The 142,679-nt window shown below is 40.0% G+C and overlaps 6 protein-coding genes and 2 long non-coding RNA genes across 15 annotated transcripts; 3 read left to right on the top strand and 5 right to left on the bottom strand.

The window, feature by feature from the left end:
- Positions 1-35,352: 35,352 nt before the first annotated feature.
- Positions 35,353-38,224, bottom strand: gdf3 (growth differentiation factor 3). The gene is made up of 2 exons (XM_004081435.5): positions 37,634-38,224; positions 35,353-36,615 (listed from the first exon to the last, which is right to left on the bottom strand). Exons 1-2 carry the CDS (start codon positions 37,908-37,910, stop codon positions 35,762-35,764), a joined length of 1,131 nt encoding a protein of 376 aa, XP_004081483.1. The 5' UTR covers positions 37,911-38,224; the 3' UTR covers positions 35,353-35,761.
- Positions 38,225-39,916: 1,692 nt separating this feature from the next.
- trappc10 (trafficking protein particle complex subunit 10) lies at positions 39,917-67,204 on the bottom strand. The gene is made up of 23 exons (XM_004081543.5): positions 66,980-67,204; positions 64,230-64,311; positions 60,097-60,232; positions 57,691-57,890; positions 57,395-57,590; positions 57,105-57,216; positions 56,748-56,995; positions 56,515-56,661; positions 54,362-54,476; positions 53,885-53,961; positions 53,654-53,745; positions 52,933-53,073; positions 52,105-52,214; positions 51,339-51,871; positions 51,115-51,256; positions 50,203-50,361; positions 49,665-49,894; positions 49,381-49,481; positions 46,527-46,650; positions 44,018-44,182; positions 42,454-42,634; positions 41,895-42,089; positions 39,917-41,376 (listed from the first exon to the last, which is right to left on the bottom strand). Exons 1-23 carry the CDS (start codon positions 67,038-67,040, stop codon positions 41,129-41,131), a joined length of 3,795 nt encoding a protein of 1,264 aa, XP_004081591.1. The 5' UTR covers positions 67,041-67,204; the 3' UTR covers positions 39,917-41,128.
- Positions 67,205-68,676: 1,472 nt separating this feature from the next.
- Positions 68,677-75,076, bottom strand: cnga4 (cyclic nucleotide gated channel subunit alpha 4). The gene is made up of 6 exons (XM_020713200.3): positions 74,948-75,076; positions 74,735-74,841; positions 72,384-72,967; positions 70,968-71,213; positions 70,473-70,638; positions 68,677-69,596 (listed from the first exon to the last, which is right to left on the bottom strand). Exons 1-6 carry the CDS (start codon positions 74,989-74,991, stop codon positions 68,821-68,823), a joined length of 1,923 nt encoding a protein of 640 aa, XP_020568859.2. The 5' UTR covers positions 74,992-75,076; the 3' UTR covers positions 68,677-68,820.
- A 4,972-nt stretch (positions 75,077-80,048) lies between these two features.
- On the top strand, positions 80,049-104,151 carry fhip1b (FHF complex subunit HOOK interacting protein 1B). 4 transcript variants are annotated; one of them, XM_023950569.2, is made up of 13 exons: positions 80,052-80,400; positions 82,695-82,866; positions 83,399-83,878; positions 86,745-87,149; positions 87,240-87,470; positions 89,863-90,108; positions 90,385-90,552; positions 91,121-91,200; positions 92,335-92,504; positions 93,680-95,017; positions 98,515-98,693; positions 98,911-99,073; positions 99,315-104,151. In XM_023950569.2, the coding sequence occupies exons 3-13, from the start codon at positions 83,750-83,752 to the stop codon at positions 99,632-99,634; spliced, it is 3,429 nt and encodes a 1,142-aa protein (XP_023806337.1). In that variant the 5' UTR covers positions 80,052-80,400; positions 82,695-82,866; positions 83,399-83,749; the 3' UTR covers positions 99,635-104,151. The 4 variants fall into 4 exon arrangements, with proteins under 4 accessions (XP_023806336.1, XP_023806337.1, XP_023806339.1 ...); XM_023950570.2 differs by having other exon boundaries at positions 80,063-80,400; positions 83,404-83,878; XM_023950568.2 differs by lacking the exon at positions 82,695-82,866 and having other exon boundaries at positions 80,049-80,400.
- A 1,132-nt stretch (positions 104,152-105,283) lies between these two features.
- On the top strand, positions 105,284-110,185 carry LOC105356746 (uncharacterized). The gene is made up of 3 exons (XM_023951188.2): positions 105,284-105,416; positions 107,066-109,022; positions 109,112-110,185. Exons 2-3 carry the CDS (start codon positions 107,106-107,108, stop codon positions 109,841-109,843), a joined length of 2,649 nt encoding a protein of 882 aa, XP_023806956.1. The 5' UTR covers positions 105,284-105,416; positions 107,066-107,105; the 3' UTR covers positions 109,844-110,185.
- Positions 110,186-114,844: 4,659 nt separating this feature from the next.
- LOC111946726 (uncharacterized) lies at positions 114,845-116,111 on the top strand. The gene is made up of 3 exons (XR_002872460.2): positions 114,845-114,984; positions 115,615-115,694; positions 115,773-116,111. It is a non-coding gene; the product is annotated as an uncharacterized LOC111946726 (long non-coding RNA).
- Positions 116,112-116,117: 6 nt separating this feature from the next.
- LOC111946727 (uncharacterized) lies at positions 116,118-117,272 on the bottom strand. Its single transcript, XR_002872462.2, has 2 exons — positions 117,136-117,272; positions 116,118-116,390 (listed from the first exon to the last, which is right to left on the bottom strand). It is a non-coding gene; the product is annotated as an uncharacterized LOC111946727 (long non-coding RNA).
- Positions 117,273-117,860: 588 nt separating this feature from the next.
- On the bottom strand, positions 117,861-139,356 carry ankrd50l (ankyrin repeat domain 50-like). 5 transcript variants are annotated; one of them, XM_078939667.1, is made up of 7 exons: positions 139,000-139,356; positions 138,773-138,904; positions 137,962-138,028; positions 133,333-133,393; positions 131,136-131,845; positions 124,006-124,223; positions 117,861-122,253 (listed from the first exon to the last, which is right to left on the bottom strand). In XM_078939667.1, exons 5-7 carry the CDS (start codon positions 131,582-131,584, stop codon positions 118,718-118,720), a joined length of 4,203 nt encoding a protein of 1,400 aa, XP_078795793.1. In that variant the 5' UTR covers positions 131,585-131,845; positions 133,333-133,393; positions 137,962-138,028; positions 138,773-138,904; positions 139,000-139,356; the 3' UTR covers positions 117,861-118,717. The 5 variants fall into 5 exon arrangements, with proteins under 5 accessions (XP_078795793.1, XP_011487572.1, XP_011487571.1 ...); XM_011489270.4 differs by lacking the exon at positions 138,773-138,904 and having other exon boundaries at positions 139,000-139,195; XM_011489269.4 differs by having other exon boundaries at positions 138,773-139,040.
- Between the last annotated feature and the right edge of the window lie 3,323 nt (positions 139,357-142,679).

The following is a 142,679-nucleotide window of genomic DNA, read 5'->3' as shown; positions in this document are numbered from 1 at the left end:
CAGTTATCATTTTAAGTTATCATTTTCAAAAATATGTGTTTTTCATATAGATCAGAAACAGTATTTTTTAACTTTTTTTTTGCAGTTTTGACATGATCTTAAAATTAAAACAGTAACAGGAAACGTTATATTGTTTATGATTAATTGCATAAATCCCCTAAAAATGAAATAAACATTTGAACTTAAATCTTTGACTTCTAATTTTTTTTTTTAAGAAACACAGATTTACTGTTTAAATTACTCTTTTTTTTTTTTTATTTACACCAGATTGATTGCAAAAGTAAGGGCAATGATTATTAGGGGTGTTGGGGGAAAAAAATCGTTTTAGCGATATATAGCGATAGTTCATTTGGCGACGTATCGATTCAAAATGCTGTCAGGACAATATTTATCTAGCGTCCTTCACCGTCTGACTCTTGTTTTCCACTTCAACATCCGACCACTAGTTGGCAGCAGAGCACACGGAGTCTCTTTGAGCAGATCTACACCACACAAAACAACAGGAAGATCTCAGTGAAGCAGCTTTTTTTTTCATTCTTATAACACAAGCACTACTTATTTTTTTTCTTAGAATGGGTACCGAACCGAAACTCTGTGCCATGATTGCGGTGCTTTTTAGCGCGCTTAGATAAGAATGAGTGAAGCACTGCCGCTGCACAGCAGCCAATGCACGGGGCATCAGCCAAAATGCTGTCGGAAAAGCGGGCCAAAGTTCTGCAGAACTTCACAGCAATAGATTCTGGTTTAGCGACCTGATAGATCAGAGTGAGCACCGTTCAGGCTCCTGAACCGTTTCAAAGAATTGGAGAAGCTACATTAATGTTGAAAATAAACAGCACTTTATTTCCTCAATCATACTTTTAGAACCTTATTGGTTAAGGTACATTCATTCCATTTTTTTATACTGAAATATATTTTGTTGTGGAAATCAAACAATGCTGACTGTTCCCTTTCTATATTTTAAGTTACCAAAATAAAAGCAATATGAAGTTGCCTGGGTAAAAGCAACTTATATATAAGATACAGTTGCAGTGCTTAACATTGTGATCATTAAATAAACTGAATTTTATTACAATGGAAGACATATTGAAATTCAGGTAGAGTTTTTTCTAAATCATACTTAAAAAAGGAAAAAAAGTGTGTCTTCATCCATTCTGTAATGAGTTTGATAAACTGTGTGATTTTTTTTTATTGTTGTATTGAACACAATTACTGAATTAAATGAATCAAATCAAAATTAATCAAATCTCATCAATCCTGATTGACATTAGTTCCATTTCCAATATTCAACATTTTGAATTGGTTTAATTAAAGTTCTCATTCTATTCTAAAGTTTAAAGTGAACTCTGGAATAACGATGCTGTAGTTCCTCAATTGACCACTAGAGGCTGGTTTCAGAAAAGAGCAATATTCCCTTGTCTAACAGAACACAAGCCCATCTGGACACCAAAGTTAAACATAATATGCGGAGCCTGATGTAAAAACTTTTAATTTTTTTGTTTTATCCATTACTCAAAAGATTTGTGATGAGGAGAGGATTTTTCTTTCAGTTAGATGTTTTTATCTCTTTGCAGTTCTAATTTTTTAATTATTTTTACAGTCTTCTTTGATTGGCAGGTGGGTGGACCAATGGGTGCACTACACAGAGTTTGTGTATTTTGCTCTCTTAATTAGGAATTTATTGTTGGGTTGGAAATCGTTCACTTTGGGGCCGCTTTACATTTGCCTTTCAGAATCCATGAACTCTTGTTGTGTCTATGCGTGCAAAGCGTACTGTAAATATTCATTTAAACCAAGACAATATAAAATAAAAAATAAAAGCAAGTTCATAAAAAAAGAATCACAGTGGAATGTTGACTCCTAGGTCTGCATCAGAGCCCTGACACTCAGGTAGCAAAATGCAAATCAGCCATTACTGATTTTATTAGCCATGCTTGTCTTTCTGCTGTGAAATGTGAAGAGACGTCGTAAAAAGCCTTGAAGAAAGAATTGTTAAACCATTATTTCAAGCTCACTCTGTGCTGTATTCAAGCTGCATTCAACCTCAATGTCTGATTAAGTTTTTAATATGACAATCTGTCTGTATATGACAACCAACTGAGTTACTGAGTTACGAAAAAAAAGAATTAAACATAAAAAAAAAATTGTTTTCTTTTTAGATTTAAATCATTCCAGCTCAAGGTGCCTCAAATATCCACTCCAATCATCTTTAAATATATTTTAAAAGCATCCCCCAATGTTTTTTTTATTATAATTATGCAGTTTTTAGCCAAATTAATAAAAAATCTGTTGTTTTCTAGAAAATAGTTTCTGCAGAGCGGCAGGAGTTCATTCTCCTCTAAATTGTGGGCGGGACAATTGTTACAATGTAAACTTGACCCCACTCCCATCATGATGTTTTCTTTACATATTTCCTCCATAATGAGAAAAATGCCACAAGAACATGATAAAAATAAAAAATACACCTTTTTTTTATATCAGATTGGTTTTTAAGAGAGCAGAAATAAAATCATCCGTGAGTCTCCAATAAATCTGTACTTCTTTAGTCCTAATTTGAAAAGGTTGGATTTTCCAAACACTATTCTGTGTTGAGGAGAAAGAGATGAATGAATGGAGGAGCACAGACAAACTGTTTTAGCCCTTCAAATATATAAAAAGCCCCAGCCAGACACTTTGAAGTGGATCAGAGGAGCACATATTCTCATCCCAGTCCCTATTTTTTGATTAATGGGCGGTTCCACGAGCCCTACAGTTTTCCATGTTAATGAGCAGCATTACGCTAATGAAACCATAAAAGAAAACTGCAACGCAGGTCATTGAACTGATGTAAAAAGTTTATGGTCGTAAGGTCACCTTGTAGCAGTTCCTTCCAGCACGTTTATTACATAATATCTGTGTTATTCAACATAAAACATCGTTTGGCCCGTTATGTCCTTAGTGTTCTCATGAGCTGAATTTTCTTTAATCAAATCTCTAAAATGAATTAAAATCAAAAGTTATTTCAAATTCAAAGTTACATTCAAGAAACGCTGCTGGGAAATGAATTAGGAATGCCTTGTGGTGAAGATTTTAATGCTCTGAGTTGTGCTTTTTTTATTTCAACTCGCATATTATGACAGACAGAAGCTACTAATGAATTTAAGTCTTTTAGACCTTTCTCACATAGGAATTGGAGTAAAGCAACAACTTTCACAGGCTGACGGCATCCATCCAAACCTATTTCTTTAACTATCTTGGAACATTGATTCACCAAGAAACCACTAGGCAGCTTGATTTACATCTAAATCTTTATTTATTCTAATATAATATAAACCAGGTTTCCAGCAAAAACTAACACTCATTATACTTTGAGATCAGTTATGACAACATTTATTGCTGCTGTGAATACACAGATTTACCAAGAAAAGAGAAATAGAGGTGAATTTTGATAGACCTTATCCTTTACTCTATGTTTGCAGGTGATTGTCAGATCTTAAGCTCAAAAAGAGTTTACTAGGCATTTTCCAACAGCTATCAAGCTTCCCTTCCTTTGCCTAATAGCGGAGAAGTCAATGGTTTACGGAGTGCATATAATGGCAGGAAAAACATCTGTAAACTACTAATCATTGACCAGACCATCTGGAGTCATTGCCAAAGAGCTGTCATGATTAGTGTACTTCCTGCACGCAACTCTTGTTTTCTTAAAGTTCCACTCCAATCATCTTTTGATATATTGTAAATCATGATTATGCCGTTTTTAACCCAAATAAATGCTGTGTTTCTAAGACACAGTTTCTGCAGAGCAGCAGTAGTTCATAAGAAATTCACCTCCAATTTTGTGAGCGGGACTTTTGCCGCAGAGCAACTCTGCCCCACATCCCGTCATCCATCTGTTTACACACTAGATTATAGCCTCTTACAACCCAAACCTAACATTACAGGAGCAAGAACAAAGGCGAGCAATACTGCAGCTATCCAGCTGTACAGTTTTGAGTTTCGAGCCGGATGATAGCTCAGAGGGGAAAAAAAAAAACATCTAGTCACCTGCAAGTGGATGCATCATAATGTAGTAGGGAGCTTGTGGCCCGCCGATTGTAGTTTCCACATCAGAACTAAGAACCTTTTCAAACATCGTTTTTATGTCAGCTCCTAAATCTTTGCGACATAAAAAAAGAAATTCTCAGAAATGCAATGTGCTTAATTTTTTAAATGTTCTCCCTCATCAGAAAAATACCACAAGAGCATGTTAAAACACAAAAAAATATTTTCATCAGAGTGGGTCTTTAACTACCTCCTATTCTCTGCAATGTCACATAATCTGTTGCCTTTTGCATAAACCAGCCTTCCAATCATAGTCATTATTTGCAGGGCTGGTGTTTAAACTGGATCCTCTTCCTCTGATATATTTTTTTCTTTTAGAACATCACAAGTAGTAATGACAAATAAGTCAATTGAACCAGTTATTATGGAGTTTTGAAGTCAACTCATTTGTCTTCTCTGAAAGTGTTTGTGATGGTTCGGGGGTCTCAGTGCAGTGCTCTGCAGAATTGGGTTCTCCTCTGTTAAACATGAGCTCCAATAAAAATGGTGAATTGTTCTGGTGGTTCTGTTTGGGTCAATGTTCCCAACAGCACCAGGTGGGCAAAGGCACAACAATGCCACTGCTGTAGTTGTCTTTTTAGGATGTCAGAAAAAGGCACCAAGCCTTTATTTGTTGCTACGTTTTCAGTCTACTTCTCAACATTTGTGAACTGGATTAACAAATAGATTCCACAAATACCATTTTTACATTTGAACCAAGCAGTTTGGACTTTCAAAGTTGACTACATCACAAATTCAGATTTTCTTTAAATTAAAAAAAAAGGATATAATTCCAATGGACCAGACATCAACACACGCCACTAAAGACCTCACCTCACAAGACTAAAAACATCTAAATGTCAGTAAAATAAAGGAACAAAGATGCGATACGCTTCACAAAGTAGAGAGGATATGAATAGGCTGCTTGAGTCTGAGGCAGACTCAAAGGTCAAGAACTACTTTATTTATGTTCCCAGGTGACAGGATGAACGCACCTGTGATAAATATTTCAAATTACGCCTCCTATATCTGTGGATTGATGCTATATATGTATGCACTCCAGCCCAGAATGTACTTGTAAATGTCAGTACGACAGGCAGTCCGAATGGGCAAAAGGGCAGCCAATCATTTACAGAGGAGTTCTCATTGTAAAACCTTCTATGGCTGTGAAGTGGCGTCACACACAGATGAATGTGGGTACAAACCTGTAGGAACTGTCCAAATCCTCCTGGTCACATCATGGGAAAGCTGTGGAGAGAGTTCTAGTTTGTGGCTGAGCATGAATTTCAGTAAATTCAGATCAAGTTAAGTTAAGTACCATTAGCTGTCACACACCTAGGTGTGGGAAATTAGTTCTCCGCATTTGACCCATCCCCTGGGGCAGTGGTAAGCTGCAGACACAGCTGAGCTCGGGAACCATTTGGTGGTTCCCCTTAATGCCGAATAACAAGCAGGGAGGCATTGGGTCCCATTTTTGGAGCCTTTGGTATAACTCGGCCTGGATTTGAACTCACGACCTTCCAGTCACAGGGCGTACACTCTACCACAAGTTCTTTATCTGTTCCTGATATACCTCAATTTGGATGAATAACTACTGAGCTGAAAATCTTTCATGAGCAGTATGTTGTCATTCATGAAAAAAAATATGCTGCAAGAACATGTTCAAAACGCCAAAAACAAGATTTTCATTGGAATTGGTCTTTAACAACAGTCCAGACATCCCACTTTTAAAATAACTTTCACATGTTCAGCTACGTTCACACTGCTCTCTGCAATGGACGATCAAGCGGCCACATGTCTGGTGTTTACGTGTAGCTACACACGTTTCTTCAACCATTTTTGGGCTTTTCGTAAAAAAAACCTGCAGCCGTTGAAAGCGTGTTGAGTTAAAGCAGGTCGAACTTTGACCAATTAGGGACTTGGTATGGATGGCGTCCCTTTTATTTCAGGGAGTGCCAACTGTTAAATGATTGGTCCGTAGGGAATTATACGACACCAAGTCTTTCAAACGTTAGAACGGAGCTGTGAAAGAAAAATCCTGGAGCAAGATTTGTGGGATCTGCACCACTTTGGCACGAAGCGTCAATCCCACAGTTTTAATGTTAAGTGACATTTTGTGCCAAAGTGTCGGTGGCGGACATGCGCTAGTAGACAGTGGAAAAAGTAAAGGAAGCCCCTCCCTGCTTGTCCAGTGTGAGCATCAATGGCTAAATGCAAGTTTGAGCTTACTTCACTTTATAAGACAGATTTTTCTGAACGAACTTCTTTAGTCAACCAGAAGGTGCTCAGGCACTCTTGGTCACAGCAGTGAAATGTAGTTTTCCAAAAATAATCATGCAGGATTTATTAAACAGAAATTACTTTTCATGTATTTGTTTTCTTGTGGCACATGGGCTTTTACCTAAATTAAATTTTACCACTCGGCATAATGGTGCAGAACATCTACAACTTAATTAAAGCACAAAATTGCCACATTGAAAGATAATAACGACCGTGTTTGGCTAAATCATACACCACTGAACATAACACAACTTTTAGTTGGTATTATGTCTATTTATTTCACCTTATCTTAAGGATTTTCTCTCTCCAGTTATTTTTAAGATTGTTCCAGGTCAAGTCTTTGCTTCTGAAGAGCACTGCTTTAACAGATCCTCTAAAGGTGACCTATATCTGTCCGTGTTACTAAAGTTCAGTAATCAGCGCTTCCTAAAATCCTCTAATTCTGTCCACGTCTCCTTTTCTGAGGAACCCTGCTTGTCTAAACACTAATGTAGCTTGATCTGCTCTTGAAGTCCTCCACTTTCAGCTCAAGTGCTCCTTTTTTTTGTCTCCAGAAGGTGAATGCAACCTTTTCTGATCTTCAAAGTTTTATTTTCTTTTTCTTCTTTTCTTTTCCTGAATTAGTAGATTTCTCCTATTCCTATCATGCCACTTACACACTGGGCATGTGTGGTTGAACGCTTAACAAGAGTTTTTGATCGTGCCTTTAGCATAACACAGATACAGGTCTGTCACTTTCCGATACAACTACTGTACACAGTTGGAGGAGGCTTTGTGTGAAATGTTGAATCTAGTGAATCTTGCTCCAGGCTTTTTGTTTCACGGTTCTATTCTGATATGTGAAAGACTTGGTGTCATAGAATTCCGGCCAGGTACAAAACACAATTAATTTCCTCTCCATCATCAATTTTCAAACGGTTGTCACCTCTGTGAGTTTGAAGAGACATTAGCCATGTCACAACCAAATCCAAGTCCCTGACTGGTCAAGTTCCTTTCAATGTCTGTTTAATGGGCATGTGTTTTCTCGGTAGAACCCGAAAACTGACTTAAAAAGTAAAAGGGACAAGTGAACGCGAAAGTTTTGAACGTGGATGCCTGAAACTCGCATCTGCGTGCATTTACATAGACTTTTTGTTGGGAGTGGTCGCTGGAACGGATGTTTCCGCATCTGGTGTGAACGTTGCATCACATCAGCTAACATTAGTTTTAATGTTAAGTGACATTTCGTGCCAAAGTGTAGGTGGCGGACATGCGCTAGTCGACAGTAGAAAAAGTAAAAGAAGCCCCTCCCTGCTTGTCCAGTGTGAGCATCAGTGGCTAAGCGGGTTCAAGAACCGAATAAGCTGATTCTAGAGTTTAAGGAGAAGATTTTACCGCTCATTAAAAAAGCAGTACCTAAACACATGAGAGATTCTACTGTCAAAACATTATGCTCATCAGGATTGTTTTGGTGAAAATGTAAAGGTTGGAAGTCTGTCATATTAAAAAAAACTTTTTGTATTTTGATCTTATTTTTAAAAATGAAAATACCTCAAAATGAGGCTTTTCACAGGAGTTATTAGGTCTGATTAAAAATAGACTAAATAGATTAGTTATTTACAAGTCATGATTAATTAGATCAATTGGGCGGCCGTAGTGCAGCGGTAGGGCGGCCGACCCATGATCGTTCGATTCCCGCCTTGCACGCCCATGAGTCGAAGTGTCCTTGGGCAAGACACTGAACCCCCCCATTGCCTCTGGTGGTAGGCGGGCGCCTGTGTTTGGCAGCGGAGCGGCCACCAGTGTGTGAATGTGTGAAGGGGTCTGTGACTGTAAAGCGCTTTGTCCTTGTAGGTAGAAAAGCGCTATTTTAGTATACGCCATTTACCATTTACCAATTAATTGCACAAAAAATTAATCGCATAAGAGCACCAGTTAGATTGCTCCACACATTTCATTGCCCCAAGTTCACTGCCGGAATACGTGTTTTTCTGAGCCTGAACATATTTCACACATCAGCGCCTCACGCTGGTCAGGAGGAGCTCTTCGGACTTATTTCACTAAACTGTAGACTCCTGGTTGGTGACACCAGATGATCCTTCTTGTTCTACTGATTGCTGTTGCAGTTTGCCCATCTGGACTTTAATAAAGTTAAAGTTTGCTTCATATAGAACTAGAGCAACGGCTTTGTGTAGAAATTATGCCAACAGAAAAATAGCCCAACCGTTGGGAAAACCCTGGTTTCAAAAACCCATGAACTCAGTCACCTGCTGCTTGGAAGCGTTCAAACTCAGAGAACGTGTCCCCAGCATGTGTCTGGAGCCTCCCCTCCGTCATTCTCCGTCCTCCAACATCATTTCAGCCTCTAACTGCAACCGCCGGAATCGCATAATAACAGCTTGCCAAGCTCTTTTGTATGGAGGGACATTTGCATATTCAAATGCACCAAAGAGTGATTCTGATTCTCCAACGTGCGCATTCACATAGTGGATTTGTGTTCAGGTTCTGCACAGCTATTAGACGTGCATTGTTCCAAGCTATTTCTCTTTTTTTTTTTACATTTCTAGAAATAAATAAATTGATTGGGGGGGGGGTGTTCGCCTGCATTCATTATGCCCACCTGCATATTTATTGCATTTATGCACGTGTGAATTCCCTCATACTCATGCACAAACACATTTCTGGTTCAGAGCTCATTTATTCCCCGCCAAGCGACAACATCAGACTACAAATAAAAGATAATAGCAGCCAAGTAAACACAGAGTGCACTGAGACCGTTCCAACACTTCAACTTTATCAAATCCAAACACACAGATGTAGAGATTTCCTTTGAGGGCTTTTGGGATCGCATCAGTCCTGCATATAGTTTCATCAGTGGTAAAGATTCGCACGATGTAGCATTTATCAACATAAAACAGCTGTAGAACGTAAATGAAGCATTTTTCATAATAAAGGTATTTTTTTTAAAAAAGGATTTTTCCTTAAAAAAATATTTTAACTTTTCTTAACTATTCCGATTATATTTACTGTAATAATAAAAAAAAAAAGATGAATACTTTAAAAGATGTGGGTTCTTTTAAGAGAAAGCCTAAGCTTAAAGTGTAAAAAAAAGAAATGGAAATCTCTTGATCTGGTGTGAAACCTCACTCAATAAAGCTACAGCTGGCATGTTTCTGATGCACAGCTGAGCTAGTTGGGATGGACGGCAGCAAACCAGCATGTTTTGTTCTCTCGTTGCCATGTGTTGTGAGTCTTGAACTGAAATAAGAATGCATGACAGGATTTCAAGAGTGATGCTCAACTTCCAAACAAGCCCAAACACACACACACACACACACACAAACACTCACACACAACAGCAGCTGAGAAGAGGAGCTCAAGATCCCCATGTAATTATCAGATTTTTAACATTTCTGTTGGCATTTTAGAAATGATTGAAAGCGACATATCACAAATATATGATTTGGTCCTTTCAAAAAAAAAAAAAAAAAAAAAAAAAAAAAGCAACATTAAGTAGAAGCAGTTTCCACATTAATATTTGTCCAGTGTTCAAAATCTATCTGACATTTAACATGCAAATTTTGTCATGGAAGCAAAACAAAAGCACCCTAGCCGTAACATATTTTCTTCATCAAGGAAAGTTTGTTTATTAATTGAGATACGATCTTTATTTTTCACTTTCATCATCAAAACTGGAAAAAACCCTCAAGATCTAGGTTTGTGTGCTTCTTGTCCTCTGGGGAATGTAAGGATGCTCCTTCCCCCTCCCTGTGCCATCCAGGGCCACAGACTCTGCAAAGGGGAAGATGACCCCCTCGGCCTGAAGACATGGCCGTTTGTCCTTCTTTGAGCGATGAACCCAGAGCCCTCTCTGTGTCTGCAGCTGTTGGGGGAGGAGGCCTGGATTCCTCCTGAGTAGCATGGAAGGAAATCATCTGGAATGGGGAAGGCCTGGTTGCACCACTCTGACCCAGAACAACCTCTGGATGCAGCCACTGGTCAAATTCCAACATGTTGCTCTGCTACATGTTAAAAAAGGCATCAGAACAAGAATTGATATTCTGACAAACATAATGACTGAGTAATAGCTGCTTATTTCTCTGTAGAAGTCTATGGGATTTTGGCTCCTTGGAACCAGCAGGTACTTCCTGTTTGGAATGCGAGGGGGGAGGAGTCACTCAGTCCAGTTCTCCTTTACAGTCACTGTTCCAATATGAGCACAAAACATTACAAAGAACATGAATTTAAAAAAAAAAGTTTTAATCCAATTGTTCATTTTACTTTAAGGCTGCTAAATTGCAGTAAGCTAAAGGTTAAATCCCCACCGGATGATGGAACACACACGTCGAGTCATTTGTTTGCAACAAGCACACTTTAACCAAGTCAATACATCAAGAACATACTGCTATATGCTGTAACTCTCATGGGCCTGGAGCTGTAAAAACATAAGTCACAGCTTGTCAGAACATTGAAAAAAACACACTAACATTTACTTTGCTTTGGGCTGAAATATGTTAAGCAATGAGCATTTTATAAACTTCAGTCAGTGTTGAGTCATCAGGCTTTAATGGCAGTTTTAGTGCTTTCATTAGCACACACACACAGGGACACCATCCCTTCGGACTCTATTAAATTGGCTTATGGGATATCCATAGCCAGTACATATTTAAACCTCCTGTAGCCTTAAACCAAGTCTTCACCTTTAAACGTAATAATTTATGTCTGTGGGATTTGCTCTGTATCCCCAGAAGAGACGAGGCACGACAAAGCGACTGGAAAAACCCATTCATACCCAGGCAGCATTGCTAATTTACACACACAGTTGGGCCGAACTATTACAGCTGCTTCAAGTGACGGTGCGTGATGAGACTCACAACTGTTTAGAGCCATTGATTGGAGGCAAAGACTCGGTTTGTTAAAGTCATCATTAGCCGAGGAGTCAATACTCAATGGCAGTGAGTGTAATGGCTATTAGTACGCGGGTTAAAACATCTGGAGAGAGTATTCAGACTTTAAAAAACACAAAGGAAAGGGTTTAATGGGAAATTCAAGGCCATGCCAGAGAGACCTGGTGACAAATGATGTCTGATAGTATTTAATTAAAATCAACTCCATTCTTTCCCATCACAGATTTTCCTTTCTTTCATTGCAATAATCCAGAGTCTCGCTTTCACACTGGATTGTTTGGTCTGCATCAGGATTTGAACCCTCAAATGGTGGCTTTCATTTGGCAGCTGTAAAAAAAACTCATCTAAAAACAAAAAATTTGAATGATGTTCTGCCTAAAATTCCACTTCTGATTCCTGACTCCAGATTGAACTAAATCATCGAGCAGTTTAGCTCCAGAGTGAACACAGATGAACTGTTCCAGAGACCAAAGAAAAGAAGTAAATGAATTAAAAATTGAGTGTTAAAGAAGAAAAAAAACACAGAAAAAAGTGGAGAAATGTAGAGATAAAATGCTCATTCTCATGACTGAGATCATGTGCTCATGATTTAGTTTTTTTTCTTTTGAAAGTTTTTCTTATTTATGATCTGGTGGCCTCCATCAAGCGAGGGACTGTTCTGGCTGAACCTCCATTGTGCGAAGTGGAAAGCAGAGCAAACACAAGCAAGTTGTAAGATACTTTGATCATTTCTCCTCAGACAAGGCGAGTCTACTGATTTCCTTTTCTTCAAAGTAAGGGATAATGGCCGGAGTCTTTTACCAGAAATTAACGGACCACATGGAAGCCTGAACGGTCCGACGTGACATGGAACGTTTAAGTCCGAGTCTCCTACATTTTGGGTTCTACACTGCGGGATCCAGACAGTAAGACCAGACAGGGAAGAACTGAAACTAGAAAATGGAACACACTGGGGGTCATTAACACACATCAAGAGGTGTGGATTATATAGAACCTAAATCAGGTGTGACAAGAAACTAAAGAAACCACACCTCCTGTGTGGTGTTGGTTTGGTTTCTTCAGGCTTTACTAAACTGGACTGCACAGGCTATGGTCCTGCTCTTGGTCTGTCTTTGGGAAGGACTAGCTTTTGTGAGCTGGTTTGATATAAACAGGTATGTGGTCGCTGTTGAAGACTCATTTCAGCTTTTAGGTTTCTCAGGTCAGGGGTTTGGGTCCATCATTCTTTGATGAGTCTGTAGGTCACGTTGGTGAAGGATCAGTCAAAGATTTTCAGGGCTGTTTTCAGGTGCCAAACCTCCTTTGTGGAAGCAATAATGATTTCTTCAAACATCCGTTTCTGAAGTGTAAAAACTGCATTAAGGTTAGAACTTAAAAACCTAATTTTGTGCAGGATTCTATGACAATAAAGGCAGATTTGATGCCTCTGGTGTAGGAGAGCAAACCTCAAATCTGTCGTATTGTATTCTGCTTTAAAGAGAACATTTTAAATGGATGTCATGAGTTTCGTCAAAAAAAAAAAAAGAAATCAGTCTTCTTTTTGCTCACTGATGCTTCACTGAGGAGGACTGCTCACAATCAATCGTGTTAAATAGACGCAAACATTTTTAACGTATATTTTGTCCGACAAAAGAAAAGAAAACGGTGAAATGATGTGAGTGTGATCGTTTTAGATTCATACAAGTCGATCACTCCTTTTGCCAGTTGATGGTACATGACCATTTCAATGTCAGTCATCCGTGTCACAGTGTGTTTATGTCAGGATTTGAACATTTCATTCAAGATGCCCATGCGTGCAACCTCTTCAAAATTGGATTAGGACTCATTGACTTAAATGGAAGGAATGCAATGTAACAGATTACGCTCATACGTGACGATGCAAACGGATCGATATCCATGTAGTTTTACTTGGAAAACCTTGACCTGCATTGATCCTTTGGTGTTGTCTCAGGTTCATCTGAAGACGAGCTTCATACCATGTTGTACAACATGGTATGAAGCTCGTCTTCATACCATGTTATACCATGTTGTACAAAAAAAAACACAAAAAAAATCACTGATAGAATATTTTCTAAAATCCTAATGCAAGGTTAAAAAATACAACGATGCCTTTATTTCTTCTTTTCTTTTATAGGTAGGAAAAATATCAGACATTTGGAAGCTTCTAAAAATGTATAAAAAGTATAAATAAACCCCACATATATGTACATATCAATGCAGGCAACAAATTCCCCGCAGTAGTGTAGATTTGAATTCATTTTAACCCCTTTTTTTCTTAATAATAAACCAACTTAGACATGAAGAAATTACATTTTTATAGATTCCTTTATGGACTAAACCTTCTTCAGGCCAGGGACAATGGAGTGGATGGGTTTTCTACAGTTTTTCATTAGCAAACTTCCTTAAAAATCAGATTAAAAATGGAAAAAGTACGTATGTCATGTTTTCTTTTTCTGAGTCCAAATACCAACTTTCCGACAGAACAGTACTGATCTGCCGCTCAAGAGTTGGGGACCATTGGTGTATATGACTTTCAGACTTTGTGGATGATCCTTATTTGCGCGAAGAAAAGCAGCTTTAAGACTTCACAACTGTAAAAGGTTGCATATCCACTTTAGAATCCACTAGAATTACGTTATTTTGCATAACTGGTGGAAGAATTACGGAAGTACTGGAGCTAAAGCTCTGGTGTTAAAGGGTTAACCACCTTGAGGAAAAACAAATTCAACATAAAACAAATTCCATCATTGATTCTTTTTTGTTATAAGGTAATTTTTCTTTTTATTCTAATGCCAACTCCAAAGTCTCTTTTGTTAGAAATACAGAGGTTTAATAAATTTTGAGTGGAGTTTACTTCCTAATTTCAATTCCTAATCTCACTGTTTTAAATGTTAATAATGAAAGTTTCAATGCATCATTTAGTTCTACTTTTCAATCTTTTCTTTTATTTCTCCCAGGTATCCGCACAATAAACTCCTCTTTCAGCACAAAGACATTCACATCTTTTTAATGTCTGCTATTGTCTACCATGTCCTAAATCTGCCCTTTATCTGCACCATAAACTCCACTCCTCTGATCTTTCTTTTAGCCTCTATACTGTGTCTATAATCATTATACTCTTCTTTTTTCCCCCCTCATTCCCCAGTTCAGTCTCCGCTGCTTTCTTTCCCTCCAACTCTCTCTTCCTCATGTTGTCGCCTCGGGAAGAATCCACTACTGACTGACAGTATGATTTAGTCCCAGCACCAACCTCCCGTCTCTCCTTTCCCTCTGTCCGTCCATCTCTAGTTCTCCCAGGAGAGATGATGTTGCACATAAATCGCCGCTGTATCCATTTATTACCTTCTACTTTCAAGCCTTGACCTAATTCTTCCCCGTCGCCGACGTGTCGCCGGGTCCAGGATATAGTGGCCTTACAACAATCTTCCTCTCCTGCTTTAATCCAAACTGTGCCTCATCTTTGTTTTATGGCTTATAATTGAACCTGCAATATCCCACATAAACTCATTCCACTAATACAATAAATTTTACATGTAAAGTCGGGTTTTTTCCACGATCGCTCATTCTCCCCACGGGGTCTTCAAAAGCAATGGTTTTCTGATGAAGACAGATTGAAAATCACTGCTCAAGCTTAGAGGTGTTATAAAAAAACAAGAGCTTCGGCTTTTCACAACTTATTGTCATTTCTTTTATGATTATAATTTTGGTGAGCATCAACAAAATTGATTTACCTCCTTTATTAGACAGTAAATGAAACCTCACAGTAAACATACGGGATGGAAATCCAGTTGCAGCTGTTTCATTAACCTTCATGGTTTTTTTATTGGTCAGTCATTTGTTTTCTTTTACATCAAACACTTTAGAAAGTAATCATGTATTGATGTAATTCGGATAGAAATTTCACCAAAGCAAAAACCTAGTGGCAATAAAAACAGAAAAAAGGGATATTTTGTGAACGAATGACGAAAGCCTCAGTCACACGCACCGGTACGGAGGGTTGAATAGTGCAGGTGCTGCGGGTTTTTGGGTTGGACCCATGGAGGGTCGTAGACAGGAGCGTCGTAAAGGGAGAGCAGGTGTGTCTTGCTGCTGTCTATGCTCGTACGACCGCTGAAAGGAACATCATGGAAATGCTTGTTGTGCGTGTTGAACTTGTACAGCTATGTTCACACCACCCTGACCTGAGAAACAACCAAGTTCATACTAGATACGCGGTTGGGGCTTCCGCATTCAAGACTCATGCGTTTCCACAACCTGTTTCTGATTCCACGTACAAAACGCACATTGAAAATTACTTCAGGTGAAACTTCAACCAATTAGGGACTCAGGTTTGGTAGTGACGTATAGATGGTGTCCCTTTTAAAGTGCCAACTGTTCGAAAATTGTTCATGATGGAGACATTGATAATTTCGCTTTTGTGCAATTCAATGACACCAAGTCTTTCATATATAGGAATGAACTTGTGAAAGAAAAAGCCTAGAACAAGACTCACAAGATTTGCACCTCTTTGACATTTCACACCAAACCTCTTCCAACTGTAGGTGGCAGACACGCGCTAGTATTCAGTTCCATTTCTATAAATTTGTCCATCAACTCTCAATATGGTCTGATTTATCTTCAAAGATGGACAGGAGTCCATTTGCCCTCAAAGTCCACTCATCAGAAGTGTAATTATTTCCAAAGTGTCCCTCTGGAGGATGCTATCAGCTGTATAGCCCAAAGGGAACAGAAAGGAATGAGATGACCATGTGTCAAGCTGCAGCCACACTGTGAATGTGATGGTCCTGTCAGTCTGAAGAGTTTCTTTCCTTTTAATGGCATGGAGCAACATCTATTTAGTCATGTGTTTAGAAACAAATGCTGCTTTTTACTTCAACTTGATCTTTAATCTATTGATGTGAACATAGACCATCACCCTTTTGGTGTTGGTTTATGATAAGAAATAAAAACCAAAGGTGATATTTCAGAGTTCTGGGGAACTTTATAGTTAAACTGGTGGTTTGAATATTGGAAGATTAAAAGGGTCAAGCATTAGAGAGCAGTGTAGGTTGATAGAAAAAGGAAATGATGAAGGGAGAAGAAAGGAAAACAATTGTTGGACGAAAGATATTAACACATATGGTTGGAATGAAACAAAGAACCAGAATACCACTGTAGAACCTTGTTTTTATTCTCTTTGACTTGAACATGATGAATTTTTAGAGTCATTTTACTTAACCCTTGTGCTATCCTATGGGGTCCAGATGACCCGATCCTTACATTGATGTGTTATCCCTACCGTGATAAAGATGGAGAGGATTTTATGTAATCCTAGGACACCAGTGAAGATCACACATCATTGAAGAAAAAAGGTTAAGCGCACTGTCTAGTGGGGTCTAGATGACCCAACTCCCAATGTTAAAATGCCTAGGATAGCACAAGGGTTAAAAGGGTGACATTTTAAAGGTGAAAGCAGAAATGGCACCAAATTTAAAAAACAAATGTAATTTTTAACACTTTTAGCAAAGTTTCACCACATCATGGTGGCACCACCTCCGTACTTCACAGCTGGGATGGTTTTTGAAGGCATATAAAATGTTCACATGACCTTAATGCTCTTGTCACCTGATCTGTTGTGTAGCCGCCCAAAAATAGAAAGTTCATTGATCAATCGGAATGTCTAATCTCCATCATGTCTGCATCTGATGTCTGTCATTCTGCAATGCAACACAAGCTTTACGCAGGAGTTGGACTCAGGCCACCACCTCAGACACCGCCGGCCTAAAAGGATCCACGCACACACACCAAATGCTTTTACAACCCTGTAATTCACCCTGACTTTACTGCTGCCAAAGAAAAGTTCCAATTATCTTGTTTTACATGTACAAATGACAATGAACTCTTATCTTATCCTGTCAAACAGTCAACATTTAACAATCACTGTGAAGCTCTTCGTGAAATTGTTTAAATTTCTTTGGTCTTTGTGTATTTCTGACTAACAGTTACATGAGTTTTAAACATAAAGATCAGCAGTTTATGGTTATGGCATTTACTTTTATAGCACTGTTCTACCTTCATTGAAGGCACAAAGTGCTGTTCAATCACAATTTCATTCACAAACACACACACACATACACACATTGGCTCGGCTGCCAAACACCAGCTCCAACCTGCAACCACCGTGAGGGATGTGGGGTTCCGTAGAGGTCCGCAGAGGTCGACCACTCTGCCTCTGCACCATAGCTGTCCCTTTGTTGTAACAACTGAATTGTAAAATTGTAATTTTTCAATGTCATAAAGTTTGAATCTGGGCCACAGAGGAATAATAATGTCAGGAAGTGACATTTTCGTGTGGAGGACACGAGCAGCGACGTCTGTTATTACCTTTTTTTCAGTTCATTTTCTTGAGATAACAACTTGTTATCACGAAGTAACTACAACTGTTTTTTTGAGATAACTGAATACAATCATAGCTCATTTCTCGAGAAAACGAGCAATTATGTCCTGACCTAAAAAAAAAAGATAAGGGAATTTTTTTTTAATTATTTGGAGATCAATAGCAAACCAGAACTGTTGGTCAGAGATGTGAGCCGAAATGGAAAACACAAGATCATCCCTAAGTGATCGACTTATCATTTGTTTACGATCTTGCTTCAATTTTTTGCTTTTACAAAAAATTAAGAAAAAGAAAGATTGGCCATATTTGACCCTATGGGTTCTCCAGGTTTTAAAATTAAAGGATTTACTTTTGTCATAGTGTAACTCACTTTATTGGTCAAAAACAAATTTTAAATTAGCAACATTCAGTGATCTCCAATCATTTTTATTTTCTGTTACCTGAGGATAACACATCAATAAACCGTGATCTTGAGAGATAGAACACTGTAATGTTTTTTAAATTTCCTTATATTGAGTCTCAAAAATGAGAAATAAAAAATAGTAGCCGGCATGGTTGCGGCCATTTGTAGCACTTCTGAATGTTCCAGTAAAAACTAGCTGAAAATGTGCTTTTTTGTTTAAAATTTGACAACTTCCTGTTCTGGTTTTCTTTCTTGAGGGTTTTCTCAGCTCTGCTCTGGTTCCTGTCCTCGCTGACCCTCTTTCTCTCTCATCTCTACAGGTTTCACTTACAGTTTCAAATTTTCTGACAGACTGAAAACATAGCTTTCTGCAAATAATAAAACATCTCTGCTAGGAGTGTGACCAAATGAGGGACTGTGGGAGTTTTGTGGTGCGTTTCCAGGTAAATATTAGGCAACTTGAGCTGAAACAGGAATTAAAAAAAGTAGGAAGAAGAAGGAAAGAAATCCTTTTCCCCTGAGATTTAAGAGGTCTGTGTGTGAGTCTATGGTCAACATTGGACTCCTGCAACCTCCAGCCACCTCCAGCCCTGCAGGCCTCTCAGAATAAATGGATTTTCTTTTTATTTATTTATTTCCTGCTGATTCTTTTCTCTCTTTCAATCTGTCTCCTTCCTTGTTCTCTCTGAAATGTAAGACCAGACGCAGAGATGAGACCATCTTCATTCCAAACTCCCGGTGACTCATAAAGAGTCAATAAAAGACGTATTTATTGAGGTCATAATATTTGATTTAAAATAGAAATACAAAGTTAATGAAAAAGGAAAAAAAAAACATTTCACTCCAGAAGTATGTGAAGGATGAAAGAAATTATTTTGTTGCTATGGTTACGCAAGCTGGATCTAACCTTGCCCCTATGTAGCATGTTTTAGCAATATGTTTTGTTTTATTAAGTGTTGGCTGCACGGTGGTGCAGTGGTTAGCACCGGTTCAAATCCCAGTCGGCCCCTTTCTGTGTGGAGTTAGCATGTTCTCCTCGTGCATGTGTGGGTTTTCTCCCGCATGGGTTTGGCTTCACTGATGACTTGGTGACCTGTTCAGGGTGTACTCCACCTTTACCCGACAGTCGCTGTGTTGGCTCCAGCAACCATTCACCCCCCCCAAATAGGATCAGCAGGCTCTGCATCCAAATTTAAGAACATACAAAGGTTTGATGTAAAAAGTACAATTAATTATTTTTGTTGTCTTTATGAATTAGTAACCATTGGTTGAATGTTGGACTGTAACAATGCTAAAAAGGTCCTTTTTGACCAAAATCACAGAGGAACTTTTGACTCTTCTGTCATGTCACTTGAGTCTGTTTAAAAACTATTTTTGCTTTCTAATTTTTCATTTTACATTCTAGCTGTACTTGAAAACAAAGACTGATTTTTTTCGTCTTCATAGCTGGAAATAAATTCAGGCTTCAAGGAGAAAAGCAACAAAGGAGGAACATAAATTTGTGTTTGACATTCTATTTTCTATAAACACATGGAGGCTCTTGATAAGTTTATATAACTGGCTTCAGTAATAGGTGAACAGCAAATTTTGTTGTTGCTAGGGGTTACAAAATATTTTTAGACCTCTATCTCTTGTTACAGTATAACCAGTTCTTATTTAATCGTTGTAATGTATTCAAACATTGATTTTCTTACATAAAGGTCTTACATTTTATTAATAATCTCACATGTTATGTATAAACTTTTAAAGATCCACTCTAACTAAAAAGAGTTTTTAACATGTTCCTGTGGCATGTTCCTCACAATGGAGGACATATATAAAGAAATTAAGGTAGAAACTGTGTTTTAGAGTATTTTTTAATTCAAATTGTTGTGAAACAGAAGCAGATTTTAAAAAATGCGGTTTTGAAAACGTGTAGACTACTAGATCCATGCACGTCGTCAATTTCTTCGTCTGAAAACCCTGTACGGCTGGATGGCTCCAATATTGCTCGCCATTTTTGTTGCACCATAAGGTTAGCTTAGTGGTGAGGGGCTGTAAGCTATCTGTAAACAGATGGGTGTCTGGAAGTCCCGCCCACAACTCAGAGGCAAATTTCTAATGAACTACTGCCAATCTGCAGAAACTATGTCCCAACGGTATAATCGTACTTAAAAAACCACTGTGACCTGTCAAAAGATGATCGGAGTGTTACTTTAAGAAATAAGGGATATATTGTTTTATTTATTTTTAATAGTTGTAAAGCTTTTTGCCTATTTTGAGTTATTATGCCAACAAACCAGAAAACTTTAAAGCAGGTGTGCATGTCCCTCTCCATCTGCTTTGGCTCTCAGCAGCTCTCCAGCCCTGAATCAAATCTAACAGAGAGCTGCAGACTCTTGACGCTGTCCAGAGAAGGCCCGTCTCCAAGCACTCTCCATGGTGATAACTGCATTATGTTGAATTTGACTGCAGTAAATGGAGGAGGCAGGGAGACAGAACCAGAGATTGAGTTTCATCGCAATGTGCACATTGGGATCTGATTGAATTCTTCCATTAGGCAAAAGTCATTCTTAATGTCGTCAGTGGAAACGACGCAGATTATCTTTTAAAGCTGCAGATAGGTGGATCTTATAGAAACGGATACATCATGAAAGGTTTGACATTTGAAAACAGTGCTGCTGAGTTTTAGAAGTCTTTGAGTTTGGAAACATTTCAGAATGAATCTGCTTTTCTCCGTTATTTTCTTCACTTTTGGCTCAATTTCTGTGTCAGTTTACGGGACTTTTGATCCTCTTGGCATAACGTCCACACCACTTGTGTTTCTTGGTGGAACCTGAGGTCTACAGACATGTGGAGAAGCAGTGGTGGGGCTTAGGGGTTCGATTCAGCTATAGGTGCTTCGCCACCTTTGGGAAAAGAAGCTTGGAGCTCTGGTTTAATGTGAAAAAGTCAAATCGAAAGAAAAGGAGGTGATTTCAGTTCAACAGACTTAGTTAAATATTAAAACGCTTTGAATTCCGCTCAAGGTGAAAAAAACGATTAATTCTGCCCTCTGCTCGATGCTCTGCAGTTATGTGGCCCATTGTGGCACATGGTTCACAGGTTTCAAAATTAGCTTGATTACTTGCTGTAAACCTGCCATAAAGCAGCAGATGGACGGGGATAATTAACTTCAGGCCAGAGAGCTTGAACTTTTCGTGTAGCCTTGAAAAAAACCTGACAGAAAATACAAGAAAATGAGCAACTGAGGGACAGCGTAATCATTTAAATTAGATTAACCGGTTTGTGTAACAGACGTGGTTGTATAGGTAATATTTTGTAAAAATGAAAATCCAATCAGTAATACAAACCGATTTAAATTGCTCAAACTGTTTTATCCACATTTCCATAATTGAAGATGTAGAGCACAGAAATATATAAGTCGAGCGTTTAGGCTACCGAACAGTATTGATAAAAGAACCAAGTGATTTACATGGTGAGTGGTTTGTCAAAAACCATCGTCCTCCATAGGCCACAACAGGCTTTCTGGGGTTCAGTGTCGGTAAAGCGGAGTTTCATACGTAAAATAAGGAGCTCAGAGACACGTTTGGGTGTAGAGGACTGCTGCAGCCTTTATTTTCCTTTTCATTCACATAACCTGAAGTTCATTTGTCTCATTACGTCATGAACCTGTCATCTGAACACCAATGCGGAAGTAAACAGTGTTACATACGCCCCCTCCTGCAGATGAAGCGTCCCGTTTCAGCATAAAACAATAAAGAATGAATATAAATATGCCAATATAAAATAGTCTTTTATATTAGCATTGTAACGTTAAAAACGCCAAAAAAGGGATCCGCCTTTTGTGTGACGGAAGCGTCACACAAACGTATAGATCTGGTCTTTGGTGGAGGAAGAAAGGATTCAAGCAAACAGCTGCAGGGAGACCGACGATGGCTTCATCGGGCTGCAGAGATCCTGCAAACCAACCATCAATAAATAAAACTTTAATGAATCGTAAATCAAACAAATGAGCTTCCAGACATTTGGAACATTATCAATAAACATTCAGCTCACCTGTTCAACAAAGTTTAGTCGGTCTATCTCCTAAATAAATGAGATAAAATCACGTAATTTTACTTTTTTCTTTTTTTTTTGGTGGCCCTAAAACTCCATCGTATTTACAGAAGTAAAGGACGACAAAAAAATAGAAGGAAAGGAAGAAATAATCATTGATTCGAGGCAGCAGTGGATGCAGTTTATGTAAAAAAGCCGCAGAGATGATCCATGACATTTATAAGCTAAAAAGCTGACGGGTCCATGTGTTTCAATTATTATAGCTCTATGTTTAATGTGCTGTGCGAAATACGTGTTAATCATTTTAACCCCAGAGCAACAGGGTTTTTTCAAAAGGAAATTTTACAGTTTCCTTCAAGGAGGCCAGGGTGCTTTTCACCTTGACCTGTTGGTGGTTCTCCTTGACTTTGGTAACACTTCTCTGCTTGTAAAGAGGTTTTACAGCATGTGTTGCCTCTCCCTTCTTGTTAGCATTGAAAAGAAATGGTTTTTTTTAAACCCTTTTTATTCCTAAAAGTCCACCGGTTGGTCAATTCCGTTTTTTTCAAAGACCCATTCATGAAAATAGTATTTTTGGCGTTTTCAACATAATCTTTTGGTATGTTTCTGATGATGGAAGACATAAAGAAAAGAAAAATGTATCTTGAAATTACATTTCTGAGCAGTTCTTTGTTCAAATTGATGTGAATCAGGAGCAGACAAAAAAAAAAAAATTTGAAAAAGAGCATATTTGTGACAGAAAATACGCTGGGCAGACCATAAGCTCCCCGCTCTGGAATGGGGAGGGAAAGGGGGGCGGGGTTGCCCTGTGCTATTGGTTCTGCTCAAAACTCAGAGGCAAATTTCTGATGAACTATTGCTGTCCTAGAAAACACAGTTTTTTTGTTTGTTTGTTTTTGGTTAAAAACGGCATAACCATACTTAAAGAAACACTTTTAAAATAGATCAAAAGATGATCCGAGGGGCTTTTTAAAGCTGAAAATATCTTGCAAACACAAAACAGAAGGGGGAAATGTCATTTTGAGCAAAATATACACAATAAGCTATGGTTTAAAGAAAAAAATAGTTTTTACAAGTTAGTTTCTTACATAAAACCTGTGTCCCCTCCTGATTAAGGTGATTGATCTGATTAATTCAGTCTAGATTAAATACATGTGAGCCTTAACTGTCTTTGTGTTTTCAGTCTTTGAGCTCTAATTGAATAAAACCTTCTTGTGCTCTAAATGTAGAGCTTGAACTTGCAGATGTGTGATCATTAGGTGAGTGCTCAAATCTTCCTGTTTGCTCACTTGAACATCCATTTGCATCAGACAATGCGATGAAGTGCATCGGCGTGAAGAAGGAGCTCAGCCGTGAGATTTCTAATTACACATTTCACGCACACACACATGAACAAACACTATGACGTGCAGCAAATTCAGACTGAAGGGTCAGCTGTAATTATTGTCACCTTTGCCGCACCTCGCGTGTGTCCATTCCAGTTGTTGGGGTGTGTGTGTGTTTGGTGGAACCTGCTGACACCTCATTACAGGACACAACTAGTCACATCTCACAGTCTGACGTCCATATTATCTGAGGATTTGACTCAACCAGAATTTCTTGGTAGATTGTTTTACCGCCTATGAGCCACTCTGAAAGGAGGAGCCATTCAGAAATGGAGGAAAAAGAAACTCAACATCTGTGATCCCACATTTTAGTTGTTGTTTCATTTCGATGACAGACAGCTGTTGAACAGGTTTTGACTTTTTTGTTTTCTACTAAGTATCAATATCTAAGAGAATATTGTTTTTATAACATGTCTTTACATCTATAGTTTAAAAAAAAAAAGTGTTTTCATGAGTACAGATCCTATCAATTCTCCAAAGAGAGATATTATAAAATAATACAAAATGAACATAAACAATTATTTTAAAGATTATTTTTTCGCTGCTTCTAACATGCATTTGTGGCATTTTTATGATTATGAAAAACATAAATTCTAAAAATTGCATTTCTGAGAATTTCTTTATTCAAAAGTTGTGAATTAGGAGCCAATGAAAAAACGCTTCTAGGGGCTCCAGTAAACCGGCCACCAGCGCTCTGCTCCGCTCCATTCGATGCATCAACTTGCAGACAAATAGATCCACGTATGTCGTTGTTTTCCTCGTCTTAAGCTGAAATCTGGCTCCAAAATGAATGGCTGGATTGCTCCGATTTTGCCGGTCATGTTTGTTGCACTGCTAAGGTTAAGTTGGAATTGTGAGGGAAAAGATTGTAAACAAAGGGATGATGGGAAATGAGAGAAGGTTAACTCCGTGCCAACAGTCCCCCTCACAACTGGGATGCAAATTTCTAATGAACAACTGCCGCTCTTTGTCTTAGAAAAAATATGTTTTTTTAGGCTAAAAATCTCATAATAATACTGAAAACCACGGGGAACAATTTAAAAATAGATCAACAGAAGAACGGAGTGGGACCTTAACTCTTTAACTCAGGAGTTGTTGCTGGCAACACCTAAATGAGACGCTCTTTTTGACATAAACGTGGTCAAAGTTTGACCTGGCCGGCATTGCTACGTGAGCTCAATGGCCACACAATTCTTACGCAGAGCCCGAAATTGGTTGTAAAAACTCGCTTAGCTATGCATGAACGCAAGTTTTGAGCGTTGAGGCTCGAAACGCGTGTTTTCTTTGGAAGTGGCTGCTTGAAGGAGCGGTGTGAATGTACCTTTTGCGTATAACAGCTGTATTTATTTGTCATTTACCTTGAAAAAAAAATTGACCTTTGTTTTTTAATTTAAGTAGACGCTAAATTGAGGTCATTTTTTGCAAACTTGCATCAATAGGCATTAAGGGGGTTAAGGAGAAAGTCACGGATGAACATGCAGAAAAACATAATTCTAAAGCAAAGGTGTACAGAAATGATTTGCTGATTTTTTTAAGACACATTTATTTGCCAAGACTTCCTCTTCTGTTTTTCTTTAGCAGTTTTAGTTTCATTTGTTGCTGTTTTTCTTTGCACAGGAGTTAGTCTGCGGTCTCATTCCTCGTAAACTCTCCTATGCTGTTCTCTAAGGCACTTTTACTGTTTTTGTATGTTTTGCATTGATGCCTTTTGGCCCAGGTCTTCCTTGAAAAAGAGATGCAGTCTCAATGGAATTTCCTGGTAAAATAAAATAAAATAAAAAATAAAATAAAATACTGTTTTAACCCTCGTGTAACTTTCACTATAGAGTTGTTGGCGGCGACACCTAAATAACGCACGCTTTTTGTCAAAGACAAAAAATCTTAACCCATTTACATGATTACAGTAAATCAGCTGATGTTGGCCTGGAGAAAAGCAACTTTTCATATAAGCTTTGCACAGACATGCAACACCTCACAAACGTCAAATGTACAGAGTTGCATATACTAAAAAAAGAAATATAGTAATTATAGTCCCATAAGTTTCAGATAATTTGACCCATTCCATGGGGGAGTGGAAAGCTGCGCTCGGGAACCATTTGGTGGTTTAACCCTCCAATCAACCCCTTAATGCTGAGGATCAAGCAGGGAGGCACTGGGTCCCATTTTTATAGTCTTTGGTATGACTCAGCCTGGATTTGAACTCACACCCTTCCACTCACAGGGTGGACACTCTACCACAAGGCCACTGATATGGTTCAGCACAAAGCCGCTGTTCTGCGCTTTAGAATCTGCTGGAATGCGTCAACAGTTGAAGAGTTACAGTAGTCGAAAGAATAAATGGTTAATGCGTATAGATATCCCTATATTGTAAAAAAACCATTAAAAAATCCACAGTTTGACTCAGCATGAGTGAAACAGGAGCGCCCATCCCTCCTGTTTTACAAACTGTGCGGTACAGCAGCCGTCTGCTAACTGGTTCGGCTTTATTTCCAGCCTTGACAGTCATCGTGTTCTTGGAAAAGGCACCTGTGTTGCCCCAGGTGCGCCTGTGAGTATAAAGTCACTTTGGATAAAAGCGTCCGCTAAACATAATTTAGGGTTTGTTTTGAAATGGGAGACACACAACCTTGTTGGGCAGCTTTATTTCAGGTTTCTGCTCCTCTTACCTTGACCTTCCTCTCTGCTCTTGAGCATGTAACTGTCACAGTGAGTAAGTTACACTGACAAGGTAATGACATCCCTCCAAACAGAGGACACCGCCATGCAGCTGCAGAGCTGTGCAGCAAACACACATTCTCCCACTTATTGTGTCGACTGTCCAAAAAAAAAAGTGATTTTTGCCCAAAGTTTTGCTTTAACTGAACTATAAGCGAAATTGACGATGGAAAACAAAAGGCACATGTGATGATTTTGTTTGGTTTCATCGCCAAACGTCTCACATTACTTTTGTCATGCCTCCAATATTATGAAATGCCCCCCCCCCCCCCCCCCCCCCAACCCCACGGGGATGGTTGCAGCTCATTGATAACATCCTCCGCAGCAGGACATCTGCTTTCCAGTGCTCTCCGCACAAGTCTCAACCTGTTTGTGTTGCTAGGCAGGATACTCTGTAATTTCATCATCGCTGATTAAGTGGCAGCGTGCGTCTGCCAAGCCGTGCAGGTCTGACGAGGGAAAGTATAGAAATATGATTACAGAGAGGTGGGTTTTTGTGTGCTAGCATCACTCAGTCTGCTGCTGGCGCTAGACGGCGCTCATTATGGAGGTCAAAAGAACAATCAGTGTTTGTTTGGTGGAGGTGTCACAACAGAACGCTGTCGCTCTTGTTCAAGCAGCAAGAAACAGGTTTATTTACGGCTGAATTTATCCTCAGATGATAAGCCTGCAGTCTGAGAGTATTTTACCAACTCCTATGCTACAGTCACACCAGGCATGTTATTGACTGCATGTTTAGCCCTTGTGCTATCTTGTGGGGTCCAGATGACCCTACCCTTACATTGACATGTTATCCCTACCATGACAAAGGTGGAGATGATTTCATGTAATCCATGGACACCAGTGAGGTTCACAACTCATTGAAGAAAAAAGGTTCAGAGCACTGTCTAGTGGGTCCAGATGACTCAACTCCCAATGGTAAAGTGCCTAGGATAGCACAAGGATTACATGTATTTTTTTAATAAATCATCAATGTTTTTGTCTTCTAAAGACAGTGGATTCATAAATAATTGTCGCAAAACGCTCATATTAATTAGATTTTAACTTTGTGGAATCGATGACGTCATATCCGCTGTTTAAAAAGTAGTGACTATGGTGTCCGAAATGCTTTTGAAATGCAAAGGAACTACGGAGTGCCGCACTATATAGTTTAATAGTAGTTAGGGGTTAGGGCGGGAATTCGGACCCAGCCCAGGCTTTTTCTTTCACAGCTCTATTCTGATATATGAAAGACTTGATGTCACAGGGGTGGGATTATATAAGTTCACTTCCTTCCAAGCAATATTTAATTTTAGGTCTAATTATCCTAAGTTAGATACGTCATTGTATGACTGTATAATTGATTATTGTAATGTTTTTTGTCTATTATTCTTATTTGATTGCTTGAAATAAACCATTTCAAATGAAACCAAAATCAAATGTCATATTTTTCTGGCCAGGCACACACCAAAATTATTCATTTTTCCTCCATGATCAATTTTCAAACAGTTGGCACTTTAGTGAAATAATGGGGACGCCATCCAGACGTCGCTACCAAATCCAAGTCTCTGATTGGTCAAAGTTTGACCTTGCAGAGTGCTCAATGGCCGAGTGTAGAGCCTGAAAACAGTTGTAAAAATCTGCATGGCTACGCAAGAGTTTTGAATGCGAAGCCCAAAACGTGCATTTATATAGACTTTTCACTGGAAATGGTCACCAGTGTGAACCACGCTTTACATCTTACAGCTTCAGTTGATGTCTTTTACCCCTTTGACATCTACGTTTATTTCAAGCTATGACAAAAAAAAGATCTATGTTTTTGCTTTCACACGCTAAATTGTTTGATGCATTTTTTGCATAAATGGGTATCAAGGGGTTAAGAGGAAAGATGGAAGTGTACATGCACAAAAACACGTTTAAATAGAAAGGGTATTCAGAAACGATTTGCTACTTTTATTAAGACACATTTACTTGCCAAGACTTCCTCTTCTCTTATTCGTTAGCAGTTGTTTCAGTTGTTGCTGTTTTTCTTTGCACAGGAGTTAGTTTGCTGTCTCATTCCTTGTAAACTCCATTATGTTGTACTCTAAGGCACTTTTACTTTATTAAACCGCATAACACTTTTGAAAAAATGCCTAAATGTGCTCACTCTTTTCATGTGCAAAGTCTTTCAGAGCATGGCTAATTGATGATTAAATGGGATGGGATTTTTCCCTGGATTACTATTGACATGTTTCTTCAAGAGCTTTGCCATTTTTCATTAAAACCCCTATTTGTATGTGTATTTGTGTGTAATATTTACACACAAATAAACATTGCAGACAATCCAAAAGCTGGCTTTTGATGCTTTTAACCATCTCAAAGTGGAAGACTCACTACAGATGTCTTGGGCTAACGACTCAAGCTTTCAAATCATTCTAATGGCTCTGATGGTTATTTAAGGAAGAATCGGAGCTTCCACTGATATTAAGGTTTTATCTTGAGGCTTTCGCTTGTAAGATGAAATGAAAAGAAAAATCCCACAGACACTCACACATCACTTTGCAGTGATATTTACAGCTCATGAGCTCTGCAGTGGTCTGCTCAGCACCAAGCCACTAACCAGCCACCCCATGTTGCGAGTGTTCACTCACACTAGTGGAGACGGACACTGCAGAGCTTGGCCTTCAGCTGGGGTCACATTGCCCCCTGCTGGTTGGGACTGGAACTTCTACTTTTTGCATTCATATCTTCTTCAACTGAAGATTTAAAAAACACACACACACACATTTACATAGTTTGCGTGTGTGACACACAATTTCTAAGGATTCCCTTAAATTATCTGAATTCCTTCTAAATATTGGAACTCTGATCTCATTCATTAACATCACTCAAAGCATCCTTTTATTTCCCATTTTATTACTGAATACAGAGCTTCTTTTTTGGACTGCTTGGCTCACAGTCTCAGACTAATAAAAAAGGTTATCATCCTGAGAGTGGCTGTTGGCAGAGTTTCAGCAGCAGAATCCAGAAGATTGACCAGTTAACTGGGCTGACCTCCAATTCTGTGTTGTTGCAGTGATCACTGCTGCATACAAACCGTTCTCCCGGATAGTAAGCAGAGAGTGCAGAAGAAAACACAGAACATGTGTGGCTCATTGTCAGTTTTGTCGGTTCCTACTACACACTGAGAAAAAAATTTAAAACTGTGATTTTTTATTTCATCTTGCGTAATCCAATGTTGTTGCGTTTCAATCCCACCAACATGAAGTTTCCAGCCAAGTCTGGAGCCTGTTTGCATCATTATGAATGTGTTTGTTTGTTTGTTTTTAAAGACTCCACACATTTCCAGCTCAAATTAAAGAAGTTTGGTTGTTGGATGGAAAACCTGCAAATAGAAATGCCCCCAAGCACAATGTACTGCAGATGGGCTAAAGGGGTGTAGATGAGTGCAGTAGAGGAAAACAGACAGGAAATGGCTGCATCCAGTAGGGCCAGCTGAGTCACTCTGGCTCCACAGGCTCCAGCTCGACTGGTATTGATTATTCATTTCTTTCTCTTAGACTGTTCACATGTGGGAGAGTCCAAGTATAAAGGGAGGGGGAGGGTTGAGGTCAAATAACCACTCAGAGGAGTTCATTGGAGCTTTATCAGATAACTTTTTGTCAGGTAATTTGGTCAAATTTATTTGTCGTCGTCCCCCCCCCCCCCAAAAAAAAATAAAATAACGGAAAGAATGATTCCATCTGAATCAGATCTCCCTTTGAAATGATAGAAACAGATCCAGATCAGCAACCAGTTGTAATAGAATCCCCAGAAATCCCAGAGACCCTCTTTCTCATGACGTAAAGATCACAAGAAGCGGATATGGTGCAAAGAGTCGGTTTTTCAGGGAAGCTCATGCACTTGTGGGTTGTGGGAGGAAGCTGGAGGGTTCAGAGAAAACCCTGACATGCATGAGGAGAACATGCGACCCTCCATGGGATTTGAAGCAGGGCCTTCTCACTGTGAGTCGAAAGCGCTAACTGCAATGCCACCGTGCAGCGTCCTTTTTGAAACCAGTGTTTTCAACAAAAAAACAATGTTTGAGGGAATTTTTGGTTGTAAACACCAAAGAAAACCTAATGTGATAAGACAAAAAGTCTTTTAGTTCCAAACCAAGATCTTCAAACAATGATGCAGCGTCTGTCTCCACCGCCTCCAACCTCACTGAATTATCTCTGTGGAATTGTTTCCTCATTGTTTCTCATGAGAAAACAATCTCTGTCAACAAAATAAATGTGGAAAAACTGTAATTATTATTTGTTTTATCTCAGGAATATTCATTTACACTGTAGGATTGTCATTACCTAACTTTTTGTATATTTATAAAAATATACAGCAGGAAGTGTTGTTGGCAGACAATCGTGGTGGATGATGTGTGTGTGTGTGTGGGGGGGGGGGGGGGGGGGTCGATCTGCAGTGGCAGCTCATCCAAAGCCTCCGCCCTTTGCAAGTTCCAGGTAAGACGAGCTGGATGGACGGACAGATTTATGGATGGATGGACAGTTGGATGGATAAATGGATGTATGGCTGGATGGATCGATAGATGGACGGATGAATGAATGGATGGATGGACAGCTGGATGGACAGAGGGACAGATAGATGGATGGATGGGTGGACGGCTGGATGGATGGATGGATGGACGGACGGACGGATGGATGGATATATGGACGGATGAATGAATGGAAAGATGGATGGATGAATGAATGGATGGATAGATGGACAGATGAATGAATGGACAGATGGATGGATGGATGAATGGATGGATGGAAAGCTGGATGGACAGAGGGACAGATAGATGGATGGATGGGTGGACGGCTGGATGGATGGATGGACAGATGGATGGATGGACGGACGGACGGATGGATGGATGGATGGATGGACGGCTGGATGGATGGATATATGGACGGATGAATGAATGGAAAGATGGATGGATGAATGAATGGATGGATAGATGGACGGATGAATGAATGGACAGATGGATGGATGGATGAATGGATGGATGGAAAGCTGGATGGACAGACAGACAGATGGATAGATGGATGGAGGGATGGATGGATGAATGGATGGATGAATGAATGGATGCATGGATGGACAGATGGAAATAAATAAATTAAAAAACAAAAAAGAAGCCAATATGGTGATGCCAAAGCCAGAAGGATTTCCTTTGCTTTAAAGTCAAGCTGAATGAAGATTAAAACCATTCATTTTGGGCCAGACACTGAGAAACCATTGGGGTTGCCTCACTAAAGTCTCTGTCTGACTTTCATGACAGTCTATGATGGCACTAAATAAAAACACTTCACCGTCCTCACAGCTGTTATTGGTTTGCTGGGCTTCAATGTGGGATTCATTAAAGCAAAGCAAATGAAAGGTAAATGAGCTCAGTGCCTCATCTGTCACTGAGTAAAGATTCATTTAGAGAAGGGCAGAAGCGGCGACGGTTCAGTTTTAGAGACAGGAACCAAAACGCTGTTGTGAGTTTGACTGTTGGAGATGAAGTGCGTACTGCTGGCCCCAGAGGGTGACACGGAAATGGCTTTGTCTTTGACGGAAAAGAGCTGTTGAAGCGCCTGAGGCTCCTTTCTTTTCCTGTCTCCCTCTGCTGCTTCCTTTCTCTCTCACTCCCATTTATCTTCTGTCTGTTCAGCGACGTTACACATCAGCACAGAACAAAGAAGCAACCCTAACGCCCACATGATGGAAAACAAAACATGTTCACAAATACTTATTTAACCCTTGTGCTATCCTATGACCCCACCCTTGCATTGACGTGTTCTCCCTACCATGACAAAGGTGGAAAGATTTCATGTAATCCATGGACACCAGTGAAGATCACAAATCATTGAAGAAAAAAGGTTCAGCGCACTGTCTAGTGGGTCTAGATGACCCAACTCCCAATGTTAAAGTGCCTAGGATAGCACAAGGGTTACAATCCCTCAATAAGAAAAAAAAAGCATTTTAAACAGAGTAAAACTTGGTAAGTGTGCTCATTTAATACAGTTTTATTTGTTTTTTTGTTTCCTTTTTTAGATCTTGCCCTTTCACCGGTGAGATCCAGGTTGTACTCCCAACTAGAGCAAACTTTGAGTATACTACAACTGTTAGCTCGATGTTCCAACATCTGCATGTAGCAACTGCTACTTAGACTAGAAATTGAATAAAGAGGAAGCTAGAAGACAAGGGTTAAAGAAAACATGTCATCATCCCGAAACCTATAGATTAGGTAGCAAGTTCAAGCAAACTCAACAAAAGAGTATGTGACCTCAGATTGAAAATCATGTCCACCATGCCCACTAGGGACTCCTGTAGCTGACTACCAAGATCAAAAGAAGTACCATCTGAGACAGGACACAGAAGTTACGCAGCTATCGGAACTGCTGAAAGACGTGATGAAGAAAGGGACATCTGACACACCTGAGGCACTGGAAACACCCAAGAAAAGACTCATCTTCGGACTATCTAAAAAAGCACCCAAAAGAGACTTCCTTGGGAACAAGATCCAGAAACCAGAGTAGCAAACGGCCAAGAAAGAGAGCCAGGTATAAAGAACTGAACGGCAGCAGGGCCTGAGATGATCTACAGCTACGAGATATGGGTGCTGACTGGACTGCAGTGCCTGACAGGGAAACTGAACCAGCTAGGATGGGATCCACCAATGGCTAAAGGAAGGACAAACAGTTTCCGCGGAAGGGAACAGTCCCATTGAACTACAAACTTATCACAACAGGATAAAGCAGTCACTCAAGTCACCAAGACCAGACAAACCAAGATGGAAAACACCTTCAAAGGTAATTGAGAACGACCACACATTTATTCAAAGATACAGAATAACTGGTTATGGCAAACAGAATGGACACAGTAGTGCTAGACAAGACGGAGACACGGGCCGTAGCGGTGGATGTACTTAGGATGGCAACATAAAGAAGAAGGAGCATGAGAAGATCAAGAAATAGGAGCATGACAGAGGATCTGTGACCCCCAAATTTATAGAAAGGCTCCAGCAGATTCCAGGGACAACATCTGAGACCTCAGTCTAAAAGAATGAAGTCCTAGGAACAGCTAAGGTACTACAAAGAACCCTCAAGTTTCCGGGCCTCTTGGTAGAAAACCTGAATTTGTAGGTAATCAACCCTTTCACTGGGAGAGTCGGGAATATATGTATTTTTTGGGTTCAAAATATCACATACTGATTTAAAAAACTGTATTTTCAGAAAAGAATTTGGATTCACATACATGTAATCCTTGTGCTATCCTAGGCACTTTAACATTGGGAGTGGGGTCATCTAGACCCACTAGACAGTGCACTGAACCTTTTTTCTTCAATGATTTGTGATCTTCACTGGTGTCCATGGATTACATGAAATTCTCTCCACCTTTATCCACCTTTGTCATGGTAGGGAGAACACGTCAATGTAAGGGTGGGGTCATAGAATAGCACAAGGGATATAAAATTGACATGACTCCCAAAAATGAACTTTATTTTGTTAATCTTTGATTTAAAGTTTCAGGAAGTGAAGTCCAAATTGATTTGTACTAACAGACAAAGCTTTGACTTTGTTTCCCATGAAACCATTCAGAAAATGTCAGGAGTATTCTGGATTCTGCTTGCCTTCTTTTCTCCAAACCCCAAACTTCCTGTGTCTCCCAGCGATTACCACAAACCTGTCAGCCTATCCTGGTTGCTGTGGCGACCAGCCTTCGTCATGGCAACCCCCCCCCCCCCCCCCCCCCCCCCCCCCCCCCCAGCGGTTTGTCTTGCTGGTGGAGGGAGCGGGCGGGGGTGTTATCAGGCAGGAAGGTGAGATAAGGAAGTGGATTTTTCATTGAGTAGATAAAAGAGCTGCTGATACTGGTCAGTAAAACATTTAAACCACAAGAAGAGGCTGGAGATGCCTATAGATATATAAAAAAAAACACATAATTTAAAATGCTCCAGGAGAAAAGTTTTTTAAATCTTTAGAGACATATCTGCTGTCACCCAGAAAAAAGAAGCTATTCTTTTGTTTCCCGACTCGCAGCAGCGATAAAGCATCATTAAGCATTCAGCAGGAATGCAATAAGACATACAGTACGTTTCAGCCTCAGGCTGCAGCTAAATTCTGAAACCGTGATTTATAAGCTCTGATGGAAAGTCTCATCTGGAAGTCAAACATGTCTGCTTGCAAGAACTCCAGCTGTGCTCTGTTTCGCTCTTTTGTATTTGTATCTGCATGATCTCCAGGTCTTGGACACACAAAACCCATATTTGAAAAAAAAAGAAGTTTTTTTTAAAGCATTTTAAACTGAAAAGTCAACAGAATCTCATTAAAAGTATTACACTATTTGACTTATCCAGTTAGGGTAAAGCAAAAAAAGAGTCCAAGACGAATAGCAGTTAATGCAGTGACTACATATAAAAACATATTACATTTTAATTTTACACATTCTTTTGATATTGAATTTCATATCCCTTCTTTGCTTTGGTCTCTTAAGTTAAAGTCCCCGGCAGAATGTCCTGCTATGTATTTACGGTAAAAAAAATGAATGTCTGTTCATATTCATTCTGTTTCGCTTTGTCTAGTTTCTGCGTTGCAATTTCTCAACCAAAAGAAAGACTTAAGGACCCACTTTAGTGTTCTTGGGGCATTTTTTTCTAACATGCATTAGGAAAATTAAGCTCAACGTTTTCATTTCCGAGTATTTCTTTATTTAACTCTTTAGGAATCAGGAGCAGACGATAAACTGCGGTTTAAAACAGCTGGTAGTTGTGACGTAGAGACTTCAATGCAGATAAGATCCACGCATGTCTTTGTTTTTCTTGTCTGGCTCAAAAATGTACAGCTAAGTATGAAAACTGAGAACATTTTGTCGTCTCAGACGTACTCAATGCAGTTGTCAATAGGTGTTTTTTGTTTTGCAATTGCAACAAAATATCAGTTTATTATTAGCCACTAGAATAAAAATGTCTGCTTAAAAGTACCACCAATACAGTATAGCTTCCACCATATAATTAAAAAAAAAAGAATTTGTCTGGGTTCTTCATCTTAGCCGTCTCATTCAGCTCACCGTCTCTTCCTTCACTGAACTTCAGTTGTCTGCAGAATCAGTAAGCAGCACCTTAAGAAGTATTTTCTTCCGACTTCTCATCCCCACACAGCACCAGGCTGTCCTTGAATTTCAAATGCAAAAAGAGGCATTTGTATGCATGCAAAGTTTAGCAGCCATTGATCTCCTCCAGCAGGATTATTCCCTTTTATTTTTTTACAAACATTTGCATACATTTTAGTCTGTAGTGAGCATTTACAAATACTAAATGGAAGCAACATTTAATGGAATTTTTCACTCGTTTGTTGGAACTACAGAGCAGTTCCTCAGTCGTCCACTAGATGGAGCGATATAGGCAAAAGTGAAAAAAATTTGTTTTAAACAAAAATAGAAAACAGACTCTAATCAACAGTTTGACATGCAATCAAGTCCAACTTTCACTCTACTTCCACCTTTGACCTAAATATAAATTTTGAGACAGATTAATTTCTTTTGCCGATTTATTAGAAAAGCTACAGCATAAAATTACACATTTCATCAAAAACAACATTGGAGAGCAAGTTCTCAATACAAAGAAATGAATGGGAGCGTCTCATCGACACCCACATTCGTCCACCACCATGTCCTGGTAGTGTCTCAGCACCACGTTGTCGTTGTTGTCATAGTACAGCATGGAGATCGGGGAGAGGCGGATGGGGACGCAGCCCGGCTGGGGCGTGCCCTGCGGGTCCAGAGAGTGGACCAGAGTCTGCAGGATGGCGTGGTTGGTGCCGTTCAGACTCTCGCTGAGCGGGAAGGGACACTCGCCGTGGCAGTAGTTGGCCATGTACCCCTGTGGAGCGATGATCCAGTCCTGCCAGCCCACGTCTTTAAAGTCGATGTAGAGGCGGCGAGCCTTGCACACGTTGCTGGGCGTCACGGGGAGGTGGACGGCGCTCCTCTTCTGTCTGGAGCGACACTGATGGGGGTTCAGAGACACGGCCACCAGAGAGGCCTGGATGAGCGGTAGAGTGGAGGTCGGCTCTAAGGGGAGGAAGTTGCCAGGGTAAAAAGGGGAAAACTCTCCCCCAGCCGCACTGAGAGGACGCAGTTCTAAAACCAAGCCGTAATTGCGTCCCGCTTGCCGCCATCTCTCTGCCAGGGAGGTGAGGTCCACAGTGATGGGAGAGGGTTGGGGCTGCAGCTGGACGGAGCGCGCCAGCAGGAGCTTGCGGTTGGCTCGAGGATCCGCTCCCCTCAGCGTGCTCCGGATCACTTCATGCAGCGACAAACTGACAGCCGGGGCCGCCTGCAGGAGCGCCGCGGCTCTAACGGGCTTCCAGTGCAAGCTGACTTCCAGCTGAGCCAGAGACAGCAGCTCCACGGGCTGCAGGACCGTCATGTTGAAGAAAACCTGCTTCTCCACACAATCCTGACAGCTGAGGCTCCATCCAGACAAGAGCCTGCCTGCAACACATCAGCAGGAGGAGAAACGCTTTCAGGGAACAGAACGGCAGAGGAATTCCCTCCAAACTCTGGAGACTTCCTGCTCTTCACATGGGCGGGGTTTGATTACAAAATCTGCTCACTTTAGTGTAAAAAAAACACAAACATGAATAAAACTTTACGATATGTTTGTTTTTTATTCTCAAAACTTTATTTTTTAACGTTCACGGTATTTGATCAGGCTTCAGTTGTTTTCTATTTGCTCTACATAAACTTTGCCAAACTTTTTTTTTTTCAAAATTAGCACAGGTCAAGAATTTCTTTAGTCTCATTTAGAACTTTATTTTAAATCTGAAATAAGAAAAATATTAATGAAATGAGTTAAAATCCTTTTGCTCCATCCTCTTGACTATAGAAAAACCGGATTTAAGACTAAAAAAATCCCTCAAATTGCTTGACTTAAGAAAACGTAGGTGTTTGTTTAAAGATCAATAAATGATGAAAAGTTAGACAGCCATTCAGTGTCGTTATTTTGGAAACATAAATGTAGATTTATGTCCTAAGAATAAGTGATAGTATTAGATAAAAAGATTTGATACACATTATGTTCAAATTTTACTGTAAAATGAGTCATTTTACACTTTTTTTAATAGTTTATTTCTATCTTTATGAATGTTTGTGTGGAACTATGTTTCTAGATTTTGATATTTCTCTTTAAGTAAAAATTACTTGCTGCATAAACAATTTCTTACTGCTTAGATTGAATTACTAGTGAAATTCTGTTTACGGTTAGTTTTTACTTTTTTCTCCTTTTTAAGGCTTGTTATTTTTGCAGTGCAAGATATTGTATTTGCTAAAATTGAATCTAAATTTTGAATTTTAATACAGCTTTCCTCAGTTTTACATGTCATTGCTCACTGAAAGGTTCTCCACCAGGTAGCGAGCATTAGAAACAATGTTGCGTTCAGGGACCGTATTTGCGTCTTATTTGCTAGCTTTTTGTAACAAATAACATTTCCAGGTCACAGAGTCCACCTACCCTGGTCTTGAACGTATCGAATGATGTTACCGCGGACTCCGTACTCGGACACCGTGCACGGGTCACCCTCCGGGTCCTGGGGGGTCTCTGACCTCCGGAACATCTTCCAGAAGGCGGGAGGAACTTGGTTCCGGAGCTGGTGCTTCCCTGCGGGCCGCGGCCTACCCGTGAGCCCCAGGGAGCTGAGGAAGAGTCGCTCTTGGGCCTTCAGCTCCTCTCGAGGTTGAAAGGCACCAGCAACGAGTAACCACGCTGCTAACCGGATCAGAGGCCCCATGGCGGCCTGTCTGCTCTGCTGGTCAACGAAATGCAGGGAACTTTCTGGAATTTAGCTAATTATGCAAATGTGAAGCTGTGAGATTAAGTAGGAAGGCTGATCGTTGGTCACTAGAGGTGCCCCGCTTCTTTATCTTATCTGGAATTTACATCCATGATAAGACTTCGTGTTTCACTAAACCAGCAGCAACAACAACAAAAAGAGCCATTCTTGGACCATTTTTCTTTTAAAAACATGTGTCCTTACTTCTAAGAATGAATTTCCATCGGTAATTCACATTTGAAAGTCTAGAAAAATGTTCCGCGCTGAATGATGGGTAATGTACTCGGTTTACGCGCCATTTATTTTAAAGCTTGCCGAAATCAACAACAGACTTTAAATCAACGTTTTCAAGCACAAACCTACACAATCTTTAAATTGCATGTCATTCCAATTGTGTTTGGTAACACAAAATCCCAAACGTGTGTCACTTCCTTAATTAAAGTAACGTTTTCTTCAGGTATCAATAAAATGGCAGATCTTTCTTATATCATTTTCAAATTATAGTTAGTTGAAAAGTGAGATTTTAGTTATTTCTTTAGTCTTGGCATTAAAATCCCTATTATACCTTTAAATCATTTTCAATCACTCCAATATTTTAGCTCTCTGGGAAAAAAAAGGATAGCCTACTTTAGGTAATTTTCTTGGACTCTAAATTAACACAATTCTATTTATTATTATTATTACTATTAAACATGGATGAGGAAAGTTCAAAGCCTTTTAAAACTTTAACTTTTGGATACATTTTTATTGTTCTGCGTCTTCAGGTTAAAAGATCATTTGAAATTTCTGCAGAGAGTTACACTTTAAGTTAGTTAATTTGGAATTCAATACTTATCTTTGTAACCTTTAGTTTACGTTTCTTTTAAACCACACTTGTGGTGTTTTTAGGCATGTCGTAAAACTAAACTTAATTTCCACTTAGCCATGTGGTTTCCAAAAAATAAAAAAGAGAAAGATGTAGGAATAAAAAAACCTAACAGTGAAGCACGGGGGTGGGAGGATTATGTCATTTTTGTGCTGCAGAAGAAATTAAAGTACTACAAAATCCGACTGAAGAAACATGTCCAAACAGCTTGTCTGGAAATAAATAGTTACTTCCTGCTTTGTTTTAGTCCATTTTAATGCATCACTTCATTAATTTTAGATGAATAAATCTGTCAGACCCCTATTCCATACTTGATTTTGGCAATATTTTCCAGACAGACAGCTTAAAATCCCTTGATTCTGTTATGAAAACTTTTAATTGTTTGTTGTTCTGTGATTAATAAACACATCAACATCTCACTATTTATTAAAATGTGGAGAAAATGAAAAAAAAAAAGTTGAATATTGAGATAGTGGGGGATAATCACATAAGCCCCCAACAGAGACTGAGAAAGAAATGTTTTTAAGCATTCATCTAAATAATCAACTGGCAGCACAAACACCCAGTCTAGTTATCTAAAATGCTTGATAATTACAGTTTTTTTTAAAATAAAAATGCATAAAACTAATTAGATTAAATGGGCTCAACAATAAACTATAAGCAGAAGATAGAACAGTATTTTTGGTAAAACCATCCATATCTATTTGTGTGTTAACTCCACCCTCTGGTGTCCACTTAGGGTATTTCTTTTTTTATTTAAAATGTATCTATAGATTCATATAAATATGTGTCCTAAAGTGCCTTTAGCAAACTATAAGCTCAAAGGAAGTATCCTAGTTACCAACTGTCGTAGCTTGAGTGTTTTTCTAACAATTTCGTCTAAACCTTTTAATAATTCTTGCAGATGTTTTTCATCATTTTTGCTCCTGACCCATTATTTTTTCCGATTATTTGCAAAAAATGGAGCTCTCTGATCCTTCACTTAGGACTTTACGTTGAATATATTTAACTTCTGAGTGTCATTGTTTGTTTCAAAACCACAAAAAGCTGCAGACTTTTAAACCTTTTCTGCTCAGTAAACACAGTACATTCAGTCAAATTGCATTGATTTCATTTTTTCTTTTAATATAGTTGGCAATTAAAGACGATTTTAATGACTATTTACAGATTAATATGTACAGTGGTCAAAGACGAGTAGAGGTTTTGGTTTCTGGGGTGGGAAGGGGGGCAGGGGGGGAAAAAAAGCAGACATTCACCCCACCAGTGCATCAACAGACACATCCCAGAATTCCTCCCATCATTTAGTCAACACTGACGGTATGTGTGCATAGCTGGGACAGAGTTTTTGGCGTGCCAACAAGATATGAACACACAGTACTGATACGAATGACCAAAAGACGCTGGCTGATCCGTCAGTGAACGTTTCACCTGATGTCCTAGAAAATGAAACAGAAGAACGCACACACAGATACACAACTGGAGCCTCTGGTTAGAACTCTGGGTTTATAGTAGAGTTTGCAAAAACCAAGACAAAAATAGACTTTGTTGGGATTCCTTATCTCTTCTTGTAGAACATTTTCTTTTTTTTTTAACAGAGATAATCGCGCTAGCTTGTCATTTGATTGCTGTGGATAATTTCGGCATAAATGTTAAAGTTTTAACTCCAGTTTGAGAACTGTCGCTCAGAATAAACGTTCCTATTGATTTTCCCTTCATCTTACAGGATGACCGTGGAGTCCAACAGTATCTATTGCTGCTTTTCATTGACAGTTACGGAGCACGGACTGCTAACTTGTGCGTCACATTTGTGTGTGTGTGTTTGAGGGGTCTTTCTTTAGTGCACGGATGCATGCTTGAAATCTAGGCTCCAGTTTGAAATCCACTGGTGAGGCACGGACAGCACTTTCCGCTCGTCACACTCACAACCAAAGTTCTGGATCTCCAGGGCTTTGGTGAATTGTGGGACAATCAGGAGTGGGGTTTTTTTTCCTTCCAAATAGCACAACATGAGCAGATCTGATGAATCAGTTTTTTTATATATATATATATTTATATTTATATCTATAAATCCATTCAATGAGCTATGTACAAGTATGGCAAAGAAAATCTTTTATTTGAACTTGTCAGCAGTTGTATTCAGCTCTTCACTGTCCAGTCTGTAAGATGTGAACGGTTCACGCTTGATTGGGAGTCCAAAGCGGCGCCCCGCAGCGCCGTTTGCCATAGACCAGAGTGATCCTCAGAGCTCTCCAGAGTTCATCCAGAGGCTGGGTTAAGTCCTACAAGGCTGTGGATGATGCATCTTCAGGTGTCATGTGGCGTTCACCTCCATGATGTGGTCATCTGTGGCGGGCAGCACCAGGACCTGCTGGGTGTGGCTGTGGTTGAACACCTGCCCGGGGCTGAAGGCCTCCAGGCGAGGCATGGCCACTCCCCTCTGCTGCTGGTCTCCACTGCCGACGGAATGGACGCTACCGCGACTGCGGATGCTCGCCGTGTCCCCCTGGTCGTCCAGCGTTTTGTCCAGCAAGGACAAGCTGTCGTTCTCCACACAGCTGTCTGTTGGTGGGCAAGACACAACCGACTGAGCGCTTTTTGAGATGAGTCTGACAACTTTTCCTGGAGTTCTCTTCGTCTAAACCAGAGGTGCACAAATCCGGGCATCGATCGCCGGCCTCCTGCTGGTTTTTCAGAAACCCTGCCGTACCTGGATCAGGTGGGTTCAGCCAGTAAGGAGCTTCAATGGCAGGTTAGTTGGAAAACATGGAGGACCCCGGCCCTTTTGGCCAGGATTTGGGCACCCTTGGTCTAAACACTCATGGCATGTGAAGGTTTTTAACACCAATGATGTTGTTAGCAACCCCTACATAACACTCGCCCTTTGATATACTGTAACTCTTCCATCGTTTGTTTGTTTTTTTAGTGGCCAAAACTTTACGAAAGTGAAGTGTTTCAAATCAGTGCAAGGCTGCTTTCCTGCGCTTCAGAATCCACTGGAGTTCCGATCATTGCGTATGTGGTGAAAAAGTTACGGTAGTCAAAAGAATGTAAACACAGCCCTGAGTGGTTCTTTGTACCTGGGTCTGGCTGGATGGCCAGGGCAGCAGTGTGAGGCAGGTATCTCAGGACTTTGATCTTGGGGAAGGGGAGGTGTCCGGCGAACAGAGGCATCACCTCGATGTGGACCTTGTGCGTTGCGTTGACCTTCATTGGCATCAACACCATTCCTGAACTCTTCCCACACACGGCCCAGTTACTGTTGCTGTCCGCCACTGCGTTCGAGACAAAGATCTCATGAACTGGTCTGGTCTCCTATCAACAAACTTGCTATTTAAAAAGAATGACCCCCCCACATCTAACTCTACAACAGTATTTGTACGTTATTCTGTTTTAGAATTGATTTTTTTTCTCCTTTCAAACTATAAGAAAGAAAAACAAAGAGCACTAATCATATGCCAGGCAACACAGTAAAAACAAGAGAACGACCACATTTCAGTCCGTTTAATAACAACAGTTAGCGGCTTATTATGAAGTTTTAACCAGTAACACTGACCTCAAAAAAGGGTTAAAACATTTACACGTTTTGCATTTTTTCTCAGAAATCAAATATTGTAAAAGCAAGCGCTGATAACCTACCTTCATACATAAGTTTGGTGACTTTGAGGCCGTCCGGGTCAGTTTTGCTCTCCTCAGCTATCTCCCCCTCTGCAGGCTCGGTCAGTCGGGTTATGCACACCTCCAGTCCACAGAGGAGACCGGAGCGGCAGTGCTGCTCCCCAGCAGGGGGGGAGATCTCCGCTTTAACACTGTACAATGTCTGACAGCAGCACAGGGGAGTCATGAACAGCGACACGGAAACTCTTTGCCTTCACAATTTATTCAGGAAAACATCAATACTTTAGCTGGGGACGTCCTGGGCCCGATCACGTCGTTTCAGACACCATCAAATCGGATGTTGTATCCCATTCAGAGATCGGATATTTGTTTGATCTTTTTTTGATTAATGTTGTATATTTAAAGCTTATAGATAAATATTCTAGTAGAAGTCTGCATATCATGAACAGATCACATCATTTTATTGTTTTAAAGCGCAGCAGAATACGGCAGCAGGTTGAGCAGGAAGCTCACAAGAACACTTCAGTAAAGTTAGCGAGATTTGCATAGATTCCGACTCCCGGGTTCAATAACTCTTTAAATGGACGTTTATACTGATAGCGGGCTGCACGGTGGCACAGTGGTTCAAGTCCCGGCTGGGGGAGCTGAACCAGAACACCAATGGGGGACCTTTCTTAGTGGAGTTTGCATGTTCTCCCCGTGCATGCGTGAGTTTTCTCCGGGGACTCCGGCTTCCTTCCACCGTCCAAAAACATGCTTCATAGGTTAATCGGTTAAACTAAATTGTCCCTAGGTGTGAATGTGGTCCTGGGACAGACAGCCGCAAGTGGCCAGGATAGGCTCCGGCAGCCGCGTGACCTCCGAAAGGGACCAAGCGGTTTAGAAGATGAATAAACTGATAGCAGATGTCTTTTGCATTTTGTCATAACTCAAACAACTACCCACAAAGGCATTTTAAAAGAAAAACGATGGGGGGGGGGGGGGGGGTCTCTGTGCTGCCAGCAGACACATAGAGGGCAGTGAGACGCCTGCCAAGGGACTGACAACAAAGTGCAAAGTCTGGGAAAAAGTGATCCATTATGTGAAATCCATTACGTCTCAAAAACATCTTAAGCGAATAAATGCTCATACTAATATGAGCTAGTCATGAATACACATCATCATCATATTCATGCAGCAACGATTTTTAACAAAAAATGTTCTAGGAAATATGAATCCCATAAGATCAAAAATTTTCTGAAGATACCAAATGTTCTCACATGCCTACTTGTCCTCTTTTTACTAGTTAATAGTTAACTATTTTTTTCTAGTTGGTAGTTGCCTTTTTGCTTGATTGTTCACAGAAGTGCTCTGTTTAAGCATTAAATGGTAAATGAAGGTCAATAAAATAAACATCGTGGACAACCGGGATCTGCTGTTTTTTTTTAATGTGTAACAAAAGTATCAGAACGGAAGTCGGTATTAGCAGATACTCAAGCTCAAAGGACTGAATCGGATCGGGCCCAAAAACCTGATTAATTGATCCATAGTTTTAGCTTCACCTCTGACTATTGTTTGGACAGAAAAATGGATAGAAGTGACTCACAGTGACTCTCTCCAGCTGGAACTGGTAGTGGAAAGGTTTGAAGGCAGAGGTGTCCTGGCTGAGCGGGGAGAAGCTGGCGGAGAAAACACACTTCATGCAGGAGGGGAGTTCATCCTTCCATCTCACCTCCCACAAGCAGAACAGGCTGTGTTTACTGCACAGGAGCTGCGCAGACAAACACAGCAATGAGAACTCACACAGGCTTTCATGTTCATGTCCATGAATGACAAAAAACTAAAATTCCTCTCTAATTTGTGGTCTAAACATTTTTACATCCACTTTGTAACATTGAAGCCAAGAGAAAGATTAGGGTCTGATACTTTAAATTCCCCTCTGTATGCGCGTCTGTGTGGACTCTACTGTGGGAGGACAGCTTCAGCTGTTCTGATAAAGCTTTGTTTTCCAGATGAAGCTGCTTTATTTGTTTGGACAGGTGTGAAAACTCATCAGGCAAACTCTGGTCTCCATGAAAAAAGGGGAGGCCGTTAGCCTAAAAGTAAATTCTGGTTTAGTTTACGACAGTTTGAATGCAGCTGGTTTGTGCAATGCACCAAAGAGACGGAATGTGAGCTCCGTGTAATTTAAATAGTAAAAAGAAAGAACAAAAAGTCTTTTTTAGGAAGTATCTATAAACAGGAAGATGGAAAATACCATTAATATAAGATACAAAATAATATCACTGAGTACGATCCGGATTTTCTACTTCCTCCTGCTTTCTACACTACGTTCACACAGCAGGGCTTAATGCTCAATTCTGATTTTTTGAAAAAATTCGATTTTTTTTGCAAGGCCGTTCAAATTTCCAATTAAATGCAAACTTTTGTGATCTCCCGTGTGACCCAGAATTGCAAAAGAGTACTCAACGGTGAACAACGTCACTCATTGTTTGTGGAAGTAGCCAACATTAACAATGGATGTCAACAACAGTGTTGTCAAAGCGGAGCTCTTTTTGCATTATTCCATTTATTTTCACTAAGGAGCCAGCACAATTACAATCTTCTCATTTTAAGAAGACATTGGAGCCGGGATCGTCTGGACCCACTGTTGTGGAATGGGGATGAGTATGTGCTGGGGCCGCGCGCGTGTGTGTAAGAGAGAGGAGAAGAGCGCGTGCAGCGCAGGAGGGAATGAGAGGGGCAGTGGGGGCGCGCATTCATGTTGTGTGTTAAGGAGGAAGGAGAACGGTAATAAAAGAAGGCTCTCCCCAGCAGAACTGCCATTGACTCTTTATTAACCCGCTCTGGAGAATCTAGGTGTCCGAACGGGGAAGTGAACCCCGAAGGAGGATCCGCCTTCGGTCCCCCGCGCTTCTGACCACGGTCGGAAAGGAAAAAAAGGCATCGATGGGAAGGTTCAACACCACGCTCGGCCAATTCGCTGGAAATATTTTTTTAAATCGCCCGGTTGCGATAAGAGCCCTGGAGTTTGGCCTGAATAGAGCCGTCACCCCAAATATGAATGCAATCGGTGAGCTCGCTTCCCTTTCACTGACTGGTCTCAGCAGCATCGTCTGCCATGGTTCATGTTTATGTTCTCGCTCCCGCCTACTTCAACGCAGAATTATGACGTTTGAAGCGTATCAATGACGTACGGGTCGGTACGTACGTACATGTGGCCTGGCCGTTCAGACGGAGGTCGCATTTCAAAAGATCGGATACGTATTGGCTTCAGGACCACATACCCAAGTGGCCTGGGTCGCATTTGAAAAGATCGGATCTGTGTCGTTCAGACTATCATGAAAAGATCAGATACAGGTCGCATAGGGGCAAAAAAATCAGAATTGGCTCATTTCAGCCTGCAGTGTGAACGTAGCCCTTGATTGGCTCTCATTTTGGGGAATGTGAGCCCCAAAAAGGCAATTTTCTATAAGTGTTAGATTTGTTTGTACACCCTAAAAAGTGCAACATAAAAAACATTTTATCATTTTCAGTCCACTCCAACACAATCCACCAGACTATCCTGCACTAGATAGGTTCTAGGATTTATTTGGACCATCAGTATAAATGTGGTTTGTACAACTAAAAGAGAAAAATCAAGTCCTGTACATCAACTGTTTTTATAAGTCTATAAAAATAAAAAAAATATTCAGAATTATTCATGTTAGATTAACAGAACTACGTTGTTGGCTCTAAACAAAAATAAATCCCCATTTTAAACGACCATACCTAATAGTACAGTTCCTGTTACAATTTACCCCAACAGTTGATCTTAAATAATAGTGACACTGACGTTTAATGAAAATCAGGGACATATGAAGGCTTACAAACACATTTGGTTTACTCTAATAAAATATTATAGATTAGTTTTAACTGAAAAAAACTCCTTAAGGTGACAGGTTTTTTTTTTTTTGGGTCAGAAAAGCAGCACCGATTCATTTCTGAAACTAAAGTTAGCCCATTAGGCAGAATTGTCTATAGAGGAAAGGGATGAATAACATTTTTGACATTTAGTCCAACTATCTGCAAGTTAAGTGTGAAATTATTGACGTTTTTTTTTTTTTAACCCTCACCTGATGCGTTTTAGTGTTAAGGGACTGTAGCTCCAGCGATGCGTGCTGCTTTTCCGTCAGCTTCACCTCTGCCAGTGTGAAGTTCACATCTGACACATTCTGCACACACACCTGGATGTACTTCCTGAGTGGACAGAAAAGGACAGGTCAGAGATAATCGGAGAGGTTAGACTTAGCTTTTATTACTGGATGTTTGTTATATGGACAAAAGCTAATTGCTCGGTTAAGGTTTAAGGGGTTTATTTCCATTTACACATGTAAATACATGTAAATACATGTAAGTACTTGAAGAGGCTTAACAAACTGGTTAGGAAGGCCGGCTCTGTCCTGGGCTGCACACTTGAGTCCATCGAGAAGGCGGCGGACAGGAGGATGTTAGCTAAGCTGACATCCATCATGGATAACCCCTCCCACCCCCTACACCAGGGGTCGGGAACCTATGGCTCGCGAGCCATATATGGCTCTTTTGATGGTCACATGTGGCTCGCAGACAAATCTTTAATTATAGTTTTTTTTTTCATTAGACCAGTCCTTCTCGGGCGCGATGCGATGCCAGAGGCACGCAGTAGTAGCGGTGCTTAGAGAGAGAAATCTGCGCCAGCGCTATCAGTTACTATTATCTATTATTTCACAGAGTTTGTACCAGCTGGAAACCTGTGAATTGACGTACCTAAAACTGCGCGCTCCCGTCTCTGAGAAAGAGCGCGCAGATGCGGGGACGGGATGTGTGAGGGAGAAAGCAGAGGGTGGGGGTGAGGGGTTGTGGGGACAGGCTGCAGGTGAATCGCGCAGGGATTGTAAAAACGTAAAACCCGCTGCCTGTCACTCACTGTGGCGTGTGAGTGTGTGTTTGGCTCCCCGTCTGCATGTGAGCAGTCTTTGTCACATCTACAGAACAGTCAGACCTACGATCACGTTTAAAGTCTCAACGCCTGAACGAAGCAGAAACTCACCACTTGTATCAACCAGACTAGACCATCAGCAAAACTACCACGAGAAATACTCATCATTTATTAGCAACAGAATAACAATGTTATTAAAAAAGAATCCACAGACTTATTGTACTTTAAAAATGTTGAAATTAAATCAAATGCACACATTCATTTGTATATTTAGTTTTAAACAAATTGTCGCGGACTGAGTTTAACTTGGCTGTTGGGCCGCGTTAAAAGTTCTGGAGTTCATTGAACGCGTCAAGCAGAGATCTGATTGGCTCTCAGTTCTGTCGCTCAGCCTGTTGTTAGGTAGTTTGGACCAATGGGGTTCAGCTATGGGCCGAATAAGGGAAATGGGAGGGCTGCAGCGGTAGCAGGGGAATATAAAGTTGAGAGAAGCGCTCTCGTGTCGGCGGGAGAGATTCAGGAGTTGCTGAATGAATTGAACGGCGTTTGTTGCGGTCTGCAGTAATCGGAATAAAGAACTTTAAAAGAGGTTAAGTCTCCGTGCCTCAGTGTGGGGAAGGGACACTACATTATTGTATGGCTCTTTCAAAATTACATTTCAAAATATGTGGCGTTTATGGCTCTCTTGGCCAAAAAGGTTCCCGACCCCTGCCCTACACCAAACTGTAGAGGCGCTGACCAGCTCCTTCAGCACAGGACTGTTGCACCCTCAGTGTAAGAAGGAGCGCTACTGCAGGTCATTCCTCCCCACAGCCATCAGACTGTACAACACCATGTCAAAGTGACACTCCACGGTCCCAGGGGCGTTTTTCTGTTTAGTCATTGATTCATTTACTTTTGTTGTAGTTGTTGTTGTTCAATTTTAAATTGTTTTTTAAATTGTTTTTTGTTCCTGAACAGTTGTTTGTTTTTGTTTTTGGTGTGAACTTCATTAGTTATTTCTGTATTTTGAAAAAAAAAAATTCAAATTTAATAAAATAAAAAAATTTAATGTTTTTTTTACAGTTTACATGTATTGCAGACCGCATGTTTTTTACACTTTTGCAGCTGTATTTATTTAATATTTCTTTCTTTATTTAATAAGAAGCTCATTTTGGACAATAATTTTTCATAACAATTTTAGTAATATTTTTAATGATCTAATATAAATGTCATTTGTGATGTCCTTTATTGATGTTATATTATATAGATTATTTCTGAATGTCGTGTTGCTGCTACAGAAATGAAATTTCCCCACTGTGGGATTAATAAAGTCATCTATCTATGTAAGACAAGTACATTGGAATTTTTCTTCGGCAGCTCTCGGGTCAGGGTAATTACAGAAGGACAACAAAATGACAAAACTAACAAGGTTAAAGACTCAATCCAATGAAAATTGTCTTTCTGATGTTTTTAACATGTTCCTGTGGCTTTTTTTCTAATGATGGAGGACATGTATTAAAAAAATTAAGCTCAGAAGCAGATGAAAAAATGTTGTGATGTAGAAAACATGCTCCCTACTCCGCTCCATTCTGATGCATACACATGCAGACAAATGGATCCATGTACGTCTTTGCTTTCCTCGTCTGAGCTGGAATCTGGATCAAAACTGTATGGCTGGATAGCTCCGATATTCCTCGCCCTTTTTTTTTTTTGCAGCGGTAATGTTAGGTTGGGGGTGTGAGGCGCTGTAAACTAGTCAAAGAGCATGTAAACAGATAAGTGGCGGGGAGAGGGGGCGGGGTTGCTCCGCTCAAACACTTCTACCCTCAACTTAGAAGTGAATTTCTAATGAACTACTGCCGCTCTGCAGAAACTATGTCCCAGGTTTTTTGACTTTGTCTAAAAAGGCCATGATCATCATAAAAAGACCACCGGGAACGCTTATATAATAGATCAAATGATAATCGGAGTGTGTGTTTCATAAAATAGCTGTTGTGAGAAGGGACCCGTCAAGCGCGATGGAGGCTCACCTGTTACCAGCAGAAAGCAGCGAGTGTTTGGTCTTGAAGGGGATGTAGAAGGTGAGAGCTAGTAGTGTGGAGTAGATGGACCACGGACAGTCGATGGACATCTGCAGAAAAGCATCAAGACTTCACTGTCAGAGAGATTTACTGTCACAAAAGAGCTAGGCACCCTTTCATTTTGAAATAGGCGGACAAAAACGCATCTGTGGTGTTTATGTTGAGTGGTTGCCAAAGGCTGCATGATCTCCGACCGCATGAGCAGCAAAAACACCCGAGGCGACACGTCTCACCCTCTGGTCGATGGCAGTCATGGGCGTGTCTGGATGGCTGTAGCTGCGTGGTCGATGGCGGACCTCCCCGTTCGTCAGCCTCTCGTTCGCGGGGCGTTCCGACCCGGACGGGATGACGCACACCACTTCCAGCTGGAACTCCAGAACGTGGTACGGAGGGGTTGGAGGTAGGCTGATGCTGGTCACCTTCTCAGATGACTGAATGGACAGAGTGCTTTCGCTAACCAACTCTAAATGCATGATGGGAAAAGAATAGAGTCATTTATGGCCCCTGAGGTCAGTTTTTTCAGGAATGAATTATCTGTTCATCAAGTGTCATCATCTGCACATTAAAGTATTCATTTAAATGAAATGAACTGGACTTTTATCAGATTTAGACACACACAAATACCAAACATGGATCTTTATGTTGACGTTGGCGTACAGATGTCAGTCGTGTTAAAAGAAGGATCGGAACTCAATCTTTGACCTTCAGATAAGATGAAACAAATGCACAAACTTAATCTAACTCTGCAGATGAATACATGCAGTCACTGACCAGCAGTGGGGCTGCTGATGCGGGCCGTGCAGCTGGTGGAGGGCAGGATGGGCAGGGTCTCTGCGTTGCTGAGCTGCAGAGCGTCCCCCTTTTTCACAGTGTAGTGACCTGTCAGCAGAGTGAACTTCACCATCTGAGGCAGACCGGCCAGGAGAGGCTCTGAAAACACACACAAGCCAATGAGCTGCAGCCTCTCAGCCCACAGAAGAACATCCATCAATCAAACTGATAGAGCACCTTTGAGGAACCAAAGTGCTTTCCATATCATAATAATAAAATACTTGTAAATGGTCACAAATAAACAAGACTTCACCTGTAAAGCTTTTCATTTTAGATTATTTTCTTTAAAACGACAGTTTTGTGATTTGGATTTGAACTAAAGCAAAGGAAAACAGTTCCAGTGTTTGAATCTGACGACTTCAAACGTTTTTTTCCCCCCGGGTTACATATGGGACGCGGGACGTCCAGTAGCTGCCCAGAGCTCCGACGGGGTCTTTAATGTTGAACTCTCACATAGGAAAAAACAAACAAACTCTAAAGTACATACACTTTACTGCTTTAGCAGATATCGCGTTTCACTTTTTGCGGTATCGTCTTTATTTCCAGACTTTTTTCTATGCAGTTTTTCTTTTCTATTTTTTTCGTGTAGCGCACTGTGTTCTGTGTCCTGATTGGCTGTGGACCTTGTCAGTTAACCTCCTTCATGTGGTGTTCCCTGCACACAATGGGTTCAATTTGCTGCATTAACATAAATCTTTGACCTTTTTTTTTGCATTATTTCATTATTTTTAATGCTTGAAATAAACCAACAAATCAAATCAATCTGGAAGAAGTTAAGTAAAACCTGCTTCAATATATTTTGAAAGACTTTATTTTTCATTGAACGGTTTGATGCTGGTTTCTCCTGCTGACCTGAGAGCGGCTCCACGGTGAGCTGGGGCTCCTGAGAATACACTTCATAGCGGACCGATGGGTAGATATGGGACAAGACGAACTGCACCTCGCCAACGGTGGCACACAGCTGCCGCAGCGTGTACGTGCCTGCTTGTCCGCTCTGGAGAAAATCAAAACAACAATGACTGAGCCAGTGGGTGTGAAGGGACACCTTTCCAAAGAAAAACTGGTGCGTTTCTTACGGGTGCTGTGAAAACGATGCTGTTATTTCCAGGCGCCAGGGTGACGTCCTGCACCTTCAGCATCTGCGCTCCTTCCTTCATTGTAACAGTTGGAGGGCTGACACAGTTCAGCGTGTCAGGAAGGGAAGTGCCCTCATGGTGGTGCAGGAGCAGGTGGGTGTTTTTACAGACCACTCCTGTGGAGTTGAGAGAATTGTCTGAAGGACTCCTGTCCTGAACCTCGTCCAGCTCTAACGAGGGGCCCGGCGCCGCGGAGCAGGGAAGGCCCGCTAAAGAATCCCCCATCTTAAACTCGATTACCCCAAGGTTGGTCCGTCTCTGGGCTCTCTTGGTCCTCCCGTGAGTCCCTCCGTGATCCACATCAAAGTGGATGCTAGCAGCAAGTTGCTGTATGTGAACTGAAATAGGCATCATGCATCTCAGAGTGAGCTCCACCTTCAGGGCCGCCCCGGAGTGCACCGACGCACATGCGGGGTGAAACTGGAGCTGCGTGAGCTGAGCAAAAACGCTCATACTGAGAGTGGCTTTGTGAGCTGGAAAACAAGAAAAAAGTGAAAATCACACACTGAGAGCAAATCAAACCCATCAATAAAAACCTTTTATTTTTCTTATTCCAGGTTTCTGCAGAAAAGATTTTGCTGTGATGCAGATTCCCCTTTTTGAATAAATGCACACCGTTCTCCTTTGAGTCAGGATGCGACACTTGAAGAAATGTGATGGAATAGAGTGGACATGAAATATTTCAGCAACAGATTCGATTACTTACAAGGATTTCCAGGCTTTCCTGCGAAGTTTAGGATTTCCTGGCAAAAGTGCGTTCTCTCTTCAGTGCTTAGATTCGAATCACCAGCCAACAAGGCACTGGTTTGCAAGTAGCTGCAGCAGATTTTTAAGAAAAACACAACCTTTCTGAGAAAAACACGAGAAGAATCGGTTTGTCCTCCAAATGGCAGAATTTACTACTGTTTACGTTAAACTTGGATAGGTTTATTTACAGTAGAGTCTCACTTTAATCTTCGGGGATTGGAACCATAGACATTTAGAAAATGGGTTCCATACTCTTATAATAAAGCCGTTTTAAAGACCCACTTTGATCCATTTTAAAAGCATTCCCAGTGCTCTTTTATTAATATTGTACCATTTTTTGCCAAAATCAAAAACCTGTGTTGTTTTTTTTGTTTTTTTTTGGTGGGACATAGTTTCTGCAGAACGGCAGGACTTTACATGGAGCAACATCACCTCCATCACCTCCCCGAGGGGAGAAATAGTCAGAAATGCAATTCTAAGCTTAATTTCCTTTATTCATGTCCTCCAACATGACAAAAATGCTACAACGACAAGTTAAAAATACCAAAAACACAATTTTCATCAGAGTGGATCTTTAAGAACAGGAATTCCCTAAACTTTACTCTTCCATGAGTTTACCAGCCTTCACAGATTTTGATCTGTCTTGGTTTTTACTGCCTGGTTCATTTGTTCGGTCTGTTGTTGGTTTTATCAAGTCAATGTTTATCTATAGCTCCAATCCTGGCACAATAACAACCGACATGCACCGTAGATGACTTCAGGCTCCTGGAAGTGACTTAAAGGATACTCCTCCTTTCTGTCCAGCAGTTTCTGACATTCAGCGATCTGTCTCCTGGTGTGAGTCACTGGGAGGCTCCACCCCTCTGACAGGTAGGACTTCAAAGCCTCCTGAAGAAACGTTTCGGCTTTCTTGGGGTCCCCTTTTCTCCTGTTTAAGAGACAGACACGTTACACCCATTTTCACACTCTGCCAATTTGGAAAGAAAAAAAAAAACAGGCAAACCCAAAGAAAGGTTTACATTGCTTTTTTCTCTCCAGATTTATTAAATACATTTTGATTAATTTACCTAAATAAAAGTCTGCTTTAAATATATATGTAGCCTAAAAATAATATTGAACTACCACAGTCAATGTAATTTTGTTGTAACTTCAAAAGGCAGCAATATATATATATTTTTTTTAGAAAATAAAAAAAGGTTTTATGACCCGTTTAAAAATATTGAAATAGAATTGAATTTTTTATTTATATTTACAGTAAGAATCAATAAAAGCACAGCAGAAAACTATTTCAATTGAACCTCTTCACATGTCGCTAAATTGTAACGTACCACTAAATCCAGAACTCCACTTAAAATAGCATCACCCTAATCGGAACAAACACCAACGTAGGAATTGGAACTATAATGAAATGTTTCCACACTCTAGGACACCCTTCTGCTAGCAACCTAAAACAAGTCCCAGATTGAATTTGTAAATGCTGTTGATCCTCCGTTCTTGATAATCCTTACATGTGGAACTCAGCCAAACTTTTCCCCACCAGTCTGGCCGACCTCACGCGGCCAATGGCCCGATACATTTCCATCGCGGCATGAGAGAGTTCCTGATGCAGACAAGCGGGCCAATGAGGGACGAGGGGGGTTAAGGAAGAAAGGTGTTTAAAAAATCTCCTTACATATCATCAGAAATTACTCAGTTGGAGTGAAATGTAATACTGAGTCGCTTGAGTTTGACAGACTTACAAGATAATGCCTTTCAAAAGCTTCCACAGACGACAGAGCTTCCTTCAACTTTTTGTATGGGCTCTGTAAGCTGTTCACTGTGGAGTGGAAAAAGAAAGAATGATCTTTTTTTTGTATTTTTTTATGACAATTTCAGCTCATCTTCAGCTGTGAAAAAAACTGTACTACTTTACGACTTTAAAATGTGAGATCTGTTTTGAAAGAATGAAAAGGTTGAACAAAGTGGATAAATAACAAAAAGGTAAAACAGCAGACGGTCTGTACTGAATCAGCTGAACTGCTAAAGGACAACATCAGCTGAAAAGAGCTGCTGATGCGAGACGTGTCACAAAAACTAGGTAGCAAAAAGAAACAGGGATAAAAAAGTTTTTCTGTTAGTTTTCGAAGGAGATTTTTTATTCTATGGATTAGAGCCCCAAAACTACTTTTAAGTGTCAATCAAAGGGACTTAAAACTGGGTAGTGTTTGATAACTGACCAGTCTCAGGCCTCTCGTCTCCTAAACCTGCGAGCAGATCAACAGTCTTGTTCAGGTCCTCAGATGTGGGTCCCTTCTCTGATACCAGACCACAGAGTTCCCCCAGACTCTTAAGCTGCACATGAGAGGTCACAGAGAAAGAATAAACACAAATCTTGCACATTTTATAGAATGTAAGAATTCTTTCTGAGGATAATTAATTAGCACTCAAATTGTTACTTGATCTGCAATGTGTAGCAATGCTATCTAGTATTCTGAATATAATCATTAGTATTACCCATCTGTTACATGGTGTGGGATTCACATGACTGTTTACTGAAATCATGAATGAATGTTTTCTGAAGATAATCATTAATAAGCTCTTGATTGTTACTTGAAAAGAACGGTATTACAAAAACTATGTAAAACCCTAAAATGCAATAAATCAAGATCTACTTGACTTTAGTTAATGATCACTGTATTTAATTAAGCAAATGTGACTTAAGTGAGTCTTTGTTTTTTTTGTTTTTTATCTATGCTTTTCATCATTTCTGTAATGAGTTTGATACATATTTTTTTAATATATTGACTACAATTAATGATTGAAATAAATAAATTACCGTATATTTACGACTATAAGGCGCACTTAAAAGTCTTAAATTTTCTCCAAACAGTAGGGGGCGCTTCATGAGGTGGTGCGCCTAATATGTTGTTGTAGGGCGTAGGAGACATATTTTAACTGCAAGCTATCAGCTCCGCGGAGGAACATGGGAGCAGCTGCAGGGATTTCAAGATGAATGAATCCAAAGTTCGCAAGTGGAGGAAGCTGGAAAACGAACTCCAACGGTCAAGAAGACCCTGAGTTTCTGCGGAAAAAAGATGACTCGAGTGATGGATTAATGATTAGAGATCAGTTTGGAGAAGCTTCTCTGCAGTCACCATTCCACTGAGGGCAATAACGCTTTCACTTTCGCTTGAAACGCCATCACTTTTCCATCTGGGCGAGGATTACGGTGCCGCAGTGACTTCCAGCGGATTACAATGAAAAGCTGTTCATGTTCCACTCATACTGCAGTAAAAAGATCGCTGACAAACACATCCAGACCAGTCAAATCACTAACATGGATGAGGGTGCCGCTCAATTTTGAGATCCCGGTGAGTCACAATGTTGAGAAGAACGGGAGCAGTGCGGTAGGATACGCACAACGGGGCAGGAAAAGTTGTCTTTTATTGTTGTGGGAGGCAGCGCTGGGTGAGTTTGTGAATGGATTGTAGAAGCTTGGGCAAACGTGTCTGCTTGCACTGCTTTCGAAGTGCAGAAAAGCCGTTATCATTTATGAGGAGGCAACAAGATGGATTCTGACGATGAGGAAAGGGAACTGCCGTGTTTGATAGAAATTAACCCTGAAAAAATGAAAAATAAATCCCAACCAACTCAGTTTTGCTCCCGCTCTTTTTTAAACACACAAGTGTTGTAGAATATGTGTGTGTGTGTACTGAATCCGGCGTGTGCCGGAGGGAGAGGGGCAAAGCGCTCAGCGCGAGTGTGTGAGCGCGCATTCCATTTGTGTTACTCAGTTACGAAGAATAAAAAAAATAGGTTTCCTCCAAAAAAACAGAGACTGGTTCTTTTATTAACCTGTTCTGGAGGCTCTGAGGGTCCCAATGAGGAAGTGAACCCTGAAGGAAGATCCGCCTTCGGCCCTGGAAAGGATGTCCCCTGTGTCTTCCGACCACAGTCGTCATCGCAGGAAAGGTACAACACTAGCATGCGTGTTTTACCGGTATGTGTTAACGCGCCCGCGCCCTATTGTATATGTCAAATACTGAAAAATCCCCCATAACTGAGACTGCACCCTATAACCCTATGGTCGGGAAAATACGGAAAATCAATTTTCAAATCTACGACAGAGTTTAAACTCGTAAATCTACGAGAAGAAAAAAAAGAAAGAAAGAATCTCGTAAATTTAAGAGATTAAAGTCAAAGTGAGCATAAAGTGCAACAAGTGAAGGGCGATAAAAGTTAGTTGAACTGGTTAGCTGAATGTTTATTGATAACGCTCCAAATGTTTGGAAGCTCATTTGTTCGACTTATGATTTATGAATGTTTTATTTATTGATTGGAGGCTTGCAGGATCTCTGCCTATGACAGATTTGTCATAGGGTGTTTTTACCTTATCTGTAGCGTAGGCCCAAAGGCCGACAGTATGAGAGGAGTTTGCAGCTAACTGAGCCTGATCGCAGCAGCCCTCAATCCTGTGGAGAACCTCCAAACAGCTGAGGAACACCCAGCAGTCCAGAGCCCCATCCACGACGGACACCTGACCGACGGGAACAAAAGCTCTTTAGGAGGAGCGGGACGGCACAACACAACACGAGAAATAAAACGTGCTTTGACCCTGCCCACCTCCAACAGACGTAACTCCTGCACACAGTTGTGGAGAAGCTCTAAGGCTCTCTGTGTGACTTCCCAGGGTCTCTGGAGGAAGATGAGTAAAGTGCACTGACGGGAGAACAGGTAGCTTCTCAGATCTAACAGGCTGGCTTCTTCATGTTGAATACTATCCCTCTTTTCCATGTCGATGGGCCGACGGAGAAGCAAACCACTCCAGTTACGGACTGGAGCGCAGAATGAGCCGAGCCAGTTGGCTGTATCTATGAACAAAACCAAAGACATGGGAGAAATTGCAGGAACTCGAAGGCTTCCTTATCGTAATGTAAGTAGAAATATGATGAAATCAACAATCAGGTTGCGTTGACGTACCTCCTGCTCCAAAGTTAAGAACATACTGAGTAAAAAGAGCATCTAGTTCATCGTACTGGACCAAAGCGTCCTCAAACTGCTGCAGCATCTCAAACACAAAGGCCAGCTCCTCCTACACAATCATTCACAAAAAGAGTGTGAGCGGGACAACACAGAATACCCAAGAGTCACATGACACCACGTTTTTGTGCTTACATAAAAATGCAGTAGGTTTAACAGTAGGTGTATTTTTTCCAAACAGGTGGTGATTCCTACTTCAACCTTAGGTGGTCTGTATTTCTTCTTGTTACCTGGACCATGAAGTATTCGCAGAAGCTCCAGCCAGGCTGGGTGCGTTTCTCTCGGAGCGTGCGCATGTCGTCTTCAAAGCGGCCCAAGTTCTTCGTGAAGGACATGAGGAGGAGGGTTCGCAATTTCAGCAGCAAAGAGTTCCAGGATTCCTGTGACCGGGAAGAGTCCTTCAGAGGGTCAGACAGCACCACACACCTGGATCACAGGGCAGAAACGTTGCATTGTTTAAAATAACTGCTGGAGCCGCCCCCGTCTCACCCAGAGGCATCACGTTCATAAAGCTCCGTCTTCTGACCTGTCATTCTGCTTGTTACAGAAGTCACTGCGGATCTTGTCCACAATGGAAGACCGAGGAAGGATGTTGGTTTTGTTCTTCTTCTTGGTGTCATTGGACTCGACGACGATGATGACCCAGTCTGCTGACCCGTGGGTCCTCAGGCTGTTGTGCCAGCGCAGCATGTCCTCCTTTACCGAGCTCTTATAGGCCTCTGTGTCCTGCAGAATGCCACATTTTCTGCTTCTAAAATTAACTTTATTTTCCACGCATTAAAAAAAAACAACCTGACGCTGCATTACACAATATGGCCAAGGAGGCACCTGAGCTGACCTGCGACCCCAAACGGGACCAGACTTCAGAGCTATTTTCAGCCATAAGAAGGGCAAAAAGTCTGGCAACAGATGGTGTGACCTCTTTAGAGCCCTGATCTCAACATTATGGGCTGATGTGAGATCACACAAAGAAGAGAACAACTGCAAAACACTAGCATAGCTGACAAACACCTTAAACTGTGGACACAGACATCAACAAGCAGTCCCATCAGATCCAGATGGGATTAACTAGCTGACATGAAACTGTTAACCACTGAGGTGTATGGCTTTTCCTGTAAGCGGCACGTCTGTTGTGGATAATCACAGGATTGCTGAAGAACAAGGAAACAACAACAGCTCACCAACAACTGTACACTTCCCCATTAAGAAAACCTGCTCTACGATAAGATACTGATGTCACTGGCGTTACTGACTGATGCTTGTTGTGAGCATTTGTTCTAATTTAGCTGGAAAAAGCAGAGGTGGACGTCAGCATGAGTCACTTGTTATATAAGACTCAAGAGAGTAAGAAAACTGGACAAGAAAAGGGTTTGGAGCTGGACTCTGAGCTTTGAGCCAAACATCCTTATTGTAGTGAATTGTGGTGGATATTCAATGTTTAGTAGCCATTTTGTGTTTTTTTAAAAGAATTGCGTTTGACCAAAAGCATGTTTGCCCTAAACTAACACTTTTTGCAATTAGTTTAAATGATCAAATCTGGCGAGTCTCACCTGACTGAACTGTGACTGAGGACACTGCAGTCGCTCAGACAAGAACCTAAATGCTGCTTGGACTTTCAATGAGAAATCAGAACAGGAATGAGATGAATTTTACACTTTTTTTTTTTTAGAGAGTCAAAGAGCTACTCTAAAAGTCCTGGAGGGTCCAAGCCAACAACAGCACAGGTTCATTACCGCAACACAGCAGTTCTCATGCAGTCCGAGCTGATGACAGAACTTCCTCAAGCGGACCTGCTGCACAGTCAGCAGCAGTGAGTTCCTGCTTTGCGCTGATTTTCTTCACCGTTATTCCCATGAGAAGTACGTCCACAGAATGGTGGACACTAAAATAATGCCCTGTTTACCCTTTATATTAATGCTGGAAGGTCTTCATCACTCTGTCAGGGATGAAGTGTACATTTTCAGAAATTGACACAGGCCACAGAAGCCTTCCGCGAAGTGAACCGTCCGCCGCATTCAGGCTTCCACGGCGTTCGTTAATTTCTGATAACGTCGGCGGCCATTAACCCTTACTCAATTCACACCCAGCAGCCAATCAGAACAGAGTATCCACCCGAACCCTTGAATAAATCCTTATAAACTTCTGTCTGGATCTGTGACATTTGGAAAACACAGAGTGAACCAGTTCCCTTCCAGTGATAATGGAGACGAGCTGACACAATCCTGATAATGGAATACAGTTTCCGCTTCTAAAAAACTAGAGCCGTAGTGAGTATCTGAATACTCGGATATTCACAAAATGAAAAAGCGAGTACAAATATTTGTAACGTACAAGTTTGTTCAGATGCGATATTTCTAAATGTAGTTGCATTGCAAAAAAAATATACACTTGGATTTTAGGCGTATAAATAAACTAAACAACCAGCATCCATTACTGTCAAAGTGTCGACGAAGGTTCACATTTTCAAAGTAAAGGCATCAAGTTTTTTTATAGATGAAAAAATAACGGACTGAAGTTCAGTTTATTGCAAAAAGTTCTGAAGTTCTGAAAAAACAATTCTCTTTTAAATAGAGCAGACAATTAGAATAACAAAACTGGAATGAATATGAAATTAAGAATGTTACGTAAATATAGGAAAATAAAGGTATAAATGATGGTGTTTAAATAGCAACCATTCAAACATAATTCCTCTGAATTGTTGATTTTACAAAACGTTTTTGGACATTTTATAAATACATATAATATTAACTGCATCAGGAGCGGTCTATGCATTTCTGCCATCAATGTCAAACCGTTTGAGCCAACACAAAAAGTACAAACTTTTCATCATAAAACCTTTACTAGCCTTCTAGCATTCCTCCTAAAGTATCTGAAACATTTTCCAAAATGACAGCGAGTAAACTCTGTGTGTGTTGGTGTGTGTTTTACTCACACAGCAGTCGGTCCAGTAGATGTGGAGAAAGGGAAAGGTGAGAAGAGCCTTGTTGCCATCCTTTGGGAGCAGCTCCTCTTTAAATTGGACAAAATTAGCCTCGAGGTGAATCATTTTTGGTGCACGGCCGTAAGTCCTGCACACAAAGACAAGTTCACAGCCGCAGTTTCAGTATTCACTAGGACTCGTGTCAAATGAGGCCCGTCATCAAGAAAGCTGGGTTATAAGGGCTCTCCAGAACTTCAAAAGACTACATTTTGGTTTGTTTTTTTATGTAGATTTTGAACAACACTGTTCCTCAGTAAAGATTCTCTGAAAACATTAGAAAATACTAAACCTTCCCTTTGACAACATTTACTCCCCTCAGTCAGTTTGATAGCAGTAATTTTTGTTAACTTTTTATAGCATCAATAAGAAAAAAAAAATTTAATCTGCCAACTTAACAACCTTAAAAACATTTTCAAACAAACAAAATGGTTATTTCTGTCTTAAACACATTATAAAAGATGCACTATAAGTCTATGGAAGCGATTATGTAGCATAAATAAAAAGCAAAGTCAAAACCAGAAATGCTTTTTCATTTTCAAAATGAAGCTGCATTTTTTGACTCAAAAATATAATGAAAAAGCAATCCACCAAAATGCTTTTTCATTTCCTTCCTCAACACAGCTTATTCTGTCACTTAATTAAAATTAAAATGAAAATGGTATTTGACATTTCATTTTCAAGACGTTCCATGGTAAACGTGTAGCATAATTCATTTAGAAATGTCTAATTTGACCATCAAAATGGATTAATAGAAATGCTTTTTAATTTTCAAAATGAAGCTGCATTTTTTAACTCAAAATTAAAAAGAAAAAGCAATATTTCAAAATGCTTTTTCATTTCCTTCCTCAATACAGCTTATTCTGTCACTTAATTAAAATGATAAATAAAATGGTATTTGACATTTCATTTTCAAGACGTTCCATGGTAAATGTGTACCAAAATTCATTTAGAAATGTCTAATTTGACAATTAAAATGGATTAACAGAAATGCTTTTTAATTTTCAAAATGTAGCTGCATTTTTTGACTCAAAATTAAAAAGAAAAAGCAATACTTCAAAATGCTTTTTCATTTTATACTTAAAACCGCTTATTCTGTGTCATAATTCAAACGAAAATGCAAAGAGGGGATTGCATTTGCATTTTAACATCCACCCCGCGCAAGTTGTCACAATATTCAATTCGAAAAAGCATTAGCAGAGGGGAGGCGGGGCGATGACGTCACTGCTTTCTCCGTGTGTCCGGCTGCTGACTGACGCACACACACGCACCAGGAGCAGACTGTGTTAGCGGCAGAGACGAGGGTTTTGTGATGGTTGTGAACTTCTGATGAGTTTCCACAGCTTCTCAGGACTAAGTAGCTGCATGTCCGCCTTCTGCGGTCCTCCTCCCGACGCACCGCGGACAAGCTTTGTTCTGCGGACCGCCAGCTGCCTTCGCACAGCGGAGCGCGAAGCTCCCGACGATCGCTGAAGGAGGAAATGCTGCTACGATCTGAGAAACCATCATATGAATTTGTGTTTCCAGTGGTGTCCAGAACAAAATAAAGACTGATGTAATTCACAGATATTTACACCTTGATCTGCAGCTTCGCGGTGAATTTACTGTTTGATGACAGCTGGAGCTCCATCATCAGACAGCAGATTTCTAGATGCTAAACGTTGCTGGTTGGACCAAAAACACTCACTCAGCGCAAAGCTGCAGGAGACTATCTTCATAATGTGCTTTTATTACAGTTATGCTAATATTTTACGGCCTGCTCTGCTCCATCATATGTTTTTAAATCTGTGCGGTCAGACGACGCTAAAGTTGGCTTACGATTCACAGCTTCTGATTCGCGAGGGAGCTGAAGGAACATTCTGCTGCATTTTTCACATTAAGATTACGTAAAAGCGGGTCCTGTTCAAAAACCGCTGGACCTGGCCAGCTCAAACCTGGATTCCTGGATCTTAATAAATCAAACAGCAAATTCACCGCGAAGCTGCAGATCAAGGTGTAAATATGTGGGAATCAGTCTTTATTTTGTTCTGGACACCACTGGAAACACAAATTCATATGATGGTTTCTCAGATCGTAGCAGCATTTCCTCCTTCAGCGATCGTCGGGAGCTTCGCGCTCCGCTGTGCGAAGGCAGCTGGCGGTCCGCAGAACAAAGCTTGTCCGCGGTGCGTCGGGAGGAGGACCGCAGAAGGCGGACATGCAGCTACTTAGTCCTGAGAAGCTGTGGAAACTCATCAGAAGTTCACAACCATCACAAAACCCTCGTCTCTGCCGCTAACACAGTCTGCTCCTGGTGCGTGTGTGTGCGTCAGTCAGCAGCCGGACACACGGAGAAAGCAGTGACGTCATCGCCCCGCCTCCCCTCTGCTAATGCTTTTTCGAATTGAATATTGTGACAACTTGCGCGGGGTGGATGTTAAAATGCAAATGCAATCCCCTCTTTGCATTTTCGTTTGAATTATGACACAGAATAAGCGGTTTTAAGTATAAAATGAAAAAGCATTTTGAAGTATTGCTTTTTCTTTTTAATTTTGAGTCAAAAAATGCAGCTACATTTTGAAAATTAAAAAGCATTTCTGTTAATCCATTTTAATTGTCAAATTAGACATTTCTAAATGAATTTTGGTACACATTTACCATGGAACGTCTTGAAAATGAAATGTCAAATACCATTTTATTTATCATTTTAATTAAGTGACAGAATAAGCTGTATTGAGGAAGGAAATGAAAAAGCATTTTGAAATATTGCTTTTTCTTTTTAATTTTGAGTCAAAAAATGCAGCTTCATTTTGAAAATTAAAAAGCATTTCTATTAATCCATTTTGATGGTCAAATTAGACATTTCTAAATGAATTATGCTACACATTTACCATGGAACGTCTTGAAAATGAAATGTCAAATACCATTTTCATTTTAATTTTAATTAAGTGACAGAATAAGCTGTGTTGAGGAAGGAAATGAAAAAGCATTTTGGTGGATTGCTTTTTCATTATATTTTTGAGTCAAAAAATGCAGCTTCATTTTGAAAATGAAAAAGCATTTCTGGTTTTGACTTTGCTTTTTATTTATGCTACATAATCGCTTCCATATAAGTCAACTTGTGTTTTTAAGCTAAAAAGCCATCCGGCATTTTTAAATTCTGATGCTCTTTTGCTTTTTTAGGAACATTTGTTGTTTGTTGGTAACGAAATATTGCAAATTTTGAGCTTTCACAAACTTCTTTTAAATAATATGAAATAATTTATGCCATGCTGTTTATTTTAGCTTCATTTCTTCATGCCAACATTCATTTTGCAAAAGCTTTTTCTGTCGAGAGTATTTTCATTCTTTTGGCTCTAACTGAAATTCTCACTTTGTTTGCTATAAAATAACTAAATAGATTTTATTTATTATGTTTGTAGAAACTATAGAACAATAGTAAACCTAAGTATGCTAATCTTCAATATGGAACTTTTATTTAACAACCTAATAACAGGACACTGACACTAAATCTCCTCTCTAATGTAACAGGTTCGAAGATTTTAGTGATCTGTATGAACCATAATCTTAAAGTAAAGGAACAGTTGGCACATGAGGCATAACTGGAGCATCATGTGATCACAGTGTGCCAGGCTCGATCTGAAGAACACGACATTGTAAGCTACAAGGACACTCAGGGCGTTTCTATAATGAAGGTATATTTTCTCAACAGTAACAATCTGCTGAAGCGCCACGAACATAATCCATTTCTACATGTCCTGCTTCTGTCTCTAGCAAATAGTGGATCTGGGAGATTTCAGAGTAATAACATAGGGAAAAAAAAGCCTAACTAAAAAACTGAAGATTTAAAAGTCTCAAAGCTTCAAACTCAAAAAAGAATGCCTCTTCCTAGATGGATCCAACACTTCCTCTTTCTGTAATCATTTATGAAACCCAAACATTCTTTATTTTTTTAAATACATTGCTTTAAGCTGCGTTTACCCACATTTATCTCCCTTAAGTCTGTAGCAAGGCTGTCTTTCTTATCACTCAAAAATCGAAGCAGTTCTTGATGAAAATGTCCTCGCATTGTCGGCTATTTTGTCATGAAAGAAAAATGCAGAGCTCACCTCCTCCACTCCATTGGCTCCCTGGGAAGTTGTTGAGCCAATGATGTATAAAGAGATGTGAACAAGTTGTGATCTCCTGCACCTGCAATCAGACAAAGGGAGGCAAGACGTGTTGTTACATTAAGAACTGGGTCAAAAACCAGCATTGCTAAAAAAAAAAAAACCGCCTTTGAGTTTACTCTAACAAACTTGTGCTTCAAAATAAACCTCACTTCCAAAACAAAGTAAAGACTTCATCCATTGACTGTATATGAAAACTGGACCGAGTGAGCGTGATGCCATAGAAAATGGTTTACTTCTGGTTCAAACCAAATGAAGTCAATTCAGTTGCCATCTTGTCGCGATACGAGCGTCGACGGGTTGGAGCCAGAAATGATGAGTAACCAGTGATTGGTGCGAGTCGGCCTGATTCAATGTTTCTATGGCAACCACACATCAATCAGGAGTGAGCTCAATGGAAGTCCGCACGCCTACCACTTGAAGGCGGGCTACACAAAAACTGTCAAACGTTTTGAACGTTGGGGCCAGTAGGAACCACATATTTTTATTGAGGCATCTGATTGGTCAGTTGATAACATGAATAACTTGCACCACAGAAATACCATGAAACAAATTAGGATTCGCAAATACATTAAAAAAGCTAGTAGGGAAAGAACGGTTGTTCTGACAAACATATCTGAGTAATAGCTGTTTATTTCACAATAGAAATCTATGGGATTTTGGCAACGAGTACGTCCTGCAACGCGAGGAGGGAGGGGTCACTCAGTCCAGTTCTCACTTATGGTCAATGGTGAAGGAAATAAATAACGGTCAGGGTGAATTTTAAAATAAAAGAACGAGAGCTGGATCACTAAAACGTTTCAAGTAAAATCTCAACGTATTACAATTTTACCTATCAAATTAAATTTCATATCTTGGTCTTTTCTGCCTAGATTACTAACTGTATGATTGAAAAAATGGCTTTTAAATGAAATCATTGTGGAAGATTTTGTGTCTGTAGCTGCAATGCTGTTGGAGTTTCATGCTGGGACTATAAAGCTGAAATGACAAAGTCAGTTTTTTAAAACACAGTTCTTTCAAAGCACTTATTATTCTAGGTTCCACTTAAATAAGGCCCTTTTAAAATCAGTGCAACTATTTGAGTATATAATTCAAAGATCCATTGTTAAAAATAGTATTAAGGCGTTTTAATGTATTGTCAACTGTGCAGACACGACACTATCCAACAAAAAAAATGGTTGCAGTACAGCCACTATTTTGGTCTTCTAAACAAAAACATTTCTGCATTTTCAGACAGTGAGAGCTTTCATTTTAACAAACGTCCATCTAATCATCACACTCATAACACCACATGAGGAGGCGCAGCAGCAATGACGAAACATGAACACTTAAGTGCTGCAAAGCACTGACGACACTTGGAACAGCACAAGTCAGGCAATTCATACAGAAAAACAAACACTGTTTTTTTAACACCAGCTGACTTAATTCTATCGTACAATTCAAAGTAGTCAAAGGGCGAAAGTTTTGCCCATAGAAACAAGGAGTGTTTAGCCTGGAATTGAAACCCCTCAACCCACTAAACGTCTCAACACACAATATCTAAAAAGAAAAAATGTTTGTGCTTTACTCTAAAGCAATAATGTAAACAGCAGTGATGGAGTTTTAGTTTAAGCAAAACTTAACTTTCAATACTCAACTACAGCCCCACAAGGCAAACACCAGCGTGATCCGTGTAAGTCAACAACACAGTCCTGCTCTAACAGGACAGAGAAAGAGTTCTGGATGCTTCAAGTTTCATGCATTTGTAACTCTTTTTGAAGATAGTCTCAGTACACATTTATTAAAAACACAAAACCATAGATGATAAACAAGAAAACACCGGAAGCAGCTTAAGGTATTAATTACATGCAGCTTCAAGTTTAAGTTTGCATCTGTTTGCTTCTGCTGTTTGTTATTCAATGGGTACATAAATATATGCTGTTTGTAAAGCTAATCATTATGCTTATTTACACAACGGGGGATATTACTGGAAAATTATAATCAAAATAGCTTTATCTTGCTTAAAACTTGTTATTTACTATGACATTGCTTCTTCTGTTTCTTAGAATAAAGAGTCCAAAAACAACTTAATCCACTGGATCTGTTGTCTGTGACTCTAAACACTCATTTTCTCAGCCTGTCCTCCAGGTAGGTAATATTCTGTGAACTGGTGCACAGGGTCATCTCAAGATGCTAAAAACGGAGCAGTGTCTGTAGAAAAAAAATGCCACTGGCCCCCAAATAGCCCTCCACCATCATCATAAGTGGAATGAAGACACCAAGGGAATTGTGAATGGTAACCTGACCCAGCCCCCAAACATAACCTAAAGGTTTTATAGTGAAAACAGTGAAAATAGCAAGTCTAAAACAAGGAACATCATAACATGATCCTCCCGAAAACTGCAGCAACAAGAACAACTAGCCGTGACGTTACCTCGTTAGCTTGGCCTGGTTATCATTTCAGCTACAAGCTAGAGGGATATAATAATTCTGCTTTCATCATCCTGACTAATAGCATACACAAAAGTAAGTTTAAAAACGATTTAGTAAAAAACATAATTGGCATTTGTGAAAGGAACGTCAAGCGGCTTCATGAGAGAGGGCAGCTAGTTTCGTTATAAGAGCTAAACGAGTCAGTGTAGCCAACAAGCTAACTCAACTGTCAAGATGAAAGAAACAAGGCTAAACGTCCCCTTTAGGCAAAAACTCACATGTTACAATCGGCTTGTTTTCCATGGTATAGATGATTGGCCTTTCCTCTTGACACTCCATATGTGTTAGCGGTAGAGCTCCATGAAAACGAGACTTTATTATTAGTAAGTGCTTATGTGTGCAGTTGTGTTGAGTCGGCCTGTGTCCCCGCTGCACTTCCGGGAAGTGCGTAAGCCGTGCGTCAAAAAAAGGGCTGGTCCAAAAATGTGGGTAATGGGGTGAGCGGGGAGATGTGAATATATATATATATATATATATATATATATATATATATATATATATATATATATATATATATATATATATATATATATATATATATATATATATATATATATATATATATATATATATATATATATATATATATATATATATATATATATATATATATATATATATATATATATTTATATATATATACATATTTTTTAGTTATTTTGTCCAGATAAATTCTTTGTTATATTCAAGTAAATTTGTATTTATAAGGGTTTGACTTAAAATAACCCTACTTTTCATTGACTGACTGTACCTTCAATTTAAATTGTTTTAGATAAATGCAGAGATAGAATTTCCCCATTGTGGGATAAAATAAAAATAAATAAAGTACCTAAAATCAAATGGAATGCAACAATCAACGAAATCCTGAGAGAGAGAAAAAATAAAACATATTTATACATTTTTCGTGTTTAGGATTTAAGGGGGAAACTTAGGAAAGAAAATAAAAGAAAACAAAAAGATGGTTTTACGATTTTTTTTAAAGAACCGTAAAAATTAGGGGTGTAATAATTTATTTTACCAATGATTCCATTCATATCATAATTTGTGACTGAAAATAGAATTCAAGTCGATATTGGTTGATTTGAATCCGTCAAGGAAAGCTTTAGCCAAAAATTCTGACTCAGAAATAAATACAGGTGACATTTTCCAGATTCCTTGTATTTCTTGCAAGTGTAAATTAAATATGTTTACAAACAAACAAGTAAACAACAATTAGTGGCAAATCCATTCATATTCAAGTTTCATAAAGTTCATCCCACTACTGTTTTTCCACATCCAAACAGTCCTAAGGGAACATTATTAGAACATTCCGTTGGACTGGAATGATGCCCTGATCATTTCCTTGACCCCTCACATGTGAGTTGTCCGCTGTGATGGAATTTGGTCATTTTACATCATAGTAAAATAAACTTTCCGTGCCTTAATTCATATTTTCCAATATCAGTTGTCGATTTATCTCATTTTGAAACTTTTTTTTTGTACGGGTTGATTCAAATCAATTCTGCCGCAGGCAAATATCTGGTTGGACTTCAGGAATAAAAATCAATCCATTGATCATTCTACTAATCAGTATTCACCCCCGGCAAAAATAAAAGTATGTAATGTAAAAACTTTTTAAAAAATATACATCAATATTCTTTGTATTTTATTATTGTAACAGTGTTCAGAAAACATAGCTCTAAACACACTTAAATAAAAACAGTTTCCTCTGCTTTATGTTCTATTGTGTTTATTTTTGACAGCTCGCAAAAGCACAGTTCTTTAATAGTAAAACCAAAAGTTAAACTGCTAACTAATAGCATTAGTCAAATACTTTAGATGACCACAAAGAGCTCCAAAGATGATGTGTATTCCCTAATATACCAAATAGTTGAACTGTGTGGTAAAGCACATATGAATAAGTATCCCATAAAGTTGACATTAATGTGCAATGCTGCCAGTTAGAGGACACACACAGTATTGCACACAAAAGCGTTAATATTTAAGCAGCTATTTTTCTCTTAACTTTGCTTTATCAGTTGCAGATCTTTTTAAAGTTATTTTAATGTATTCTTTCATTTCACTTCTTCATCTCTTTTTCCTTCAGGTCTTCCTCATTGTATTCTGTCTTCTCCTCAAATTCCCTCTCAATACTTTTCTCCTCTTTTTTACTTCCACATTCTCCTTCAGCTCCGTCGCCTTTCCCGTGCCCATCCTCTGCTTTTTCTGCCTCTTTTTTCTCTTCCCAGTAATCTGTTGCCTTCAGACCAGATTGGTCTCCCTCAGGTGGTCTTTCAACTTCTTCCTTTGTGCTTTTAGTGCTCTCACCGTCTCCCTCTTTGCTCACATCCTCAACATCTTCTTCCTGATCCTGTATTTTCGCCTTTTCACATGAATCTCCCTCTTCTCCTTCTGCCTCTTCTCGCTCCCACTTGACTTCCTCTCCTACACCCTCTCCTCTTTTCTTTGTCATCTCTTCTATCTCTCCATATACCAACATATCAGCTTCCTGTGATGCAAGCTCCCACTCGAGTCGCTCCACCCTGGCCTGCATTTTGCTGTTGCTTGATTCTAATTCCACCATTAGTCGAGCAAGTTTTGTTTGCATGAGCTCCAGGTGGTCCTCCAGTTTCGTTAACTTGGTTTCAATCTGATCTGCATCCCCATCTCCTTCTTCTGCACTCTCGTCCAGCATCCCCATCTTGACAAGGATCTGTCTGCCTTTCTCCTCCAGGTGGCGTTTGGCTGCTGGAAACTGAGAGAGGACGTCTGTCAGGTCTTCCTTTGACAAGCTAAACACGTCAGAATAACCGATGCTCCGGATGTTGGCTGTGCGACGATTCCCAGACTTGTTGCCTGAACATAAGCAGAGGCATTTGGTAAAAAGGTTAACAAATTTGAGATGATAAAGAACAGTGGTGCTATATTAAACTTTGTTAACCCTTAGTAGTCTGGGGCCTTTTTTCAGGTTGTTTTCCTACTTTAAAATGTAGTCCATTATACCTATCTTTTAGGTACAATGCTAGCATCTTTTTAATACAAATATGTTTTGTTATATCACACAATACTTCCACAATGAACCTGAAACTATTAAAAAAAACTAAATTCTGAGTGGTTAACATTGTCATTTTATTTTTTCAAAATAAAAATAAAAAGAGATCAAACAGTGTTTGTGCTTCAACAAAAGATCAAACAGGAAGAGACAAAATAAAAATGTATGAAATCCAAACTTCAACGCAAAGACAAGGTCAAGACTATAAGGGGAAAATCTCTAAATGACCAGGCAAAGCTGTATACAATGTTCCAATGATTTATTCCAAAAGATTATTTATTTCAACAATTATCTGTCATGACTCTTGTCCTGTTTGTTTTAAACCAGAAATTTCAAAGCTGAGAACTTTTTGAAATCTTCACATTCAATTTTGATGAAAACTATGCTAATGGAGGGTCAGTATCAAACCGATGATGTGGTTGGCAAATTCACTGGGGAGTTACAGTTACAAGGTTCACTTTTAAGATTTAAGAAAAAATAAGATTAACATTTATTGCACAGTTTAAAATGCTAAAAGTAAGAGTAAAACAACAATAAAGATAATATCTTTATTCATTTTGATTTTAAAAAAAGTTTTGTTTTTGTTTTTAACAAATCTAAACACTCAACAATATTTCTTCAATAGAAAAAAAACTAACATATATGTAGCAGCTTTGTTTTGTGCAAAAGATGCAACTCACCTCTAATATTGAGGATGCTAATTTCACCAAAAAAATTCCCTGCACTCAACACGGCAAACTCTGTGACCCCGTCATCTGCCACAACAGCAAGTTTTCCCTCTTTGATGATATACATTTCGTGGCCCACATCACCCTTCCTGCAGACATATTCTCCTGGACTGAACACCTAAAAGATAAAAACACAAAAGCTCATTAAATGTAATCCAAGCGTGCACTATAAGAAAATGCTCGACTGCTGCAAGCTACAGAATGTTGAACCTGATACATTTAGATTGTTTCAAAAAAGCTTAAGTCTTCAAAGTCCCACCCTGATCATCTTTTGATCTAATTTAAGAAAGCACTATTAGTGGTCATTCAATAAGATTATGTCATTTTAAGCCAAATTCAAAAAAACAAAACACCAAAAACAGGATTTTTCTTTAGAACAAAGTAAAACCAGTATAGTTATTCTTTCTATAAGTCCTTTAGTTGCACTGCATCTTTTCCCCTCCTGACCTGCGGTGTTAGCTTGAGGACTAGCTCCTCCAGGAGGCTTTTCTCGCAGTTCTGGAAGATGGTGACTTTGGAGAGTGTGGGGAGGTGAACGCTGACACCAATCTCCGTCCTCATGTGTAAAGGCAGCTGCAGCAGGATTTCGTTCTCTCGCATCATCTTCTTGTTTATGTAGAGATGCTGGTACCAGTTGTCAATGCGCTGTCGCAGCTCCTTGCTAACATGGTGGCTGCGCAGGTATGCTTTCACCTGTTGATGAAGAATTGCATACTTTGTATCACTTTGGAAAAATAAGATACCTTGCAAAAAATGTTTGTTATTTTAAAGTTAGGCTGAGGACACACAAGATGTGACCAACAATTCCAAAATGGTTCCTAGCAAATGGGATAAGACATATGTAATTAGCTAACTGCAGTTTGGTGTCCTGAGCTTCACTCGCAGTCATTCAAACATGCAACATGCTCTTGGATAATCACACACGAGAACTGGTTATCGATCCAACTGTAAAGATACTGTAAACAGGTTCCCTTGTCCTTAGCTGGTTTGACAAATCATGTAGTCTGTAATACCCCATCAAACACAGTGTGATCTACAGGATATCAGACATCACAAAATCTTTTAAGCCTTAGTCACAACTTTCCTGACAGGTAGATCCTGATCAATGGGCAACTTGTACTGGCACACATGTGGCCAGCAGGAAATGTCAAGGTTGTAGAGTGCTAAATGAATCTGTAGAGTAAAAATGTTCATGGACATTTTTTCTACTGGCATGCTGCGTGCGGCAGGTCGTAGCAAACACATAAACAACACTTAAAGTTAAGTAAGGGTGAAGTAGGTTAGAGGAATTTTTTTCAACCCCCTCCAAACCTTGCGCACTTCTCCAGGGGCGCTCTTCTTGCATTGTCTCCTTGTGCAATACTTGCACGCAAGCCTGACTGTCAGAATTAGAGAAATTAGACCATCAGAGTGTAGTTTGTGTGGGCATCCTATGGGCACTTACGTTCACCTGCACACCATGTGTATGCAGTATTCACGCACAATCAGTAAGGAGGCAGATTTAGAGTTTGACATGAGGGTATTGCACGACAGTATCACATGTACGTCATATGTGCGTGCAACTTACATTATCCCTACATGATAAACTTGACCAAACAATGGTACCTTAACAATGAACATTCCATTTCCATGACCTCCTCTGAAGTGACCGTACAAGCCTCAAGGGAACTGCTACACACACCTGTGCTCCCTTTAAAATGCAGACACTCCTGTCCACAACCCTTCATGGGCCCAGACAAGTCAAAATCCTCATCACCTGTACGAGTCAACCTCCCTATATGGGTGCTTGTGACTAAGGCTTTACTCAAATGTTTCTCTTTGGGCCTACACTACTTCACATTTTTCAGCAACCCTAAAACTTACCAGCTCATGATTCGGAAAGAAGACGTTATCACGATCTCTCAGGCTTGTTATGACACTGCCAACATTACCAACAATTGAAGCAAAGACCAACACAGCAATGAGCAGGTCTGCAATCATAAATAAGAACTCTTCTTCTCTTTCCGGAAGTGGTGTGTCTCCAATGGTTGTGAAGATATTTGTAGAAAACCAGAAGCAGTAAACGTATTGCCGCTGCATAGTGGCGAAAGTTGGATTGGAGATGTTGGGATAGACCCAACGATCCATTCCAAAGCCAATGTAATCAGAGAGCGAAAAGTAGAGACAGGCATTCCAGTGGATCAGCACAAAGATGTACATCATGAGCTTGGTGATACGAAAAGTGTTGGGGTAGGAAGTTCTCGTCTCCATGCGATCCAATGCCTCGTTGAGTCGCGGGATGCGGAGTAGGCGGTTGACTCTCACCATAGGAGTTTCAATTCCAAAAACAAAGTAGAGAAAGTCCGTGGGAAGAAGGGAAAGTAAGTCGATCAGGAAGCGCTTGGAGGTGAGGTAGCGCTTCCTCAAACGGGTTAAGTTCTTGATAAGGATGCCTTGGTCTAAGTAACCTAAAGTATATAAAAAGAGAAAACAAATTAAACACAGACTTCTTGGAACAGGTCTCAAGATGACTAAAAATATATTTAGAAATCATTGCCCAAGACAATGCCTAAGAACCCAAATTTTGGTCAAAAGTGTCAGAAGTCAGAGCTCTGTCACCAGTGGGAACCATCTCCAGTGTTCTGAATCCACAGCAACCGCAGCGCACAGTTTCTGGATGCCACACACCTGACTCTCTTTTGCAATCACTCACAGTAAACTTAGGCACTGCACTGAGCCTCACTCAGTGTGAAGTATTGTTTGTGCGTCTCTGCCTGCATCACTGAACGTTATATCTGGATCTAATCTTTTGATTTCCTGATCCTGTTTTGTCTCTGACTCCGTTTGCCTGCTGCCCACCCCGAAACTCACCTGGATCCTGACTACTCTAGCTTCTGAAGCTCTCATGCTTGATATCGACCCCTTCCTGCCTGACCCTGGTTTAGCTTTGTGGACTTTTAAACTAATATAACCTGCTGCAACTGGAACCAGCCGTGTCCCCATTTTTTGTGACATGAACACAAGTTCTGTTTTTAACACCAACAATGGTTTTGGCTTTACACCTTGAAGGGCTGAGGGATGTTACACAGTAGACTGATATGTTTACAGGGGGGCTGTTTTTGCTGTGAAAGTACTCTCATATTTTAAATTAAAAAAATTATATGATATGCTTTATATAGGTATATTTTAGTGTTGTTGACACTCATAATTTTATTAAATATATATTTACAGTTTAACATTAAATCAGAAATAAAAGAAAATCAGCAAACATTTCCTCACTATGTTAAATACAACTCTGACTGTTCGACTGATTGATTTTCTCTAAATAAAATAGTTAAATAACTATGATAAATGAAAATTGATAAAGGGTTTGAAATAGGAGAAGGTTGAAGAAAAATCGTATTAATTCCCATCCCAAATCTCACTGTAATTTATGCATACATTTTATACGCACATTACAGATTAAACACACAATCTGTACAGATTAAACACACAATCTCCGGTTGAGCGGGAGTGGTTCCAGATTTCAGTTGGCTCGTTCCTGCTCGTACACTTGGCTGTGGACCCTGCCACTGGCTCATCTGTGCTCTGCTACATTGGTTATTCTCCCTCGCCTTTGACTCGTCTCTGCTCCTGCTCCTTCACTTGGTTGTGGACCCTGCCTGTGGCTTGTCTCTTGCCCCCAGCTGCCCCCCAATTCATCTGGATGAAGCCCATCTGCTGGACTATTTAAACATGTAGTTGTAGGGTTAGATTATCTAATTCTTCTATAAGAGTCCTGGTACATCGGCTGTCCGTGCTGGGGGAGGATCCCCCCTGCATGTGGACACTCCTGAGGTTTCTTCTTTTTTTTCCGCAGTACGTTTTTTAGGAGTTTTTTCTTACCGAGAAGGAGGCTCTAAGGGCAGGGATGCCAGTTTAGTTTAGTCTGTTTGGTTTAGTTTAGCCATTACCTATTGAATTCTCTGACTTCATGTTCTTTTTGATTTCATGTTTATTATACGATTATGAAGCTATTGTTTTAATATTGGGCTATATAAATAAATTTGAATTGAATTGAAAATAGCAACAAAACAAAGGAAAGAAGAAAAGAAAAATTTATGATCATATTTGGCAGAATGAGAATACAATGACTTGTGCATTTTTCTCCAATATTTTGAAAGAACTCCACTTTGGATATGTCTGATATTTTGATTCAGCATCAAAAGTACAGTTGTCGAAATGAGAAGGGTTACCTGTATGAAGAGTGAGGATTGTGTCAGCATAATACATAAGGTCTGACATATAGTCCAGGGTGAGCCACACAGGGAGGTAGCTCACAGCAATAGCTTTGAAACATGTCCTGGCAAAATGAAACCAGACTGACTTCAATGGTCCATATGGAACAAAGGTTAAACATTTAAAAAGAAATTTCACTCAACTATATAACCTAAGTTAAAATTGTTTACCTCAAGATGATGATTACCCAGTTGTAAAGAATGGGCACTATCATCACATGGAGCCAGATGTAATACGAATGATCAGCTGGATCAATCACCCATTCCTTCCAACTAAGAGAAAAAGAATAAAGGGAAAGACTAAGCATTACAAGAAAAGGGCACATACCTGTACTTACCGTACTGAATACGTGTGACAGTTTTTTATTTATTTAAAAATGTTGACAATGATCCAAATTTGCTTTGGTCTTTCTTATTCTATTTAGGATCTTTTTAAGTAACATTCAAAGTGCTGATTTTTTAAGATAACACAGTATTTTCCTTCTGAACCACACAATGAATTTTACTGTTTCACTAAAATAGAGATATTAAACAGTATTTCCAGATTATTTTAACTTCCTTGAGAATAAAGAAATATGCCTCATCATTATGTACCAATCCTCGTTGGTCAGATTTACACATAGCATTTTCTCACAGCCAGTTTGCAATGCTAACATATCAATTTACCATTTTTGTTCAAACTTGGATAAAGAAAATGAAATTCAAGAATATTGTTTATTTTAAAAGACATTTCCACATACAATTGATTATCTTTAAGTCATATATTGTTTGCCTGACCTAGTTTGATACCTATTGTTTTAAACATTTAGATATAAAGAATCTGTAAATCAGAATATGTTTGCACTTGTTTTTTTCCCATCAGATATCTGCTAGAAAACCTCTGTGCAAATAGAGAAAATGCAGAGTTTGCTTCAGAAAGTCCAATGTTGGAATTACTCACTTAAATCTCAAGCCCAAGAAGGTTGTACTCTTTCCTCCATTTCCTGATACCTCATGTCGTTTCTGACTGTAATGCCACCGGAGCAGCCTGCGCCACTGGTTGGGCTGGATACCGCCATCATCGCCTCCTTTATCCATTCTCCAAAGTCTATTAAACCTTTTTGACAATGCATTGACTTTGAAAAAGATCAAGAGGGCTTTTTTAAGCTTCTGAAGTGTGCATCTACTTTGGACGCTAAGGTACAGCCAGTCTGATGACAGGCTCAGTTTACCTGCCTAGTGATGCTGGTCTCTATGGAAGGAAGCGACAACAGATGTCATGGGTGCTCTGGGAATTCTTGCCTCCCCTGGAAAACCTGAGAGGACTTTCTCAATGGCGAGGCTCATCAAACTCTAAGTGGAAAAAGGACAGAGTACAGATAACTTATCAATGAATTTTCCATTCTATGGTCAATATGGGATAAAATTTGGGTTGTTTTTGTCTGACAGTAGTTTTCTTCAATTGCCAGTTCAGATTAGCGTCTGAAGTCTATTACTTCATGTTGTTTCTTGCGTTTTCAGTAAATTTACTAAAGGGAACCTGGAGCTTTGGGCTAAAGTAGTCAGTGATCACAGTTGTCATAGTATAGTTCTGATTTTGGCGATGTTTAGAATGTATACCGTGGGAAATTAGTATTTTTAAACCTGAATTTATGTTGTGTTAATTTCATGTCTTTTTATTTTATGTAATTTAATTTTAATAATGAGCCTTTTACTTTATTTTATCTAAAGTCTCTTGGTGGCTGGCCATGGTCAGTAGGGGACAGAGGATGAAAATTAGCCAAGGCTATGATCCTGCGTATTTACAGTGTTTCTCTTTTTAAGAGGGCTTCACAAAGTTTTGTGTATGCATTGTCCCTTTATTAAATAAATACAAATACAAATCCTTAGTTGTAAAGATGCTTGGTTGATACTTGGCTACCGTACAGTTTTGAGCCAGACGTCAACAAAACTAAACAAAGACATACATGAATCTAGTCGTCTAAGAGTGGATGCATCTGAATGGAGCAAGGCAGGGAGCTTGTGGTCCACCCAGAATATTTTCTACATCACAATTACGATCTTTTTATTGTCTGCTACTGATTCATAACAATTTGCATGAACAAATACTAAGACGTGAACATTTAAGCTTAATTTTCTTTATTTATTAAATCAAATCAAGCTTTGTATATAAAGTTTGCTTTATGCACTGAGCACTTTATTTATGTCCACCATCATCAGACATATGCCACAATATCATGTTAAAAAAAAAGCCCAAAAACACAATTGTCATCAGAGTGGATCTTGGTGAAAAAAACTGTTCTCTCAGTTTATTTTTGTAACCTCAAAATCCACTCATCTCACAAACTACTGTATCTATTTTTACGTGAAAGTAAAGAGAGATTCCTAAACCAAAGTAACCATGGAGTGCAGTTTCACCCTTTCAGGGTTTAACTCTAAAAACCAAGTTTTTTTTTTTTTTTTTCAGCTTTTATGTGCTGTTATCTATTGGGCTGTTGGGGCAGTATCCACAGAACAAGTGATTCAGCGAAGCAGAATGACTTGGCGTCCAAGCCCAGCTTTGTTCTGTGGCGACATGGAAAGCCCTGGAGCTGCTTGTACAAAGTGGATTGCTGATCTAACTCATGAATTTTGTCATGGAGTAGTAGATATGAAAGGCTGCACATACTTACTGCTGACATTGTGTCAGTCTAATATGTTGTTTTATGTCTGTCTCACTGAAACAGTGTCCAGAACAGAAAGTAAACTGCCGGCAGCAACAGCTACTTCATTTTGTTTAACGATTTTAACGATTAATGATTTTTATTTTAAGGATTTTTTTCTTTACTGCAAGTTATTCAAGTTATAAACTGACCAGAAGACTCAATAAAATGATGTGGTCCCCATCCAACATTTGAAATGTTTGATTGTTTTCAAATGGTACGAGTGTGTCCTTCCGACAAGATCCCTCCTGATTGGTGCCAAAGAAATGTTTACCCAGACAGACTTGGACCAATCACTGCTTACTGACGATTTTTAGTTCCAAGATGTGTCTATATCAGAAGAATATGGTCAGTCATTTTCTGTAGGTGACATCACAGGGTCCAGTTCTCATATATTCAATGACTAAAATCTACACAAGTTTGATATTTACAGTGCCCTGCCCATCAGTCCTTTTTCCGAAATTGTTGCGGTGGAATAAGTACTGGTTAGTGTCCCAACGCAATTTAGTTTTCATTTTTGCATGCAGAATCTAGGGCTCCAAGAGATTGCCATCTTGGTGCAGCTGTGGATATGAGTCCAGTGGTCCAAGTGCCTAAGAATATGTGGCCAATATGAAAAAGAGGAACACATATGGAGATATGTCATTCGATTTTATCCTGGTTACAATTCAGTTATTTACGACAGAGTATTAGTATACAGTCCTGAGAAACCGTGCAAACAATCATGCAAATTTGTGTTACCAGTTGGGTCCAAAATAAAGGCTGATGCTCTTCCAGTTTAAGTTCATCCACAGCTAAATCTTGTCCGCGCGTACTAGCCTAATCCCAACCCTTCTTCCACGTCGGTTCTGCCAATATTAAACCAATGGCCACACAGATTTATAAAACTATAAGCTTAATAATAATCAGAACAACAATAAAAGCACATTTAGAAGATCATCTTGCTCTATGCCACTCGCAATTTCTTCTTCCACTGCTGTACCGTAATTTATTCAGACCAATCATTATCTTACATGTCATCAGACCAACATACAGCCAATCAAATAGTGCAAAGTCATCATTAGTCGCAGGCCCCCAAACCCCTTCTGCAGGCCGAACACTTTTGGTACCTACACCGTCACTCTTATTAAAATGTCTTCAAGGGAATCAAATAAATACAACGAAAAAAGTATTATATGATCTTTTATATCACTCATAAGGACCTGTGAAAATGCTTCACAGCAAGAAGGCCCCTGGTTCAAGTCTCGGCTGGGAGGCTTGAAACAACATCAAAAGGGGACCTTCCTGTGTGGAGTTTGCATGTGATTTGTGAATGTCTAATTCTTTTGTCATGATCTTATTTTTTTGGATTTAAAATTGAATTATTTAAGTGAAACTGCTTTTCTTTGTGTTTTGACTTTTCCTTTCACTGTGTATGCTCCGGGGGATTCCGGCTTTCTTCCACCATCCAAAAACTTGCTTCATAGGTTAGTTGGTTACGTTGGTTACTCTAAATTCTCCCTAGAAAATTCTCCCTAGGTGTGAATGTGAGTGTGCATGGGTGTGTGGTGTTTACAAGCTCCGGCAGCCCCGTGAACAGTTAAAGGGATTATGTAAGGGTTACTGGCCGACTTCGCGGAAGCAACCGTTCTTTGCTTCGCGTTGGACAGTTCAGGCTTCCACGGCGTGCGTTAAAAAGTAAAAAGTAAGTAAAAAGTAATAACGCACACTTCGAAGGCCATTAACCCGCTTATACCATGGTCACTTACAAAAGCAATACATATTAACCAGTTTTTAGTCCTTAATTCTTGGGTTTTTTCCGATTTGGATCGCTTTTCTCACAAAAACTGGACTATTTGTTACGTGATGCGGAACGAATAGTCCGCGTCACGCCGCACCATCGCTGCAGGCAAGATTCTGCGATATATATATATATGCTTATCTTTCCGATGGGTTGAATAAAGCATCAGTTCAGAGAGAAAGTTCACCTCTTACCGCTTGTTTTTGTCCAAATGATGAAGCAAAAGGTTGTTTTAAAGAAGCCGGCACAGTGACACAAAACATTTAAGCTAGGTGAGGTTATTTTTTCACCATGCGGTTATTAGGTTTTAATGCACACCCAGCAGACAATCAGAATCGAGTATTCACCCGGACCATGGTATAAATTATATCATATCATTTGTTAATTTTTGTAAAATTACCACTTTTTTCTCATAATTTTCTTTTTTTTGTTCTCGCAAATTTGTTTATTTATATGGCAGCTATTATACTGTTGTAATTGAAGTTTAACTGTACGGTTTACACTGGTGAAGATAAGGGGGGGATTGTGTTTCATTTGGCTATGTGCCTCTATCCACCCCGGTCAAAATGTTCTGGACACACCACTGTTAGAAGCCCGTTTTTGTTTGCTTTCCTCTTTTATCCCTTTTTTTAATGTGTTTTGTTCAAAGTAAAAAACAAACAAAAACAAAACCGAATGGACATCCTCAACATACATTTCACAGTTTGAAGCAAACTAGACATTGTGTCCGCACCGGTACAAAGTGTACACTGAATGGGGTCACGGCGTTCGCCGTTTCTTTCTGTCTTTTTTTTCTTCTTTAAGCCGCTGCACCGCTGTGTGGGAGGAGTCAAAGCAAGATGGCTGCGGGACGGAGAGGAGTGTTTGAGGAACCATCGAATGGGATGTTTATCTGACGCTAACAGGATGCTCAGCTGTCAGAACGAAGGAGTGGTTCATTTATTATGGTCCTCGGAGCAATGTGGGTCAGCTCGGCAGTGGCGATTACATTTTTTCCCCCCGTCAGCCTCCCGAGTCCTGCTCTGACATTGTGGTCTTCACCAGCAGCTAGTCATTAGCCGCGGACTGTCGCTAACTCGCTAGCAACCAGCTAGCAGGTAGTTATCCCGACGAAACCCGCACCTTTTTTTTTTAAACCGTTAAGACTCCCGTGGATATCTAAGGTACGTGACCGCATTAGTAACGCACTTCTTTAGCGCAAAAAGTGTCTATTAACATGTGTCGTTTAAAAAAAAAAAAAACCTTATTATTTGTAAGGAGTACCTAGCTGCCACATCGTTTTTACTATCAGAAAGCAGTGATTTGTTTTCACCTACAGCGCTGCCAGCCACTTTGATTGGCTGAAACGACATTCTTTTCAAAATAAAGGCTTCACGTAACATAGTCATGTAATAAAGGGGGTGTTCCTAATAATAGTAATACTGATGATTTATGTTTGTATTTACCGTCATACTAAGGAGGTCACTCATTAAACTCAACATTTTAACCTCAGATGTCAATTGATAACCACTTGCTTGGTTCTGTTTTTGTTAACTCTCATTATTATTGTCTATTTTATTTGTGTCAATTTTAAATGCAGTTGAATTTGATTTTAAAATAATTGTTGGCGGTGAATTACTGATAGATGAGTACTTGTTAGCTGCAGTATATAAAAAAACGTTCTGTGTTGGAAATATTGCGTAGAAGTTTCTGTTTTAAATGGAATCTCTTGCTGTTCTGCACAGAACAGCCCCAGCTGTCTTCCTTTTGTTTAGTAGAAACAATCTGAAGTTAATTTGATAAGGAAGCTGTCATAGTGTAGAAGCATGTCTGCATCTGAGCTATTAGATTTAAATAGACAAATATCAGGCATACTGTTTCATATGTCCTGTTTTTCCTCAGGATTTTCTTTGTCACAGTTGAACGGGAATCCAAATATATACTCCCTTTTTGACTCACATCTCTCCCTTTGTTAACCTTCCACTATGATGTAATCTGTCCAGTCGGCGAGTCAATACCAGACCGAAATTAAAAATAAGATGAGAGCTTTTTGAAGATCTTGTGTTATAAAAGTAGTTTGTGGGTTTTGCCTGTTTCAGGAAATCCCCACAAAACTGGAAACATAACTATTTACTGCTCCAAGTCTGTCTCGACTCTAAACCTTAGACTTTGTCATCTGGGTTTGTCACAGTTGAGTCAAGCGCTCTGTTGCCAGTTGTTGTCTCAAGTCTTTGTAAGCCACCTCCCTGTTTTGGAGTGTAGAGCTGAACTTTGAACACTTTTATGAGTATTTCCCTTCTGTCTTAGGGAGTGTTTGCCAGAAAATTCAAATCTTGTTAAGTTTCTGGGCTTTTGTTGAGAGTTAATTGACTTTATGTTTAGATAATCTGTATTCAACATAATAAAGGATCCTTAATATTATGTAAACTGTATATTTATTGATGTAGTTTGAATAAATAGCAAAGAGATGATGAATTAATTGAAAAAGCCCACACAAAGTGAACTTTTTGATATTTCTACTCATTAAGCTGTTATACAATGACATATAACAATACTTTAAAAGTATTTTCATGTAGACCAGATATTAACAGTTCTTTGTGTAGTAAATTATACTAGTAAAAAAACAAAAGAAATAACAACACATTTGTTATTTTCTTCAAACGTTTTCTTCCTCTAGGAAGAAATTAGGTTACTGAACTCACTGAAGTCTGCGGAATAACGCAAAACGACAAATTCATGAACTTTTCCTTAAAGATTTGGAGCTACATTTTCTTCAGTTAAAAATGTATTTTTATTTTTTTGCAAATGTGCTTTTTTGTTTTTTGCAACTTGACAAAGTTTTATTTTTTGAATTTTTCCACTTTTACCTACCAAACGCTTTCCCCAAAACATTTTTTTTTAAAACATCTAACTAAATGTAGACATAAAACCCTATATCAAAGTAGATTTAGTTATATTTCTGCATTATATGGGGTCGGTCATGGTGCAGTGGTGGGGCGGATGTTAGTTTGAGGGTTTTGTCTGTACGCAAGTGTATCAGAAATAGGACTAGGTTTAAAAATGGATTAATACAGTTATAATAAATTTATCTTTAGCTACAACATGATGCAATATTAAAAAATCAGATCCATAAACCCAGTTTCTTGTACTACTTTTCAGAAAATAAGTTATGTCATTTAGTGTTTAATGTAAAAATTAGTCATTTTATTAAGGAAAGTCTCACATTATTTCTAACTAACTAACTAACTAACTAACTAACTAACTGGTAATGGCAGGCATTTGTTCCTAAATAACCCCCTCTGATGGCAGTTGTGTTTTTTGGTGTTTTTAATGTATTCTTGTGGCATTTTTCTGATTAGCCCAATTATGTATAGCAACATTTGGGCTTAAATTTGCCCTACATCACCTTTTATTTCAATTGTTGTGAATCAAGAGCAGACAAAAAAAAACTGTTTGAAAAAGAACTGTTCTGTGACAGAAAACCTGCTGGGCGGACCACAAGCTCTCTGCTCTGCTTCATTCTGATGCGTCATACGACTAGATCCATGGACGTCTGCGCTTTTCTCATCCGAGCTGGCATGTAGAGTACAGACCAGAAGAGAGAATCAAGAAAACGCCAAGAGTGTGGAAAGCAGTAATCAAAGCAAAAGGTGGCGACTTTGAAGAACCTACAATATGACACATTTTTTAATGTATATAATTCCACATGTGATAAGAATTCATCGTTTTGATGACTTCAGTGAGAATCTACAATTTTCATAGTCATGACAATACAGAAAACTCTTTGAATGAGAAGGTGTGTCCAAACTTTAGGTCTGTTCTGTAGACGGCTGGATAGCTCCAATATTGCACGCCATTTTTGTTGCACCAGTGTTGTGAAGTTAGGGATGTGAGGGGCTGCAAGCTAGTGGTAGAGCGTGTAAACAGAGAGCTCTCGACAACATGGAGGGGAAGGGTTTCGTGGTTGCTCAGCACCATGCCTAAGACTAAGAGGTGAATTTCTGATGATCTACTGCCGCCCTGCAGAAACTGACCTAGAAAGCAATGCAGGATTTTTGATCTTGGCCTCTGAAAGTCCTCATTTCTCTGCATGATCAGTTTCAAAATGAGATTAAGATTATTATTTTTTTCTAATGGAGAAACTGTTCATGTTTGTTTCTTTCTGGTTAATTGCCTTGACAGAGCAGAGCGCCCCCTCCTGGCCCACTATGGAGTGGTGTTGGCTTCAGACTGGATGACAGGGTCCACAGGGAGGAAAGGGCGGCGCGACATGTAAACCAGCTGCTCAGACCGACAGTGACAGCTCCTTCATCACATCTTCCTCTTCTTCTCCTTCTCCTCTCTGTTTGCAAACGGGTTCTTCCCCTCCTCCTCTCTCTTACCTTGTTCTCCCTCATCTCCTCCCGTGCTCCTTATCATTTCTCTCCTTCCTCTCTGATTTTTCTCTATTGTTCGTCTGCCTGCTCAGACTTTCTCTGTCATTTGGGAGTTTGAGTTGGTGAAACCTTCTACCAGTCTCACGCCGGGGTCAGTATGAGCTGGCTGAGCAGGTTAAACCCCCGTGGTCCTGGGAGCCGGTCTGGTCGGACCGCCGCCCCCCTCAGCCCCTGCACCGCCGACCCGGAGACCTGCCTCATGGTGTTCAAGAACCACTGGAGACAGGTGGGCATTTATCTTTATCTTTATTCCTGAGAACTATAACTTCTTCACCTCTTGTTTTTTTTTCTCCTTAAATGCACTGAAAAACTAGAGCAACTTTATTTCAAAAATATTAATCAAATGTTAGAAGTTTTTGAATTTAATTTAAGTTAATTATCAAAATACCACATATGATAGGAAACATGTAGTCTAGAAACCAATTATTACCAAAATAAAAGTCTGTTTTGACAGTAAAGTGACAATTTCCAGGGAATAGGGAGTACAAATGGGGGGGGGGGGGGGGGGGGGGGGAGTTCATGTGAAAAAGACAGGTGTGTGCATGAGAAGCTGTGGTTGTGGCTCACGTCTTTGACACTTTACGGGCTCCCGTGTTTACAAGAACCGCCGTCACAAAACGCAGAACTGGATCACATCTGAAAAACAAATGACAATGGATTCTCTTCTAGTTTTTGGGATCGTGGGAAACTGCAGCAGCAACAAAACATCTCACTGCTCCTCTGTAAAAAAAAAAAAAGTCTAGTTAAATGGAAAAAATCAAACATATCTTATATTTATTTAGTACTTTTTAGGTTGTTTGGAGTATTTTCTAAACGCAGTCAATGCCTAATATGTCAATGGAGACACCAAATGGTGATTTACCTCAGTTTATCACAAAAGACCCCACAAAGTGACCTAGTAGGCCGTTTCATCAACATTTCATCAATATTATGTTCCTTTTGATCCTAATCAATCAAACGATCATATTGCATGTTCTGATGGCCTCAGGCCACCAGAATATGCAATATGATCGTTTGTATAGAATAGCCTTGATTCATTCACATACATGTAAAGAAACAAACAAAACACATAGAGTTGTGGAATATTGTTTGCACAACAAAAGCCACTGTTTGTGCAACACTCACCAAAAGTAAAGTCATCGTTCTCTCACGTCTTAGCCAAACGCGCCGCCACATCAGCGGCGTCATATCTGGTCACGCTGACTTGCATTTTAGAAGAGATCAGATAATCTAATTAAGTTTGTCCCTCAGAACTTTTGTGCTACGTTGTCTGCAAAATGCTGGATTTTATTTCGTGCAAATTTGCTAAAGACATAAACTGCATTGTGGATTATTTTTAAGCATTTGAGCAATGACTTGATACATCTTTTTTGTGATTAAGTTGCGTCTGTTTCTGATAAACTTGATCCGTCTTCCTGTTACCTGTTGTTTTTTTTTGTTTTTTTTGCTTTTTGTGCAGCGCTTTGGTTTATAAAGAACAAATAAGCCTTATAAATGTTGAACGTCCACTTAAGAATATTGCAGAGCTAAAGGTGTATCCATCACCTGTCAGCTACAAGTTTAAGGATCAGATCTCCATTTAAGTTCAATGTCAAATCTAATTATGGATAAAAATATGGTACAGTTTCAGTCTATTATAAAGATGGATATTTTTGCACGTTTGTTGTTTGTGAAGTTCTTCAAGTTCCTCTTTTTCAGAATTGCCTCAACATGGTGGATTTCCATTTGCTGCACAGACTTTATAATGGAACATAAATGCCTCACTCTGTATACATATTTGTTAAAATATCTACCACTAAAGTTTTTTTTTTTAACTGCAAACAGGACGGGCAAATGCAGGACTACCCGCTTTAAGAACAAGACAATTATTGTTGTGTAACTGTTGTATGCTCTCATTTTCGAGAGACATCAACATGAATGTATTTTCCGGACTATAAGTCGCACCGGAGTATAAGTCGCACCAGCCCAAAAATGCATTACAAAGTAGAAAAAAACACAGATAAGTCGCACTGGACTATAAGTCGCACTTTGACGGGAAGTCCCTCACAAGTTTCTCGCTCACTCCAAACTTTCTTTCTGCTGCTCGATTACCATTTTCGGCTGCATATTTCACTACTTGCAGCTTGTAATCTGCAGAGTATGATTTTCTTTTTGGTGGCATTTTTCAGCCCTCCTCAGTTGTTTTTAGTGGTATGTGTCACGCTGATCAGCGGAGGTGGTTGACTCGCTGTGACCTGGAGCTCGCAGCCCCTTACATGAGCGCGCAGCACCTCACACATGAGCGCGCAGCAGCCTGCGTGCACTCAGCACGGAGAACAATGCACGCGCGCCGTTACCAGCTGAACTCAATGAAGTTAATCAGCGCGTAACCTGGGAACGCTTAAAACGGCGTTTCACTGCGCCATGTGTAAGATCTGAGCTGGAGGACGGCAGCTATTCTATGAACTTGGACACTGAACTCAAACCACTGCGTTAGCAGGACTTGGACTTTAAGGGCTACTGGTAAGCTCAATGCTGGACTTTTTAATATGTCACGTTTTTGTATTGGGTTAAATGAACAAAAAATAATTACCGGTAAAAGTTCTAAAATGTCATACAAATGTTTGTATTGAAATGATACATATTTGTTAACCTGAAAAATTATTAGTAAAATACTACTTAAGTTAAGATAAATTGTATTTAAGTGTGGGAGCACACAGGTCACAAACACACTTGACAGTATGAAAGTACCACTTCGAGCCTGGAGCGCCCTCTTGCGGTTGTCAGTGTGAAAATAACGAAAATGTGAAATTATTTAACAATGTAATTTATTTCAAATATAAGTCGCTCCGGAGTATAAGTCGCACCCCTTGCCAAAATGTGAAAAAAAGTGCGACTTATAGTCCGGAAAATACGGTAAATGTATTTAATACGTTTTTTCCTAGCTTTACATTTTAGGCTGTTTACATTTTTTTATTTCGTTTTTTTTAATATGCTCTAAAATATAAAGAGCGACACAAAGCCACACACATTTGAATTCAACACTATTGAGGTTCAAATGAAACTCCCTCTGAGGATTTCTTTAAATCTGGTCTTGTGTTTCCTGCACTCAGGTTTCTTGGGTGTTGGACCAGCGGGAGTCCTCGTCCTCCAGCGACGACCTGACTGCAGTGAGGAACAACACGGACCAGATGTTGTGTCTGCTGGCGGAGGAGCGGCCCGCTGAGAGCTCAGAGGGAGGCTTCGGCGTGGCCTCCATGGGCCCCATACTGGAGCTGGTGATCACAGAGAATATTCTAGAGCGCCTGGTGCAGTGGCACCTCTGCCGGGGATTGGACCCAGACAGCCAGGGGGCTTTGCTGAAGCTCTTTGAAATGCTCATCGGTCAATCCCAGCAGCCTCTGCTGCAGCACACCGCCGTCCTCCACCCCCTGCTGAGGCTGCTGGGAGCTTGTGCTGACCCAGAACTTGGCTGTCCCCTCGCTCTGGAGAACAGCTTGGTGCTTCTCCTCAACCAGGTGCTTCTAAGGAAAAAAAAAAGCTGCTTTTCAATGAAATTATTATTTCCTTTTATTTGAGTTTTTATCTGTAATTTTAATGTCTTGCAGGTCTGTGTGTCGATGGCTCGGCAGCCAGTGATCTTAGAACTCCTCTTCCGGGCTTCACCTGCCCAGCAGGGCTCCACCAACCTGCTCATCTTCTCCCTCCTCGTCCCATTCATCCACCGGGACGGCGCCATCGGGCAGCAGGCCCGAGACGCACTGCTGCTGGTGATGGCGGCCTCGGCCAGCCACAAAGCCGCAGCACGTTACATCGCCGAGAACTCGTACTTCTGCCCGGTAAGTCTCGCTATGCATGAATAGGTCTCAATTTTGGGATGCTTTCATGTCAATAAATGCAAAATAAAAGAAAATTGTTTCATTGGTGAATCTAGCTTAGACAGAGTTTTTTTAGGTGCCTTTTTAAAGGTAAAAGAAGATTTTACAGGTTTTGATTTGCAGTCCTTTAACATATAATTTTCTTGTTATTAAAACTTCATTGCAAATAATAGTAATTTATAGATTTAATCCATAGTTTTAGCCCCTAATTGTTGCATTTTCTTGTAGCGTTTTTTGTGTTTTGTTTTTTTAAACCATTTCTTTTCTGGTTTAAGAATACAATATATATTGCGTGTGTGCATATATGTGTGCATTTATATGTATACATTTATAAGAGTCTTTTTATTTATTTGTTTCTTTTTAAACATCTTAACTGTTTTTTTAAACATTTAAACTGGTTTTTCAAAATAAATGTTTGCTGACTTTCAGTCCCATTCATTTTCCAGTTTTAGTCCCCTAATTGTTAATGTTTCTTGTTGTAATTTTTCTGTTTTGCTGCACTTTGTTTATTTTTGGACTGGATTAGTGTGTGTATTTTGATGTATATATTTATTAGAATTGCTCTTGTCTTTAGGTTCTTCCTAAACATTAAATGCTGCTGGTTTTTCAAAAGAAATGTCTCCAGGCTTCCAGTGCCATTCCTCTTTTGGCTTTCACATCGATCGGATTCATCCAGTGCGTGTAGATGCACACATAGTCCATGCGAACAGGACTTGCTCAGTGCTGATGTGATAGTCGGGGACAGGTTTTTAAGTCTGGAATGCGCCGTTCGCTCCAGCTCTGACCCTGAGACGCAATCGTGCGCACAAGTCTTGGGTGTTTTTTAATGCAATGGTGATTCAGTGTGATAAAGTTGTGGGAAGGAGATGATCAGGCGTTCTGACAAACCCGTCCTTCTTATCTACTTCCTCAAATCAGCTGCATTTGGAGACTTTCTGTGAATGTGACAAAATAATCAAACCAACCGGGAAACGGGTTAAAGACATGATTGATTGATTAGGAAGTGAAACATTCTCACAGTCACGATCAGCAACTCAACTTTAGAGCTACTGCTACACAACATTCAGCATTTGAGGCTCCTCGGACCTCAGAAATATAATCTCCCTCTAAAGTTTTACATTCTCACTCAACACTTAGAAATGCTTTGAATCTGCAAATATACACAACAGAGTCTCGTGTTCACCTCTTACGTTTATGCACTTGTGTATGTTTATGTTGTTTTTAAAAGTCACCTTGATGCACTAGTATTTCACACGTCAGGAAACTAAGGTTTAGGGTATACTAGGTGCTCTAAAAGTACAAATGTTGGAGATGATAAAAATATTTTTTTAATCAAATTGTCATTTTTGCTTTAGTCTTTTTGGGAGCTGGAAGTAAGGCATTCACAAATTTGTCATAGCTGTTCATGTCCGATGTTGTGTTGTTGTTGTTACATGCAGCTGCCACTAGATGTGATTGAAGAGCTGTTGAATAATTATAGTCCAGATCAAAAGTACCGTGGACATAATGGATAATATCTAATGCACATTTGCTGAATGAAATTGCACCTAATCCAGGCTTTTATTAGATGTTGGGAAACTGTTTTTTTTACATTCCCTTTCAACTTTTCAACTTTAAACTACGTTAAAGAGTTAAACAGTGATGCTTTGTTAAATCCTGTGGTCATCCATCTAAATCTGCGTCTTAAGATGGACCTTCCTCACCTACTTTCTGTTCGTCCTCCTTCCAGCAGCTTCCGTCTTGACCTACTTAGAGCTGGAAAGGTCCAGCAGACTCGGCTTCACAGAGAGCCGCTAGTCTCTGCACGGCTGTGCTATTTTCTGTCGCTGCTTTCGCCCTCATCGCACGCGACCTCCTCTGACTGCCGCTTCCACCATCGCTCAGTCACTCCACATTCCTTCTTTCTCCAAGTTTCCCAGAATCTGGACTTGTTTTTGAAGAAACAGTACCTGCAGTCTGAATGAATCAAGATTAAATATTAAAACAAGATACAAGTCCTTAATTGGAAATGTTATTAGTCATTTTAGAATTCCAGGTTAAATTTGAGGTTTTTCTTTGTTTCATTCTAAGCCCATAATATTGCATAACCTGGCAACAGGAGGTACTAGGATAAATTGTTATTGGAAATCCAGTTTGAGGAATTCTCTGCTTTAGTTTATTGACTGTTAAATCTGAAGTCTTTTTTATGAAAATGTAAATTGTAGGTATGAATTTAACTTTTCATATTTTGTTTTGTTTTGTCTGCGCCTCCATCCTTCCAGACAAAGGACTTAGATCAGATGCTTGGTTTCTCTCTGCTAATGTTGCAAAGTAAAAGCGATGCTTATTGGCGAGCGGCTCTGTGTGTCCTCAGGTGTTGGCCACGGGCCTCAGCGCCCTCTACTCCTCTCTGCCCAGGAAGATTGAGGTTCGGGGGGACGACTGGCACGCCCTGCGGCGAGAGGACTGGATGGGCGTGTCTTCACTCGTGCTCTTCATGAACTCTCTTGAGTTCTGCAACGCCGTGGTGCAGGTCGCACATCCGACAGTCAGTTCCCAGCTTCTGGACTACCTCCACAACGGCTTCCTTGTACCGGTCATGGGCCCTGCCCTGCATAAGGTAGGAGGTCAATTGTGGATGTTGTTTTTCTAAACCCTTGATGTCTACATTTATTTCCAACGACAAAAAAAAGATTCACTAAAGTTTTTGCTTTGCTAAATTGAGGTCATTTTGGAGCAGAAGTGGTTTGTTGCACATTTGCGTCAAAAGGTTAAAGGGGTTAAAAAAATGTTTTTCTAATTCTGTTGATATAAAACTGTTGATATCTATTTACAGAAAATCCAGTATTGGCCTTTCTGTCAGTTTTGCCGCTGACTCTTTTGTGCGTGCTTTTAGTCATCTGTGGACGAGATGATCGCCAGCACCGCCTACCTAGATCTGTTCCTGCGCAGCATCACGGAAACCTCCCTCCTGAAAACCTTTCTACGCTTTATCCTGCTGCATCGCCATGACAATGACACAATCCTGGACACCCTGCTCATTCGCATAAGCAGCAATTCAAGGGTCAGTGTGCTCATCATCTAGGATTTTTCATCAGCCCGAGCTTCTCTGATGGACCCTGAGGCTCTCTGCTGAAGTCAGCTGAAGTCAGCTGTGTGGGAAGTGAGCGGGCCGAAAGTGGCAAACAAGAATAAACACGGCACCGAAATCCTCTACCAGGCTCTGTGTGTTAGAAATGGTTTACACTTGACTACAACATGCCTTTTTGAATTGTTGGTACTGAAGAGTCTCTGCTTTGGAAAATAAAAACAGGTTTTTTTTTCCTTTTACTAAATCTTTGTTCAGAGTTTAAAGATTTAAGACGACCTTTAAGGAAAATTATGAAAAACTGTAAATGCTAAGTTCCCCCCCCACTCTTTGCTCATAATTTTTTTTAACATTTTGTGTATTAAATCTGCTGGCTGCTCAACACAGCATCTCTGTTCCCTAAATAAAAAAATGGAGAAAAAACATTTGTTATGATAATATGAAGCTATTACAATTTTAGGGCCTAGTTAGGGAAGAAGTATAGACACATATGCAGTTTAACCTTCATACGCTAACTTTCATTTATGGTTTCCTTGTTCTGCAGCTCTGCATGGTGTCCTTGAGTCTTTTCAGGACTCTTCTGTCGTTGAACTGTGAAGATGTCATGCTGCAGCTGGTTTTCAGGTTGGTTGATTTGATGCTGGGAACATATGTGTATTGTGTAATGCATGTGTATCACCGTAGTTATCCATCACTATATATATATATATATATATATATATATATATATATATATATATATATATATATATATATATATATATATATATATATATATATATATATATATATATATATATATATATTTATATATATTTATATATATTTTTTGCAGTCAGGAGAATATTTTGCTCAAGTTGCTGTCTTCTGTCTAGTATATCTGTAATACTGTTGGTAACTTTGTGACCTTATTGTTATGTTCAAAAATCTTATTTTAAGGTAACTAGACCCAAATCCTGTGACACTTTCTGGTGGTTACCACAGATCCATTCACTTTCCTAAGAAATTGGTTCAACCTTCAATTTTTTTTTCTTTTTTTTTTTATGTCTCAGTTTTTGTTATGGTTCCATATATGATTTGCGTATTAAAAAATGACGACAACAACAACAAACATAATTTGTTAAATTTGCTAATAAGCAAGTATCAATGAAGAAAAACCTTTCAGTTGGCGTATACTAAGCCTGGTGTCATGTAACAGAACAATAAATAATAAATCCTTCTTAAGTTTAGCACACCAGTTGTTTGACATTTTTAACGTAAACATACTGGAAGGCTGGAATGATTCACTTTCCCCACCATTTGGTTCAATGGTGTCATGCACCAACTGAGAATTGTGGCATCACTGGTGGATTATGGGTAAAAACCAGTATTACTTTTACTATTGCTGGACTCGGCAATCAAGCTGGTGCTGCCGTCAGCCCTTCCCATACTCCAGACGGCTGCAAAATGGAACTTAAAGAAGGACTTCGGCCTCTCTTTGCAAAGCAATTTTTTTTTCTTAAGCTTTTCCTTATTGCAAATGATCTCAATCATAAGATTTTTCTTTGTATCAATTTCTTCTAAAGGTAACATTTTTGTAGAAAAACCCTTAATTCCTGTCATTCTTGAGTGTTTTTCAGGCATCACTTAAAGTGTCTCGAGTGCCACCACATGACTGATGTGTGATGCTCTTAACATGTCAATCATTGACATATTTGCTGCCATTTTTCAGATGTAGCATCTTTCCATCCATCCTTCTTTTCTGTATTTTGACTGCAGGTATCTGCTGCCCTGCACACATGTAATGCTAAGTCAGCGTCGGGCCATCAGAGAGACCGACATGTATGGAAAGTGTGCAGACAAGTTCCTGTCGCTGATCCCAGAGTGCTGCCGGCAGTATACAGCCGCCTCTAGTGAACGGGATGAAGATAATCCATTCTGGAGCAAAGGTCAGCAGCAAGCTTCATAGAATCACCCCAGACATAAACATTCAGCTGGAGGAGAAACACATTTAGTTCTTTTATTTTGCCAGCATTGGCTTATTGGTCTGTAGCTTCAGATGTTATGGAAGACCTGCTGCAATGAAAAATTTTAACTTGTTCTTGTGGCATTTTTCTGATAAAGGAAGACGTATATAAAGAAAAAAGAAAAAACATGTTTAAAGTTGCACTTCTCAGTATATGGTGTATTTGTGACAGATAAAGGAAGGGGGGGGGGTTGCTTTGTGCCAACAGATCCGGACAGCTCCACAGCTTGGAGGCAAACTTCTGATAAACTATTGACGCTCTGCAAAAACTTTGTCCTTGTAATTTTTGATTTTGGATTTGGGCCCAAAAAGGCCTAATCATAATTAACCCTTGTGCTATCCTATGACCCCACCCTTACATTGATGTGTTCTCCCTACCATGACAAAGGTGGATAAAGGTGGAAAGATTTCATGTAATCCATGGACACCAGTGAAGATCACAAATCATTGAAGAAAAAAGGTTCAGCGCACTGTCTAGTGGGTCTAGATGACCCAACTCCCAATGGCAAAGTGCTTAGGATAGCACAAGGGTTACAACAGCACTGGAAACACTTTAAGAATAGATGTCTATGGACTGTTAATTGCTCCAAATACTTCTAGAAAACTCCAAATGACTTAGTTTGAGTGTCAAACAAAAAGACAACACAGGTGGAGGAAAAAAAGCTGCTATATTGCTCATTTGAAAGGTTTATCCCCGAATTGAGCAGCATACTTTTTAATGCTCAAACATAAAATTCTATTTAATTTGTGTTGCTGTTTTTATTTTGTTTTTAAAATATTATTTCTCTTAGTCGTTTTGCGGACTGGGCTGTATAATTTTGTGCATTCAGGCTAATTATCACTTTATTCTCTGTGATAACTGATCTTTTTTATTTAATTCACTATTTTTAAAGCATTATTAGTCATTTTATGCTCATAAATAACATGTCTGTGGAGATTTCATTCATAGAACTTAAACTCTCGTGGGTGAAATGAGGTCCGAATAATTCTTCTCAGAAAAAAACTGTCAGATTTGGCCTTAGATTTGACCGCAGAGGCTTCTAAATCGTGTGATTTTTACGTTATGAGGGTAATTCGGTTGTTAATGTTATCTTGCAGTTCTGAACAGTCCTGGCACAGATACTCCGGCTGCCCCACGACCCAGCACCCCGTCCCGCTTATCTCTATTCATGCGCCAGCATGCCGGTGGAGGCGGATCAGGAGGGGGAAATCTTTCCTCCTCCACCAGCTTGGAGTCGCTGCAGTCTGGTCCATCCGGCTCCCGTCCTCTGTCTCCAGACAGTCCGATGCATCAGCACGGCCACACAGACTGTCTTGACTGGGATGCGGGTTTCCTGGAGTACCTGAAGGACGCCCGGCGAGGCATCGAGGTTTGCTCCTGGGCCTGCCGGGATTGGTCGGCCCCCTACGATGGAGAAAACCCCTCTCCGAACACAGCGCCGCCGCCTCCTCCTCCCCCTGCTTCCAACCCCTCCATGGCCATGTTTCCCGAGCACTTCTCTTTCCACCAGGGGGTGAGCAGCAGCACTCCTCCGGGCCAGCAGAGGGCGGCCATCGTGGCAGCGGCACGGTCTGAATGGAGCAGCTCGGACAGGGACAGCGGGGAGTGGGATGTCACAATCGGTCAGAACAACTGCATCAGCCTCACACCGCGCTCCAAGAAGCGCAGCCTGCAGAGAGACGAGCTCCTTCCCAAACCCGTGCCTCCCCTCATCCCCTCCTCCTCCACAGCCGCCCCTCTGTCAGCCTCACACTCCATGTCGTCTCCGGCTGCTCACATCCCTACCTCTGCCATCACTGTGAACTACCAGGCCATGTTTAATGGAACAGCCAGGCAGGGGGACGAATGCTCGGACAGTCACGATCGAGGACTGGAGGTGAAAAAAGTTAAGAGAGACTTAGGAGAGCCGCAGTATTTGGATGAAAATGCCAATCAGAATGGATCTATGGTCTCCTGCCCCTCCCTCCCGAAATCCCTTTTCAGTAACCGTGACATTGGTGATGCTAAATCTTTCCACCTCAACCAGACTTCCTCCCAGTGCTCCCCGTCCCAGCTGGCGCCTGACGCCTCTAATTCACACGGCACATGTTCAGATCCACCCGAAACCAACCCGTCACAACAATCCGTGGAAAGCCTTCTAGAGGAGCTGCTGGAACAGGCGCCTGGAGATCCACAGATGTCTGCGGATGCGAACGGTCAGGGCATCAGCATCGAGGCATTCACTTTGGAGCTGAGGAAGCTGGAAGACCGGGTGAAGGAGCGAAGCCGGTCCGCCTGTAAACATGAGCCGAGCGCTGCAGAGACTCTGCCTGCTGAGCAGCAAGAGGAGGAGGAGCAGCTCCCCACTGCCCCGGAGGCCAAGGGAGACGCATCTGTAATGGGAGCTCCAAGTCCAGCAAGACCAATCAACCAGCCTACCTCCCAACCATACACAGGTGAGAGTCCCTCAATGCACGATGCTCTCCTAAACTTCATTTACTTCTGGGGAAAAAAGTACCGCTCAACCTCTCTAGTGTTTCAAATAGCCCACCTTTAGTTTCTGAAGTGTCATTAGAATATCATGTGCTGAATTATTCCTATATATCGTACATTATAAAAACCTATGTGACACTTTTTCCACTTTTTTTGGCAAATTTATCTAAAATAATCTGACAACCTTTAAAAACCAATTCTAAGTTCACTCTGCACTCGCATGCCTCCAGCCACTTTAATTAATTCTTATAATTAAAGCCGTCCTCATCCGGCTGAGCTGTTGCCTCACGCCCCTCACTCTCTCACTCTGCCCCTGTTACCCTGGTCAACGTGACAAATAAAAAGTAAAAAAAGCTTGTATTTTCATAGAGTGTGCTCATTTGGATGAGTTTGTCAAGCGGGAGACATTTTTGCTCAAAAGCACAGTCAGAAAAATGAGTAGCAGAAACAACATGGTGCTTCCAGAAGGCCCGTTTAAACTACCCTGACTTTAAGCCTGAACTCTGGCTGATATCCCCCTGAACTTGCTTACTCTGGGTATGTCGGCTCCAAAAGACCGGATACGAGTTAGTGTAATTATGCTCCACTTCTGGAGTCACCATGGAAACGCGTGGAGAAAAAAAGAGAGTGCTGTACTTTAGTGAGACGTAGTCAGAAAAAAAAAGTAAGACGGCTGAATCAGCAAAAGAACCAGTTTCTATGGAGTGATATTTCTGCCACCACGTTAAACACAAAACTCTCTAAGTCGCAAGTGAAAATATTAAATATTTGCTTTTCAATTACTTTTTATTTTGCTTTCAATTTTTTTTTTGCTTTCAAAAACTTTTGTGCGTTTGTAAAACACACGTTTTCGCATGGGTTGTGTCAAATCTCGCTTTTTTCCTGTCTTTGATTTTGCTGACATTAGTTTCAGTCTGACGTGACAAAGCTGCTGATTGGTTCAGATTCTAACCAATCAGGGTTCTCTGTCTCACATTGACGGTGCTTGGAGACTTTGTGTTGGTTCTGTTCGTACGGGATTCTGCCGTTTTCAACCATTCTGGCCCGTTTCTCTCAGAGTGAAACCCAGAAGGAGAAGCAAAGCAGCTAAAATCAAACCGAGCTTTGTGTTTTTTTATGTCAGTGTAGCGACCAACGTGTTTAAAATGTCTGCAGCAGAAAAAAACGTCCGAGCTCCGACACCTATTAAATATTTGTACCGGAACTATTGTTTTATTTTAATTAATAAATGTTGAAATATTAAGAGAAAATAGCATTTTTTCACAAGTATTCTTTTTTTAAACTTAAACTTTGGACAAACGCTCAATAGTTTTAAAACATAAGACACTGTGAAAATGAACATAAAATTTAAAAATGCTTCTTCTGTTAAATACACTGAGGTTCCTTTGGTGAGCCGTCATTATTTTGCTTTTTACTGCAGTTCATCTAATCCCAAAAACTTGTGCAGCATGAAATAATACGTGCTTTACATCTTTTATTGTTTTGATTTAACAAACAGATCTTAAAGAAAATCACACATTTTACCAATAATTTGCTCTGCAGGATTCACAGATTACACACAGACCTGTTGATTTAAAGTCAGCAGATAAACTTTACAGTTTCAGGAAATCCTCAGCCATAAATTCAAAAATCTGATTTAATAAAAATTAATCAGTCCTCAAAAAGAAAAAAGTATGAATTATTGTTAAAATTATAAAAAATGAAATCGTCTTTATCCAAAGAAACAAAATTAAGGATAAAAAGAGCAACTTCAGCGTCTGAGCCTCAGTAGCACACACCATGTTAGATGAGTGTGGTGATTTCATTGGTTAGAATCTGAACTAATCAGCAGCTGTTTGATGGAAGCCTTGTCACACTAAACTGAAACTAATGTCAGCAAAATCAAAGATAGGAAAAATTTGATATGACACAACGCATGCGAAAACTTTTTTGGCGGTGGCAGTTTTATCACGCCAAGTCGCGCTCAGAGTAGTCAGCAAAATCAAAGATAGGAAAAATTTGATAACAAAGCATGCGAAAACATGTTTTGCAAATGCAAAAAAGGTTTTTGAAAGCAAAAAAAAATTTGAAAGCCAAAAAAAAAAATTGAAAGCAAAATATAAAGTAATTGAAAAGCAAACATTTAATATTTTCACTTGCTACCTAGAACGTTTTGTGTGTAACGTGGTGGCAGAAATCCCTCCATAAGTTTTTGCTTGGAGAAAAAGAACGGACAAAGTAAAGGCATACGTTTCTATCTCATTTCCATTTTCTTTGTGACACATATATACCGTATATATATATATACATATATATATAACTTATCCAACTTAAATGAATTACTTCAGTTGGTTACAAGTAAATGAGTTCAATTTATTCAACTTAATTTTTTATGTCTATCCACCTCAATAATTGTTTTTACAACTCAAATTTACATAATTATCTAACTAAATGTACTTTTACTCCAATTCAATTAAATGTTTTTCCATCTTCATTTATTCTCATTTTGATAACATTAAAATGAGTGATTCAGTGTGGATTTGCAACATGAAAAATGTATTCATCCATCATGACTCTGACTTTAATTTAAGTTCCTGTGATATAAAGCACCACTAGGGCTGTTAAATGTCCTCATCCTCCCCCTCCCTCTCACTCATGGTGCAGAAAGAATTAAACATAACAGGACAAAATAACTCGGCAAAACACAGTAAAACAGCTAAACAACTAAACACATTTGGACAAAAACCCACACTTAAACCCAAATCGGTGCAGACAGGTTAAGGGAATGGTATCCCACAATTCCTTGCGGTGCCGATCTAACGGCAGCACCAAAGTTACACCTACCGCTACTTAATTGAATTCATTTGAAATTAAAGTAAAATAAATTTCTGATAACTACGTGTTATTTTTAAGTTGACTGAACCAAAAAAAAAACTATTTAGCTTAACTGAAGCAAATAATTAAGTTAAATCAATGTAAAAAGTTTATCTTTCCAACATCCATATGTGGTCTTACCACACTTTCACGGTGGAAAAAGTATTATCTGAGCTTCTTCATCCACTAAATCATCTTCAAATGGACACACCATGCTGCTTCACCTCTCTGAAAACAAACTAACCTTCAACTAAACCTGCTCCAGACCAGGTTATGTTCAGAGCATGAGTTGCTATGGCAACCCTGAAACATACCTCCATTTTTGGAACTGAAAGCTGAGGTTATCCACTTCCTTAGCCTCAAACTTACCGTGGTAACTGGCATAACCTGCTTTCTGGAATACCCCGCTGGACTGCTGTGGGAAAATAATAAATGGAGGTTGGTAAAGAAATATGGCCGCTCACATTGATACCACATCGTCCCGCTGTTAATGAGTAAGAGAAGAGAATTTACTCTTGTCAAAATGTATAAAACTATTTATTATAATTGTTTTAATGTAAGCTTTGTCTTGTGAGTTTGTGAGTGATGAGTTCTTCTTTCTGTGCAGGTCCATTCATGGTGGTTTTGTTCGCCAAGCTAGAGAACATGCTCCAGAATTCACTATACGTCAACATCCTTCTCACTGGCATTGTCGCCCAGCTGGCTTGTTATCCTCAGCCCCTCCTACGCTCCTTCCTGCTGAACACCAACATGGTCTTCCAGCCAAGTGTCAAGTCACTGATCCAGGTACGCCGACAGCTGAATGCAGATTCTGAGCAGCTCGAGGCTCGACAAGACTATTTGACTAGTTTCATCGCTGTAACAAAACCAAACAAAGGTGTGAAATACCCCAACAGACTCTTCTGGATGTGTAAAAAATTCCCGCCCTGATTAAAACCATAAGAGGCAAATGCTGTGTGAAGGTCTGTCAAAAGTCTAAATTTGTGTCTGTTGACTCCTTTAGGTTTTAGGCTCTGTAAAGAACCGCATTGAGGCTTTTGCAGCCTCTCACGAGGACTTCCCTGTCATGCTGAGGAAAGCCCAGCAGTACCTGGTTGCTCGAGGCAAACTGGACTGGACCGACCTGCCTGCAGCTGTTCCCACCCTGCGGCGCTCCGAGTCTCTAGGTTGGTGTGGAGCAGAAACCTTCTTTTGGAGGAGCTTGTCTTATTGCATTCATTTTTTCTGTTTGTTTAAGCTGATTTCATTTTTGTTTCTACTTTTATTTATTTTTTTAAAAACAAATAGCCTGTTGTTAAAAAAAGAAAGAAAAAGAGGTGTTTTATTAGTTTTCGTTCTACTACAATGCGTTTTTCGTCTTGCCTATAGTCACATGACCTTTCGTGTCTCTGTGTCGTCATCTTCCAGTGAAAAGCCGGAAGCCGTCTCTTGGAGACCTGATCCTTCGCCACACCAACAGCCCCACCCGGGCGCGGAACGCCGCGCAGCTCGCACTTGCACATGTACGGGACGGAGGCCAATCATTGCACAGCGCCCTGTTCCGTGGGGGCGGCGGCAGCGGGGGCGGCGGGGCATCTGGGCTGGAAAAGCAAGCCGAAGCGCTGCGGGTGAAGAACGCCGTCTACTGCACCGTCATCTTCTGTGAGTTCCTGAAGGAGCTGGCTGCCCTTGCTCAAGAGCACGCTGTCACTCTGCCTTTCCCTCAGAGCAAGGAGGCAGAGGAATAGATCGGTAGGCTCCTCCCCTTCTGCTTCATCACTTTATTTCGAAAGGAAAAGGCCGCATAAAAACCTTTTCTTTCCGGAGAAACAACAGGAAAAGATTTTGTACCAAAATTCCAAGAAGAAGACTGAAAAAAACCCCGGCATCTGTAAAGTTAGGAAGTTGTGCACATCTTGTAATATATTTCCATTCTATACACACAAATCTCAGTAAACACAGTTTTGGGGGGCGTGTGTATATAATGTCATTTGGATGTAAAGGCGCAGTTAAAAAAAATTACGTTCATATATTGGTGCTAGTTGATAATCCATTTTTTGAACATTTTTTTGTGACACAGACGGGAAGTGTTCTCAGCAAAAATTAGTGTTTGTGAAAAAAAAACATTTCAAGTGAAAGAGCTGCACTTTGCTCAACAAGAGAAGAAAGCGCACAGGACACCTCGAACTCTCTTCGGAAAACTCCATGCTCATTTTATTCTGGGAAAAAAAAAATGCACTGCTAAGATGAAAGAGGAAAAAAAAAGGAAGAACCGAGGAGTGGGAGAGCGCCACTTCCTGTCCTGTGAATCAAACCACACCTGTACTGGAAAACTCTGTGTGATTAATGCCATTTTTTTCTGTTGTTGATGTTCGTCTCTTGAATTTGCACCATTTTATTGACATATCAGTTGCACGTGGGAAAAGGCACGCATGTTATTATGTATGTGAGTTTATTTTTTGTTTGAATGACTTTTATTTTTTCTTTTCCCCCCTAAAGGGTGACGCTCATGGATGAGAAAATGAATAAGCTCATACCTGGTTGCCATAAAGAGAAGCTGGTGGTGGCTTTCACATTGCACTCATGAGTGTAGACCAAGTCTGCTAGAGTCAAACAGTTACAAAAGCTAATACCGTATTTTCCGTACCATAGGGCACAGCGTCTATGAAGAGTCTATTTCTAAACTTATGTCATATACAGTACAGACCAAAAGTCCACACTTTTGGTCTGTACTGGATATAAGGTGCACCGAACTAATCAAACGAGACAAAGGAGTCAAAGATAAGTCCGTCAGTCAGTTAGACTTCATTAACTGCATTCACAGTAATTCTGTTGGTAACACGCTACATGTTAGAAGCGTTAGCTGTGCAGCGTATTCACTTTTGCAACATGTAAGAAAAAAAAAAGAAAACAGACTGATACCGCTAAAACAACCCACACTAACTTCCAATCTTGTTAGGAACGCTTAAAAAAAACAGTCCAACACAGCTACACATTAGCCACATAAGCGTATTCACAATACTTGTAACTGCCAACTTTGTCTGCAACACGCAAATACAGACTGATACCACTAAATCCAACATAACTGAGACTATGCTAACTCCCGATCTTGTTAGCATATTTCCAAAATGCCCAACTTTGTTTGCAACTCGAACAAAAACAGACTGGCATATTGACAGTGTTCACATCAGTAAATACAACCAGCTGCACTGGATTATAAGGCGCACAGTCGTCTTTGAAAAACATTTTAGGCTTTTAACTGTGCCTTATCTTGCAAAAAATACGGTATCTGAAACAAACAATAAAAGAAGAGTATAAAGAGGAAAACTTTGCTGTTCCTCTGTCGTATTGATAACCTTCTTCACCTCCGCATCACATTTACCCTTTGATGAATCACACTTTTTTCGATTTTGTGCAATTGTTTTTTTGTTTTTTATCCCATATTTATTTGGGATAGTCCATTTGTGTTCATATTGTTGTGAACTGTACCAGAGTTCACTTGCAAGCAAACAGAAGCCCTCATTTTCTTGGGGACCAATGTTTCTTGCTGAGTTTTGATGTGCTTTACATCTTCCAAACACAACAACGGTGAAAGCATTCCTAATTTTGGAAATGCTGACATCTCATCTAATATCTTCTATCCCTGCGAAGTCTGGTTCAGGGTCACAGAGGTTGCCGGCGCCAATCCCAATTACTTTCAGCCACCAAACCACCTATGAAGCAGGTTTTTGCCAGAGAAAACCCATATCTGCGCAGGGAGGGCTCGCATAGGAAATTCAAACCAACACCTCCTCTGAGGCTACAGCGCTCACCACCACACCACCGCGCACCTCTGCTATTAGTACATCTGCTCTAAATTTGGTGGAAAAGCATCTCATGAGGCTTTTTTTCAGACTTAGCCATCAAACTGAACACGAAACTGGCCAAAATGAGCAAGAGCATTGCATCATGTGCTGCTATTTTCTGAACACTAACAAACTTTTTGTTTTCAGTGTCATATTTTGTCGTTTCATAATTTGGTACCAAGTATAAATGTGTGTGAGAATGTGCCATTTTTGTTCAGTGTTTAATAGATTTTGTTTGTTTCCTCTGAGATTCTATGAAATTGCAGCGTTTCAGTGTTAAAAGCCGTTTTACCATCTGTTGGAGTCACTTCAAAAAACAAAACACAAAGTGACATTTTTTGTTTGTTTTTGCAAGTATTTTCCACAGACCTATCGAGAGCAAATCTAAAGCAAAATCACCTGTCAGCATCTTCTTAGTTTTCTTATTTGCACATACTAGCCATTTTGTCTCAACTCTGAGTAGCTGAGAAACTGCCTGACACGCAATAGACTCGTCTCTGTTTTTCCACAGTTTCTGTCTGAGTCCGTTCAGCCTCCCAAAGCCATAGCCATCGCTTCTGATACTTCATCGAGTCAATTTTCTACAAGATTTCTAGACATATTTCTAAATGTTTTTCAAAGAACGGATCGTTAAGCGTCTGCATGCCGGTGGACACTAGGTTTTAGAGTAATTGTTAACTAGTGCTGGGTTTGTTTCACTTAGCTGCCACGCAGCAGAGGGAGGCGAGCCGTCCTGTCGCCTCCAGATTAGAGGGAGCAGCAGCAGCAGCAGCAGCAGGTTTCCCACTGAATGTTTGCTCCGCTCAGCTTACAGCTGCCGACAAATCCACTTGTGTGGCCATCCGTCCGCTCTGCATCCCAGAAGGCTCTCAGTGCTTTGACATTAAAGATTGTGCTTTTATTTTGAAACAAAAACATTTTATACACGCCTGTTTTACTGAGAAATTTTGATTGTAGACGCGACGCCAAAACGCTCGTCTTTGTGAGTGCGGCTCATTTGGATCGGGGGCTTAGCAGTGACTGCTCTATGGGTTCATGGACACCAGAGGCCATCTTGGATGTCTGAACTTCCTGTTTCCTTTTAAGGAATGCCAGACGAGCATGTGAAGTAATCTGAACACTGGAAGAACTCGAGCTCTGCAACACAGTCAATAAAAAGAGCCACGAGTTTAAAAAGGGAGCCACTCTATAAGAAATTCTGTGTTTTCTGATTTTTTTTACTTTACTGATGTACTCCTTCACACTTTTCCTATTAGTTTTCACATTTTTGTGTGTAAAATGTCTTTTATTAGTACTTCAAAACCAACGTTTGGGAGAAATTTAAATAATCGTGGTGATTTTTGCTCACAAAACAACTTCCTAGATTGTAAGCGGTTCATTTTAGTGCAGCTTTTAACTTATTCTCCAAGTTTTTAGGAACTCAATATCAGATCTAATCTAAGCTTCTTGTGGTGTATTGTTTTTTTAATTTGAATATCTTTGGGCATAGTTCTGAGAACTCTTCAAATGTTCACCACCGCTGTAGAAAAGGGATTCAACGTTCACAAGTGCAGCACACCCATTTAGTCTTACAAATTTTACCAGGAAAAAAAACAGCTTTAATAAATAATCCCATTTAAAATGTCCATTTTTATTTTTAAATTGTTCTGTGTGTCAAATAGATTTGACATTTTTGTCTATAAACGGAGGAAAGCATGAGAAACCCAAAGCTACACTTCAGGAGACTGTGTGATGTTGCAGATTTTTCTGTTTTCATTTTATTTCAAACACTACATATGATCAGATGCTGATTAAAACAATGAAAATGATGCGTTTTTTTATTTGTTTTTTCTGCCAATATCTATGTTTTATAGCATCCTTGAAGATTGTCACTAAGCAGCAACAGAGTTCAGACCTCCCTCTATGGAAAAAAACAGCAGTCATGACCGTCTGATTAAAGCGTCGATTCCTACAGGAGGTTTTTTTTGACGAATGTTGTGCCATCCTTGACAGGCCGACTGGTGATCCTCATCTCAGGATGCGTTTTTTTTTTTTTTTTTTTTTCTCCCGTCTTCAGCTGTTTCTACCTTCCATCTCCTGACATTTTGTGCCTGTGATCTATGCAAAACCTGCTCTGGTGTTACTGCTTTGAAGCTGGAAGATGATGTGGATTGACTCACTGTGTAAATACTGTAAAAAACGAGGGGGGGGGGGTTAAAAGATCAACAGGCCAGGGGGGTTTGAAACAACCCACAGGAGAAAGAGGAAAAAAAATGGAAATCATGTTCAAATAACATAATGATGAATGCTGTCAGAATTATTTTTCTATATTTGAAAATCGTTGAAAGACACAAAGAGAATACAGACAATTTGAAAACTGTTAGAATGGAACTACTAAAGGGAATGTTTCTATTAATTTATAAACTCTTTGTTAAGCAATATCATGTTGGTCCCTGTGTCATTATTTGTCTTTCCCAGGCAGCACAATTTCCCGAAGTAAATATGCCATCATTTGGTCCAACTTTGACAGAAAGCAGGGAAAATTACACTTTAAACTCCTCTTCCCATTTCAGCAACTTCCCTTATCTTTGGACTTTTCCTCAGTATTGTCAGTCTTACAGTTGATGCAAAACTATGATGCAAGTGTTAAGTTGAGAGAAAATGAGGAAAGTTCTGCTTTGGGTGCAGTCTCTGTTGTAAAGCTTTGGAGGACGCACCTCCCCTCTGACCCAACAATCCAATCTGTTCATTAAGCTTCTTTAAAGTTTTCTGTTGCATCTAAAGGACTAAACAGAGTTTTGGTTGTAACGACTTTATAAACTTTAGCAAACTTTCCATCCACAAATGACAAAATAATTACAATAAATACTAGCATTCTACAACTAGTTTATTTTATTTATTTTGATCTTTAAATGTCTTAAACCAAATTTAGCTGCATGTGTTTCTATCTTTAGGATGTTTAAACATTAAAGCAACTAAACCTCACAGTAAAGTTTCAAGAATTGATTGGCTTGATCAAAGCAAAAAATAATCATCAATTTCTCCAAGTTATGTTAGAAAAAGCAAACGCATTTGTTGGATTTAGGTGGTATTCAAAGAAACAATAAAATCAGCATCTTTAATATAAAAAAAAAGACTGCCCTTCTACTGCTTTTATTAAAATGGCACTTTTTCTTTCACTGTACATTTTTATTTCTAATTTTCTTTAAAAAAATGTTTGTATTTGAGAGGAAGGTAAAAAAGAAACTGTTCCGGTTGCAGCTTAGCTATAATGACCAACTTATAACAAACATATTTTTATGGCTTCTAATTTGAAAAATTTCAGAGCAAATTGTCATTAACCCTAATTTCTCTGCAGATAGACACAGAACATTTTAGTTCCAGAGGAACAAAACTCAAAAAATGCCCCCCCCCCCCCCCCCCCCCCCTCTAAATTTTAATTGTACAAAAAGGACAAATCTGTGGCCTACAGGAAACGACATTTCTCCATATTTGTTTAGTATCAGTTATGGTTCAATGAGACACTGGATGTCTTCCTTGGCTTCATAACAGACATAAACCAGAGCTAACGGAGGAAACCGGAGTCAGTGTGGTGGTGGTTTCCTAGCAACAAGCAAGGAGAAAAGGGGCATAAGAGTAAGACGGCTGGTAAAAGTGAAGAGGAGGAGAGGAGTAGTGTTGAAAGGGCGCCAATACCTGAACACAGGTAAGACTTAGTGGTGTGTCCTCTTTTTTTTCTTTCACTGTCCTCTTTGTTTATTAGAAAACAAATGGAATTTTGGGAGTTTATTTTATATTAAATTACACACAAAAATATGTATTGTTGCATTAGCTTAGTTTTTTTCTGCCTTTCTTTTATTGACTCAGAGGCTGAGCATCTGGACTGCCTTCATTTACAATGTAATTTAGTAAAGCTGGAACAAAGAGGCAAAGCTTCGACCTAGTGCCTCAGATCCACTGGTCCCTCTGCAAACAGACCACCTTATGGTAGTCTTGTTGCTTGACTTCTTTTCTTACATAAAACCAGACATAAAAATAAAGCTTTATCCAATTTGAAAGTTACCTTGCATCCAAGTTGTGCGAGCTCATTTGCATTTTGGTCTTCCTGAACTGTTAAACTATTCATGCGGTCGGTAACTTCTACTGTAGAGTGTAGAATTACAGGTTGGCTCCTGAAACCGAGTACCTGCTGAAGCTTTGGATGTAGGTCAACATTCGCCGTGTTCCCTTCTTGAAACTCTCAAGTCGTGTTTGCTTGTTAGAAAAGCCGCTTTATGTATAAATTAGTGATAGGAACAGACGTCTTCATTGTTACTTCCTGATATTACATTGTTGTCCTCATGAATAAAACCTCAAAGGGACGTCTTTTTCGCACACAATTGAGAAGCTGAGGAGTATTGTTGTGCTGACACTCAGTCTGCACCTCCCTCTCTCAGCCTCACTGCGGGTGCTTCTACTTGTCTGTCACCGTTTGAAATACTGTAGGAAACTCTTGGAAGCGGAACTCAAAAACTTTCTTCCTGCTCTGCGTTTGCTCTTTCTTCCCACAGCCTCTTGAATCTTAAAAACAACCCTTTGAAGATCTGACACGTTTGCATAAGCGGCTGTTTACATCAAATGTCACTACTTAATTGTGATGTGAATATGCTAAACACTTTACTTCTACCCAGGGACAATTATTTTGTCTGATGTTTCCGTTCCCTTATTGTGACAATCTTTAAAAAAAACAAAAACTACTCAAATGGTGTTTTTAATATGGTCTTGTGGCAAGTTTTCTGATGATGGAGGACATATATAAAGAAAATTAAGTTTTTTTAATTCAAATTTTTGTGAATCAGAAGCAGATGAAAAATAATGACGTTGGAAAAAACTTGTAGCAGTGTTGTAGAACCTACTGTACGACAGCAATCCACAAGCTCGACTACTAGATCCATGTCCGTCTTCATTTTCCTCTTCTGAGCTGGAATTTGGCTCAAAACTGTTTGTCTCGATGGCTCCGATATTGCTTGTCATTTTTGTTGCACCGGTAATGTTAGGTTGGGGGTATGAGGGGCTGTAAGTTAGCGGGAGACCACGTAAACAGAAGGATGATGAGAAATGGGGGCAGGCTTAATCCCTGCCTAAACCTACCGCTCACATCTAGGAGTCAAATTTCTATTTAACTCCTGCTGATCTGCAGAAACTATGTCCTAGAAAACAACACAGGCTTTTTTTAAATTTTGGCTAAATGGCATAATTGCAATCAAAAGATGCTTTTAAAATAGCACCACAGATGATCAGGATGGGACTTTAAGCAGTTGTCATGTCTTTATTTGAATGATTTTCAATGCAAGTGTCCTCTTTGTTTTTCTGCAGAAACTCAGACTGATTCTTCAAAAAGACCAATTTCCTCACAATGTTTGGGGAGGGCCCTAGGCAAAGCAGTTCTCCTATTTCCATACCAGCCAAGAGTCCGGATTGTCAGTTGGACAGCTATACCCCCAGCCTGTCCCCTCAGTTCTCATCATGCTGGGTGACACAAGCTCAGTGTGATCTTGCACAGGTCTGTGCTGAGCTGCAGCAAATCCAAGAGCACCAAAAAAATGAATTTGAAGCAGTAAAACGGAGTGTTGAACGAGCTGTCCTAGGAGTGCGCAGAGAGGAGAGGCGTCTCCTCGAGAGGGTGGAGCAAGACCATCGGGACACTCAGCAGCACCTGGAGCAAGTTCAGAGGGAGAATCTGGCGGCAGTGCGGGTTAGTCAAAACCTGATGGACCAAAGGTTCCGCAAACTAGCCGAGCTTCAATGTAGAATTGAAGAAATGGGTCAATCAGTTGTAAATGAAAACGTGCAAAACAACAACCTTCTTATTAAAGAGATAACAGAGTTCCTACAGCCCTGGGAAATGACTGTTTCCCTTAAGAAAGTGAACTTCAAACCAAGCTCCCAAACTAATGCTGTCACCTTTGGAGAAATCCACATACAAGATCAAAACCTAAGCCTGAATGTTGGAAGCTGTGGACCGCACGGACAACCATGTGCTCTCCACTCACAGGAGATCAAGTGTGAAGACATGAACCATCAAAGTTTTAAGAAAGAAAATAGCACTCAAGGACAGGGTTGGACCTCACCAACTTCCCGTGTGGTTCGAAAGATCAGCCTTTCAAACCAAAGTGACCTGGATTCAGAGGATGAACAGAAGCTTTCTTCTGCTAAGATCCTTCACTGGCTTCCCAAATGCGAACAATCTGACAGGATTTCTCCCCAACATACTGAAATGGATTCGGGTTACTTCCAGCAACAAGGAGAAAATCTTTCGTTGGCCATTCCCGTTGGACACAAACACATCGTCACTTCATCGGCCGATGAAGATCTGGTAAACAAGATTAACTGTGATAAAAAGAGTCCTTCCCACTGGAATCAGAAGAAATTGCTTTCAGTTGCTTCAAATAGAAAGCTGTCCCCGTCACCAGAAAGACGAAAGGACCATGGTAAGCTCAACCAATCATTGAGTTTGGAAAGCCAAGATAGACCTAAAAGAAAAGGGAGTCAGGGCTCCAATGGTCGACTTCATAGCTTTGCCAACAGTGCCTTAAAATCTCCCAGGACAAATACAAAAGACACCCTGACCAGCCAAAGCTGCTTAGAACTCACCTGCAGAGGCCGCTTTCATTCCCGCATCAGCCAGTCTTCGGATGAACACTCCCTTGGGACACTTGGTGACTCGGGCCGTGCTCCATCCCCAGCGGACAGCCTCGATTCAAGCTACACCTTCATCATTGGCCCATCGTATGACTACGGTTTAAAAAGAAGCTCTCTAAACTACAGTTGCTACTTGTCAAAGTCTGCATTGGATTTGACACAGAGGACACATCCGCTAATCCCTGGCAGGACAAATGAGCAAGGACTGTGGAAGGTTAAGAATGGTAACTCAACTTTGGCCTCACCAACACTCAGTCGACGGTCTCGGATCTATGAAAGGGGGCAGAACATCTTATGCTCTGCTCACGGAGGGTATAATAAGGAGCAACACAATGAAAGCATACTGGGTGAAGCAAAACAACCCCTTGTGGCCAGGTCTTTATCTCTGTCAGCCATAGATGTGTCCTCTCAAGAGCTGAAGAGGGACAGAGGAGGGAGGGAGCTGGCTCTGGCAGAGTTAGAGGAAGAAGGGGATTTGTCCTTCAAAGCATACAACCCCAGTGGTGTCCATTTCATTGGGCAGTTTGGCAAGCAGGGATCAGGTCGGGCTGACCTTACTCTACCAAGCGGGATCCATGCCACACCACAGGGCCACCTCTTTATAGTGGATTGTGGAAATGCACGTGTACAGGTATGTCACCCCTTTCAAGTTCATTCAAAGTATAGCATGTTTGTAGCAGCAAATGTACAATTTCAAGCTAACATTAAACTTTGAAACAGGTGACTGACCCTAGAGGAAATGTCCTCCAGCAATTGACCTCCGCACGCTCTGACGGTTCAACCAGAAGATGCAGGAATTACTTTGACATTGCTGTCAATGGAAAAGGCTTGATCGCTTTGAGCTGTGCAGCAGAAAGGGCTCTGCTTGTGTTCAATCGCCATGGCCGTCTACTCCAGACCTTTGGAGGCTCTGGCCTGGGTTCTGCAAAGGATGAACTGGAGGCTCCAAGGGGTGTGACTGCGACCCGATTAGATGACTTTCTGGTTGCAGATATTAGAAAAGGTACACTCATTTCCTTGAAGCTCGAACCAAAGACCGGTTCTCGGCTTGAGCGCACAGTTGTGACCGGGTTCCACAGGCCCTACTTAGTGGCAACTTGCTTGACAACAGGCTTAGTAGCTGTGTCTGAAAGGGGCAATGAAACTGGACGTGTCCCTTGTATAAAAGTGCTGGAGCCAGGCTGGAACACCATAAGAGTTCTAGGTGTGTGTGCAGGCATGGGACCTGTCCTGGCCTGCCCCTGGGGAATCTGTATAGATACAGATGGTAATGTTCTGGTCGCAGACTGGGGGGAACAACACAAAATTGTGTTATATCCGGAACAAGGATTCGGTTGGCCCATAGTAAACGAAGGACTGAGTAGTCCACGTGGACTGACCTTGTTACCCGAGGGTCAGCTTGCTGTGTCAGACAGTATGCACCATTGCATTAAGATTTACCAATACAAATGAGTAGTAAAGTATATACATTCGTAAATGTCTGGGGTTATATACATACTCTTTGGCCTATGAGACATGTTTGAAGTGTTTCTCCATTTGTCTTTGTTTGTCATTTTTGACCAAAACTAGTCATGGTAGATGGTCGGTCCTACCAAGTTTGGTTCTTTAAGAGTTATTTTCTTTAATTTACATTGTTGTACTCCACTCCACAATCATCCAAATACATGCTCAGTACTGGAAATATTACCTCGAATGTTACCTGGCAACTTCAAACATAAAATTAATTGTGTTCAATTACATTTGAAGAAATTGTTGTAGGAAAAATAAACATCTATAACCTCTATTGTCATGGAATCTGGATACTAGTTTAAACTTTCTGAATGCTACATTCACATTGGGAACATGTCGTGCATTCAAGAACGGTCTGAAGGCAAGTTCTTGAACATGCTTTTGGCATATGGTGTTCGCACTGGACTGTTGGTACCTGATGCAAAATGTCAAAGCAGTGCCAAACGCGTGAATCTTTCTCCAGGCTTTTTCTTTCACACCTCTATTCGGATATACAAAAGACTTGGTGTCATAGAATTCTGGTCGGGTGCAAACTGAAATTATTGTTTCTCCCCCATGATCAATTCTCAAGCGGTTGGCACTTCTGTGAAGTAAAAAAAAGGATGCCATCCTTACATCATTACCATCATTACTCAAATAAATGCAGTAACAGTGTTTCTGCATTCATTGGAAGACATTTAAACTCTGACAAAGAAAAACATTTTGAAGAAATCCAGATTTAGATTGTTTCCTTTGAAAATATTTCCACCTGTAGCACTGATCCATGTCTTAAAATGTCAGTCTTATTTACATAACACTTGGCTTGTGGATCAATAAATGCAGAAAAGTGAGAAGCTCTGCCTTCTAGGATCCCTGCAGCTTGAGAACCTTTTGACAGTACCGCTCTACTTTGATTCGCAAAAGCCCTTTTTTTTTAAATTATAGATTTTTTTCTAAAATATAAAGCATGTGCATTTACATAGCATCAGGTACTGGTAGTTAATTGGGATAGTTTTCCATTCGCAAAAGAAATATGATCAACTTTTCAGGTCAATCACACTTAATCTGTGCAACTTCTACCCTTTCTTTAGTAACTAGATTTGTGTGTCTGTTGTGTTAGTCTGTGTAGCCTGTCAATGATATATCATTGCTCCAGATAGGGCAACTGCGAGTGTCAATATTTGGTTTTGCTGCTGTTTTTTTTCTTTGTTTTGGTTTGAACGTGTTTTTCCAAATCTATTTATACTACTAGGTGCAGTTGTTGCTTTAAAACACATTTGGCACTTGTGTTTTAATCTTATTGATGTCTCTTCCAGAGTTTTTGGTGCCTACATAGCATTATGATTCTTTGCCACAGAGAACTGGTAAAATTTGGTCACATTTCCGGGCCTATACTAATCTAGTTGGCATCCGACTCTTCTTCACACTGTTCTCCTAAAACTTCTTCAGATTAATTCGCAGTTTTGTTCTGAAGACTTACTTATCTTAGTAGTTTTGAGAAAACTACTAAAAAAAGTCTTCAGGATTGTTTTCTTGGATTTCTTTCTATATTCACATTTTTCTATAGGTTGAACTAGTATTCTATATAGAAATAGGCTAAATATGAGTTTTTTTGATTTCTTTCCAATCATTTGCGTCTGCCATTAGGAAACTATGCTGTATATGTATTGCTGTGATGTTTCTCTGTACACAAGTAACTTTTTCAACAAGTTTTAAGAACCATCTATGCACACACTTCTGAATATTAATAGCCAGAAATTATTTAAGTTTCATCTATCAATAACCTGTTTCCCCCTTTTAAAAATTGAACTTGGCCTCTTGCCTTGTGTTTCTTTAACCCTTGTGCTATCTTAGATGACCCCACCCTTACATTGACGTGTTCTCCCTACCATGACAAAGGTGGATAAAGGTGGAAAGATTTCATGTAATCCATGGACACCAGTGAAGATCACAAATCATTGAAGAAAAAAGGTTTAGCGCACTGTCTAGTGGGTCTAGATGACCCCACTCCCAATGTTAAAGTGCCTAGGATAGCACAAGGGTTAAGGCAAAAATAACAGTAGATGGAGTCTGCTTCAGGGTTGTGTAAGTAAGGACAGATGCAAAAATGTGTTAAAGCTTTCTGTTCAAGTTTTTTCAGATCACGTTTTTAGTTTAGTTTCTGAAATCTGTTGAAAAGACATTCAGGGAAGAAAACTGCACTCAAAAACTGAAGAAAAACTGAAGAAACTGTTAAAACAGATATTAGTCTGTTGGTTCGGTGTTTATGAGTATTTCCTGTTGTTATGAAGATGTGCAGTATATGTGATATCATTTATTCTGATTATGTGTTGATTTCTATTCTAAAACCAATAAAAGCCTTGAATTAAACATGCAGTATTTTTCAGAAGTATAACCTTTTAAGGAACAGCCTAAAAAAAATTGTAATTTTGGAAACCATTGCTTCATTTCAGTGCATGCAGTTGCATGAAAAGACTTGCTGTTGTTGATTTACTGGTGTGATCACATCAACAACATCCAAAATCACATAAAAGGTCATATTGTTAATATGTGAAGGATGTCAACCTTGACTGATCAACAAAAAATCCCGTTTTACCTCCAGTGAATGATCTCCGAACTATTTTTTTCTTGAAAAGTCTTTTTAATAAGATTATTTTTCTCGCCATACAATATGACAATTTTTATTGAAGCACAGGTTTTTTTTTTACTTTCTTAAGAGTCATTTTTTGCAGTGAACATCCAGATATTGTAAGTTTGGATTTGAAAATCTGCCTTTGTGTTGTTTAAATGGAAAATGAATGGGGCTTAACACCAAGAAGCACAAGTCAGCTGTGTCTGATCGGACTCCACACTACGATGAAATGCAGTTCTGCCATACATTTAAGGCAAAAATGCACATTTTTTTTTCCTTTTTTTGTTCAAGATTTATGTGGGTGTCGTACAGAGTTTTTCTTTTAAAATTTTTATTATTAATGCCACCACCACTAGATGTTACTAAAGAGACATGTTTAGTAAATTAAAGCCTCATGAGTGAAGCTTTGGTTGCCGCTCTACAAAGATTTCCTCCCCATTCTCTGTGAGCTCCGTCTTCTCCTCTGGAGAATGAGTCTTCCTGCCCCCCCCCCCCCCCCCCCATTCAGCCCCACCTGCTTCCCATCAACTGTTTCCTCACCAATGCTCCACTATTGTTCTCCACTCATCAGCCTCTGTCATTCCAAGCCATTTGCTCATCCTGTCATTGAGCTTTCCTGCTCCTCTCTTAGCTCACTTTTTTTCTGTGGTCAATTACTTTGTTGTTTCCAGTTACAGTCTCACTGCAGCTGCTGTAGTGCTGGCATTTCATTTGGTCAAAAAACAGAAACAAAACAGCTCAAACTTGAAAAAAAGCTTTTATTACTTGTAGAAATGGAAAATATCTTGCAGTCCTGCTAATGAAGCTCCTTGAATATTTACTAGGTCACCGAAGGAACCACTGAGATGACTCAGCTCCTACACACATCACACCAACACAAAATGACCTGATTTTTCAAGGAGCACAGCACATTTCAGTTCATTTAGTCACAGTGGCAAAGAAAGAGCAGAATCCCAACGGGTTTCTCCTTTAAATATATCAAAGCACCGACTGACAGATTTAGTTTGGCATGAACTCCATGACACCGGTGCACGCGTCAAACGATCTGCATTGTCATGAGTTAACTCGGTTAACCTGCACTCACGTGGTGTTTGTCTTCACATGCTGAGCAAACACACTTTCCAGAGCAGTTTGCAGATGGACCCACCCTCAGCTGCAGCCTCACAGAGTCAAATGTTAAGAAATTGATAACAGAGCACTGTTTTTTGATTATCGTCACATTCTTTTTCTTCATAGATGGAGGTCATCCATTTGATTCTACAACCAAACACCCAATGAAGTTTATAAAATGGTTTCAAAATGAAATAAATTGATTATCATGATCTTGGAAAATACCATTTAGACTGACATATGGTAGGTTTATTTAACTATAACGTAAAAACCACCAAGTACCAATCACATTGGAAAACACACATGTGATGGCAGCAAAAACGAATCAAGCCATCATTCCAGTTTAATGTGTGGAAACACTTATCAAAGACGTGTGACCATACAGTGTGCTAGAATGTTCTAATAATGTTCCCTTTGGATTATTTTGATGTGGAAAAACAACAGTGGGCTGAACTTTAGGAAACTAAAATGTGAAAGGATTTGACTTTCATACTTGTTTGTTTGTAGACACATTTAATTTTGTGTTACAAGGAATCTGGAAAGCTTCCCCTGCATTGTTTGGTTCCCAGGTATTTATTTCCGGGTCACACTGGTTGAAGTTTTGGCTAAAGATGTCGACCATGAATGGTATCTTCAACCATAAAATATGACATGAATTGAATCGGTAAAACAAATCGTTAAATTCCAAGTAAAACAGCAGAAAAACTAAAATCTAAACAAAAAGTAAAATGAGGATGATTTCTGTACACTGCAGTTCAACGAAAAACTTGATAAAGGTCATGCTTGTGAAAACGATCCACTCTTCCCTTCCCGTTTTTTAAAACTCTCTGAAAGTGCATTGGTTCTATTATCCCAGGTGGGTACCATCTGCCTGCTGCTCCACTTTCATCTCTGCCTGATGCAGCCTCTTCTGAAGCTGTCTGTGATGTTTAAGTGCACACAGTGAGTATGGTGTCAAAATAGAGCCTAAAGTATTGCGCATCAAAACAGTAAAACCGCGCATCAAAACCCCAAATCTGCGAATCAAAATGCATAAATTGAGAACCAAAACCCACAATTTGCAACCAAAAGCCTTTCCCCAAAGCACAATCCTATTTCTCAGCTGCCGATTTGTTTTCTCGCCATTCTGAAATCCTGTTTTTGAGTTGCAGTTTTATTTTGAAACTGTCTTTTTGAGTTGCGCTTTTATTTTTTGAGTTGCGCTTTTATTTTTTGCGGTTTTGATTCTAAAACCTGTCGACACGTAAAAACAGCGACATGTCAGTCAAGGGGAGGGGAGGCGGGACATCCCTGATATCCAGAAGCTCATTGGCTACCGAATAAGACCGAGTCTTACGTCAACAGACCAGTTTAGAATGTGCCGGTAAGTTTCTCATGTTTTTCATATCTTTTACTATATTAAAATATCAAAATTGTACTTTATTTAACCAGAGGACGCCAGCACATTCAGATGAGGAGCTCCCCCAGTAGCTGCTAGTGAAAAAAGATGTTAGAAAGTTAGATGTTGCATGACAAACTATCAGCATTGTTCTCCTGTGTTAGCATGCTAGCTAGCTCAATGCTAGCGGGGTTTCCAGCTCTTTTCATGACTTTTGTGGATTAAACAAAGTACATTTTTTACCACAGTGTCAGGATCAGTCATGTAAACCTGGGAATAATTGTCCGTGAATTGTCACTAGGGTTAATCAAATATGTTATAACCTATAAGGTTTCTCAATATTTTTCAGGGTTTACAGACAGAGGGAATTATTGAACAGAGAAACAATATTGCTGTGCCATATTATTCAAAATGTATGCGTCTGCACTATGCAGACTGGCAGAAGTCCGGTATTCGAGTGAACCAGAGCAGAGTAAATTGTAGCAGACCAGCAAAAACGTGTTTTATTCCACTTAAAATTATTCCAGTATTAGACATCAATAGAATTATTAGTATATTTAATTGGGTGGTGGTTTTAAAATTGACTATTGCTGTATGTCTGTTGTTTTCTATAAGGGCCGTTGTTATGCATACCATAACAAAAAAGGCAGGAATACTGAGGCAGCTACGACGTGGATGTCTACATCTTCTTTAAGGTAATGAAAAAAAATTTAATCTGAATTTTTCTCTTCTTTTTTTGGTTAATTAACTTTGCTGTTTTTGTTTCTTTCCAGATGCAGGCCCCAAAGACGTCCCAGTGTGATGCAAAGGCTGTCCAGCAGGCTCACAGACATCTCCTGTCAACTGAAAGAGAAGCCTTTAAGATAGTTGTCCATTTCGACCACACTGTCTGCTTCCCATTTCTTAGTGCCTGTACGAAAACAGTGACTTTTCCACCTCAAGTCTTTTAAGGAGTTTTAAAAACAGTTATTTTAATTTCTCTGAATTGTGGTTCAGAATTTCACAGAACCTAATGCACTTGACTCTGTGTTTCAAAGATCTTTGCAAAACCATCAGTCTTTTGTACAAAACACATTCAATGGTCAAACATTAAAAAATGAAGCTTTACAAAATACCAGTGGTGATTATTAGCCATTTATTTTCTTAAGGGGGGCAGTATTTTGTAAGGCAGATGAGATCTGTTCACATTGTTAGTTTTTGTTACATCCTGCTGTGATGACATGCATAGATCAGTACATAAATGTTAATGTCTTGGCCATGGTTTTCTGATGTCCCACGAGGGTTGAACAGGTCTGAGAGGAGAGAGGACAAGCCACAGAGGGAACAACAACTCCAACAGTTTCCTGCTCTGCCTGGTTTAAGTTAGTCTGTCGTCCAATGTCCACAGCATCCTGCACACAAAGAAAAATGTATTTAAGACAGTTAAAATGAGTGTGTGTGTGTATATATTTATATATATATATACACACACACACACCTTAATTGCTACTCAGTAGCTGCATATTGTGAAAGGTAACTTCCTGTGTTAACCTGCAATCTTTAAGGTTGAGAAAATTATTTTGGAATACAGTTCAGAATCAGAAAAACTTTATTGATCCCACCTGTGGGAAATTTGCTCTGGTACTTCAAATAAAAATTGTGTTTCTTTTATGTATTTATTTTAAATAGGGATTAACTTGATCCCAAACTAGGAAAGGTGTCACTTTCTTGCAGCAATATGTTGCTTTGTTGTTCAATCCATCTGTGTAATCCCTAAGGAAATATTGAAAAACCTTATATATACACATGAATGTACTTCTTAAAAAACAATTTGATTAACCATAGTGACAATCCACGGGCAATTATTCCCAGGTTGACATGACTGATCCTGACACTGTGGTAAAAAATGTACTTTGTTTAATCCACAAAAGTCATGAAAAGAGCTGGATACCCCGCTAGCATTGAGCTAGCTAGCATGCTAACACAGGAGAACAATGCTGATAGTTTGTCATGCAACATCTAACTTTCTAACATCTTTTTTCACTAGCAGCTACTTGTGGAGCTCCTCATCTGAATGTGCTGGCGTCCTCTGGTTAAATAAAGTACAATTTTGATATTTTAATATAGTAAAAGATATGAAAAACATGAGAAACTTACCGGCACATTCTAAACTGGTCTGTTGACGTAAGACTCGGTCTTATTCGGTAGCCAATGAGCTTCTGGATATCAGGGATGTCCCGCCTCCCCTCCCCTTGACTGACATGTCGCTGTTTTTACGTGTCGACAGGTTTTAGAATCAAAACCGCAAGAAATAAAAGCACAACTCAAAAAATAAAAGCGCAACTCAAAAAGACAGTTTCAAAATAAAACTGCAACTCAAAAACAGGATTTCAGAATGGCGAGAAAACAAATCGGCAGCTGAGAAATAGGATTGTGCTTTGGGGAAAGGCTTTTGGTTGCAAATTGTGGGTTTTGGTTCTCAATTTATGCATTTTGATTCGCAGATTTGGGGTTTTGATGCGCGGTTTTACTGTTTTGATGCGCAATACTTTAGGCTCTATTTTGACACCATACAGTGTGCACCTGCAGTCCACACAAACACATTAAAGAATAATCACACAGGGCCAAAGTCGACTATGCTACAGCACCGTTTGAATAATTTGATGCAATTAAATAACAATGCAAGGAGAAAACGATCAAAACAAGAGCATTTCTTTGGACAGTCCTCCCACTTTCACACAGAATTTTTAAACGTCCAATATTAATTTTTTTACAGTCGAAGTTATGGTTGCTATGTGTCATAAACTACCAACAATGTCATAGGTGTACAGCGGTGGCTTCGGTCACGGGAAATGAAGATGTTGTGGCAGATGGGCGGGTAGTTCATGATAAATATCAAAGCCAAAAGCTTCAAGTTTATTATTCAGATCGTTTACAAAGGAAAACTTAAAAAGGAAAGTAAAAAAAAAAAAAACAACAAACAAAAAAAAAATATTAAGACAAATAAATACTTAAATTCAAATTGATCTGGGCCAAAAAAAAATGAATGAAAAAGCAAAAGACACATTTATGCATCACACCTGATGCGAACTTTGGTCAGTGCACACAATATGCAAAAGGCTTAAATGTTTGCTTTAGGGTTGTACGGTGGCCCTGAAGTCCAAACCACTCATCGCGAAAACATATTAAAGACCACAATGACAATTAAAAAGGGAAAAGCAAATAATACAAAAACAGCATTACATTTTAGGAAACAAACAAAATAAAAATGGAACGTTTCAGAAAACAAATGCAATTTCCAGAAATCAAAATTTTATTAACCTTTTTGCATATATGTGCTATGATTGGATGATGATGCTTGGTTTTTGAGGTTTTTTTAATGTGTCTTCATTGTCCACATTTAATAAAAGTTTCATAATTAGTACGGAGTAGATCCGTATAGATCCGAGTAGATCACTTCATGCCAATAACTTTTGGTTGCAAAAATGGACAAACGTCATCATCCAATCAGCGATGTCCCATAGGACCTTCTATTTACAGTTTCTTCTGATTATTATTTAACATTTTATTATAATTTCTGGAAATTACTAGTGTTTTCCAAAATGTTTTTTTTCTTTTTTACAGAACCCGTGATTTGCACTTCATGGCCACCGTACCTTTGTTTGATAGTCTTTTAATTTTCTGAAGACTCCATCTTTCTCAACACGGTAAACCTCACTCTTAATCTCTTAAACAGCAATCACAGGGGTGTTTCTCTTTTACATAAGGCTGCACTGGTGGGGCCTTCAAACTGCAGTTTGATGGCCCGCTTGAGATTAAGCTGCGGGTCTGTGGTCGACATTGTGTACATCACTTCCTCTGGCAAGGCACTGCAAGGTGGGGAAGGGGTAAAACTGTAACAAACAGGTGACAAAATGTTCTTCTGAGGTGGGGAATCCCAAGCTTCCCCTTTAGGGGGGCTCTGTAGTCTGTAGGGATAGTCTGACGGTGGGCTTTCTCTGTTCTTCCCAGTCAGGGGCACGTCTTGACCTGGCATTATACCAAGAGATGCCATGACCGAGTTCCATTTCCCGCTGACATACGCATTTCTGTCTGCCTGAATCAGGTTTGAGCTTTGTTTGCTTATTTTGTCTTGAAATTTAAATCCGGATGTCGAGCCTTTCTGAGGCATCTCGTAGCTGTGCACTGTAGCTGTGACCGTGCAAACAGCTGGAGGAGAGCTACCTTTGGGTAGCTTCTGGAGGCTGTCCATGCCTGACCTTCCTAGAGGAAGAAGGGTGGAGTGGCGGCTGCGGCTTCGTGGCAGTGAATGCTGTTGGATCTGTTGGACGAAACTGAGGCTGTCTGCTGGGACCGTCTGCACTGTGGCAAGCGAGTGGCAGGTGGAAGAGGTTTGGGAGCTTTGCATCGAGTGGAACCGTTCTGCAGTCGAGCTAGGAGAGGACACTGAGGACGAAGAGGTAGCGACATCACATCTGTTACTCGCTGATGTACCTGAGGAAGCTGTTTTGTTGGGTTTTGCAGGGGACACAGTACTATAGTTAGGGACTGTGCCATGGTATGGCTTGGCTCCATAGCTCTCCAAAAGTCTGACGATGGTAAAGTGTCCATGCTTTGCAGCCACTTTGACTGGACTGCGGCCATATTTATCCAAGTGATTGGGATTTGAACCCTTCTCTAGAAGCATTTTCACAATATTTGCATGTCCTTCTTGGGAAGCTATGCTCAGAGCGGTCGCTCCTTGGTGGCAGGCGAGGTTAACATCTATACCGTCTGTTTCTAGGAGACGACGTCCAACTTTAGCATGTCCCGTCCAAGCCACTGAATGCAGTGGCGGTCTTCCTTCTGAATCTTGTGCGTTAGGTTTTGCTCCGTGTTTTAAAAGAAGGTCTACTATCTCCACGGTGCCTCGCCATGAGGCCACATGCAGCGCCGTGCGGCCCTCAGAGTCTCTGGACTCCAGCGGCACGCCTCCTTTCTCTATGAGGAGACTCGCCATGTTAAGGTGGTCCTCCAGCACTAACAGATACAGCAGAGGTCGCCCCTCTGCATCTCGGACATCGGTGTCAGCCCCTCGCTTCATCAGCAGTTCTGCAACGTCAGTGTGACCCTCCAGGAAAGCTGCACTCAGCGCAGAATGCCCATCATAGGCCCTGTGGTCAATAGGAGAGCGTCTATCCAGAAGAATTTTGACAGTGCTCCAATGGCCTTCTTGGGCAGCCAGTATAAGTGGAGTGCGTCCTTCAATATCCATCTCTCCAACGCGCGCCATGCTGCCGTGTTCTGTCAAGGCAGCACAAACGGCACGGTGTCCTTCACAAGCAGCTGCATGCAGCGGAGTCCAGCCCAGGTCATCCTTATGGTTCTCATCCAAGCCTCGATCCAGCAAGGCTCGGACGACTTCAAGGCTGCCTCTCGCTGCGGCTAAGCAGAGTGCTGTTCTGCCCTCGCAATCGATGGCATCCACAGCTGCTCCCCAGAAAAGTAACCGTGACACTGTCTTCATGTGGCCCATTGCTGCAGACGCCAGCAGGGGAGTAACAGCAGCTGCTGCAGAAACGCTCCCATCAAGTCCAGCTGTTTCATCCACATCAGCACCAGCTTCCAAAAGAAGCTCAACTACATCTTCATGGCCTTCATAAGCTGCCAGAAGAAGTGGTGTCATCCCATCGTTGTCCCTGTGTCCTGGATCTGCGTTGTGTTCTAGTAAGAGACTTGCTACTTCACCAAAGCCTTGGACCCCTGCAGCTGTAGGGACGCAGAGAGCAGCAACTGACAGAGCCGTGCGTCCATCTCCATCTGCCAGGTCCACTTCTGCATTGTGGTTCAGCAGAACCTCCACGGTTTCATGATGTCCCATGTAGGCAGCAGCTATAAGCGGCGTCCGACCCTTGCTATCTGCTTTGTTGACTTGAGCCCCGTAGTCCAGCAAAGTGAAGACGATTTCCTCATGACCCCCCCATGCAGCAGCTCTCAGAGCAGTTCGGCCTTCACTGTCACACCCGTTCACGTCTGCTCCGGCGTCCAAAAGCAGCCCAACAGCCTCTTTGTGTCCTCCCCAAGCTGCAGAGCGGAGGGCAGTCCAGCCTTCGTTGTCAGCATGCTCCATCATTTGTGCCGCCGTTTGCGGGCCCTGCCCTTTGGCCCACTCAAGGAGGAGGGACAGCACTTTGACATGACCTTGACTAGAAGCTAAAGTCATGGGTGTTTGACCTTGGTGGTCACAGATCAGTGGATCAGATCCATGTTTCAGGAGGAGTTCTGCAACTTTTTCGAATCCATCAAGAGCTGCTTTAGCAAGCAAAGTCTGTCTGTCTGCAGGTCCAAGCTGGTCTACAGACAGCCCACAATCAAGCAGCTTTGTGACTGACAAACCACTGTCAAATGGCTGCTGTAAATCAGCCCCTTCTTCACAGAGAGACAGCATTCCAACTTTGATGTCTGGCTCTGATAAACATCCAGATAAGATGACTCCGCTTCTCATTAGTAGCTGAGGCACATTCTGACTGACGAGAGCAGGAAGCTGTGCTAGAGATGTGGTTAGGGCTGTGCTGCTGCTGGGGGGAAGAGCAGGCACATCCGCCCACAGCATCCACAGTGCCAAAAGTGAAGGTTTATCCTTATGGTGACCTGAGCAGACCAAGTGTGCAGCAAGCTGACAAGTGCTGTCAGCGTCTAAGTCAGGTCCTCGTAAAGTGAGAGCCATGGCAAGCATAGTGTGACCCTCGCTCCGGCCACAAAGATACTTCTGAGTGCAGTACTTGACATCCGTCAGCCACTCTGCAAAGCTGGCATGAAAAAGCAGTTTGGTGCACCCGGGTCCACTGATCAACAGAGGGGAAAGTGTTTGAAGTTTGTTCTGGAAGTCCTGGATGCTCAGTGAGGTGTCCTGAGTCCACACTGCTGTAAACAGCTGCAAAGATGTGAGGGGCTTCGGTGAAGCCAAGAGAACATTAAGAAGAGGCCTGACATGGGCGAAGAGTCTCCGGGGAAACAGCCTCTGGCAGAGCCACAGGTAAAGGCCGTTGAGGGTTCCGGGGATGTCCCGGATCTCCCGCAGGCCCACCAGCGCAGCTGCCACACCGTCCAGGACCCTTTCGAGGAAAAGGAAGCAGCCGCCGCTTTTGATGTGCAGCAGATTCAGCATGTCCGCCGTGTCCGGGGTGAGCTGACGGCGCAGTGCGGCGTCTTTGTCCAGGCGACAAAGGATGTACTGTTGTACATCACGGACAGCAGGTGGCTTCCTCAGATCATCCAAGCAGAGCTTACGAAAACCTACAATACACAAAAACATTGCTCTTTAAATAAAAGGCAAGTTCAACTAAGACCATTGGTTATGAATATGAAATGACCTTGAGATGAAGAAACGAGAACTCAACTTGCTAACATGCTAAAACAATTAAAGATAATGTTGCATCTTGTAACGGTTGCTGAAATACCCCTTGTCTTCTAGTATAAAAGACTCTGGGACTCACTACAGCCCAATCATGTTACACAGACTCAATATAAACCTTTTGAGATAAATATTTTATTGTCATGTTGTGCCTGCTCTAAGTCTAGCAAGAGTGTGTCTACGTCCACTAGGCCTGCACAATATACCGCAAATTTATCGTTATCGCAATATCCAGCTCTGCAATATGCATATCGCAAAAGACGGCGAATATCGCAATAAATCGCAAACTCAAAATGTGTTAAAACAATCTTCTAGCAGCTTGAAGCATTTAATGAATCAAATAAATCCCTTTATGCTTTGACCAATCAGATGGACGCCTTCCCATTGTTGACCAATCAGATGGAGGCCTATTATGTTAACCCTGGTCCTGAAGAGCCTCAACCCTGCCTGTTTTCCAGCTCTCCTTAACCAGCTTGCTGTTGATTGGCTGACTCAAGTGATTTCACATCCTGATTGACTGAACACACCTGATTTTGGTTATCATTATCGAGCAGTCTAGGGAGAATTGGAAAACAGACAGGGTTGAGGCTCTTGAGGACCAGGGTTAGCCACCCTGACGTTTGTCCCCCATGTCGATGAGGGTCATTTGGAGTATAATTTTTAAACTGTTGCAATGAAATGGGAATGATGTTTTTGTTTATTTTTCTATTTGTTTATTTACCGCAAATTTATCGTTATCACAATATTGATCACTAATATCGCATATCGCAAGTTTTCCTCATATCGTGCAGCCCTAACGTCCACTAGTTTCAAATGTTTTATACCAGTCTGTAGGACAGCAGAGAAAACAAACATACAACCTACATTTTTCTTTTTGTAAAATATTATGTGGTTCTAAAGGAAGTTTTATTTTGAAAAACTGCTGGCTTCTCCCCACCACATCTCACTCATTTCTGACCCATGTCAAGTCGATCATCCTCTACATTCTTAAATATGTGCCGAGCTCTACTTTAAAACTCCTAAGCTAGCAAAGTTAACAAAGAAAAATAGTTTTTGGAAAGTTTGCTTTTGCAGGAAACTGCCAGTGAGGTAACAGAAGAAGAGCTTTAGACTTCAAAATAAAAGAAAGCTGCATTTAACAGACACAAAACAGGACTCTGTACTCCAAATAAGGATCTATTGCCATATTTGTTTTCTCACGCCATAACAATAATGCATAATATTCAGTAACTAATGTTACAAGGTTGATTATATTTAGAAAATACTAGTTTTAGTGACCTTTTTTTTATTTTTTATTTGTTGCACCTTAAAAGTTGGACAAGGCTGAAGTCTGATTTTTTAGCTTCCACTTTGACATTTATGGGTTAAGGGAAAATCAGTATCCCATTTTAATGGTTCCTACATGAAATCTAGAATAACGTTTAAACCAACTGCGTTTATTTTATAATGGATGAAGATAAACTTTATCCTTAGAAGTTAATGGAAACTGAAAGCTAAAAAAACCAAAATGTGGACAAACCCCTTCAGCCTCGTGCAGGCCAGTCCATGAAAATATTGTCTGACATCAATCCATAGTCTGAAACGGTTTGGGGATCACTGACTTATAGGACAGGTCACAAATGTTGCATACATACCTGAGAACATCTTGCACACAGCTTTGTTTTGGCGGCGTACAGAGCAGACCAGCAGCAGCCAGCTGGGCAGCAGGTGTTGGTTGGTGGCCAACAGCTCTGCGATGGAATCGCTCTTCCCGACACCCTCACCTGGCTCATAGTCAACATCAAGTGCGTCAATGACCACCATCAGAGTCTGAGCCGGAGGAGGAAGTTCCAGGAGAGGCTGCAAAACCGCTCTAGAGATTTGGGAGGAAGATAACAATGAAGAAAAGGCTAGGGTTACAGTTTGCCATGTAAAAACGGCAAAATATACGGTAAAATTAAGACAATCAAATCAAACCTCTTGTCAGCTCTCAGTCTAGGATGGTGTTTGTATTTTCACTTGTTGGAATACTTAGCATTATATTCAGTTTCAAAGGAATAACTCATGAGCATCATTGCAATTAACAAACCATTAGAAACCCCAAAGTGACAATCTGAAATTACATGACAACAAACATTAGCTGCAGTCAACACTTTAATGTACTGATTACAGCGAACGGACGCTTTCATTCTGGACAGCTATTAAGCAATAAAAAACACCATAAAGCTATCCATGTAAAACATTTCTAAACTTGGCAGCAAGTAAAAGGAAAAGGCTTAACTGCCCTTTAAAAGCAAGTAACACCCACTCGCTGCTTTGATGTGAATGTGAGTCAGGTTAATGGAAGCTTTGAAATGCCCTGCTACACCCAGAACACGCTGATACACATGCAGGTTTAATGCAGGTTAGCTCTCCGCTCTCAGCAGAAATTTCCTGACTCATGAGTGGCTCCGGTGTCTCGAAATCCAGCTTTGAGAGCCGTTTCTGTTTCTTCTCCCCTCGTTTCCACAGGATCAGTGGGTGTTTTGCAAACAAAGACAAAAATTATGCAGTCAAAAGAATCCAAAGCCCCTCAGGAGAACGTCAGTGCAATAGCTAGCATAATCTATAATCCAATTTTATTTTTCAGCAACCCAATGCTAGAGCAGGAATATCCATCTGTAGGCAGTGAAGCCCAGCAGTCAATCTGCAGGATCATCAAAGTTTAAACGCTATCTTTACAAAGAAGGAAAAACCTCTTTAGGAGTAGATTGGAACGTCTAGGACATCACTGGAGCTGTAGGAGTCTCACTGAAACTGCCCCACAATGCTTCAGTGTCCACATTTTTAACAAAGCCAACTGCTGCTGCTGCTCACTCCTCCGGCTAAAGAACGAGAAGCAAACAGTAGTTACTGCATTTACTGGCTTAACATATAATAGCTACTCACGACAAATTTCAGTCCATCCACCATATGTTTTAGAAATTAGGTTTCCTTCAACATTTTGCTAAAGAAAGCAGAAATGTCGGTTAATCCACCTCTGTGATTCAGATGAAAACGGCTGCTGACAGGCCTGTCATGAAAGCCTCTGTATAAATTGCAGTAGTTAGAGGCGAAACAACAAAGCCTGCTGGATTTGGAAGGCCTTAACGGCCTTGTTTGAAAGACAGTCATCAGAAATTATCCTGTGACACCAACACGACATGCATGGGTCACACAAACACGCAACTCAACACATCTGTTCTGGAAGAAGTGCAGGGTCATTTGTACACCGTTATTTGCTAAAAGCTCTAGGAATAAACAGAAACTCAACTGTTGTATTTTTCGCACTATAAGTCGCTCTGGAGTATAAGTCGTGGCAGCCCCCCCCCAAAAAAGGCATAATAAAATAAACCTGCTGCAAACAAAAGGTAGTGGAGGTTGTCTGTTGGTATTGATTTAAATTTGATCCATTGCATTTGATCCATTACCTGGCAAACCAAAACTATAACCTTTATAAACTAATTGATTCAAATATAATCAACTAAGATCCGCCCAGTGTGTTATGCCGCCTTTTGATCTGTAGTTAAAGGATAATCTGATTTCCTTAAGAACGGTTTTAATTTCTGTGACTCACCTCATTATCTTAACAGACTTGACTTTTATTGGTTACATCCTGCAGTTAAGGGTAGATTTGCAAACCCTGCCCCGGGGTGACAGCTCCATTTGACGTTCCAACAAGCTTATCATGTGCTTTAGTCATCTGATTAAACCAACACTCATCACTTCCGGAGTTTCGCGCACACATGACACACTGTCACAGAGGTAAAAGTGGTTTTAAAATGTTTAATTGTTGCTTATGTCTTTCTGTCCCATTTAAATTTCACAATGACTGACTTCTAATGGAGTCTTCTGAAGGGTTAGATTAAGGGACAAACACTTGCAGTCATTGGAGCTGAATTACAGTAATCCAACCCCATACAAGAGTTAAAAAATGTCACATTCAGGATTTTTTTTAAATCAGTGTTAAAATCTACTGGTTTTTTTAATCAATAATCCCTCAGTGGGGATAGTTATGCATGCATTATTTTATTAAAATGAAAGCTTCAAGAAAGGGCAATGTGTGACCCAAATGCCCGTTTGGAAGGAAGCATGAAGTTGCGTAAGCGGCAGAGCGGAGTGGTGGCCGAGTTGCTGGATCAACTCTCTCTTGTCAGGAAAAATAGGCTTGAAGGATCAGTCGAAAAAAAGGGATTAACCGGTGCATCTATCTGTGACATTTTTGACTCCAGAATGTCACGCGCTCTTTTATGAAGATGTCAGGAAGTCACGCCGGCTTATGAAAGGAAGGGCATGAAATGAGTCCTGCAACAGCCTCAGAGACGGAGCTCACAGGGTCGCTCCAGCTGTAATTAGATCCTCATCATTGAGGATGTAGGATGTTGGGTCTGCTTAGATCACATCGCACGGCCTCGCTTCAGCTTAGCACAAGTGGGCATTTTTTAAATTTCTGATCATTTTTTGTGGGACAGCATGTACTTTTACATGGAGAGCACGTCTCAGGGCTAAAAAAGGCGCCGGTATCACTGCCACGCAGTCTTTCCTGGTGTAATAGCAGAGCGGGCCAGCCACTCATTTCATTTCCTTTCAAAGAAGATAGAAGATGTTGGGGTTGATTCAAATTGAGGAATGAGGAAAAACTGCGATGTGCGTGATCACTTTTGCAATAAATAACCATATAGCAACTGATGCCTCATTTCCATTTCACTGCAACGGTTTTATTTAAATAAAAGTCAACATAACTTCAATTATTCATCGGTCCCTCGCTATGTCACGATTCACCTTTTGTAGTCTTGGTGTTTTAAAGAGTTTTTTCAGTGTAATTTTGCATGTTTATTTTTTTACACATGGCATCATGTTCTATGTCCAGATGATTGACAAATCAATCTCTTCCGTGCAGCGTCTACAGTACTGCACCCGCAGCTTAAATCTTCATTGCGATCAGATCTTTGTTTTCATTCTAAAATAATGGACAGATTTTTCTATCAAGGTTTGGACTTTTTGAGTTTAAACAAGAGAGGAACATGTAAAAATGTCTGTCTGAGAAAAGTGAATAAAGGAATTTTACTGTCTTCAAATATCTGTCATCCCACTTCATACTTAGCGGATTTGACCTATGGAACAATGTTCTCCAAATGACCCAGTCTACTTAGGAGGCAGACATCTATCGCAAAAGGGCTGCATCCGATTGGTCAAATGCGTAGAGGGCTTTATTTCATTTGTTACATACTTCAAGCTGCCGTAAATATAGTTTTTAGCAAGTGTGTAATGTAAACATTTAAGGTAACGCTTTATTGAATCTTTATTTATTGGATCAGATATTATAAACGTGCAAGCCTAATTCAAATGTAACTTGAAATATTCTTCTGTCTTTCACTGGTGAGTAGAACAGCCTGGTTGGAAAACTTGACAACGTGTCAGTAAGTGTGTACGGTAATTTGGAAGCTGGATCAACACATTTAAACTAGAAAGGTCCCAACAGCCCCAGTAAACCGAGGTTTCCGTGCACTCTTTGAACTTTAGCTGCATACTTTTACAAGTACAGGGAGCAGCACAGTCCAAACAGTCGGCGCAGTGTTAGTGGCTCGCTGACTGCAGCGTGATGCCAGCTGGTTTAAGGCATGCACATCGTCCGCCCCTCCTTCCCTTCCTCCCCATCTGCAAATCCAAGCCCATGTTTCACCAGTTTGACAACGGCTGTTCTCACATGGTGCGCTCTTGCCTGCAGCAACTTTCTCCCAGCTCACAAAAACTATCTCCTGGCTGTGAGCCAGTCTGGGGAGGGGGCAGGAGTGGGGAGATGTGGAATCCAGTTAGGTACTTCACACCAGAGGAGGGCAAACACAGCAGGAACGTAAAGGGACTTAGACTCATTACAGGGTAAACATGTTGGAAGAGAGTTGAAATATCCCGGAGAGGAGGGTGACCTCGCTGACTGGTGCCGAGATGGTCGCCGGGATCCTGGGGGCATTTTTTCAACTCTTTGTTCTTTTGTTTTTTTTTTTTCTTCTCCGCCTCTCTGAAAGGATGTGGACTCGTAAATAACACTGTAGCATTCATTCACACTGGAGGCCTATTGTGTCTGCTGCTGATGGGTGGCAGTGTGAGAGGAGACACAAGTACAAACCAAGGAAGAGCCGCTTCGTATTCAGGCTTTTATGCACTTTAACTCAGTTTACACAGCAAATTATTTGATACTTGCAAATATAAAAAAAACTTGTTTTCAGACATTCAAGGTCGTTTGACTTATCTTTGCTCCACATCTTTCTAGTTCTATAAAACTAGACTTTCTTTGTCATTATTTTGGAAACAAAAATGTAGATTTATGATCTGGGAATATGCGCTGGCTTTAGATTTTTTGAGGATTTAAAGTTTTTTTTACTCCTTTTGTTTACATTTTGTTCTAAAATGATTCATTTCTGCTTATTACACTCATTTTTTGTCTCTGTTATCAAAATGAACTACAGTTAGCTACATAAAAGCTCCAAAAATACAAACATATTGGTTAGAACTAGCAAAAAAAACCTTAATATTGGACTGTATAACATTCAATTTGAAAAGATTCCATCTAACAGCTTATTTTTAGCTAATAACCCTTTTTGAATGCTTTTGTGGAACTCCTTATTTCTACATTTGAAAATCTTTTCAGAGATCTAATTGAATAAAAATGATTTTCTGCATGGAGAGATCGTTATACTACTTTCTAGTAATTTTTTCTAAAGATTAGTGTTGTGTTTTTGCTAACTTTGCAGAGTAAAAAGAAGAGAAAAAGGTGTAGTAATTAAAACATGAGGAGCAGCATCTGCTGTGTGATGCCCCCTGTTTTATTTGGAGTCTGCACAAGGCAGCAGCTGTGACTTAGGAGGCATCCACCTATCAGAAGATTAACGGTAAATACTATAGCTCCACCAGATCACATGTCACGGGGGCCTTTGGCAAAACACCTGAACCCCGCCGTGCTATGCTACCATTCATCACTCTGTGGGCGTGTATGATTCAAAGTTAGGATTATTTTAATCTTCGGAATGAATGCCCGTCAGACACCTAACCTGCATCTTCTCTTTAAGCATCTGATCCATTTCTGTCAACAGCTTTCAGAAACAGTAAACTCTGTTAGGACTGTTTAGGAAGAAACTGCAGAAGAATTTGTGCCTGTTTTCCGTCACTATTTACCAAAAAACAAACTTCAGCCAATCAGCTTTTTTTGTGTTTTGGCAACAAAAGGACTGACTCCATGCAAACTCTCCTATGCAAATACTGCAGGAAAACATCTGCTGGTGTTTTTTTTCTCGTACTTTCCATAAGGTGCAAAGAGATAATTTGGCAGAGGGGCAACGCCAGATGCCCCTCCTGACACAACCAAGCTGTTATCAAATCTTGTCCTGAACCAGGAACTTACCGATTACAAAGCCAGTGCAGTGTCCTCTGCATCACAGCTCGGGGGGGTGGGGGGGAATCAAAACACAAGTTCAAAACTTCAGTTATCTGAGGAGCAGTTGTTAGTATGAAAATTAGGGCCTTTGGAGTTTCTCTGTTTACTCCGACTGGCGTTTTTGTGTGTTCAGGTTCCTCTTTTTCTGCTCTAAAGGCCAATGGCATCTAAAGTCGTGGGTGCAAATAGCTTCAGGGCATCTTCTGTTTTCTGATTCCTTTTTTCAGTTAAACCAATTTTCAGTTTCAGTCATTTGAAGCTGTTAGGTTCTTGTAGATTAGACTTTTTGTAGATTTTCTGTTCAGTTTTGTCATATTTAGAGACCCACACCAATAAAAAAAGTTGTGTTTTTGGTGTTTTTAACATGTTCTGGTGGCATCTTTTTGATAATGGAGGACATGTATTAAGACAGTTCTGCTTAAAATTGCATTTCTGAGTATTTCTTTATTCAAATTGTTGTGAATCAGAAGCAGACTAAAAATGCTGTTTGGAAAAAGCTTGTAGCTGTGACATAGGACCTACAACAGCAAGCCAGACGCGCCCTGCTCCGCTCCATTCTGATGCATCCATGTGTGTACAACTACATCCACGTACGTCTTGGTTTTCCTCTGGCTCAAAACTGTACAACTGGATAGCTCCAATATTGCTCGACATTTTTGTTGGACCAGTAATGTTAGGTTGGGGGTCTGTGGGGCTGTAAGCTAGCAAGAGAATGCATCAACAGATGTTCTGCCGCTCTGCAGAAACTACATCCTAGGAAACATGTGTTTTTTTTTTTTGGCTAAAAAATAGCATAATCAGAATTAAAAGACCACTGGGAAAGCTTTGAGAATAGATCAAAGGGTGATTGGAGTGGGAGTTGAAACTCAGTTGGGTTTGTTTAAGTCAGTCTCCCACATTCAGACCCTTCACAGAACTGCTTCTGATATACAGTGGGCCAGAAGGCATTGTGGGAAATATACAATGTCTCTTTCGGAAACGGCTCAATGCTGACACAGACATCTTGCAAAACAGTACTAATTTACGAAGCAAGTTTTTCCCCTCTAATTCTGCTAAATCGTTCTTCTTTTCCTAAGTAAGAATATCCCTGCCATTAAAATGTCGGGATTTACAGTGTGATATCACTAACAAATGATGCTGTGTTGAGCTGGAAATAAGCCATTCTGAAACATGCTCACACACGCTGAGCTCCTGCAGGAGTTTCACAGTTGTTGCTAAACTTTTTTGGATGATATTAGTTCTGGACAGTTTTTTTCTTGCCTCATGTTACAATGAAAAAAAAATGCATTTATTTAGCAGATTTCTGATTTATAAAAACAAAATTGTGACACAAACCTTTTAAAAGTTTCATCAGGGCTTCTTTGACAGCTGAGCGGCTCCAAAGCAGAGACAACAGACTCCCTGCTCAGGATGTCTTCATACCCTGAGGAGAGGAAGGGTGATGCCCTCAGCTGCTCCACCAGGCCCAGGACAAACCTCCACAGGACAGTACTCCTTTGGTCCTCTCTTTGGCAGAAATGAGAGGCAAGGCAGCGCTGGGCCAGCCCAATTGCGGTTCCGGTCTTCGAGGTGGGCCATAGCACCTCGGTGAACAGGGCGGTCTTTCCAGCACCGGGGCCCCCGGTCACCAGCAGCCCCGGCGGTTGGCCTGAGGCTGCTCGAGAGTCCAGGCAGCGGTGCAACTTTTCCAGGGCCCATTCTCTGCAGAAAAACCGCCGGCCCTGAAGCAAACTGGAGCTACTCCCGAACCCACTCCTGCTCATGTCTTCACGAGGTTCTGACATTGAACTGAGCTCCTAACTTTACATCCCATGCTCCTCCGGTGCTCCCTGTTCTTTTTGAAGCTCCGGGCAGATTTTTGTATTTCAGAAATTTCCGTCCTCGTTGGCTTTGAGTAAAAGCTTGCAGTGATAAAGCTTTCCTGAAACAGAGAACTCTAAAGGTGCACTCCTTCCTCTGCTTCATTCATCCCGATCCCTTTGTTGGTGGATTTCAGCAGCCACAGTCACCAGTGTTCTCTGTGCCTCTCCAAGGGATTCAGGAAGCTGCTCAGTCAGAAATCACAAAGACAAAGAAGGAGTGAGTCCAGGAGAGAAACTGACAGCCCATTTTCCACAGTCTCTACACCACTGGATCTCTCCCCTCCACTGTTGAGGGCTGCCTTCCCTTTTCCGATTACAGCCACATTCCTCTGCGCCGCTTCAGTTCCTGTCCTGCTTTTTCTGCTGAGAATCGATCCTCAGCTGCGGCTTCAGCATGAAATTCCCTTTAGCGTCCTCACACCCTCTCTCCCCTGTTCAAACTCAACCTCCCTCTCTCCCTCTTTCTGTTTCTCAGTCTGTCATGCTCTCTGGTTTTTCTTGTTTTTTTTTTTTTTTTGTCTCCTCCCTCTCCTGGTGTTTGTCGGCGTGTCAAGACATGCCCAGCGAGGGGAAGGCTGGGGGGTGGGGGGCGGCGGAGAGCTGCAGCTGACAGGTGGGAGGAGTTACCTAAGGGGTCAAGGTTCACCTGTAGGACAACATAGACAGCCCTTCCGACAAAGGCAGCACGCTCAAGCACAGCCGTCGTTTACGAGTGGACACTTTTTGACTCGTAGGGCTGCAGAAATCCAGTTTCCAGTCATTCATTTAGTTTTCTTTAACACATCATGAACTGACCATAAACTGCTTTTGATCTGCTTTAGGGAGTAAAACATTTTTATTTTATAAGTACAAGCTTTTAAAAAAAATGTTTTTTTGGTGTGTTTTACTAAAAAGTAAACATGTTAAAAAACATGTTCTTGTAGCATTTTGGAGGAAAAATATAAAGACAATTAAGCATAAAACTGAATTTCTGAGTATTTCTTTATTCAAATCATTCTGAATCAGGAGCAGACAAAAAAAAACGCCATTTGAAAAAGATCGTAGCTGACATGTAGTTACTACAGTCGGCATGCGGGCGCTTGTGGTGTGCGATACTAGTGATCAATACTACAATGACGACGGAATTTAACTGGTCAAATATGTAAATCGGTCTATCCGACTGGCCAAATGCCTATTAAACTCGTTAAGTACTTCAAGCTGCCATCAGATAGTTTTAGCATCTGCATAAACATTTAAGTTAACCATTTATCGCAGTTGATGCAATTCTTTTGCAAAACAAGTATCGCACAGGCTAATATCGCGATAACGATACATTTGCGATTTCTTGTGCAGGCATAGTGGTTATTTATTTATCTATTTGGCACAGTTACTGTAATGGATATTCTAGTTTTCTTCCAGCCCCCCCCCCTTTGGCGTAGAGTGAATGCTTGACTTGTTATTGAGTCGATCCAGATCAGCTCTGGCTCCAACGCTGCACAACTGTCTCTCATCTGTCTGGCATCTGCCATCAGCCGCAGATGGTTCTGCTGCATCACCAATAAATATGTCACGGCTGAATGAAAAACTCCTTCTGCTTCCAAAAGTCTCTGGGAACATTTTCTTTTCCTTTTTTTTCTTCCCCCTCTTTAAATGACCTCTTTTGTTGTCCACTGTAACCAGCCCTCACTCACCTCAACGTCCCGAAACAAGTTGGTCCAACACCAAACTCTCTCATCACAGCCAGCAGGTCACCTGTAGGTGACAACTCAACATCAGAAGCTTTAAACCTGTTCAGGTTGTGTGTGACTTTTTTGTTGCAACGTGTTCTTGGAAGGTAAATACAAACGTCTCAAACCAATATAATGTGCCAAAATATTCATGAATGTAAAAGAGTTTCTTTTTTTTTTTTAGAATATTTGAAAAATGCTGATAATAAACATATCCATGTAAGTCACTGTTTGAACATGAGTGTCTTTATAAAAGAGTGTTTTTTCCTCTTGAGACAGACATCATCATCTTATCCTGATTTTTCTTTTGTTGACCTGGAAACCGATCACATCGCCCCCGGCAACACATGAAACTAAAAACAGGTAAAAACTTTGACTTATCAGGAACTCGACATTTGCGACATGCGTATTGCACAGCTTGATATCGCGATAACGATAAATTTGCCATTTATTGTGCAGGCCTAGATTTAATATTTACTTCTTTCCTAAGTGACCGTGGTATAAGCCGGATAAAGCTCTTCGTGGGGTCCAGAAATGAAAGGATGATGCAGAGGCGGGAACCGTCCTCCGCATCGTGTTGGACGGTGTGTGGCTCCACATTGGACATTATCATTTGCTTAAACCTTGTTGGTAAAATGCTTCACCTTCACACTGAGGGAGTAAAAGGTGGTGGGAGACATTGCTGTCATAGTGTTCACCTAAAGGCCATCAGTAGTCGTCAGTGTGAAACTTCTGTCCTGGTTTGTGTCCTGATCAAAGGACAGATGTGGCTGATGTTTGTGTTGTTAAAAGTCCCACTCCGATCCTCCTGTAACCCTTGTGCTATCTTAGATGACCCCACCCTTACATTGAGGTGTTCTCCCTACCATGACAAAGGTGGATAAAGGTGGAAAGATTTCATGTAATCCATGGACACCAGTGAAGATCACAAATCATTGAAGAAAAAAGATTCAGAGCACTGTCTAGTGGGTCTAGATGACCCCACTCCCAATGTTAAAGTGCCTAGGATAGCACAAGGGTTAATCTGTTTTTTGTCGTCAACTTCGATTGAGAGAAGAACACCAGCTTAACCACAAGGTCTGGGGGAGGAGTTGTAGCTATGAATGCCTGCAAATGGACACTAAGTAGGCAGGATTTATGTTTGTTAAATCTGATAAAGAGTGTTTGGGCATTTGTTGGTGGTTAGAATTGCATTCGTCTTCTCAAGGTTACCAAGCGTTCCCAGTGGTCTTTGAATTATGATTATTCAGTTTTTAGCTCAAATCAAAAAACCTGTGTTGTTTCCTAGGACGTAGTTTCTGCAGAGCGGGATCTGCCATCTAACTACTGCTTCTTGGTTTTAAAACATGTTTTTTTTTCCATTCTGGTTGTGTTTAAAAATATTTTCCTGCTCATTCTGGCTTTAATTTGCAGTCACCAAATTGCTAATTACCCCCAGTCAGAGAGTTAGGGCAGATCCTGGAGTCACTTCTGCTACCGCCTGTCCTGTTTCACCTCACACTGTTTCATTTTTCCTCTTTTTAAGTTTTTATGATTTGGTTTAATTATTATTATTTTCTTGTGTATCTGCATCTGGTTTCCTGCATCTGGGTCCTCCAAAAAAACATGAAAAACAAAACAAAAAAAAACCCCACCAACCCTGATCATAAAAATTTCTCGCAACAGCACAAAACCAAGACCACATTTGAGAATCGCATCCTGTTACAGCAGCCTGTAAACAGATAAAATCTGTGGAGGCGTCCAGTGAAGGAATATAAGTGTTCTGTTCTTTAAAGTCAGGGCCTAACCTGACAGAACTCAGTGTTAAAAAAAAAACACCGCCGTCTTGGTCAAATGTGAGATGATTCAGAGATGGTTAATTAAAAAATAAAAAAGTTCCTTTGGCTTCAATTACCCCTGTTGTGCCCCTTTCAGTTTACAAGCTCCTCATGAGATTTCTCCCACAGAAAGCCCCAGATTTGTTTTAACAAGAAACCGACGATGGTTTGAGGAGGACCAGCATTTAGATGTGAAGTCGTCTACATTCTTTTCATGACTTTGTTGAGCGGAAAATGCTGTCGAGCTCTCGAGACACTGAGCCTCTTTGCAAGCTCAACAAAAACTGGATGGTTATCTGATTCAGGTTATTCAAACCATCATGTAAACATGATAAACGGATGTCCTTTATCGGAAAATTACCGCTACATTTATTTGTGGAGAAATTTGGATTCACATATTTATATTTCCTAAATAAACAGTTTTTGTATTTAAATGCATCCATTTGATTCACTTTGTTCTTTTATTTCATTAAATGAGCACAAAATTAGATAAAAAACGAAGTAACCATGGATAATGTCAGTGCTTAAAGTCACATAGTTAGTGTAAAACTAAAGAAAATGAATAACAGATGAATGTTAACCCTGTTTCTTTTGCAAAGAGAATAAATAGTTTGGCAGAAATATAGTAGAATCTGCAGATCTTCTGCGGCTCTGAAACTGTTGGTATGTTTAAAAAACAAAACAGGAAGTTTTATTCTGAAGTTCTACCATTCACACAAACTAGACGAAAAGACTGAAACTGTTTATGGACCAATTTTCTGAAGTTCATGCAAACATGCTGATCATTGCAGTCATCAGATTGTTGGCACACTGATAAGAAAACTACATTTTTAGAGAGTTTTGACTTTAAAAAGTTATAAAAATATATATAAAACTTTTGGGGCATGATAACTTTTAATCTTCAAAAATATGTAAAATATAAAACTGCTTGGTTGCCAGATTGTGGATTGTAAATCTTTTATAGACATTTCTCAAGGCTATCTATAAATGTTCTTTCTTTTTCTTTTTTTAAATTAAACATTTCTTATTATTTCGATGTTACAAAATGCAGACACCTCTAAAACTAGGAACTGCTGCTATCGAGGTGAAGGGACTCTCTTTGGACGACATTTGAAGTATTTTTAAGTAAGAAAATGGGTCTCCTTTTCAAAATAAAGCAAATGACGTGCTTTACTTTGAAAGGAAGAGCAAAAATTAGTTGAAAGGTGTTGAATTTAGATCATGTCAGTCAGTTATTATTAATGATTTCACCTAAATAATAAATAGATTTCAGACTTGAACTTTACTGACTTCAGAGAAATGCATTTTGAGTTCAAACTTAATTTTTCATAGAACAAATGAACCAAAAATGTCCCAAAGAAGGCAAACTAGAGTCCAGGATTCTGTTTTCTAACTTTGTTTCCTCTGAGCAGACGCATGAGCGTCCTGAGGCATTAGCTAATTTTAAATATGCTGTTAGCCGATGAGACATTTGTCAAGAAGGGTGACAGACGACCGTCTGCATGCTACCAATCTGATCATTCACTCCTGTGCCAAAGGGGAAATGTAGTTTTTCCAGATGAAGACCATCAAACATAACAAGTTTCTTTAACAGGAAAGTCAATTATTTTAGACCTTTTGTCCCCCTATTTTTCATGACTGAAGTGACGTTTTCTAAATAGATGCATGGAACCTTACATAAAAAACACCTTCACTTTCAGTCTGACCCACTTGCCGTTGTCTAATCAGATAGGCCAGGGCAAAAAAATGTCAAGTATGCACAGTCTAGAAACATGGAAATACCTTCTTTAAATCCTCAATCCTGATTGCACAACTGCCGTTTTTAAGCCAAAAGATATTTATGGATTTAGCTTACAAGACATAGCCTGCTCTACTGCACAGTGCAAATTGGTGAATGAAGTTGCTAAGCAACCCACAGAAGCACAGATATGGCTGATTGAAGAATGCCTCTTCTGCCTAAAAACTTCCTATAAGCACGCTATGTAATGTTAGCGGAAAAAAAAAAAGACCACTGGTTAAGAGAAAATGTCTGATAAAAAGCCAAATCTTTAAAAAAAAAAAAAGAACAGAGGGTAACTAGATAATCTGCTTATTTTCATGAAGGTCAAAAATGTTGAAAGACCCACTCCAATGAAAAGTCGTGTTTTTAACATGTCCTTATGGCCTCTTTCTGATAATGGAGGACATATATTGAGAAAATTAAGATTAAAATTGAATTTCTGAGCATTTCTGCACTCAAATCTTTGTGAATTAGGAGCAGATAAAAAGGTGCAGCTTGATAAAATACTTCTTTATGATGAAAAGAATTCCACAGGCTCCCTGCTCCGCTCCATTCTGATGCATTGCAGACAAATAGATCCATGAACGGCTTTTTTTTATTCTCGACCGGGTTGGCATGTGGCTCACAACATTTCTGTTGCACTGGTAATGTTAGATTTGGGTTGTGAGGGGCTGTAAACTACGGAGGAAGGGTTTCTTCGTGCCAAGGTCCCGCCCACAATTCAATTTCTAATGAACTATCGCCGCTCTGCAGAAACTCTCCTAGAAAATTAGATTTTTTTTTTTTTATGTCGGCTAAAACTGGCACAACCGTGATTAAAAAACCACTGGGAACACTTTTAAAATAGCCTTATCTTTGAATGCAATTACAAAACCAGCTGAACAAATTCCTTAAAGAAGCCATTCTCTTCTCTTGTTCACCTCCCTTTTGCTGCTTTGATGTTAAAACTGAGAAACACAAAAGTAAAAGGGAAAGGTCAAAGTGGTGTTTGTGTACCTTCACGCCGGATGACGCATCCTTTTAGATGTGGGCATCAAAGAGACTCCATTCCATTCCACCGACTCTGTAATGGAAGGAGCATATTTAATAATTGACAATATTTAAAGAAAGTGACTAAAGAGTCAGGAAGGGTAAAGGTGGATCAAATGGACAATATCTGACCGTTCTGACAGGTCAGTAGAAATCCTTCTAAAATATGAGGATTTTAAGCAGTGAATGTGAAGTAAACCAGCAAGAAATGAAGGAGTTCAAGCACCATATGTGCTACTAAAAGCTGGACTTCTATTCATGCTTTTTTATTGTTTCTGTCCAAGTGTTTGTAGGCTGATGCTGAGAAGTGCTGCCAATGCTAATGACACATTAGGATTCTAGTTGTTGCAGCAGAAATGTTTATTTCATGGTCTTTAGGAAAGTAGGAAATGTCCGTTGTCAGTTTTTCTTGTTGGCTTTTTAGAATAGTTTCCGGACTTCAAAGTTTGAAATTAAAGCGTTCAGCAACAAGGTGAAGGACTCATAAAAGTCAGCATATGACACAGTAAAATAAACATTATTCTACCGTGATAAATAGGCAAATAAATGAATATTGACTTTATATTTAAAAACTCCTGTTTTCTTCTTTTTTTTTCTTTGTTGTCTTCAGACAATGCCCCTGTTTATTTACTCTTTTACTATTTAGAAATGTATTTAGAGGATGTGTTTGTTGCAGCAAAGATGCTACTTTCTAACATTTCACACATGTTCTGCATGTTTTTGTGTCTTCTTCTTTATAAGAAATGGGGAAAATCCTCTTTTTCGTGTGTAACTTTACGTGTTGGCTGCTTTCTTCTTGCATTTGCCGTTGGAAGCACAGATCCACAGGTTCCTGCTGCTGCAGCTCCTCCTCCTCCTCCTCCTTTCTTCCTCCTTCGCTGCTAATCGCACAATTTCCTCGGTGCTGCAGCTGTTTTCCGACGACCCAACTAATCATTTATGCGTGTTTCCCATTACATCTTCAAATCTGAGTTGCATCTGCAAAAACAAAAAACACGCTCCTACCTCACAGATCTGCTTCATCTCCCTCCTCCTCCTCCCATCACCGACTCAGCCCAGGAAAACTTAACCGGATGTGTCCTCTTCTTCCTCAGCTCTTTTGAGTCATCACGCGCGATATGGTCACAGATAAATCTGCTCTCTAGGTTTTTTTCTTGCTGATTTGATCTCCAGTCTTCCTTAGAAGAGGTTCGACAGGAATAGCTGGTCTATTTACGGTGCGCGTTTAAAGTGAACGGCACAGTTTAACAAAGAGTCATGAAAATTTATGTGAAAAAGAACCGGAGAGAGGGGAAATAACTAAGCATACACAAACAAAGTAAACACGCATTGATTGCTGATTTATTTACTTGTTTTTTGGTTAAAGAAATCTTTCTTTGTGGGGCTTCTTTGTTTGTTTTGTCTCTCCAAAATTTAAAAAAGAAAGAAATGTCGCCCTCTTCTGGGTACTTGGAGATATTACAATAGCTCAATCAAAATTGTGCAAAAGAAATGGCTGTTTTCTTAGGGTTTGGGGAAAAAGTTTAATACTTTTTTTTGTAAATGCATGAAAGTATGCGATTTTACACAAGAGAAATGTGCTCCATTTGATTCAAATTCTGAAATCAAATTCGCAAATAAGAACAGTTTCTTTTTATTTCCATGGCAAATTCAGAGTGACAAGCAAATTAAATCAATAAAACCAAACCTTTAAGATTCTATTCTATTCTGTGGCTTAATGGTAAAGATTTTGATGCCATCTACATTTGAAAGAGACATTTAGAACTAACAATCCTTTGTTTGTTAAAAAAAAGTGTGATTCTATATAAACGTCACTAAAAGCAGAAGTTTTAGAAATGTCTGGAAACCAAAATCAGAATCTGTGATAGATTGAAATTTGTAAACACTCCAAATTCATTGGTGATTATCAGTTCAACTAAAGTATTTTAATAACGCAAATAAATGTTTGTCTCTCTGTTGGTGTTTGAGGTCTGGAAAGATTTTATTTCATGTTCATGCAAAAAACACGCTATTTATGTCATAAGTTAATTCCTCAAATAATATAGATTTCCATTTCCCTTCAATATTGAATAAAATTATTGTTTAAAACATTTTTTTACTAGTTTTTCTTATATTTTAAACTTGTATTATTTTTGATAGAAAAAATGCAAAATTCACTAACTGAGCTCTTAAAAAAGTCAACAAAACAGAATGAACTTCAGAGGAATTTAACAAGTTTCACTTATCCCACTGTCAAAGTGAATAAAAGACTTTAAAACCAAACAGTGTAGTTTACATAAATATAGTTACAGACCAGACCATTTTACTAACTTGGGGGGAAGGTCAAAACATTTAAAAGGGACTGCAGACAAGATAAAGCCTAAAACTTAGTCTGAAGGTAGAAAAATAAAGGAAAACTTAAAACAAAACTACCACAAATGCAAGGAAACATAACAGAAACAAATGAATACTCATATTTTAAACACTCTCCGTTTTCATCCCATATAGACCACAATGCACTTCGTTTGTGCAAAGAAAATGTTTTACATGTATTTTTTTTTAAATGAAAATGTTACCGTTTTCATCTTCAGAGTTCGGTGGATTCATAAATGGTCGCCTGTCAATTAGATTTTAACTTTGCATAATTGATGACGTCATAATCGCCATTTAAAAAAAAGTAGAGAGCATGGTGTCCGAATTCCATTCAAAATCCATAACAATATATAGCTTTTTAGTAGTTAGGGATTAAAGTGGGAATTCAAACATATCCACAGTCTTTGCCTCCTAGCTATTTAGTTATTATCTCCCTGCTCCCTAACTACTGAAAAACTATATAGTGCAGGACTATCTAGTGCTCTGGATTTTGAATGGAATTCGGACACCATGCTCATTACTTGTATCAATTAAACTGAATAAACTATTTAGGACTCATGATATAACCTTATCTGTTAGCTTGCTTTTTCTCTTTTTGCGCTTTTTCCTGCATTTTGCCAAACATAAATCCACTCTTACATGACTGCATCAAGCTGAATGTTCTCTGTGTGATTGCAGCTTTCAGACTTGCAGCAGGTTGCTCCCATCCCATTAACACTTTGTTTAGTCCGTTCCCTGTCTCTATAAACCTGAAATGACGAAAAAAGAAAGGATTCAGCTCTTGTGATTTCAATCAGGGCCAAATCAGGCATTTTAGAGTATAGATGGAATAAAACAAATCGATTTTAACCTAAAACAACGTGGACTTGAATGACTCTTTTGCTGACACAAAAACACAGATAACCCTTGACTTTCACCTGCATCTGTTTGTTCGTGACGAACAGTGAAGGCCAGCAGGCTGCAGCCAGCTCAAAGCAGGCGACAGGTAAACGGAGAATCAAGCAGAACAGCAAGCATTTTTTAGAGCGTTGGATCCTGTTGAGAAACAAATATATAAGGTGATGCACTTCACAGGAGCTGCACACATTCACACACACTCTGAGAGGACTTTACCCACTGTGGGACAGGCTGCCATTCACAACCATCCGTGGGAACGGTTTTGGTAGCAACCAAAATGGCATCAGTTGGTTTGTGAAGTGCAATTTGGAAATAAATCTGACCTTATTGATGATTATCTTATCTAGGATCTGGACAGGTGTTAGGATTATCTAGGATTATCTTATTCAGATGCTGCTTATGGTTTTCTATTAGATGTAAAACAGATCTAGACTTTAAAATATTTCTAAAATAGTATTTGAATGCATCATATAACCCCCCCCCCCCCCCAGATCTATTGATAATCATCCAACTAAAAGTTGCAGAGAAAGAGAATAAATATGTATTTTTATTTTTCCTTTATAAATACAACCCAATGATGAAATATAATCTTAATTTAGATTACAGTTTTTATCAAACGTTTACACACAATTTGAAAAGCTGGATTCCATTTCTCAAAATATAATCACAATTATCCAAACAGCACTCTCAATTTGCTGAATTTCTGGATTTTTTGCAGAAGGAAACACTTCAGGCACAACATATATTAACCAAAATGCCGTTAGTTTTCATTTTCCCAACACAGTCATCAATGATCAGACACTATTGCAGACAGTTTCACACTCCAGGGATAAATAAAAAAACATAATTGTAAAAAAAAACACCTAATTTTTAGAAAATAGCATGTGTTAGATATTGGGTCAGACATTGTTTTGCTAGTGATCATTTCAATGACAAAACAAAATAGTGACAAACCCAACACAACACAACATTCTTCATGATTAGTTTGAGATAAATCTTGGACAATCGACAGGATGTGGACCCTGTTTTATTTCACAGCATTACCTTATAATTACAATAATACAATTGCCTAATCAATTATTGAAGATGGTTAAAGTGATTGATCTGTAATTATATCACTGCACTTGCCCCAAAAAGTCATGATTTGTTATGTCAATTTTCTGATATAGGGTTATTTTTAATCATAATCATGATTTTTCTAATGAAAATAATCAGAATGTATTTTATACAACTGATCTGTATGTGGTAAATTATTATCCAAAGTAGAGTTATGTCTATTTTACACAATTATGAAGTACTTCATCTTTGTCATGTGATTTATTGATACTTAAGCATTGGTAATGACCTGAAACTGTGTTGGTAAGGCATGGATATCTGATAAACTGAATATTGATAAGTCATGTAATAAAAATGCTTATGGTAGAATAGAGGTGGGA

Source organism: Oryzias latipes, chromosome 21 (genome assembly GCF_053564925.1).
Source record: "Oryzias latipes strain Hd-rR chromosome 21, Olatipes_Hd-rR_3.1".
Taxonomy (NCBI): Eukaryota; Metazoa; Chordata; class Actinopteri; order Beloniformes; family Adrianichthyidae; genus Oryzias; species Oryzias latipes.
Note: the sequence above shows the minus strand (reverse complement) of the source record. Positions and strands in the feature narration are given on the sequence as shown.

What these genes read in the sequence shown, in the direction of transcription:
- gdf3 (XM_004081435.5), bottom strand. Translation starts at nt 37,910, where the DNA reads ATGGGGCCTCTGATCCGGTTAGCAGCGTGGTTACTCGTTGCTGGTGCC. An exon ending in TCGATACGTTCAAGACCAGG is followed by an intron (nt 36,616 to 37,633) that starts GTAGGTGGACTC and finishes GATGTGTTGCAG; the next exon opens with GCAGGCTCTTGTCTGGATGG.
- trappc10 (XM_004081543.5), bottom strand. Translation starts at nt 67,040, where the DNA reads ATGGAGTGTCAAGAGGAAAGGCCAATCATCTATACCATGGAAAACAAG. An exon ending in AGACGAGAGGCCTGAGACTG is followed by an intron (nt 53,962 to 54,361) that starts GTCAGTTATCAA and finishes TCCACTCCACAG; the next exon opens with TGAACAGCTTACAGAGCCCA. An exon ending in TGACTGCCATCGACCAGAGG is followed by an intron (nt 49,482 to 49,664) that starts GTGAGACGTGTC and finishes GCTTTTCTGCAG; the next exon opens with ATGTCCATCGACTGTCCGTG.
- cnga4 (XM_020713200.3), bottom strand. Translation starts at nt 74,991, where the DNA reads ATGATAGTGCCCATTCTTTACAACTGGGTAATCATCATCTTGAG. An exon ending in AATCCTCACTCTTCATACAG is followed by an intron (nt 72,968 to 74,734) that starts GTAACCCTTCTC and finishes TATATACTTTAG; the next exon opens with GTTACTTAGACCAAGGCATC. An exon ending in TCCTCAAGCTAACACCGCAG is followed by an intron (nt 70,639 to 70,967) that starts GTCAGGAGGGGA and finishes TTTATCTTTTAG; the next exon opens with GTGTTCAGTCCAGGAGAATA.
- fhip1b (XM_023950568.2), top strand. Translation starts at nt 83,750, where the DNA reads ATGAGCTGGCTGAGCAGGTTAAACCCCCGTGGTCCTGGGAGCCGGTCT. An exon ending in ATGCTGCAGCTGGTTTTCAG is followed by an intron (nt 91,201 to 92,334) that starts GTTGGTTGATTT and finishes TTTTGACTGCAG; the next exon opens with GTATCTGCTGCCCTGCACAC. An exon ending in TAATCCATTCTGGAGCAAAG is followed by an intron (nt 92,505 to 93,679) that starts GTCAGCAGCAAG and finishes GTTATCTTGCAG; the next exon opens with TTCTGAACAGTCCTGGCACA.
- LOC105356746 (XM_023951188.2), top strand. Translation starts at nt 107,106, where the DNA reads ATGTTTGGGGAGGGCCCTAGGCAAAGCAGTTCTCCTATTTCCATACCA. An exon ending in GTGGAAATGCACGTGTACAG is followed by an intron (nt 109,023 to 109,111) that starts GTATGTCACCCC and finishes ACTTTGAAACAG; the next exon opens with GTGACTGACCCTAGAGGAAA.
- ankrd50l (XM_078939667.1), bottom strand. Translation starts at nt 131,584, where the DNA reads ATGTCAGAACCTCGTGAAGACATGAGCAGGAGTGGGTTCGGGAGTAGC. An exon ending in CCTGATGAAACTTTTAAAAG is followed by an intron (nt 124,224 to 131,135) that starts GTTTGTGTCACA and finishes CCAAATCTCTAG; the next exon opens with AGCGGTTTTGCAGCCTCTCC. An exon ending in TGTGTGCAAGATGTTCTCAG is followed by an intron (nt 122,254 to 124,005) that starts GTATGTATGCAA and finishes TGTGTATTGTAG; the next exon opens with GTTTTCGTAAGCTCTGCTTG.